Raw genomic sequence first — 121,896 nt, 5'->3', positions numbered from 1 at the left:
AACCCCCGTTTGTTCCCTAATCCACTCTGTTCTCTTCTTGTCTCCTAAGGTTACACCTACCATTTTTCTTTCCATTTCTCACTGCGTCGTCCTCAATTTAAGCTGAACCCTCTTTGTAAGTCTCCAGGTTTCTGCTCCGTAGCTAAGTACCGGCAAGATACAGCTGTGATATACCTTTCTCTTGAGGGATAGTGGCAATCTACCTGTCATAATTTGAGAGTGCTTGCCAAATGTGCTCCACCCCATTGTTATTCTTCTAGTTACTTCAATCTCGTGGTTCGGCTCCGCGGTTATTACCTGCCCTAAGTAGACATAGTCTTTTACAACTTGAAGTGCACTTTTACCTATCTCGAAGCGCTGCTCTTTTCCGAGGTTGTTGTACATTACTTTAGTTTTCTGCAGATTCATTTTAAGACCCACCTTTCTGCTCTCCTTGTCTAACTCCGTAGTCATGAGTTTCAATTCATCCCCTAAGTTAGTCAGCAATGCAATGTCATCGGCGAAGCGCAGGTTACTAAGGTACTCTCCATTAACTCTTATCCCTAACTGTTCCCATTTTAGGCTTCTGAGAACCTCCTGTAAGCACGCGGTAAATAGCATTGGGGAGATTGTGTCCCCCTGCCTTACACCCTTCTTGATTGGTATTCTGTTGCTTTATGAAGCACTATGGTAGCAGTTGATTCCCTGTAGATTTCTTCCAGGATGTTTATATATACTACATCGACGCCCTGATTCCGCAGTGTCTGCATGACGGCTGATATTTCTACTGAATCAAACGCCTTCTCGTAATCTATGAAGGCTATGTATAGTGGTTGGTTATATTCTGAGCATTTCTCTATTACCCGATTGATAGTATGAATGTGGTTGATTGTTGAGTAGCCTGTTCGAAATCCTGCTTGTTCCTTTGGTTGATTGAGTTCTAATGTTTTCATTACTCTGTTAGCAATCACCTTTGTAAATAGTTTGTATACTACAGAGAGCAAGCTAATCGGCCTGTAATTCTTCAAGTCCTTGTCATCTCCTTTCTTATGTATTAAGATGATGTTAGCGTTCTTCCAAGACTCTGGTACTCTTCCTGTCAGGAGACACCTCGTAAACAGGGTGGCTAGTTTTTCTAACACAATCTGTCCTCTATCTTTCAGCAGATCTGATGTTACCTGATCCTCACCAGCAGCTTTGCCTCTTTGCATGCTCTCCAAAGCTTTTCTGACTTCTTCTATCATTACTGGTGGGGTGTCATCTGGGTTACTGCTAGTTCTTATAGTATTAAGGTCGTGGTTGTCTCGGCTACTGTACAGATTTCTGTAAAACTCCTCCACTATATTAACTATCCTATCCATATTGGTAGTTATTTTGCCTTCTTTGTCCCTTAGTGCATACATCCGATTTTTGCCCATCCCACGTTTCCTCTTCACTGCTTTGACGCTTCCTCCGTTTTTCAGAGCGTGTTCAATTCTCTCCATATTATACCTTCTTACATTGGATACCTTACGCCTATTAATCAACTTCGAAAGCTCTGCCAGTTCTATTTTGTCTGGTGTACTTGAGACTTTCATGATTTGACGCTTCCTGATGAGATTCTTCGTTTCCTGGGAAAGCTTCCCAGTGTCGCAGCATATAGAGGCCACAAAAGAAAGGATAATTGTGTACTATTAGTTTAATGTTGCGTGAAAATGCGTAAATGTGATAAAAATATTACTAGAAAAATTGCAACCTGTCAAGCACGCTCGGAAGCGTTATCTGCCTTTGTAATGTAGCTAGGTCAATATTGTCCCCCAATTCATTTGCTTCGTGATGTACGTAGATACGTATTCTACTTTTCTTACACGTATTTTTGCGTACCATATCATCCATTGTATTTTTAACGATCATCTGTATGCTCCAGCTGTATGTTTTTATAAGACACCTGGGAAGCAGTGAAGTACCGGTTCCTTTCGTTTCCAATCTTCTCAGCCACGCGACAAGGCGTCTACAAAAATAGAAAAACACACACATGAAAGAAGTAACCCAACCATTTACAATGTATTTTTCTCGAATTTCCTTCGTATACACAATGCGACGGAATCGACTGATGACGTGCAAAAGGTTTCGTTTCTCTTCTTGAATACAAGACGTGAACGCGAACTCGTGGCTACAAAGTCCCGGATTAAAACGCAGAAAAAAACAAAAAAGCCGAGTCTGAAAAACTGATCACTCCAAACTAGTTCGCTAGCACAATGTGCACATAATCTGGGTAGAGGTGCGATAGTAAACGTTGAAAAAGCTCAAATATCAACTTTCATACTCATCTTATCCACGTCCAAACATTTGTGAAATACAGGTATTGTCAAACACTCCTATTCTCGGACGTTATGAGCAATTGTAAGCTTTACTGTACGTCGTAGTGATGAAAAAAAAAAAAAGAAAGCTAAGACGAAAAAGTGATTTCACAAGTTCGTCAATTCACGTATGCGTCCATACACACCTATATTTCTTTGAGCTTTTTTCAAAATGTCCCGCATCAGATTCACAAAGCACCAAGTTTCTATTATATACCATGAACATTCGACATTCTTTCATAGTTTAATTTTAACAGTTTTAACGAATGCGGTTTGCTTAAGCTTTTAACCTTTTTTACTCTCCAAAATACATGACCTCATCAAAAGTTAATGTGCCTGAACGTATATAATTCCGTATTAAGAAAATGAGCACGATTTTCGATGAATATTAGTTTCAGCGATGTAATTAACATCGGCTGTTTGTGTATTAAATTTACTCAATGTGGGAAAAAAATCGGCATACATATTCACTTCTTCGGAAGGTATCCAAATGCTTCAACAAACGAAGTGAAACCGCCGCACTCAAGATCAATATTTTGATATTCTGTTGATCTGCAATTCTAGGAAATGGTGCAGTCGTTGCTACTAATTTCGTAAAAAGATGTCCATGTGCAGACATGTTGAATTTATAAGCAGTGCTGGGTAGTATGCAAGTTACATTATAAATGATGCGTGGAAATTTAACATTTTAACTGGCCTGCTTACTTTATGCACCTGCTGTTCATGTTGTGCCTGGAATAGCGACGCCATTCATGGCAGCTAGCGTGATTTATTTAAGCTCTTCGGAGAAATGGACTGAGTCGTCGCCTGTGAAAACAGCTTTGCTGCCTTGATTTCCGAGACACCACTCTTGATTTTCGCAGTGCCGTCCCTTTTTCTTTAATGACTAATGAAAAGTGCTGTGCAATATGGTGACGCTGTGGAAGCAAATGTTCTCGGGCTTGACGTTCGCGGCGTGAAGTCGACGCGGTATCTCATCTTGTGATATGATGACCTTATTCATAACGACGATCGTTCTAGCGCGATATCAGAACACGACAAAGGAACAAGAAGAAGAGTGCTCATCTTGTCCCTTTGTCGTCGTTCTGATATCGCACTATACCAATCGTCATGTCATACAAACTAGCCCAAACCACCACGCTCTCAACTTATTCACAAGGCAGGAATGAGCACACCTACATTGTTTGGGCATTTTGTAACAATGGCAACGGCGAGTGATGTTTTCGCTGTGTTTAGAGAAATACATGTATACATGGCACATTACACGCCGCAACAGTATCAACAATATCAACATCAGACAACGCGTGGATCACAGCGATTATCAAAAGGCCAGAGGATTAAGGAACACTTGGGGCAAGGGCTGAACTTGGATTTTCATACCTTCTAGGACAATTCGGACTTCGTATTGCTAAGAGAGGAGTGTCTATTGAGGCCTCTGTGCATCAGAACATGTGTAAATAAGTTATAGGATGTGTATATAGAACCAACTGCATGTGCTGTAAGGTGAAAGCTAGAGATACTTAATTGAAGGAATGATTAGACATATTTGTTTGAAGGAATGATAGGATGATCATGTGTCAGTTTGCTTTGTGGACACGATAAGAAGGGCACAGAAAAAGAGTCACAAACGCAGACACTGATAAAATACAAAGAGTCTAAAGCACATTGGGATTACCACATACACTCCAACGTTGCCTAGAATATTTAGCTCATCCGACACGCAGTTCACAGCCAACTTCAGCAGTTAGCATACAGTCACATCACACAAGTCACTACAATTCGCCAAGCATCAAGGTGGCACTTTTTCTGCACAATGTTTACAAATGCTCTGCTACAAAAAAGTTCAGAAATTCTTCCGGCCTAAGAATTTACGTGTATCACATCCTATAAGATGAAGTCCGCAAGATAGTCACAATAAACAGCGCTTGCTGAGGAAAACAGTGAATAGTGAGGAGGATAGTGAATTAGTGAGCAAGGTATTCTGGCAAGTTCTAGATGCTATGAATGAAAATTAAGGGTATTTTCATATTCTACAATCACCCTTATCATATAATGCAAAGAAACCAGGCCACTTTCAAATATTTTGTAAAGTGAGTAAAAACAACATTCAGTTTTAGAACTTCAATACCCATTCTTATAATCGACCATTCGTAACTTTCTCGTTCTTTGTCGATGACAGAATCAAACGGTTTAGGAAATGTTTACGAACTTGCAGTGTTTGTTCATTGCCGAAGAAATGTGCTCAAATAATATCAATGACAATAATTTTTTTTGAGTTTTCAGATGCGTTTGAAGCAGAGGCCGCAGTTTAGATTAACGCTTCACAAGCAGTTACAGTTTGTATCATAAGTGCGCAATAAGGTTACGAGACGGTTTGGCCAGCCGTGCGTTGCAACAAGTGCAATAATTTGCTAAGACTTCGGAATACTAAACTATAGCGTAGCATTCGGTCTCAACGGTTCATTTGCCTCACGTCTCTAACCGCTGATAATTCGACATTTCGTGACTAACACCGGCACTTCATCACATGTCGATAAATGATGCATTCGGACTCTCAAAATAAAGCCTTAAAGTGTGGGTATTAGTACATTGGCCTAGAGTGCAAACTTTGCATACGATTCCCAATAAAGATGTTTTTCTAAACGGCATCACGCCTTAAATGAAATCGTTTTTTCAAATTACCTGGCAAAGTTTCGCGAGGTTTTCGGATATGCTGCCGACATATAATAAAAGAATATAGTTTCACAGAAGCCCGGTAGCGCCACTTGTTCCTCGTTCTCGGTAAAAGGTAGAACAGGTGAACAAGCAGACAACCTATGCATATTCACCTCTGAGAAACTAAAACATACTGTCGTGCCTTTTTTAGCTGCCTTGGATTTAAAAATCGAGAGTACATTCAAACATCACATTCTACGCATACAAAGACGGTCACTTGTATTATTGGCACGCACAGGTGTACGTATATTGGGCCGTCTCTTTAGCGTTGCGCTAGAGATATACGATTTTTTGTTATGCAATACAGGCACTGGTAATGCGAATACATGTAGCGTTTCGGGTATTGCACGTGCGTGAAATGCTGTCAGAAAAAATTCGCACTCTGGAAAGGCGCAGTAATAACAACACGAAGATAAATAAAAAATGATAAAAGAGAACATACAAATGCTGTGTAAGCAGCAGAACGAACTACAGCGGCTTCTTACTCTATATTTAGCCTAGTCTGTGATAACAAAAGCACATCATCTCTGATCAGCTGTTTGACCAGACAGCCACATTTTTTTAACGCGAACCCCAGGCATATACTGGCTCCACGTTTGCCACTAGGACTCATGAAAGCTTCCGGTACAGATATTCAAAGCATAAATGGGATGTACACATTTACCCGCTTGTACACGCACTCTTCGTATAAGCTGCCATCGCTTAGCAACCGAGCGTTAACACTTAGTCGGAGAGGATGCGCGTCTCAGCATGTGCATATTCGTCTGTCATTGTGTGCTTGATTTTGGCTGCCCCTTGCAGATAGTTCAACCCTCTTTCACTATCACGCGGTTGACCGCATCACCGCGCAAGCTTCAACGCTTCACTCATTGGCAGGAGAACACTGGGGTACACGTAGAAGAAGTTGGATATGTTGTATGATGTGAACGGCTGTTCTAGTATACTAGAGGCTAGCGTTGGCTCGCCTCGCTGTGCTATTGGTCAGCCCTTAAACAGTGATCGTGACGACAAACTGAAGAAAGGTTCGGCACTTAACCTTATCTTTTTATGAAATGACAAAAAAGGAAGCAAGCTACTGATCAAATCTCGGTCCTTTGTACATTCTTTGTTTGAAAGACATCATTACACTTCTCCAACGTCAGGCTAGTCCTAAACCCTGTATAGCTCATTCGTCAAACAAGCGTGGACGTTTGCCAGAAAAATTTGAATATATGAAATAACGCGAGACTTGAAGATGATGACAAGATTACGCGGTTGTGATTAACGGTTGCAAGTGTTTTCTCACGTTTACGGAAGCATTAAGACAGTGGTTTTGAATGAGAAATGACTCATAGGTGGGCTGCCAAACTACTAAGGTGACAGCAGGCTTCGGGAATATTGAGTTCACTTCTTGTAGGGGACATGACAGTCGTAATAAAATTAAATAGATTTCTCCTTCAAACGTGTCTGGGCTTTCTTTGTGCATCCCGATTATTTATTTGTCTCAAGGTGTTCTCTTATAAGACAATAATTATCGAAAGCTCGAGTTTCAGCAATGCTTGGCAACTAGTCTTTTAAAATCGGAGAAAGACGTTTGCTTTTTGACAGTGACACAAGCTTCAACGTTGCATTATCTTATTTGGGTATGTACGATGAGCTCGCGCATTCTGAGCACCCTGTGTATGAACACTGAGAGGTGAAACTATTCAGACGCTTGCCGGATTGTTTTACGCCTGTTAAGTGACATAGAAAAAAGGTATAGCTAGATATTTTACTATTAGTACAGGACTTTAACCAGAATATCGGTCAATAGGTCTTGACGTGAAATGTATAGTTTGTTTACCAACGACATCGTGAAGCATTCTGCGATCATTCAACTATAGTATCAGTCGTGAACGCAGCTTCCCCTGTTTTCTTTAAGATATTGAGCACCGGACTTCAGCGTCTGTCTTGGGTACCTCGAAAAGAAAAAAAAAAAGACCTCAACGTGCAGCTGAACAGATCTGCTTATAAGAAAGATGTGTGTCATATATGAAGAAAAACGGGACCTGGTGAAGCGTGTATGAACTCCAGAGTAATGAAGCTGCTATGCACTTGATGGGAAATTAGGTCTATCTTTCACGGACACAGGACAACAATGTGAACCTGAAATCTGACACGCAGGCGAGTAATACATCTTAGTGCAGCTTAACACCTCTCAGCTGTAGTTGATCGTAGCGTAAGAATAAATGTAAGCTCCGGCTACAGTCTTGCCTATCCCACACAGAAAAAAAAATGCGTAGAAGCGGCATTCAATTGCATTTGTTCATTTCGGTGACGTCACCCTTCGCCTATTCTAGGCAGGCGCTTTTCTTATGCAGAGACTTTCATGTCGCTGGTTTTTGGTCAAAAAGCGGGAACGTCTTAACCGATTTCAGCAAGTACTTTGACATCGCTGTTGCAGAAAACGTAACATTTTAAGCAGGGGCGATTAGGTTTTACCTAACAACATGCGCAGTGCTTAAATCAGCAGCAAAAAGTCATTATGATAATAAGCAAAACCGCTTAGCACCACTTTCTTGACTGACAGGTGCAGAGTAGTTCTAGAGGCAGAGCTTGTATTTATGCTTAGGTTGCAATCAACTATGGATTACGGGCATGACACGGACATGGTGGTGAGACAAAACATGAAACACCGAAAGTGAATTCCGCATCACATAGAACACACCCTAAAACGGTTCTAAAACAGCGAATGACTGCAAACTGTCCTCGTAGAGTTGTGCAAAGATTCACTGCTGTGATTATGGTATGCACCAGAGGGCAGCACCATGGCACAAACTTGATCCTCTTAGGATTATAGCCGACGCTAAGGACGTGGTATGGCTACCGGCTGATGAGATCGAAGTATGTCACGTGGAAAAAAGCCCGACGTCCCTGTTGCCGCGCACGTCACATCACTCGCAAGTGGAGACGACTCACTGTGTTCTCTGGAATCGAGCTCGTACCATTCGGTTGTTTGTGGCAAGCTCCAACTGCGCCTGTCTGCTGCACAGGTTAGGTGTTTAGCTCAAATCACTTTCGTGTTCATACATATCGAACAGAACGCACTTATCCCCTTACAGATCTCCATTTGGGCAGAACGTATAGCGCTCCTTAATTCACAGCAGCCTTCTAAAGTAGTAATAGCATTCCTTCCGGACAGCGTTTACACTGGCAGTTACCGGTAGTGTTTCTATTCTTTTTTTTTGTCGTATGTAAGTTATAATATGCCCTGCGAACAAGCCGTCATCAACAAATGGTACTCTTGAGTGCGGCGTCAGCAACAGGCCTGTTAGCACATCATACATTATGTGCTTTTCAACCTTTTCCCCCTGGTCCACCTGCCTTTTGTGGCAGCCATTTGAGAGCCTGTTTTTTTTTTTCTTCAGAAAGACCCGAGTCTTCATGTTCGATCACCACAAACTACCTAGCCAGCTATTCACGAAGCTTTTACCAGCGCAGCTTAAGATGTAAGGGCTTGCTTGCTTGAATGAGCAGGTAGCTATTGTAACCATGAAACGTGATTACATAAAAGCATCATGTGCCTGTCCAATAAACTCAGTTGAAAGTTTTCGCTTGTGTTCGTCTAGTCCTTCATCCCAAGTGTTCGCATTTTAAGCGGTGCGCAACAAGGTGACGATGAATAGCTTAAGATGACTTGCCACGTCGAAGTACACGAATCCAAAGCACAATGGTCGAGCAGATTTCGAGATCAGAGACGTCTCTTAGTGCGAATGGCACCGTGTCCAGGCCACTTCATGAACAATCGGCTACCGTCTATGCGTCCGCCGAGCCGAAAGAGTGCGTGTCGAGCGCTTGCTGCTTCGTGAATGGGTGTCGTTTCATGGTCGCCGACTTGGTCGTCGTCAGGACCAAACCTCCTGTTCTGCTGGTGCCCGAAGCCTCGCTGTGGCTATGTCGTGGACTCGTGGTCGACGTCGACGAAGCGGTTGTCGAGGCGCGACGCATCGATGCCTCCGACTTCCGGGCGGGCGTCGAGGTCCGCGACTTGCGGGGCGACGTGTCAGACTCGGTAGAGCCATAGCTATCGCCGGACCCTACCTCGCTCTTGGACAACTTCCGGCTCGAAGCAGCGGACGACCGGCTGCCTTTCCGGCTACTCGTGCTCGGTGGCGAGATGGCCGCCGAGGCGTGGTGGTGGTGGTGATGCTTCTTCGTCCGGTCTTTAACCTTGAGCGTGACGGCACCTTCGGGAAAGTAGACGTCCATGGCCATGGAGCCGTGAGACGAGGACGACTGAGCTGGGTGGCTTTCTCCGAGAGCCGCAGGTACGTCGAGGACGGGGGGCGAGGCGCAGTCGACGGAGACGACCTTACGGTAGTCGTGTGGGGACACGTTGAACGGCCGAGGTCTCAGGAGTTGTGGGTTGGCCGGAGGCTTCAGGAAGCACTCGCGCTCGGCCTCTTCGCGTTTCTTGAGCGGAGACGTGGGCTCGCGGAAGGTCGGTGAACCGCCGCCGCTGCCACAGGTCAGTCCAAGCCCGACGACGTTGGGGTCGGACTGACACCGGTGCAATTTCTCGCGGGGACTTCCAGCGGTGGAACCTTCGGTGACGCCAGTACCTCCGCCACACGATGCGCCTCCTAGCGTACCGGCGCCGCCAGGTAGACGTCCGGACTCGAAGCTACTCTGCAGGTTCCTGCTGAAGCTGATGAGGGCACTGGTGACGGCCGACCGGTCTGCCTCAGTGACGGTCGAGTCATGACGGACGCCCGGAAGGAAGCGTTCCCAAGATACGTCGCTCGCACTGGTGCCCTGACAGCTGATCTCCGGTCTGGGGGCGACGTATGACCTGTGGTTTGTAGAAAGAACAAAGCGATTGCGAGCCAGTTGCATAATCGCGTTGAATCAAATTATTCTTTGCCCCTCTCTGCCAATCATTAGAATAAAACAGCCCCTTTTCAATATTTTTAGTCTGTCTTTGAAAGATGTAACCTTGTACAGAGGATGTCACTGAACTCAACGTTTCTACAAGTGTCATTGTTTTCCGAAGTAACTGAATATTAACTGACTTTGTTTCGACTGTGATCATATATATACATGATGGTTCAAGAAATCTGTCTACTATTATTAAAAAAAACTTAGAAAAAGGAGGTATCACCATGCTACCTGCCGCGTTCTCTTTACTGTGGCAGAAGGCATCTTCAGATGTGTAGAAACAATAATTACGGTAGTAATTATAAAAAGAACAAAATTAACGTTTAACCGGAGCAAATAAGAGGTTGAGTCAGTTGACGAATTTCAGCTTTTGCTGCAATTAGATCATAGCCATTTTGACATTTCTGAAAGGCCACCGCGGAGTGATGAACGGGCTAATTTAGCAGGCGAAACCGACACCGCTGCACCAAACAGCAGATGTACCAATGATTCGCTTAGAAAACGCGTTCAAGGACGATACTGTGACCTTGGCCGAAAATCAACATACTTCGTTGCGTGACAGCGTTTTCCTCTCGCATGGCTACTTATCGACGCTCGCTTATCCTCCTCCCCGGTTGCGAGGAAAACGACGTTTTCCCCAATTCGAGGAAAACAGCGCAGTAGCGCCCAAAGGAGGGCGATACAATGGCATTGTGCGGCATTACTTCGGACGTCGTCACAATATTTTTGCGATCTGTAACGTCATGACGACATCGTATGGTGACGCCGTCACGTGACGACGAGTTTTTGCATCACTCGTACCTGACGCCGCGGGACGCCAACGGTAATGTTTCGCGTTTGACGAGGCAGCTGAGGCTCGCGCCTTAACAGAGACGTCCAAGCAGCGATCACTATAGAGCGCAAGTCCAGGCAAAGAAACGAAATTTCGCTCTTGCGGGTGAAACAACTCTCGGGCGGCTCTATACTTGGCCGTACTGAACGCATTCATCGGATCGTATTGAAGGAACCGCACATCGGAAGCATTGCTCGGTTGAGCTTGCGGCGATTAGTGCACGCTCCACGTGAAGAAAAGAGTTCTACTTTCTGCCTAAGTGCATCGACCTGCGCCGACCGAAGCAGTAACGTTTTTCACCTTGAGTTCCAATCACTTCGTGAACGCGCAACGAACGATTACGTGGTGAGGCAGGACAACTAATTAATGGCAGTGTCCTCATTGTTTTGAAATAGTTTACTGATTGGGTACCGATTGCAGCGAATGATATTGGCTAGAGAAGGCGCATGTGCTGTCCATTGTGATTTTCGTATCGTCCCTCGTGAAGCAGTATATGTTATATTAGACCTGGTTAGTGAATAGTGACTGATTAGGGAGAAAAATTCAGCTCCATGTTCAACATCGAATAAGTGAGCATGACTCAGCGCTGAAGAGAAGGATGCGGTAGAGTAAGAATAGAAAACAGTAGAGAGGGCGTTTTGTTGAATTCACATTAGGAGCATCAGTCCGCACATCTCAGACCTCTTACCGACCAGCTGACAAAAGTCTACCAAATCCAGGTCAGGTAGGAAAGCTCGGTCATGAGATCATAAGCTCAGGACCCAGGGAGCCGGGTAACGTTGCTCTTGAACAGGGGATAGTTTACATTAGTAGCCATTATCCAACATTATCCAACAGGGGTGCGGCGATGGCGTAGTGGTTAGAGCATCCGCCTCGCATGCAAAAGGTCTGTGGTTCAAATCCCGGTACCGCGCAGATCCCAACCGGATGAAACGAAATCCACGTGGTGATGGAACTGCACTAAAAGGCCTGGGGTGCGGCCTCACCGGCAACCACCGCCGGCAACACACTTCCTCACCAGAGAAAGATTGGCCATCCTGGTGCAGTATCTGGCCACTACCTCCCACATGCATACATCAACTAACTGGGAGAGGCCTTTGTCCTGCAGTGGACGTAGTCAGGCTGATGATGATGATCCAACATTAAATAGTACTAGATGACACCAGCCATTATAGATGACAGCAGCCATCATTTAGATAGAACATAGATGACACCAGCCATCATTTAGCGAAATAGGGCACCTGAGATGGACATTCGCCAATAGTAGGCCATTGGCGAATAAAGAATTTCTGACAATTTTCAATATTCCGAAATCTTGGTTGAAGTGATACATGAACATGCGAACCCACCAAGTGCGTTTTAAATGTCTCGAAGGATTGTTTCTCATGAATACATAGTGTAGGACCGCGGTTAGAATTGGTTGCGTGGCAGTTTGCTTTGCGTCGTAAGCTTGGGAAGGCAGGTCAGCCTTTGGCAGGCAGCATTCTTTTAATGGGACTCAGTTGAAGCGTGTCTGACCGGATGTGCTGTGAACGCACAGACAGTACGGCGCTAGCATCGTACCCCGCGTAGTTCAGCGGTGCCGTAGACTGCCAAACGTTTAGAGTCCCTGTTGACTCAGGAAAGTTATGCAGGCCTGTGCGGTAGGCGCAGCACAGTCACAGCGAAAGCTAGAAGAGCAGCCTTTCAGAGCCTTTTCAAAACACTCATTGGGTAACTACTGCAAGTACACTTACTTGGTACCCACGAGGGCATTAATAACAAACTTTCGGGTAGGAGGCTGGCATTCGCTGTGCTATTTTTCGTCATTATTCTGAGAAGAATGGTACCCACTAAACATTTGCAAGGAATTATGTGCCAGTTGTTCATGCAGTGGCTCACGACGATGAGGAATCATGGCTGCAGCGGGTATGCGCCACAGTTAATAGGGGAACAAGAACAAGCTTTTGTGATGGTTTGGCACATTGGACGGCCCACTCGTTACGCTATTCGCATTGTGCGACGACTGGTTGTTCTTTCACTGTTGTAAAACGCTTTATAAGTCGAATTAACGCGATTGCTTACTCGACATCGAGCCTGCCTAAGGCAAGTTTGACAACAAGTCACAAGCACCGGATTAGCTCAGTAGTAGAATACTGGGCTGGCACCCTGCGGACCCAGGCTCGAGCCTCACTGTGCCATTGGTGCTAGGTCATGCCTGCCTAAGGCAAGTTTGGCAGCAAGTTACAAGTACCGGCGTAACTCGGTGGTAGAATATTGGGATGGCACGCAGCGGACCCGGGTTCAAGCCCCACTGTGTCCTTGGTGCAAGGTTTTTCTAATTTCGCGCGATGCGGTTACGGACACTTGTGGCGGAGGACAACAACTACGCGTGACCCGAAAAGTTATCCCATAACAGCTTTCGCTGTAAAAGAAACCGACCCCCACGAGTGCAACAAAAGGGGTGCGATTAGAAACGTCATTGTGATGACCCTCTCATTGCCTCACAGCCCTTTCAGCCGGCGTATAAACGGGCCTCTTCCGAGACCCAGCGTGGAGCGGTGACTCCTCGCATCGGTTCGCGCTCACCGTTTATAGGCAGCGCGTGTCGCGAAAACGCGGAGGTAGCCGACAACCTTTCGTTACGGTCCGGCTTAGCTCCGGTAGATCTTGGAAGCTGGCGGGCTGGCGACCGTGGCGGATGTCGCGGACTCGCTCGCTGGATTTCGTGCCGACCTGTTGTGCCCCCGTGATCGACGATAGCGCAGCTCTGGCCGACTGGGTTGGTCCTACGCCACCTCCTGACGCCGACCAGAGCTCTCGCTGAGTGGTGCCCCGTCCTCGGACTCCCGCGACCGTGTCCATCTTTCCTATGTTCTCATTTACGTATGTGGGTCTCTCTCTCCCTGCCCTATCTCTATCCATATTCCTTTATTCCGCCTTATTCCTTTTAATCCCTCCTTACCCCCATCCCTCGTGAGCCACTGTTGAGGTGTCGCATCATGATGCAGACAGCTTTTGTTCTTGTTGCCCTTCACTTGTGGCTCATACCCACTGAGTGGGATCGGCCAATAATTGAGTGGCCTTATAAAGTATTGTCCTATTTTAGAGTTGGAAATTGGAAACGTTACAAATTTGAGAATGAAATTTTAACGATCACTGATCTGTTCTTACTATGTTTTTTCGCATTAGTAATAGATAATAACCTAGATCAAAACCTAGCTTAAAAAAGAAGTAGTTATGCGTATGTGGACACAGAATAATAATATTAGTTTGTTAGTCTTTTCGTTTCATTCAAACGATTCCACACTGCTTCGCAAACTTTCGCACTGGCAAACCCAGAAATGGAGGCTCCAAAGGACAGTTACGGGGTTCACTGTCTTCTTTTCTTTCTTTTAAGAAGCACTTACACACACAGATGTCGCAGCAATCGGATACCCGGTCGGCGATTTGGTGCGCATTGTCGCAGTGGCATGTCTTCGACTGCTCCCGCGCAAATGAGCTCGTAAGTGGAACCACGGGTGGTTGGAGAGCAGTTCCTCTTACAGCGCACAGGGGACAGGCGGATTATATCCCCGTCATCAAGAAGTTGACCTGCTACAAGAAAGCCGTACTATCGCCACAATCCCCAGTATACGTGTACCTCTGTCTAGATAATTTTGCGCCGCAGAGCTTGCCCATGCCTCTGACTTTTTCTAGTTTTGTTTTATTTACATTTTGGTTGTTGTCTTATTTGGGGAGAGGGCATGAGCCCATGCGCTCACGAAGGCAGAGTCCTCGTGGCGGAGTTTTGATCGACCAAATGTATACTGTCCCATTAATGGACAAACAGGCTACGATTCGCTTAGAGTTGTGTAAGGCTGGAGCACCGAAGAAAGAAGAGGTCCCGGAGCTCTGCCAAGCGTCCTGAACCGGGCTTGAGGTGTTAGGCACCATCTGCTTTGCCGAATTTCGTAGGGTCGCCCTACAGGAGTCGGTTCATTTCCAAAGTGTTTTTTTTCTCTCGTAACTTTGAACTTTGATGTCCGTACTTATGTACCTTTTGTACAGTCTGTAAATACAAGTTTTTCTCAGCCTACCAGAACCTACCCAGCGTTTCTGCTTCATCTTCAAGCGACCAGCAAGTCAATCACCGCTATTTGCATAGCAGCAGTACATTTCTTCTCCCACTTAGCTATACCACCTTGGGTGGAGCGTCTCAACATCGCAAAGAACCTGAATTTTACTTGTACGTACATGCACAAATGCTTGATTACAAAACACATACGTTTGTTGTATTTAAATGTCAAAGCTTGTTGTAATAGACGCAAACATTCGTTACGACATTGCTGCCACTGACGGAGGTGCGCTCTTTTCGATTGACGATTCACAAGTTCGAATTCCCTTTAAACGTTGAAAATGCACTTTTAAAATCAGAGTTCATTGAATAAATCCAAATTGTCAGAAATTTTACGGGCGAGCGTTTATCGAATTTTCACACTTAACTCGGGCCCTAAATATGGGCCATCCAGTGAATACGGGAATAAGCTGGGCTGGGAGACAGGGTCTCTTCGCCACTCCTGGCACCCAGGCCTCAATACGCTGGTTTAAATAAAATTCCCACGCACCCAACCACAGACCTACTTACTCACCCCCTCCCCACTCACCCCTCTCACTTACTACTCTCCCTTCCACTCACTCACCGCCCTCACTCACCCCTCCCACTCACTACTCACCCTTCCCACTCACTCACTCACCCTCCCACTCACTCACTCACCGCTCCCACTCACTCACTCACCGCTCCCACTCACTACTCCCCCTTCCACTCACTACTCCCCTTCCACTCACTACTCCCCCTTCCACTCACTACTCCCCCTTCCACTCACTCACTCACTCACTCACCTGCTCCTCTTGAACCAAGCAGAGACGAGCTTCGCTGACGACGACGAGGTATCGCGGGCCTCGAAAGTCATCACGCAGGTTGCAACAATGATGAAGCCTCCCAGTCCCATGACCAGGGGGCCTAGGTAGGTCAGGCTGTCGAGGTGCCGGTCGCGGTGCTCGTTCTTTACGCGCACCGTGCTGTTGCCTCGCCTCTCCTCGACGGTGGACAGGTGGTCCGAGTAGAAGCCCACGGTGGCCATTGATGCACCGATCACGATGAGAACCAGGCCCGTGGTCATCGCCTTGCACGCTGCCCAGAGGCACTGGTCGCTCACCTGCGCCCATGTGATCGGTACTCGAAAGGTGTTAGGCTTGGGGCCGCGATGGCCCTTACACCTGCTGTCGCTCTAACGTAAAGTTTAAATGCTATGATTGTTCATTTTCGTTGGTCAATTCGTTGGTTCATTTTCGTTGGCGAAGCTGTAAGGGTAGTTTGGGAACTCAACGAGGCCCACTAGAGCAAAAAAAAGCAGTAAAGACGTGCGCACATTCACAAACACACAGTTGGGTGCACTGCGTAGTAAAAAAAATCGATCATTTGTGCTTGCGAAGCAAGCAAATCAAAAGTAACAAACTGGGTTAGCAGAAAAAATTGAACAGGCGTTCAATAGCATGCAAGAGTTCAAGGCTAAAAACAAATGGAAACTACGCAGGGCAATGTTAGTATAGACAAAGCTGGTCGCATTTGTGAATGGCAGATACGCAAAGGTCTACAAACATTCTGTAGCTCACTCAGACTCGCTTATAATGTGTACCCACTTGGACCCACTCGGACTCAGACTGACCAAAACGTTCCTCAACGTTCCATGTTGTGGTGTACACGTATCCCGAAGGAGTACGGCCACCAGCGTGGGTCCGGTCTTAGCGAGCCGCAGGGCACGCGTTAACCGTCGCCGTGGCGAGAACACGATACTGCTCAAAGTCGCAACACTTTATTGTGGCAACACCAAACGCGGTACAGCCCGTTGCAAAGGCGCGACGGGAAAGCAAATCGGCTTATCCACGCCACGGGCACAAAAGTACTACACAGGGTGCCACGAGCACGTCTCTGCGGTAAAGGTGATCCACGGAGACACCGGGACCAAGGCCCGGTTGCTCGAGCGAGGGCAAAGGCGCTCGCGTTGGCTTCGGAGGGAGATGGGTCGGCGTAGCTAGGCCACGCACTAGGACACCGTACCACCCTTCGGCCGTGCGTACGCAGTGGGGCAACAAAAGGTGAGCGTTCGCCTCGGGCGCGAGGCGCCGTCAGCGAAGTCCGACGAGCCCCGAGCGACGGGGGGACAGAAAAGATTGCGTGGCTCACCGTCTGCAGTCCCGGAGAGTATCTATCTGCCCGCTCCCGACACAGCGCGCGAAAACCTCTCGGGAGACCTCGCGCGCAGCGCCACAGTCAGCATCCGCTACCGGGTGAGGGGGTTAAACGTCACTCCGCTCTCCCAGCACGGCAGACAACAAAGGAGGGGAGACATGTCGGGACATGAGAACGGCAGAAAAGGCGGCAAAGCCCGCGCAAAGGCAGCGGGCTAGCCTCAATTCCCACAATGTATTGTCTATCATGACAGTACTTGACATTTTTTATTGCGTTCCAATTTTTCTCAATGTGTTTATTTTTCCTTTTCTTGCTGTGATTGAGATGTTTTGTTCTTTATTGTGATCCTGCGATTGATGTACAACCTTTCCTGCATGGATCACGTGGTGGTCTGCAGTACTGATAAATAAATAAATAAATAAATAAATAAATAAATAAATAAATAAATAAATAAATAAATAAATAAAGTAAACGTAACTTACTCGAAATAAGTAGACTAGAACGTTTCTCAACTAGGCTCAAACACACCATACTGTCGCTAACTTGAACACATTCAGACTCACGGCTCGATCGGAGTCTGAGCGAGTCCACTCACGAATCCGTTTGCCTAGAATTAACTTTGTCAGCCACGTTGTCAATGCTTTTGCCACGGTTTCAATGACAACCGCGTGCGTCGTCACACAGTGCCGCACAACTTATCCAAGTACCAGTGGGGTTAGCATTCACAGGCTGCCGAGCGAGCCACAGCGCACAGCAGTGTGGCTTCGAGCTATCAACCGTGATGGCCCCGATGGTATGGGGACACAGACTGAATGCTCATGTCCACAAGCGGAGGTTCTGTCACGTGGTCTCGATACGAGTGCTTCCAAGACACAGGCTTCGCCATCGTCGCCACCGCTGCTGCTGTCTTGCTCTGGCGATGGCCGATCTCGCACGGGTGCGTCAGCGTATGGCTCAAAGCCCAAGTGCAGACTCTGCTCTAGCAGACGATGTGAACTCCTCTCTTGGAGATGACGTGAAAGTCGTCCATTCTACGTTGTGTGTCCGCGATTGATTGATAGATATGTGGGGTTTAGCGTCCCGAAACCACCATATGATTATGAGAGAGGCCGTAGTGGAGGGCTCCGGAAATTTCGACTATCTGTTTTTTTTAATGTGCACCCAACTCTGAGCACACGGGCCTATGGCATTTTCGCCTCCACCGAAAATGCAACCATTATAGCCGGAATTCAATCCCGCGGCTAGCGGGCCAATAGCCGAGCACCTTGGCCACTAGACCATCGCGGTGGGGCTGTGTGTCTGTGACGTTATGGTATTATAGTGGTGACGGCGTCGAAACCAAAACAGAGTCAATTATTTTAACCCTTAAAAAACAGCAAAGAATTATTGCCTCAGCCTGCACAACCATAGTATAACGGTATTATGCAACTAATCACGGTCGACTAAGGCTCAAAAACATCACTGCGTTGCCACGATTTGTATACGACAGAGACTTTTCATTGGCTGTCTTCAAGTGACTTCGGTGGCCAAGTTGACAGGAAAGTGAGCTGGTAAACCGAAATTGCGTTTTTTTTTAGCTATTCAGTAAACTCTGACGATCGAACAAGTGAATATAGTATTCAAGGGATGGCCAGGACTCTGAATACACACATAGTTGAAAAATCTTGGAAAAGGTGTCACGACTCCTTTTTAATGGTTTGATACTAAGCCATCAACTTCAACCAACTACTCCGAATCGCTAGTTCAATCTATGTTATTCACAATTAAACGGCCTTCAAACAACCTCTGAAAATGGAAAAAAAAAACGAGCGCGCAGTTTCCTCAAAATCCCCGTCTTTTCGGCACAATCAGGGAAAAAAAAAAGTTCTCGAGTAGTCCACATTCAAGAAATATCAAGTGTCGACTGTCTCCTACACTGCCTTGTCGCGCTGTCGGATGCCCATTCTCTCTTGTCTTGCATGAACATCGTGCGCGATCAGCTTACTTGTTTTTGTTTTAAGCGTTTTCAACGGTGCCAGCACCGATATGAGCGTATAGTCTAAAGGCGCGGAACTTTGATAGACCCAACGCTTAGTACTGCCTTTGTCCTTGTGCTATATGAAGAAATGCATGGCGACGAAGAGACAGCGCCTACAGTAAGGGCAGCAAGGCGCGAGAGAAACCACTCTCTCGTCTTTGAACTCGGGCTAGTTTGAAGGTCCTTCAGGACAAAAAAATAAAGCAAATCATAAACAAGATAGACATACTGTGTACACTGAGCTGGGCACGCCGCTTTCATTACCACCAGATGCTCCAAGAAAGCACTGGACACCAACCAGCTTGGGCGTCTGCATCTCACCTTTCCGCGTCCAGGCGCATCTCCTGCCCACAGAAAGGCCGGTTGCTGCTGTCGAACACCGCTCATGCCGACACAGGCCGTATCACGCCGACATCGTCAGGTTTGATTCCTGGGAGTGATAGAAGCATCGTTGAGGTGGCAGCTTGCTACAGCGAGAACAAATGAGTAAAACTTGATTAATAATATCTGGGGTTTCATGTCACAAAATAGGGATATGATTATGACAGTGCAGGGTTCCGAAAATTCGGACGAACTGGTGTTCTTTGACGAGCCCTGCCATCGCACAGTACACGAACCTCTACCATTTGGACTCCATCGAAATGCGACTGCCGTGGCCGGAATCGAACCCGCGACCTACGGGTCACCAGATGAGCACCGTGACCACAGCTCCACCATGGTACACGATCAAAAACTTTAATGAAATGATGAACAAAAGATATGCGCGCACGTAAAGCCACACTTGTCCTAGTTGGATAAATGTATCACCCGAGCTTCCACTTCATGCACTGCAGTGGTTACAGTTAAACTGGTGTATGTATTTAGCTGTGCTAGTGTACCAACTTACATGAACCCGTTATACTAGAAAACACACAACTAAAGTGACTGGAGACTACGCATAACAACTTGCCCTTTGTCATTTTTGGTAGTCTATAGAAATCGGAAACGTTCGTTAGCACGGTCTGTCGCTGCTACAGCGCGATCAATTACTTGTCTATAGCGTGTGTTCGGCCACAGCTCTTCCCTTGCGGAATAGTTTGCGTGTGTACACGAGTATTAGGGATTCCTTAAGAGGATACAAAGCTCCGCTGCTAACCCCAAGGTCACCGGTTCGATCTCACCCGTGGCAGTTGCGTTTTCGATGGAGGCAAAGATGCTAGAAGCCCGTGTTTTTAAAATTAGGGGCACATTGAAGAAACCAACGTGGTCGAGATATGCGCAGTTCTCCCCTGCGGCGTGCCTCATAAACATATCGCTGGTTTCACACGTAAAACACAAGTAATTATATTATCAAATCTCACTCCACCACCACTGACCTATTTCAGCACGGGCACGTGCACCCTACCAGCTACTCACAATTCACAGCTTTCGTGGTACAAAAATTCTGCGCGATGTTCAGTAGTAGTAGTAACAGTAGTAGTAGTTGTTGTAGTAGAATAAATAGTGGGAGTAGTATGTAGCCACCAGTACTTTATGAGTTGCTCAGTAGATGGTGGTGGGTGTATATGTCCTTTGACATAATGTAACTAGATGGCGTTAGTGGTTTTCACAGCATATTCACGGTGTAAATGATGAGTGGGGCGAAGCGTCCGTCCGTGCTTCTGTTCGTCCGTCGGGAGGCACGAACAGACGGACGGACGGAGGCATGGACGCTTCACCCCACTCATCACGATTCACTCCGTGAATATGCTGCGATTTTTTTAACATTCCCTTCTTCGAAAAAGCCCGGCTGAGCTAGCGTCAGCATTGCAGCTTTTATTCGAGGCTGCTCGATCGGAATGAGTGCTATTACCTGGAACGCAGGTGCAGTTTAGCGAGGCTGAGATGATGACGCCACCCCAGAACGCGACGACGCTATATAGAGGGCTGCTACTTATAACGATGCGACTGAATCGGGCCGCGGGAACATCGGTATTGCGACACAAGATCTCATCATTGCCGCGCTCTCGAAGTAACGAGGTGCACTCGATGCAAATGCGAGAGGGCACGGAGTGAAAGATCAGCGACTCTCAAATGCTTCCACTTCGTAATACGTGTCTTAAGCAGACTGACTGCGACGCTAATTTTAGCAGCTACATCCATGGTAACAATAAACTGAAAGATGAAGTAGTTACATCACATGACACCACACGACATTTTTGTGACGTTATGATGACGTCACAAATGTTTCTTATTTCGACGCGATTTTTTTTGCGTCCCTCGAGCGTGACTTTTCACTGCGGTCGCCAACGATGGTAAAAGTTCTCGTTCGGTGGGGCATCTATAAGGCTTTCATTTTAAGAAAAAGTGGTAGAGGGAGAGAGAGAGATAAGAAGAAAGGCAGGGAGGTTAACCAAGCTTGGCTCGGTTGGCTACCCTACACTTGGGGTTGGGGAAAGTGAGAAAAAAGCCAATCGTTCAAAGGATGTTGAATGCTGATAGTGTTCCTGTTATAACAGTGAACAGCCTACAATAGCAGTCATTCAGCCAACATTAGGAAACATATTCAACATTGGTGAACTATCGATCAATATTAGACAAGTGTATATCAACATACTGTTGCGACATAAAGGGCTTGACCTTTCCGCTATCGAAATTACGAGGTACGATTGATACAAATGCGTCGTAGTAAAAGGTCAGCGTGTCTCAAGCACAAACAACTTGCCTATCGAGTTATCATTGGAGCATATTATATGAACTTGCACAATGTATTTCGTGAAACTTTGAATATCAGGTGCGATGAGTGGTGTAAACGCTCAACTTGATTTTTTTTACAAACATAGCTCCCACTTAGTACTGTAATCCACTTACTCTGTTCATATGGAATTTCATCTATTCAGGAGCTGGCCAAATATTTTCTCGACATTCTCATCTACAATTACGTGAATAAAAAAACCTCCCATTCCTTTACTACACTCAAGTCTGTTCCAGGTGTCATATACTCGTTTTGCAAAGGCCAATAACTTTTTACCGAAAACCCAGGACCAATTAGGGCAAATTTACCGTAAAAGATTTGTCTGTATTCTTGTGGAATTCTTTACCTTTGGAGATAAAAAGTAGATCCCTTGAAATGTTTAAAAAAGGCTTGCGTTCGCACTTACTCAATTCTTAGTGCTTACTATTATAAAGAGTATGTTGTTGCATTTTTTGTTCTTTTCTGCATTTTTTGCATCGTGCTTATCTGTACTTTATTTCTCTCAATTTATTTTACTCACCCTGATAATGACTGATATTATACAGAGTGACTGTTATTGCATATCTTATTAGTTTCTTTGTACTTATATACACATTTCGTATATCTTATAGTCGCTAATTCGTGCTTATGTGTATATTTGTATATTATTTTTGGATCCCTACCACTGTTTACTATTGCGTTTTAACTCTGATGAATAATTTTTTATGAGGTCTCACTGACAGTCTTGAAATTTTGAGACCTCCTTCTGTATTTGTAAGCAACACATGCAATTTATCACTCGTATTTCAAATTCGAATAAACTTTAAATTTCCAATTCCGTAAGCGGCCTGACTGTGACGTTCCTCCTAGAAAAACTTGCTCGGTATAACCTTAAAAGTTGTCGCCGAGTATAGGAAACATTGAAAAATTTGACGTAGCTCTACTATGGAAGTAAATATGGCAGCTAACTTAATAGTAGAGAAATGTTCAATGCGTTCGAAATTGCCCCTGTTCACAACCGTACCTTGCAGCACAGAACAGATGTAACATGCCTAATTAGCCATTGTCTTCAAAAAAAAAAACATGAAAGCCTCAAAGAAACGTCAGTGACGTATGAAAGCATTTTCCGAAGTATTGCGACAATGCAGTTTTCCTTAAGCTGGTGAAATCGAAATACAATAGACCGGTCTTGAATCGCTGTTTTCACTTTCGTACAATGAAAAACAGATCCACGCAGAGAGAGAAAAAGAGAAAGAGGCGGTTCTCGATGCCTGTTTTACGATTCAATGTGCGTCAGTAGATCATTTACATAAAGATCGAAGGAATCCACCCTTTGGTTTCCGGGTTTCTCTCTCTGAAAAAACAGGTGTGGTGGATTGGCTATCAACAGGTATGAAGCACCGGTGCCACAGAGCAGCGGATGAATTCATTTTTTTTATAAGTACAACGTGTCATGTTTGCATGTATCAATTACAGAACCCCATAACGCCCACGGGATAATGTAAGGCGGGATTCGTTTAGTATATTCAACAACTGAATTAAACGCAGGAAACACCACGCGAATGAGAGAACTAATTTCTCGCGATAATTTTAACTAATCAGCAATTACAGTATGGCTGTAATAATTTACATATGGACAGATATATAAAGCGCCATACATACATACATACACACATACACACACACACACACACACACACACACACACACACACACACACACACATACATACATACATACATACATACATACATACGTACAATATATATAAAGATGGATATATTTGGTTCTTTTTGGGAATATTGTCTATATATCGATAAATAATGGTAAGGACGTAGGTTTATTTGCTCGTTAGTGTAATTGATTTTAGGCCATGCGGAGTTATGAAAGTGGCAAAAATGTTATATTTGGTAAAATATGCAAAATCTCCCACACTAACCACAATATGATACCACGCACGGCGTTTCCGAAATGATTGACAACCCACCAAAGAAAAGTAATTGACACTGGAAAGAAATCGCAAGAGAGGAAGTCTGACGTTAAAATCAATGTAATCAACTATTTTACTCACCTGAACTCCATACCTTGAATGTAAATCGTTATTCACAATGACTGAGTGTGCGCGCGTGTGCTGCCGAATGGGCCGTGTTTATCTCTCTTCCCTCTCTCCTCTTTATCTTTCATCTCCCCATACCGCTCCCATGCGCAGGGTAGCAAACCGGCTGCCTATAAGCTGGTTAATCTCCCTGCCGTTCTTTTCCTCCTATTTTCCTTCCTTCCTTATTCACAAGATAAATTAACCTAGTCAACCCTGCGTTAAAACTACTACAATTATTAATTTATATTCACTGCTGCGTCAGTCGCGACCAAAAGCGCATGCCGCGTTCAACAGGTGTGAAAAAAAAAATCAATGCGTGCCTCCCACTACCGCCCACACCCGAATGCCGATAGAGCGAGCGAGGACACGGAATTTACGGCATGCTCACGCGATTGAACAGGCGAAAAAAGATTCACCTCTTCCCCTAATCTAGATTTGCAAGCCTCATTTTTACATAGCGCGGCAGGTGTTGCTCGATCTTGCGTGTTTGAGTCGTTTCCCCGTGCTCACCTGCACGAAATATGTTCTTGCGTTCCAATACACGAGAATATCAAGATGCATTTCTTGTAGTACGTGTTGTTGTCCGAGATGGATTCGCGAAGCGGGTGACGACGCAAAAAAAAAGCTGTGGACATCTCGACAATTCGACACGCTCATTACATGCTGTAACCTTCGTTCGTACTCTGAAAGCGATCGCCTCGCTATTAGAACGATCCTGATCACAAAGTACAACAGTAGACAGCCACAAAGCAGACGACTTAACGAAACACGACCAGACGACACTACCAACGCTAAGAATCAGCACACTGTTTCGTTTTATCAGTCGCGGAAGACAATGTTGTGACGGTGGTCTCGCAAAAAACGCCAACCACGCAGCGGCTGTGCTTCAAATGCCAGCTAATTAGGAGTAATTAGCGCTAAACCGTTTCCTCTCGGCACCCACTCACCTCGAAGTTCACCGATGTGGCGGTCTTCCCAGGAGCAGGCGCGACGCCGCTGTACGCCTCCGATCTCGGCTGTCGCCGTCGGCCATGGCGCTCTTCTTCGGAGCTCGCGTTCTTGCGGCACGGCCGTTCTGGGCTCCGGGGACAGTCGCTGGCGGGCTGCCACCACGAGCGCTTACCCTTCCTTCTCTTCCTACTTCACAACTCGGCTCTCCTCCATCATGTGGTCACGTTTGTTCTCTCCGCTTCCATCTTCTCTCCACCACAAAGCGTTCGCGATCAAAAGCGCGCACGGAATGTCCTCAGAGCGCGCGCGCACAGCGCGCTCTGGTGGCCCTTTACGTGCAAAGTATTCACCGATACGCAGCTTCGGCGATCAAGCGTCTTTTACGACTTGTCAAGGGATTCGGAGTTCACGTGTTTCCGAGAAAGAAGGGCTCGAACGAGCCGGCGTTGTGACCGAGACCTGTTTGAGCGATTCCTTCTCGAAGGGAGCTACGTGACAGTGCGCCCAAACCTGCCGGCGCTGCAACGCTAACTCTCCACCACCTGCGCTGGGCATTGCGCAAGGACGAAGAGCGTGCTAGCAGCTGTAGCGGCGGTGCGCCTGTTTGTTTCCCTCCCGACGATGAGGAGGAGGAAGGATAGAAAAAAAGAGAAGGAAAGGGAGGTCAAGAGCGAAATCCTCTCGACAACGCCTCCGCCCTTTCTGCGTCGTCGTACAAAAGGATGCAGTGCCGTCGGGCTCTACAGCAGCCGGCGAGCGGATGCATTTCAAACCGGAACGTCTCAACAGACGCCACCCCCGTTACGTCTTCGTCTGCATCCGTCGGGACGTCGTCTGCTCACCGAAAGAGAAGCAGACGTCAGAACTATCAAAGCCGTAGCAGTGTTAGAACTAGGCCTACGTTAGGGTCTGAAACGCATCAATTCGAAAAGCCACCACCCAGTTTTCTCTGGTTTTTGTCGGCATGGCAGCTCGTTAAGGCACCGCACTAATTCCTCACGCGCAGGGTGGCTACTCTAAGAAATTTACCGTGTCGCGTTTTTTTAAAATCCATTGCACAGTTTTAACGAGACTGAGCCATACGACGAGCGCTGTGACAAAGGGAAGACGGGGAAAGAGGGAGGCATGCGAGGGGATTGGCGCATGCGCGTGGGGATCGATTTCGAGCGTCGCCGCGGTGAAGGCACGAACGTTCGGGCTGTTGAGGGCTAGAATGCCGTGCGGCTCAAGGCTGGAGCCCGAGGCATGCGGCCCTGTGTCTTTCCATAGGAGGTGAGGAGGCCAGGGTCGTTGCCTTCTCAGGGTTGAGGTCTGCTCCTTGACGCTGGGGTCTGTATGTAACGGGTTGCGGCAGGCTGGTGGCGTTGGCGCTCGATGAGCAACTGATGACTCTGACACTCGCAAACGAGCACCTATATCGATCAATCGTTGCGCGACGGTAGCGTGATCAAAGAGCGATCGCGGAAACAGAGGGAGACGTGAAGCAACGCGTTTCGCAGTAGTGGTCCGGACATATGGGAATGTAATGATCAATCTTCAGCAAGTCTGGCAAGCAAAGAAAAAAAAACACAGAACCAACCGCAGTCCCCCACGCGATTTCCTTCAACGACACGAGGGAAAGGCCACTTCCTTCTTCGATTGTATCGATATATTCTTATCCGTAAGCTATCCTCATACCTATTCGTAAGCTATCCGTATATCCCTTCTCCGCAAACTTCTCTCCTTCATTCATAGCCAGGGTCCTGTTCTGGTAGACCTGGTGCCTTTAGGTGATATGCGAGGAATTTTTCGTAGTAAAATCACGTTCTACGTGATGCCAATAGGCAGAAAATGAGTGCCCCACACTCGCCGCAGTGGCAACCGGTGGGGCTGACTAATGCTCTAAAGTATAATGCATATGCATACCCCATAAAGTGGTATGGGAGCACAGCCGCCTTTGTTGCGGTCCCTGCCCACGGCAAGTTATTTTTTTGTCCACATTTCTTTTCTCGCATTTATATTATTATTACTTCTAACAACTCCCCCTTTACTTTTTTTGGCATGATTGTTAGATCTCTATAACACTTCATCCGAGAGGTATCCGTATATATTCTTCCTCCGTAAGCAACGCTCCTCCCTATCCATAAGCTATCCGTATATCCGTCCTCCGTAGCTACCCTATTCCATATCCGTAAGTGATTCGCATATACGTTCTCCGTAAGCTATTATTTAGTTTGTATACATAAAAACACTAGGATACAGGAAATAGGGAAGGAACAGGCTCAACCCTGCCACCTATTTGGCACAACGCTTGCCTGCTTCTTCTGAAAAGGAGAGACAGAGGAAAGGAATGCAAGAGGCAAGAAAAAAGGACAAAAAGAGGAAATAAAAATAAAAAAGAACAAAGAACGCACGCAAACACAAATAGTCACATGAACAATGTCTCTAAACGCGAGGCCAAATCGGTTTTATTTAAGTTAGCAGGGCTCGATGGGCCTGGTCACTCCTAAAAGCATGTCCTCCTGGAAACAGGCAATCGTCAGGGGTCCTACATTTAAGTACATATCTCTCCTTCGTAAGCTATCCTCCTCCCTATTTATACGCCATTCATTAGTCCCTCCTCCGTAAACTTTTCGTACTCTACGAGGCTTTTCATTGCCTTCGGGATCGGAGGAATTCGAAGCTCTTTGCACCTCATGTGGCTGTGCAGTGCCTCCAAGACCGGCTCGCTTGCGAACAAGATGTTGGAACGGGATCACGTCATTTTGAGACAACACCTTATATAACGTAAGCCTTTCTGACTGCACAATTACGGGAAATGTGGTGTCATTACGACATTTTAGGGAGACGTCATTCCACGGTGATTTTTCGCATCCCTCTTAAAACCACCGAAACCATCAACAAGCAGTTAATGCTTTTGATATGTGGTGTTTAACGTCCCAAAACCAACACATGAATATAAGAGACGCCATAGTAGAGGGCTCCGGAAATTTCGACACCTTGGGGTTTTTTAACGTGCACTCAAATCTGAGCACATGGGCCTACAACATTTCCGCGTCTATCGGAAATACAGCTGCCGCCGGCGGGATTCGATCCCTGAGAATTTAATGATGTCACCTTGAAAAAAAAAGTAAAGGTGCTATGTTGTGCAACATGCTCTGTCATCAGTTCTTGCTTTATTTACTACACTATTTTTGTTGGTTAAGTGTTGTCTTTTTTCTCTATTCGTATTTTCTTCCTACTTTTTTTTATTTATCGCTTGCTTCCTTTTTTTTCTATTATACGTGGGCTTGCTTGCATAACGCCAAGTAACGACGTTTTTTATACTCAATTCCCCCCCCCCCCCCCCTCAATGTCACTCTGCTGTCAAGCGAGGTTTATATGAACCCAAGAATAGAACTTGTGCCTAGTGAAGTGATTAAATAATTTGTTTCCTAGATCACGTCACCATCCGTGGTGACCCGCTAGAGAATCGCCCAAAAATCAGGGGCCCATCCCTAATCAGAAATATGTGAGCAGGCGATGCTTGGCGTGTATGTGCCGGATGTATGTTACTTCTTTTTACAGAGAAGTGCTTCCTTACGGAGCCTTTGGGGTCCGGGATCTGTCGTAGATCTTGAACAGGTGTGTGTCGCAGAAAGTGCGTAAATACCAGTGCAGATATGTGGCACTCACAACTCACCACTACGCTTACTACTACTACCGGTATTGCTCTCAGTTCGGCCATCCACTTTATTAAAATATCACTTCAACCATCTGAAATAATTCGCACAGCGAGGACTTCATTTCCGGCGCGCGGACATCACCGCGGACGCCGCAGACAACGCCGGATGCCTGACATAGCCCGTCTAAGAAATGCATTCGCATTTTTAAAAAACCCTGCGCAGTCCGAAAGGCACGTCAAACCAAACACGCTGCTTACCAGCGCAACAACACTTCTCTTGCTACAGCAACAAGAACGACCATGGGTTCATATCCGGGTAACAATAAAACGCTATCACGTGAAACGGCAAGTCATTTCGACAAAAGATGAAATTGCCATATGATAATCGGCTAATCGCCGACGAGCCCACGATAAAGGAAGCATCAGTAATCGAAAGAAGACGCACACATATACGCGTATAACCTGCGCATCTTCAAAGCTCACATTTTTCTACGCTCAACGGAGCAGATTTATTTGCTTACGACGCTGATACTGTATTTGATGGCTCATAAGCTTCGCTTGGAAACAAAAATCCTGAACAGCTGAAGGCAAAAGATACTGTAAAGCGTGCTTCACCGCGCACGAGTCCTTACTTAGGAAAAGCACCCTGCAAGGTCGTTAATGCTTTCCATTTGAGAAGAGCATCGACACTGGCGCGAAGAACGGAGATGAAAAGGTCGTCTAGAACTATTTCGCTCTCTTGTCTAGCTAAGACACTGACACAAAGAACGATACCCGTTACAAAAAAAGTAAAAAAGATAAAAGGACGCCGAACAAATACATTTTCCAAGGTGTGCAGCCGGTGGCTCTCCTTCCATCAGCGACGAAACGGAAGCTCCGGTGAAAGCCCCAGGCTTTGCGAGGGAAACTGAACAGATCTCTTCGAAATGGGTAGAAGTGGGAATAAACGTGGAGAGAGGGGAGTGGGGCGGGAGGGCACAATGGCTTGTTTAGCTTTGCCTGACGTGATCAGGGCCTGCTGTCGAAGCTATTTCGTGATCCCCGAAGGACGGGAAATGTCGAGGGCTAGAGAGATGATGTTCAGTGGAGTAGGATTTTTCGCAGTCCCAAGGACGCTAAAGCCGGTAAAGATGGGATGCGAAAGAAAAGGAAAAAAAAAACTATTACCAGGAAGCCTAGAAAGCGAAGTGAGGTACTTTCTCTTCAGAGAGGCCTTTCGGGAAAGTAGGAAACGTGGCCGAATGGACGGTAGAAGGCAAAGCAATAAAGGCAGTAAAGGAAAGCATTTTTTATGGTGTTTGTTGCGTCAGCGTAGGAAGGACATATTGAAGAAAGAAACACCGAGAAGGAGACAAGAAAAAATTCGGGAAGGTTCCTCATGGCGAGTCAATTGTATATACTCGCATAATTACAGTACTGGGTGTTGTTCGCTTCGGGGGGTATATTCCGAATTGTGAGTTTTATGGCACAAACCTTAGATGCCACATCAAACGCGAAATTGGACAAGCGTCCCTCGTCACGGCGTCAGCATGAATGATACAAAAAATTAGTTTGGACGATGTCAGATTATGACACCATAACATCGTGACAGATCCCTAATACTTGTCATGTCGTTATGACGTCACATGGCAACGTTTTCACAAGACATCACTGTTTAGGCAACAGGGGGCCTATCACAGCGGCAGTGCGAAAAAATGGGGGGGGGGGGGTGCCTTAAGCTTCGCCTCTAATAGTTAAACGCAATAGCGATATCTTGTCCCTAATGCGTACTTCAAACACATAGTGCATCAAATCTTTTTTAACTTGCTATGCACCCGTGCGTGGCCTTAAGGGACTAAGCGCAATAACGTGTGTGCTTTTTGTAGTGGGTGACCAGGTCAAAACGATGAAGTCATTATGATTGCATGTTATGACGTATGATGGCAATGTACGTTTGTACCACGGATTAAAACTGCACCATTTATTCTTGTGCTGTGAAGCATGTATAGAGGACGCATGTGCTCGTAAAGCATGAACGTTTCTCTCACTGGATTCCCAAGCAAATGAATTTATTTTCACTGTATTCACAAGCGGATACGCGGTTTTGTGATAAAACACCAGCTTGCTACGCCACGTAAGCTACCCGGGTTCGATCCTCACTTGAAGCCAGAGTTTTTTTTATAATTTATTTGCACCTTCCTCGATTTTTCGGTGACGTGCAAGATTTTTTTTTTTGCTCACAACCACCGACACCAGAATTTCTGAGAAACTATCTTTTAACACTATCTCGCTAATAGCCGATATGTCAGATTCTGGAGGCAGTGCAGAAGCACATTAGAAGCAGAAAGCTTTCAGAGGGTGGCGGAGCAGAGTGAACACATCGCCTATGGAAAAAAAAGCCGGCCTTCGCCATTTAGTCAGTTAGATGAACAAAACTTTTTGGGGAGAGAGGGAGAGGGGGAGGGAAGGGCTGATTGCAGGGGGCTGATGAATGCTTGTCTTTGCGAGAGGAGGGGGTATCAGGTGGCGTGAAATATTTTTCGCAGTGTTTTACGTATCCGGCTAGGTGGGATAGAAGGTGCTGGTGGAGTCGGAAGGAAGGAAGGAAGGAAGCAACAAAAAGGGAGAAGGCAGGGAGGTTAACCAGAAAGACATCCGGTTGGCTACCCTACACTGGGGGATAAAGGAAGGGGACAAGAAAGACGAGAAAGAGGGAAGAGAGGGAAAAAAGGGGGTGGGGGAGAGACTGACAGTAATTTCACTGCAGCGTGTAGAAATCTACCGCATGTCAGAGGCGTTCACACAAGCCTGTCTTTCTCAGGAAACGCAGCAGGGCTTTCACTGCCTTGTGGGCTGTCGAGGCATGTGTACGTTGCTGTAATAGCACCTGCACAGAAAGAGGCCGATCATTCAGTCGCCGCATTGCGTTGGCAAGTACTTGTCTCTCTGAGGCAAACCGAGGACAATGACACAGCAGGTGTTCGATATTTTCGTCGGTGCCGCAAACATCGCACGCCGCACTGTCAGTAATTCTGATTAACGTGGTGGTGGAGTCGGGGTTGTCGGGGTTGTGTAAATGAGTGCTAGGCTGATGCACTAAAAAAAGACAGAAAAAGCGGGCCAAAATTGCAAGGTTTACAAAGTAAGTTTTTGTACATCTTCATTTCGCTCGGCGTTTCTTTCAGTATTTCTCTTTTCGCATTATGTTCTCATCTATGTATACAAATTTTGATCGAAATATTGGTTTTAATTTTAGTCACTGTTAATTACAATAATGAAGGCAAGGACACCGTGACACAAAAGAATGTTGCAAGCTCAAAAAAAGGTTTCCGTGCTCAATAATGTCACGGTAATCATCTCTTTACACCCCAGCGTACGAGGTCAATTTCGGGTCATGTAATGCCTAATAAAGTAACATCAGGTTGCATAGTGAACAACACACACGGGGTGATTGATTTGTGGAGTTTAACGTCTCAAAACCATCACTTGATTATTAGAGACGCCGTAGTGAAGGAATCCGGAAATTTCGACAACCTGGGGTTCTTTAACGTGCACCCAAATCTGAGCACACGGGCCTACAACATTTCCGCACCCATCGAAAAAACGCACCTGGGGTGATCTGCGCTAAAGTTTACGTGAAAATAAATTAACTCATTCATCTTCCTACTGGTGATCACAATCCCGATCAAGTGAATCCCCAATAATATTGTAAGGCACAAGTGAACAGCCACTACGGAGCCAGCAGAGAGCAACAAGTACCCGGGGCACGGCACATTTCGTGGCGGGAGCCTCATGTCCCTTTTTTCGACATGCTATTTGCTGCTCTGAAAAACAACTGGTCTTCGCCACGTGACTCATCGCGCAGCATTATCGAAGCCTGACGAAATGGGTTTCCATGACATTTTTTGTTTTGCTATACCTCATTTAATGCAGCCCGCCCTTGGCCCATTTTGTAGGCGCGTCGTCTGTGACCGTGACACAGTTGACGCTTGTTGAAGGAAATTCAATTGCGATGGCGCAAAAATTTAATGGGGCTCCCCGTGGTTGCTTGACGACTAACGTGTTGTTCCGCTAAGCTCTAGCCCTCGAGTTAGGCTCCAAGCCGTCGTGGCTATACTTATACGGTGGGTGCACATGCAGGAACGTCCGTATACCGAAAGTGAGAGGCAACTTTGGAAACTCACGAATATCAAGGTTAAATACGACTCTTCAACAGGGGCGTACCCTATAACACTAAAGCACGATTTTGGCACTCGAAGTTCTAGAGTCACAGACGTATACAGAAATTTTTCTGAGGAAAACTTGACTAACGTTTATGAGCTCGTGCGTGTGTTTGTATGTGCTCAGGTACACCTACATTCGCATGAAAAAAATTGAAAATTAGTAAACTGCAGGGAGGAAACCACGTATGGTACGTAGAATACGCACAGCACCGGACAAACGATGGCTTTTGTGTCCCGTACTCTATTTGCGCTGTGCTGTTTGCAACTATGAACTAACTACCTCAGCAAAACTTTTTTCTAAAGTTCTTGCCTTTGAAGTTGGCCCAATTTGTATTGCCTTTCTTAATGAAAAAAAAATGGTGCTTCGCATGTGCTGTTTGTGTTCTTATATTTTCCGCACCTATTTTGCGCTCCCGTGTTAACTATAGTGAATTAAAAAGTCTACTAACAAATTTTGTTGCAATTGCAAAGCGTTGGCAGTGGGAGGAGGTCTGGATAGAACACTCTCATAACCAATGAGTGACGCTCTACGATGATATCCGTTCACTTGGCACTATTTTGATTCTGCCGCGACGAGTTTCGGTACAAAGCCTAAAGTTAGCCAGCGCTCTGCCTCTCGCAACTACCACTAGATGGCGATTTAATGTTTGCGTTGCTTTGTAGCGCTGGATATATTGCGAATAGTGTGTGGAGGAGACACGGTTGCCTTGTGGCACGGTCACGAACAACCGTGATGGCGACACAAACTGAATGCGGCTATGGCGTGCGCTTGACGCTGTTGTTGAACGCAAAAATGGAGAAGAACTTGTTTGGTTGCGAAGGCTGCGATTGTGAAACGTCGATACACTGAGCACCGCAGGAAAGCGGATGGAAGATTTGCCGAACTACAATAAGCTGTTAGGTAAACTGGAGAGAGAGAGAGAGAGAGAGAGAGAGAGAGAGAGAGAGAGAGAGAGAGAGAGAGAGAGAGAGAGAGATGGCGAGGTGAATAGAGTCGGTAGGTAGAAGCCAGGGTGAAAGCTGCTTCACTTTATGAGCTCGGACGGCAGTGCGAACTTGTGTAAGCCGCCTCAATGTTTATTTTCACGGTTCTCTTTCTCTCTTTTTCTTTTCATTTCTCCGCCACTGTTTATCCCTCTCTCGCGTTTGTTGAGCAACTTGTGCTGTGGTACGCGCGTAGCCTATGCACCCTTACGCGACTGAAATATCCGGTACCCAATATCCGGACGTTGCCGTCGGTGTTTGTTTAACGCGAAATTGGCGTGTACTAAATTGCTCGTAACGTTCATGTCTTGTAACGGTAGGGGCTGCTTGTTTATCGACTCGTGTTTTATTAACTTTCCTATGGACTTCCATCGAATAGTTGATGTATTGAGTGTTGTGAGAAAGAAGTACCTGTCGAGCTATAAGATCAACAGGAGTGAAGGTGGAAGGTTGTCGGGGCAGGGAGGAAAGGGTACACCTTACGAGTTCAATTCCAGCGGCGCACTTGCGTAAGGTACCTTCTAGCCGTGCCTATTCAAGCAGTCGCTCAAATATTGGACCTGCCTGGTCGGCGATAACTTTGCCTTTCTGCTCGGCATAGATCCGTTCCGGACAAAACGAAATGAACACACGAGCCCACAAACAAACAAGAAAATAATATATGAGTAAACGAACAACCTGACAAACGAAAAAGAAACCAAAAGAAATAAGTTAACATTACACTTCATAACCAACCAGCAAATTGAACGAACCAATAAACAGCAAAGTAACGAATCACTGAAAGTAACGAACGCAAACATTAGTTAACAGTTTATGTAGAATTCTGCATGCTGACTTACCCGAGCAGCTAGAAATATGAAAAAGGGAGAATTAATGGAAATTGCTTATTTACCATTACTCAGCGGCCTCGTTTTTTTCTCCTCACGTTTTTTTTCCCTTCCAACAGTTGTTTACTCAACAAAAACAACTGACGCTAATTTAGAATCAAGTTATCAAGAAAGAAACGTTTACATTAGCAGTGTAATGCTTGAGAAACCGCGAAGCTGGTCGATTTAAGAGGCTCAACAGGCCTTCCTAGCGTATCGTAGGTCTTTTCTTGCTGCAGATGGAGTAAAACCACAGCCGGTCACAGACCATGCAAGAACGGCCGAACACCAGCGCCAGGACGAACGTGCAAACTTGGCTGTGGCAAACTCGGTAGAAGCGCAGGGTCTTTCGTCGCCTGTTCTGGGCTCGCATAACGCCGGAAAACTGCGTGGAGGTTGCTCGGAATATCTCCGTCAACGGGTGTGGCTGACAAGCAACTGCGCATGATAGGCAGTTGCGCAGAGCAGTTTTTGGGGGCGAAGCTTCTTAGGCGGTGTGTCGTTCCCTCCTCAGTAGTAGTAGTGGTGGTAGTGGTAGTAGTAGTAGTAGTAGTGGTAGTAGTAGTAGTGGTAGTGGTAGTAGTATGTACTGCCGAACACTTGATAATGTTTTGTAAAGGGCTTCACCCTATAGTTCAGGATGATGGCGCAGAGTTTTTCAAAGCACTAGGTTTTAGGGACAGGGAGGGCAAAATAGACTTTAAGCGGGTAGAATTAACTAGAAGGAAGTTATCTGATTGGTGGCTAAAGTCAAGGCACGAGTGAAAATTAAATTTTTCACTGCAAAGTACGAATCCTCAACCTCACTATTTAAAGGAAAAAAAATAAGTCTAGTTTTTGGTTCATTAAGTATTATGGCTTAGTGGCGCTAGCCACCACCCGATCTAAAGGGTACAGCTCCATCCATCCATCCATCCATCCATCCATCCATCCATCCATCCATCCATCCATCCATCCATCCATCCATCCATCCATCCATCCATCCATCCATCCATCCATCCATCCATCCATCCATCCATCCATCCATCCATCCATCCATCCATCCATCCATCCATCCATCCATCCATCCATCCATCCATCCATCCATCCATCCATCCATCCATCCATCCATCCATCCATCCATCCATCCATCCATCCATCCATCCATCCATCCATCCATCCATCCATCCATCCATCCATCCATCCATCCATCCATCCATCCATCCATCCATCCATCCATCCATCCATCCATCCATCCATCCATCCATCCATCCATCCATCCATCCATCCATCCATCCATCCATCCATCCATCCATCCATCCATCCATCCATCCATCCATCCATCCATCCATCCATCCATCCATCCATCCATCCATCCATCCATCCATCCATCCATCCATCCATCCATCCATCCATCCATCCATCCATCCATCCATCCATCCATCCATCCATCCATCCATCCATCCATCCATCCATCCATCCATCCATCCATCCATCCATCCATCCATCCATCCATCCATCCATCCATCCATCCATCCATCCATCCTTGGGAATAATATGATTAGATGGCATTAGTGGTTTTAACAGCATATTCATGGAGTGATTGATAATGAGTGGGGCGAAACATCCATACGTCCGTGTGTCCATGAGTCTGTGCGTCCGTCCGGTCGCTCATCCGTTCATCCATCCATACATGCTTCTGTCCATCCATCCGTTCGTCTTGCGTCCGTCCAACGAACAGACGGATGGACTCTTCGCCCCCACTCATCGTCATTAACTTCGAGGATATGCTGCGATTTCTTCATGTGTTCATTGGAGACACGTGACGTTTTACCTTTAGCTTTCGAAAGCTCCTAAACCACACTGAGCTCACAGGCGAGACGGTAGTCTTTTTCTCACCTTCACTACCATTCCTGCAAGCGCTATATCCTCCTCGATACGTATTTCTTCAGAGGACACGTGGGATGTCACCGCTAAGCCTTGGGGCAGTCAGGATTTGACGCTTTTCCAGTACACGTTTCTATCTCTCCTTGCGCGGTCGCAAACACGGGCATATAAGTGAGATTTTGTTCGGAGCAGTCCAGGCAGCCGCTGGGTCGCGCAACAACTAATCGTCTCTTCTGTATCTGCAGCACAACGGTATCTACCGCTACTGGTTCAGCACATCGGAGTTGACCGCAATCTGGACTTTTCAACGAGTGTACTGCTTCGCGGACCGGTGGAATCTGCTGGTTCTGAAAACGGAGCAGCTAAAAGTATACGAGTATACGCCCTCGATGACCGAATCGACTGCGCCTGCGTCCCTTGCCGTGGTCGACGTCATGGATGGGCTATAAAGCCAGTCCATCGAAAGAAAGCCGGCATTTTGTTCGGAGCAGTCCAGGCAGCCGCTGGGTCGCGCAACAACTAATCGTCTCTTCTGTATCTGCAGCACAACGGTATCTACCGCTACTGGTTCAGCACATCGGAGTTGACCGCAATCTGGGCTTTTCAACGAGTGTGCTGCTTCGCGGACCGGTGGAATCTGCTGGTTCTGAAAACGGAGCAGCTAAAAGTATACGCCCTCGATGACCGAATCGACTGCGCCTGCGTCCCTTGCCGTGGTCGACGTCATGGATGGGCTATAAAGCCAGTCCATCGAAAGAAAGCCGGCATTTTGTTCGGAGCAGTCCAGGCAGCCGCTGGGTCGCGCAACAACTAATCGTCTCTTCTGTATCTGCAGGTGCGTACAAGCTACGTTTGTTTCACGCCTAAAACCTAAGAATTAGTGTTGCCTGGACTGCTCCGCGTTTTTTTTTTTGCTGCCAGAGATATGAGTAACAAAACTCCCACAACCGTCAAGGAACTTAACGTAGCACTAGCGGACTTGAGTGCTTGACTTGATGCTAAAAATGACCAACTGAAGGAAGATTTAAAGGCAATAATTGAAGTAGAGATACAACCGATAAGACAGTCAATTGAGCATAAGCATGCTGCACTAAAGAAAGAGCTGCCTAAGCTAATTGAAAAAGAGCTCAAACCCCTCAAAGAAGCAATGGAATTCATTAATAAGCAATTTGAGGAATTTAAATTGGAAATCGGAGACTTGAAAAATGAAATTGCAATCGTCAGAACGGAAAACAGGGCAATCAAGAATGACTTCAGCAGGCTCACGACTGAGCTAAAGGAAACAAGAAAAGAGCTAACAGAGCTACAACAGTACAGCCGACGTAACAATGTGGAAATTAAAGGTGTCCCCGTGCAAGAAAAAGAGAACCTTGTAGCAGTGATCAAGAGCATATCAACCTATTTGAAAGTGGATATAAATGAATCTGATCTCGAGGTTGTACATCGTGTTCCAACCAGGGAAAAGTCACAATCGAACATCATTGCTAAGTTCATCTCCCGCATCCCCAGAGATAAGTTCATGAATGCCACGAAGAAGCAAAGATTGACCACTGCAATCATAGGCTTTGAAGGTTCCACCCCGCTCTATATTAATGACCACCTATGTCCAGCTAACAAGGTACTGCTGGGCAAGGCATTAAAGGCGAAGCGCGAAAATAACTGGAAATTCACTTGGGTATCCGGCGGAAAAATTCTCATGAGAAAGACAGAAAATTCGCGAGTATTGCACATAACATGCGCAGAAGATCTATCGCAAATTTCCTGAGCAATGATGTTTGATTTTTCAAGTATCGACCAAGCTTGGCATGAGTACGAAAACTTGTCTGTTGTTCATTGCAATATTCGAAGTGCGCGAAGAAACTTAGACCAATTCTGCGCTCATTTGTCGCGTCATTCATTTGTATACGACGTTATCGCTCTTACTGAAACCTGGTTGAAAGATGGAGAAACTGCGCATGTTCCAGGATACACATTATTATCGCTACCTAGGAAGAGCAGTTCGCGAGGTGGGGGCGTTGCTCTGTTCCTTAAAAAAAGCATCGATTACCAGTGCATGCCCAACCACTCTACTAGCCAACCTGATTGTGAAGCCTTGTTTGTGCATTTGAAATGTGGCGTTATACTCGGAGCTGTTTATCGTCCACCTAGCTCGTCTGTAGCAGCATTCATTTCTACTATGGAAACTGTCTTAGACCCTTTGATAGCCTACAACCGCCCACTGGTTATATGTGGTGATTTTAACGTCGATCTACTTAAAGATGAATACCCTGACTATGTATTGATGCTCCAGTCATATAATCTAATGAACGTAATTAATGCCCCTACACGAATAAGTGATAACTGTTCCTCACTTATTGATCATATTATTTGTGGAACTGATATGAGTGTTTTCGCCGGAGTGTATGACGTTACTATTGCTGATCACTGCCCCACTTTTCTGTTTGTGCCTAATGCTAATTTAGGACCTCCATGCCATAACTCAAAACGAGTTAAGCGGACAAACTACGCTGTAGTGCGCAAATTACTTGAGCGTACGGATTTTGAAGCCTTGTACCACAGTAATGTTCACACTGAATGGGAAAACTTTATTTGCCATATAATGGAGGCAATTAGCAAATCAACCCAAGAATACACAGGCCGAAGACACAAGGATGCAATATGTCTTTGGGTGACGCGGGACATACTGAATGTTATAAAGAAAAAAGATACATACTTCACTAGATGGAAACAAAACAAAACAAATGAATACTATGAAAAGCAGTTTAAACACTTCAGAAACAAATCAGTCGGGATGTTAAGGAAAGCCAAGAAGCAGTATTACAGTGCTAAAATAGTCCAACAGAGCGGTGACATCAAGCAGGTATGGAAGCTAGTGCGTGAAGTTACGGGAATAGGCGAAAAAAAGCGCATTGCTCCGGATAATCTTACAACAAATACCGCTGATAACTTCAATAATTTTTTTACCAATGTTGGTAACAACTTTCCTGCTCAATCTCAAACAGATCCTCTGCATTCTTGCCAAAACAAAATATTTGAGGAAGACTTTCAGCTTGCAAGCGTAACCACTGAGGAAATTAGGTCAGAAATCCAAAAACTCCCATGCAATAAAGCCGTTGGTCATGATGGGATTACTACAAAACTACTGAAGGTAAATGTAGACCTTCTTTCGGAGCCTCTTTCCCGCATCATGAATAACTGCCTGCAAAATGGAACTTACCCAAATATCCTAAAGATAGCGAGAGTCGTACCTATTTACAAATCCGGGGATCGAGAAAATCCGAGCAGTTACCGTCCCATCGCGGTGCTCAGCATTGTTAACACGCTTTTTGAAAAGGTAATTAGGTCCCGTCTCTGTCGATTTCTAAGCTCAAACGACATAATCTGCCCTGAACAACATGGTTTCATCACAAATAGGTCAACGAGCACAGCTGTTTTTACACTAGCACAGTTCGTCAACTCAGTACTTCATGATAACGAAATTGCCGTCAGCGTTTTCTTGGATATAAAAAAAGCATTCGATACTGTTTCGCATTCCATTTTATTAAAGAAATTAGAATCTTATTATGGCTTCACCGAGAAGACACTTCGGTTATTTTCTAGTTATCTGGCAGATAGAAAACAATGCGTCGTGTTTGACCGTATATCTTCAGGATTTAGAAAAATAACATGTGGAATACCCCAGGGAACCGTGCTAGGTCCTATGTTGTTTTCACTATACATAAATGACCTATGATCTGCTCTTTCACGCAAAACCATAATGTACGCTGATGACACTGCATTGCTTTTTCGAGGTAACTCTCTGTGCACGCTAAAAAAAGAAATCACGGCAGAGTTGGCACAGATTTCCGCATGGTTCGCCCGCAACAAGCTCGCATTAAATGTAGCCAAAACTAAATATATCATATTTCATTCCAGAAGAAAAAACCTCGATTATAGTCAGCTGGACTTAGAAATTAACGACGCGCCCATTGAGCGCGTTTCCGCGTTCAAATACTTAGGGGTTCTAATAGATGAAAACCTGAATTGGAAAGATGAGGTTACTTACATATCCAAAAAGCTTGCTTTCGCATGCTTCACGCTTATTAAAGCCAAATGTTACTTTCCATATAACGTGCTACGATCATTATACTTCTCTATATTTCACTCTCAACTCAGTTATTGTAGCGAAATATGGGGCTTTACTTATCTAACGTATATAGCACCGATCATACGATTGCAAAAACGCGCCTTAAGAATTATTACGGCATCGTCCTCTTGTTGCCCAAGCTCAGATTTGTTTTCATCTACTCAGATACTGCCTTTCACGTCTCAGCGAAATTATAAAACCACGGTGTTGATAAATTCTATCATTAACACCAATTTTCCACTACCTGTGAGTGCGTTTTCTACATCGACCCGTAACACAAGGCATGCAGGCAACGGCAACTTCAACCTCCCTACTTGTAGGAATGTATATGGCGAACGGTTAATACAATTCACTGGTGCTAAAATCTGGAACACAATTCCACTTGAAATTAAACTTGCCCGCAACTTTAAATTCACTTGTAAAATGCGTTTTGTAAGTTTTTCATGTTCTTAACCAAAGTTAAGCTCACGTCCACACTTTTTTACGACTCATCTGGCATAGTTCTTTTTCTTTCCTTCTTTTTGTTTCTAGTTCTGAAGTGAGTTCGATTGTATTGATTTCTTCAACGCAGTTAATTTTGTGCACAAATTGTGCTAAATATTTTGTGGTATCACTATCTTCTGTATTGTTACAATGTATGCCTTTAGTTCTTTATCACTTGTGTACTAAAGTATTTGCAGCAATTTAGCATTTATAGTCATGTGTATTTAATTCGATAAAATATACCTTAAAAGCTACCCTGTCATTGAATTTGTGTATAGATTCATAATCATATTAACTGCACCTCTGCACCTGACATGTAATAAAATAATCATGTAATAGATTGGAGCACTGACTAGCCACACAGGCTAATGGTCCAAATACTTTTGTAACCATGTTTTTGTATTACGTTGATTGAATAAACACTGAATAAACACTGAGATCATTTTATCGCGCAAAAATGTCGTTTGACAGAAGGCGTGCGACTGCAAGGCAAAAATAGGTGACCTATTGAGAGTTGTTTTATGTTGACGTCATAGAACTAACAGGTGATGTCCCAAACTGTGTCGCAAAGACAGGAGAGAATAATAACGCGCTCGTGCTTCGTATATTAAAGGGGCTGTTTAGGGGTGCTTTAAAAACATAGCTTTAGGTGTGCGGCAAATTTTTTTAAGGAGAACTGCCATGTGTCAAAATTTTCCATAGAACAGATTAGGGGTTGAGGGAAAGGACTTAAGGGAGGATTGTGAAGAAATGGGACGATATTTGCCAACTATAGCTAAGATTAGCCACTGCTTGAATTAAGTGGGAAAATACGACATTATTCACGCTGGATTATTTAAAAAAAATCAACTCAATTTTACTCTTATAGTTTATATTGCCGCTTGATTGTAGACATGTGCAATATTTTTATACACTGCAAGTCGCAGACGTTATTTTCTACTTGTAGCCCGGAAACCAGCTGCAACATATTATTCGACTAGATTGGTTGGGTTTTCAGAATGGAGTGAAAAATGTCTACTAGGGTATGGTAGCTTAGAACGATCGAAAAAATGTTATTTTACAAAAAAATAATGGCACATATCCATGGAGCGAATGATGATGAGTGGGGCGAAGCGTCCATCAGTCCGTCCGCGCTTCTATCCGTCTGTTCTTTTTTGCTTCCGTCCGTCCATGCACCCGTTTGTACGTACGTCAAACAGAAAAACGACGAACGGATGGACGCGGATGATTCACGGTTTGCCGATAAAACCCTCCGAAGCCTCGACCCAGTCATCATTCACTCCGTGGATATGTTGGGAGGTAGTTACTACATACATACATACATACAGGTGACGACCGACGCTAGCCTTAAGGAGCTTCGCCCTTAAAAATAATACACACTCATAGAAGCGACCCCATGCGTAGGCGTGTGCGTAGGAGAGTTACAAGTGAATTAAGAATGGAGCCAAAGACCACTTCCGAACTGACGCGCCCGCTCCCTTCTATCATTATTTCTGGGCCTACGAATTTTAAAGTGATTAACTATGGCTATATCAGTTGAATATATTTATTGATACCATTTTCATACTTGTTCATCTCAAATTTACTCACTAAACTTGTTTTTGGCTTAATTGCTGCATTTTGTGAACACGTTATGCGAGTGTTTTTAAACCGAAACTAGTATTTTTTTACGATTAATAATTTCCACATTTTTTAACTAAACGTATCTTTGGTGAAAAACTATCCGAGCAATCACGCTCGAATTAGCTTAGATTAAGCCTAAACCCTTTTTTAATAGTCTGAACCTAAACTTTGAAATCTGTTTGAGCTACGATTAACAAGAAAAAAGAAATATTAGAAAGTCACCCTTATGGCACGAGAAAAGTGAAGACTACATTATTTTGTGGTAAAATAAATGAAGGAGCTCGTTTTTACAAGTAGTGATTAATACTAAATTGAGACATGTGTGTCAAATTTAGTGGTCGTACTGGTTTTTTGTTTTTGAGAAAATGTACATGTAATTTTATGCACCAGCCTGAATTTTAATATGCAACCAGAAGCAAGTAAGAAAAAGCTAAAAGGTGACAATTGCACAGACTGAAGACCCCCAAGCTTTCTCACTAAGCAAGCTAGATTTAAAAAAAAATTGGTACTGGTCACGATATAAAGCTGAAACCAGGACAACCCGTCTGCCCTAATCATACCCTATAAGGCAGGAAATGAGGACAAACGCAACAAATAGTGATTTTGATAAAGAATGACAGATATAGAGAAGTTATTACTGACTCCCACGAAATATTTCTCACCAATAAATAGAAAATACCTATCAGAAAAATATCCCCACTTAGTCACAACTTTATCCACGTCCTCACTACGCAGCAGCTTACTGAAATATTATTGCTGGCTTCTCTGTGCAACAAAATACCAGGGCGTCAGGCTCATAGCAGTGTGTCCACTTCAATTCATATGATTACACTTATCTGAAGGTACTCACACCACCCTGTAGCAGCATCCATAACAGCAATGTCCCTCGCCGTTAGAGAACGCGTTGCTATCCGCTCTGTTGGGTCCCAGAATAGAAATCTTGGTTGCGCTAGAAAAAAAAAAGCAGAGCAATCAAAAGCCAATAACCAGGTATGAGTCCCATAAAAAAATCATGTTCAGTTTGTTGCGAAACGAGATAGAAATATTCGATCAAGACTGAGGGCTAGAGCATTATTGCGTGGGCGGTGTAAAAACAGAAAATGAATGGCAACCAATAATCGGAAAGTCATCTGTACCGGCGTCTCATTGGAAACGACAGGGTGATTGCTTTTCTACGAGTGTGCGGTTTTTGTTCCAACTTTTTCATCTACTTTTCTGGCTCTTCATCCGAGTTTGTTGAAATGAAATCAGCTCCGTGCAGACCCTACGTGTCAACCCAGTTGTCAATGAAAAGGGAGCAGCATGCCATCAGCCGCTGTAGGCATGAAGTGCCCGGAAGTTAGGGTTTAGCGAAAGCGTACGGCTTGACACTTCAAATGAAGATTCTGTGCATTGACGTTGACACCACGGTCTCTAATAAAATAAAACAATAAACTTGCTCAAGCTTACGATGAATTACACGGAGCCCAGTTTATCTTTTTTGAATTAGTAACTTATTCTTGTAAAACAGGTCTTGAAATATTGTATATCTTTTTGTCGAATAAGCCTTTTCTTGCTTCATTTTTTTCCCCACGCTAGAGCTAAGGGCATAATTTCTTATCTACGTTGCCGACCTCGCACTAAGCAATAAGCGCCAACATTTAAAACGAAAGGTAAATCAGCGCTATTCGTTCAATAACGATTTAGGTGATGGTGCACCGTTCACAGGATAAACAAAAATAAAAATCAATATGAACGAAGACGTTTGTGCCAGGAATGAAATGAATGCCAGGAATGTGGGAGCTAAAGAATCGTTGAAACCTGCTGATTATACAAATAGTGGCATAGCTCTGCTATGCTAGGTATGCGTAGCGTGAGGTGCGGACAAATGGACGAACCACGGATTGACGGACAGTGGATGGACTGACGGAAAGACGCAGGGGCGGATGACCTGGACCAGTGAGCGAGCGATCTCGGGCGAGCGAAACGCGCAGCCTCCCAGTGACACGTCACTCCAGGAGATTCCAGGCCTTCTCCGGGCACGCCAGTTGTGCGCGCTGTGTGACGTCACTGCTCCCCGCGCTTGCTGCGCACAACTGCTCACAGTGAGTCACCGCGAAACTACTCAACATCCTCAGCTGGTGTAGCTTACGCTGCATAAAGAAGAGAATTGCCAGATCATTTCATTTCATTTCATTTCATTTTTATTTCCTTAAAGACCCCTTGCGGGGCATTACATAAGGGGTGGGTACATAAAAATGGAGCAGAAAACAATCGTTTGTCCTAAAGTGAAAGATGATTAGTGATACTGGTTGTGAAGGTAGAAGTACAAGTAATGGCAGGAATGTCGCCTGAAAGGCCATTCCAGGCAACTGCCGTGCGAGGAAAAAATGATGTTGAAAAAGTAACGGTGCGTGCACGTGGGCGTCCGACTTGAAGTGGATGATTAGTTCGTTGAGAGATGTACGCTGGGGGAACAAAATAAGGTGGCATGCGCATCGAGCTGTGAAAAAACTTATGAAATAACGAAAGACTGGCGATATATTTCCATTTCCATCCCACGTACATTGGGAATCAACGTTGCGCGAAGCATATGTAGGGAAGATGACCATGTTGTAATTTTTGATTGAGCGTCACCATTCTGAAATAACGCTAAATATAAGTACAAACGTTGCATGTACCGACATATGCTGAACCAGCATATGTTTATAGAACTAGTTTTCTCTTGCGCAACGATGCCAGCAGGAACACGTGTTTTAGCAACACCAGAAGGGATAAGCTGATATGAAGCACTGGGGCTCGCGAGAATGGTTGCCCCCACACACTGCTACAAAAGTCAATCACCTAACTACAATTTACGTTAACTCGACATTACGGCTGTATCATAGGAGTACACATGCAATGGCCCCACCGAGGGGGTCTAGCGGCTAAGGTACTCGGCTACGGATTTGCAGATCGCGGGATGAAATCTCGGCTGCGGCGGCTGCATTTCCGGTGTAGGCGGAAATGTTGTAGGCCCATGTGCTGAGATTTGGGTGCACGTTAAAGAATCCCAGGAGGTAGAAATTTGCGGAGCCCTCCACTACGGCTTCTCAATCATATGTTGGTTTTGGGACGTTAAACCCCACATATCAATCAATCAATCGATCGATCAATCAATCAATCAATCAATCAATCAACCAATCAATCAATCAGCCAATCAATCAATCAAACAACCAACTAGCCAATCAATCCACCAATCAATCAATCACATGCAATGTCTATAAAATTGGAGAGCCAGCACTGCAACCACAATTGACATTTAACGAACCTTATGGTCTATTTGATAAATAATTATAAGACCTGGCGTAGCTGTGTGATAAAATGCTTGATCGCCACGCAGAATGCGTGGATTCGATTCCTGATGCGATCCTCACATTTATTCTTTGCATTGGTCGGTTCGACGCTACCGATGTCAGATATTTCTTAACGCTCGCGCGTTTCTCGGCGTTCCGGGGTAGTGTGGATCACCTGTGGCACATACCCACATACCTGTGGCACATTCCCACCCGTAGGTATGTCCCACTGTCGGGCAGGAATTGTTTGACGACGTACGCGACAGGATTGTGACATTCTTGTCTTGACCAGCACGTCATACTCGTCAAACCATCTTACCCTCCCATGTTAATTTTGGTTCAATCCAAGTTAGGGCCGTTCTACGCGCTATCCACACAGCCGAAACGCACGTGCCGAGACCCCTGCCGCACACAAGCGGGGGACAAATAAGCCAATAGGCGACGCTCTTTCACCCTCCGCTTGGCTGCGGCAGGTGTGTCGGCACGTGCGTTGCAGCTGTGCGGCGAGCGCGTGGAACGGCCCTAACTTGGCTGTGATCTCAAGAGTACTCAGACGTGAACGACTAGGTTGGTAGATAGATAGATAGACCCTAAAATTGTTTGCTGTACGCAAAGAAATGCTTCGCATTTAATAATGTGAAGCTCACACTACAATTGTAGCTTACGCTAGAGGTGTTGGTTGTGCGAGCAGCTTACGCTACAAACAGGGTCACTGATGCTTCGTCCAAGACGACCCGTAATGTGAAAGTCATCACATCTCGCTGTCTTTCCATCCACTTTATCTTCTGCGAACACCATGTTTCGCTTACGCGAAGGCGAAGTCAACGTGCAGCTCACGTGCCCTGATGCGTGGGGAAGGAGGGGGGGGGGGTAAGGGGCAGAATAGCAGGGGACATGTGTTTTGTGCTACGTGGATGCCAGCGAGCTGGAGGAAGTGGGGTGGGGGCGTTCAGCTAAGCCATATTTCCGAATACCTGTTTAATAAAAGCCTTCCGGCGCGAAGTAGAACACAGACAAAGCATAACGCATTCATCAGGACGAGCGCCAACTTCCAACTGTCAGCAGCCAAAATGGAGATATCGGGCAAGCTATAAAAGAAATGAGCAAAAAAACTCGCAGTGTCTCCTATGCACTCACATAAGGCGACTAAGGCGAAAATAATCTTTTCCCTCTCGGTCGATGTATTTATCATTACCCAAAGCCACGCGAGAGCTATCTGCACCTGAAGCGGTTTTAAACGGCCTTCAGGATCGGAGGCACCTCACCGAGTTTTGCATTACTGACTCCGTGATTTTCAGCAAGCTAACATGTCATGTGATGACGTCACGAAGACGGCACACACTTTGGCAATCTGTGACGTCATGCGTTTAGGGCGTCATGTGACGATGTTTTTGCACCACTAGTGTTGACGCTGGCTCCATATACCGGTCGATCTTTGTGTGTGATGAGTTATCTGAAACTTTCTGCCTTCAAATAAGAACGACGAGAAGGCATAAGAGGTGAGCCTCCTTTGAAATTACATTCCATTTGTCACGAAAAAGAGGCAATGTCCCTTCTCACTCACGTTGTGGGAATAGTACTTCTTGGCGTGGCTTGTGGGAAGAATTTGAACTTGGCGCCCGTCCTACTTATTGCGTTCTTTCTTGTTACTATTTTTTTCATATTTCTTTATTTGTCACCGTTTTTCATATTTTTTCACATTTCATGATTTTTATATTCTATGAAAACAACAATGATTGATTGATTTATGGGGTTTAACGTCCCAAAACCACCATATGATTATGAGAGATGCCGTAGTGGAGGGCTCCGGAAATTTCGATCACCTGGGGTTCTTTAACGTGCACCCAAATCTGAGTACACGGGCCTACAACATTTCCGCCTCCATCGGAAATGCAGCCGCCGCAGCCGGGATTCGACCCCGCGACCTGCGGGTCAGCAGCCGAGTACCTTAGCCACTAGACCACCGCGGCGGGGCTATGAAAACAACAAGCTCAAACCGAGAACTTGCTTGACAAAACCCCACCTTTGCGCCTTTCCCTTCACGAACAGCTCAATAGACTTGGGATGTTTCTTGTGACGAGTGCAACCAAATGAATTCTATATACAATCAGGCAGGGTCTTCGCCTAATTGTCTATAGAACGCGTTCGGTTTCGCCCAACAAACGTACGAGTGCCTCTGAAAAATTCCCTTATTGTGAGGGTCGCATACCTTTCATTCCTATCACAGGCATCCCACGGCAAAGATTGTAGCAGGGCCTAAAGAGGCACCCTCGCAGTACGCATGCCAATATACACTCGGGTTGTCTTCAATGCGTTCCCTGATTGGCTCAGCCCTTCCCCACGTTCCCTGAACGCTGCTTGGTTTCAGTGGTGCAAAGTGTGGGCGTGTGTACGAAACCCTCTCTACGGTACCCTAACGAAATTTGCTGTTGTGTCGTTGGCGTGGTGCTCCGGCAGAGCATATACAATGGGCTTTCATTACGGACTACAATCAGGAAAACAGGCAGCAACTGTCTCTCGCACACATCTCCTATTACGAGGAACGTGACTCAGCTACAGTCGCTGTGACACCGGAGCGTTGAAACAAGTGAAACAAGCATGTGTGCGCTGTCGCCAAACGGAGCGGCAGTATGCACGTCACACCGTATACGCCAAGGTGAAAATCGAGTGGGAAGAAGTACGGCAGAGATTGATTGCTACTAATTAGTACTGTATGTTGAGTTTTCGCTGCTTAGTTACATTGTTGTTTATTTACCATTGAAATAAAGTCTCCCAAGAATGTTCACACTAGAAGATTTTTCAGTATTAAAATGTCTATGCTTATTTTTTTTGTACTAAAAACTGAATGAACTACAAATTTCACATGTACTGGTGTAACGGTGACTCTTGGACAGTTAGGCAGCGCTTTGAAAACTCGCTTGGTGCGTCTACGTGTACGCTTCCACGACGAAAATTCTTGTGCAGACCAAGATGGTGTGCGCTCGACATCACGTGTGCGCCTTTGCGCGTGTGGCATAAACAATACCGGAAGGATCACCATTCAAGTCATTCGGAATCCGCGTAGTGCGAATCAAACAATCGCTATTAAAATTGAGAAAAAAAAGTACATTGTCAATGCGTGCATTCTGTTATGCATACCCCGTTAGACGATATACCGTCTTATACACAGCAGGCGATACTCTATTCTATGCACCCAAATAGACGACACTAAGTCATACACAGCTGGCGATACTCCATTCTATGCTGCTGAAAACAAGATACTCCGTTCTATTATTTCCGAATAGACGGTACTCCGTTCTATTAATTCCGAATAGATGATACTCCGTTATATTATTTCCGAATAGATGATACTCCGTTATATTATTTCCGAATAGACGATACTCCGTTCTGCACACCCGAATAGACGATACTGCGTTCTGCACATCCGAATAAACGATACTACGTTATATACAGCCCAATAAATGATACTCTATCCTATATACCTCAATAAACGATACTCCATCCTATACGCCTCAGTAAACGATACTCCATCCTATACAGCCCAATAAACGACACTCAATTCAATACAGTCCAATAAACAAAACTCCATTCTAAACAACCGCATAAACGATACTTCATTATAAACACCCTCACAAATGATGCTCTGTTTTCTGCACCCTGATATACAATACTTCATTGTATATGCTCCAATAGATGATACTATGTCCTATACATCGCATAACGAATTTCTGCATCATCCTCCAAAAAAAAAAAACGAGGTTCTTCGCTGCGAAGTTATTTGACGGGAACCCCTGATGCAAAGTTTACTCTCGGGAGCGCACTTTAGTGCGGCGCACCTCTTACAGGAGCCAGTGACTCCGCTGCATTTTTCGTGCATGGCTCCGCGCGACAGAGCACGCCGTGAGCAAAGGACGAACACGATAGCGATTCCTTTCGCAAGACCAAAACCGATTTCTCCCGGCATTGTACGCCTGCGGCGAGTACACTTGACCAAAACGTAGCTTGATTGTATATCCACCCACGCAAGACTCGACAAAGGACTTCGTTTACGAACGCAGCGCCGGCAATACAAGTAGCATTGTAGCAAGATTGCATCAAATCATCCGCCAAGGTCTTGAAAGGCTTTCGCTGAAAAGGCTTCCTTTGGAAGCTTCTAATGTTTCAGCGTATCTTTTCATTTGCTCTTGTTACGCTAGTAGCGGACAAATTTCCGTTGCCAAGAAGTGAAAGTAACAGTTTTTTAATCTTACAGGGGACTTGCCTTGAGGCAGTGCTGCCACGTCCATCTGTTAAATGAATGTTACCTTATAGTTGTATATCGTGACATGGAATGATAATGCCAAGAAACTTAGAATACACCAACCAAACCATTTTCGTGTGTATCCGTCCACTTTTTATTTAGATACTGAAGATGCTAATCGGCAAGGTTGACAGCCTTATACCGGGTGTTCAAAATTAAGCTTTATGATTTTTTTAAAATTAGGCGCTCGAAGGCACGTGAGAACCACTTGTGCAAATAAGTTAAGCGGCCAGGGGGACAGAAAGTTAGATGATAATTATCGCTGTCAGCAGCCCAATTAACTAAAATTTAATAATTAACTTTTTACTGGCTGCGGTAAGTTGGCATGTTTATATTGAAAAAATGTAGGCAGTGGTGTTTGTACACAGTTTCAGTTGGAAGATTTTTTCTAGCACGCCTGTGTTCCGAGATATCCGGCTCCAAAGTTTAATTGTCTTTCGCACGATTACGCATGCAAGAGGGTGAGGGTCCGCGCAAAGCTCCTCCCTAAAGTGACGCATCTGTTGCGTGTGGTGTTTAGTGTGTGAAGAGGGTGGAAGCGTAGGCATAGGTGATAGCAATTACCCTTGCCCTCTTCGGCCGTCGAAATCAAAAATCGAAGAACGCTTGCAACCAGTGTCGTAACACGCAACTGCAGAGCCTCTAACGATAGTGGCAGATACCATGCCGAGATAATGGTGCGAGCGGAGAATCTGGATGCCAGTGCGCGTGCGTAATAATCACTAGAGAAGCATGCGTGGTCGTTGCCTGGGCTACGCGAATAGCGTGACTGCTGATGTCCGAGTACTGTAACTTTTATTGAAACAAGAGCAACAACTCCACCAATAATAACTGAAACAGTTTTATCCTTGCTAACGCATATTTCCTGCTGCTACATAAGCATATTTCGGTCATGCACAAATCTCATCGAAACTCTTCACCTCTCAAGACGTCAATGCCCCAAAAAGTGTTCAAAATGCCTGCCTTCGGCAGCAACGCAAAGCATGAACCGCTGTCGCGTCGACTCGATGACTCGGCGCAGTACTTCTGCAGGAATACTCGCACAGGCAGATGTTATCCTGTCCTTCATGTCATTAACATCGCTGGGCTCTGTTACGTAAACTCGATCTTTAACGTAGCCCCAAAGGAAAAAGTCGAGCGGAGAAAGGTCAGGTGATCTTGGTGGCCAAAACATCGCTCCTGCGCGCCCAATCCACTGTTGTGGAAAACGTCTGTCCAACCAGTTCTTCGCCCTGGTAGAAAAATGTGGTGGTGCTCCATCGTGCTGAAACCATACTTGGCGCAGGTCATTCAGGGAAAGACTGCAGACAAGATCATCAATGACAACACCTAATATTTCTTCTGTGTACATCTTTCCGTTCAAGTTGTCCTCAAAAAAGTGAGGTCCGATGATCCTGTCCCCGAGTATGCCGCACCACACATTCACACTCCAGCGAACTTGATGCTTGTGCTGCCTCAGCCAGTGTGGGTTTTCTTGTGCCCAATAATGGGCGTTGTGAAGATTAACACTTCCATTTCGGCAAAACCGAGCTTCATCAGTCCAAATTATTCTGTGCAAAAAGTCATTTTCTTGATCAGTTTTGATGAGGCCCCAATTGCAGAAGTCAACTCGCCTTTCAAAGTCCGCCTCATTTAGGTCCTGATGAAGGTAAACGTGATATGGATGGAACTTGTGCTTTCTTAAAACATTTGTGACTGTTCCGATGCTGCGACCGCACTGATCGGCAATCTGTCGGATGCTGAGCTCTGGCATCGAGGTTACGCACGCGACAACGTCGATTTCAAAGTCTTCATCGACGATTGCCTTCCTGGTCCGTCTCGGAAGGTGGACAGAGCCTGTTGTGCAGAAGCGTCGAAACAGGTTTGTGAAAGTGGGCCTTGTTGGAAGGGGACGGTGTGGGTGGCGAGACGCGTAAAGCTCCATTGCTAACGAAGCGTTGCCATTCATTTCAGCCATTGCAAGCACCACGTCTACTTTTACTTTGGTAGAATACCTCACGCCAGAAGCAGCCATATTAGCTCGAAAGGACTCCACGTGGATTTCCTTGGTAGACCTTCAATGCAGAGACGCTGTGCTCTAACCGGAGGCACCCTAGTGCAGGACGGTCCTGCTAACGCGTTCACAAGAAGATGTCTCAGTGTGATCTAAAGTCACGAAAAAACGTCGCGAAAAATGGTCTCCTGTTATCGCGTTCATCAGGATCATGCGTAAGGCTCATGGCGCACCGCGCTGTCACATTTTGATTTCGCCGGCCGAAGAGGGCAAGGGTAATTGCTATCACCTATGCCTACGCTTCCACCCTCTTCACACACTAAACACCACACGCAACAGATGCGTCACTTTAGGGAGGAGCTTTGCGCGGACCCTCACCCTCTTGCATGCGTAATCGTGCGAAAGACAATTAAACTTTGGAGCCGGATATCTCGGAACACAGGCGTGCTAGAAAAAATCTTCCAACTGAAACTGTGTACAAACACCACTGCCTACATTTTTTCAATATAAACATGCCAACTTACCGCAGCCAGTAAAAAGTTAATTATTAAATTTTAGTTAATTGGGCTGCTGACAGCGATAATTATCATCTAACTTTCTGTCCCCCTGGCCGCTTAACTTATTTGCACAAGTGGTTCTCACGTGCCTTCGAGCGCCTAATTTTAAAAAAATCATAAAGCTTAATTTTGAACACCCGGTATACCTGCATAGCTGGTATGGTGCAAAAAAAGAAGGATACAAAGCAAAGACACCAAAGGACGGACACGGGCGGCTGAAATTGTGTGTTCACTTCGTACCCACCACACCACTTGTCCCTCAAGAAACGAATGACCTAGTTCAGCAAAAACCCCAGTTTAACAGCCCAATAATGGCGGCATCAAATTGAATCACTGAAATACTCTACTGTACAGACACTGCAAGGTACACGTTGTGTTTGAATAGCAGTGTTTCGTGATATCGGATGTCATGTATCCGATGATCCCGTCCGGTATTTTACCTGTAGCGGTGACTAGCTTTAATTGGAGCTGGTAGCGTTTCTTCAATAAATTTTTCCAGTCTTGTAAGCGGTGCTTTTCACATGCTACTGCACAAACTAGGCCAGCGGCATTGTAGAGATATACTGGTTTCTAAGAGGCCCCGCCACGGTGGTCTAGTGACTAAGGTACTCGGCTGCTGAACCGCATGTCCCGGGATCGAATCCCGGCTGCGTCGGCTGCCATTTTGATGGAGGCTATAATGCTGTAAGCCCGCGTGCTCAGGTTTGGGTGCACGTTAGAGAACCCCAGGTGGTGGAAATTTTCGGAGCCCTCCACTAGGGCGTCTCATATTCATATGGTGATTTTGAGACGTTAAACCCATCATATCCATAAAAATCTATTAGTTTTTAAGAGGAGATACCTAGTCGGCATTGCACAACGTGCAATGATTACGTTTGCACCATCTAACTACCTTGCACTGACCCCTACCTTCTATCACGCTGCCCCGTATTATTTTGGTGAGGGAGTATATATTGCGAGATTCATGTGATTGCCTCGGAGAGGTGGTGACCTGGTTCCACACTTTTGTACTTCCATCCGAGAAGCGAAGTGGCCACGAGTGGTGTGCAGTTGTTTACACGCAGATAGATCACGCCCGGAAGGCTCCACGAATTGCATGGAACAAAAGTCAAAAGCTTTTCGCAACGGGCGTGCCCGTTGGCAGCAATTGAAAGAGCAACCTCAAGGTACGTGGATGTGCTGCGGGAAATCGAATGTTGTATAGCAGCAGCTGTTTCACACGGGAACATTTTGTGCAATCTTCATGGTACCCGTCCGTTGCAATTAGTCGCGCAGATTAACATCGTTTTCATCAGCAGTAACAGATCCTTGATCTTGAGACACGCCATCTGGAGATTCCATTTTAAGCACCCAAGACTAGAATATTTTCCTCGTTTCATTCACATGAAAATCCATTGAGCAGTTGTCGGCCAACGGCTAGAACTAATCAAAGGTGGAGTGTTATAGATTAAAATCTAAACAAAAACAAACTTTATTGTTGTCGTGACAGGTTGGCCACGTTCAAGTAGCCCGCCGCAATCATCGAGGCCCGAGCACCAGCCAAGACCTGACTGGCATGTGCCACGCGCTCAGGCTACGAGGAAGAGGAAGACAGTTGGATCTGTGCAACTCCGACTCCGAAAAGAAGATCGGAGGTTCCTGAGGCTCGCACGCTTGCTTGCTCTGGGGGTTTGGCTGAAATCTGAGTAGCCTCTACTGAATTTCTTCTTGGATAGGCGTATCTAAAGCCTTAGCATTGATTAGCTAGTACCCTTCTGGCTAGTCAATCCAGACAGATGCCGCTTTCTTCGCCTGGACCAGGGACTTATCTCTGGTCTGCTTCTCTTTCACCGCAGGAGCTACCAGTGGACCAGTTCCTACGCAATGGCGTCGCTTCCGTTCCTGTGGCCCTAGTCCCAAGCAACGACGGAGTCATTAAGATGAAAAACCCTAAAGTGATCCAGTCGGAACTCAAAGCAGCGACAACTCACTATCACACCATCACAGAGGTCCGGCAGTTTGGCAAGGGAGGCATTGTCTGCTTTTCTCCTGACCAGCTCTGTGTCAAAGACTTACTTAAATGCTCGATGTTCGCTACCAATCCGGTGAGCGCCTTCATTCCTCCTCACCTAGCATGCGTCAGAGGTATTGTCCGAGGCGTAGACATCAACATGACTCCAGCTGAGGTCCTAGAGATGTTCTCTGAGGCAGGTGCTATTGCAGTTTATAGATGCTCACGAGTTGTAGAACAGACAAAGATCCCTACTGAGTCTGTAATTGTCACATTTGCCGGGTCGATTCGCCCCACTGAAATCAAGGCGTGGCCTTTAATATTCAGAGTCGAACAACTGTCACCTCGTCCCCTCCAGTGTCAGAAATGTTGGCGCTATGGACACACTTTAAAAGGATGTAGGTCAGCTCCCAGATGCCGAAAATGTGGTGAGGCACATACTGCAAATGAATGCAATTGTACTGAAGAAAAGTGTTGTCTTTGTCATGAGCAGCACTGCGCAGATAACGCTAATTGCTCAGCCAAAGCGCGGGAGACTCAAATTATGGAAATTGTTGATCGCAGACGCTGTTCACGAAAAGACGCCATCGCTGAAATTCAGGCAAGAACCCAGGGATATGCTGGTGTTGCAGCCCGACATAATGCAACTTTAGAAGCTTCTCTTTCAGTGTCCATTGCAGACATGATTGAAAAAGCGATGGAGAAAGCTATAGATCGCCTGGCCACCACCCTTTGTGACTCCTTATCTCATATTGTAGCCACTCAGTTGACGCAAATATATGGGACACCAAGAGATATGAAGGATACTTCCCAAGACAACGTAACTCTCCCACCAAGTGAAGCAGACGCAGAGTCATCTCCTTCAGGGGTACAGGCTGCAGGGCCCTCTTGTACAGACAACCAGAGGATAGGTGAAGACATACTAGAGGATGATCAGGATTATGATGATATGGACATGGACATCAAATCCCTAAAGCGCACTCGATCCCCTGTCTCCAAAAATACTGGCTCTTCAAAACATTCAAAAAACAAAAAATACCAGAAGGAGAACCTATCGAAGAGCGATTTTCTTAAAGACAGCATTTTAGATAAGGTAGTTGCCGAAACAATTCTGTCAAAATGATAGGTTCTATCAAAATTCTTCATTGGAACTGCCGATCTATTCATTCAGCTAGTACAGATTTATTGTATTTATCTTGTAAATTCAATCCAGACATTATTGCACTGCAAGAAACGTGGCTGTCAGCACATAATTCGTTTTACCTACCTAATTTCCGGTCTTTTCGCCTGGATCGCCCATCCAAAGGTGGAGGTTTAGCGTTCTTTGTCAATAATAAAATTAGTTCAAAGATCAAAACTTCGTACAAAAGTATATCCCCCGAATGTGAAATTTTCGCTTTAGACATAACCTTGCCTGGATGCTCTCCCTTCTCTCTGGTAAATCTTTACTTTCCTCTGGGTGTACAAGACACGCGATGTTTAGACATGGCTGTTAGTTCGTGGTGCACAGAAAAAATTATGGTTGGAGATTTTAATTCTCACCACACTAGTTGGGGTTTTAGGACTGATCAATGTGGACAACGCTTGTGGGACTGGTCTATAGACCATAATTTATCATGCCTCAACGCTAGAACTCCCACATTTATCCGAGACCGATCCCGCTCTGCCTTAGATTTGAGTTTTATAAGCTCGGGTATTTCTAGCGTATCTTGGACTACTCTAGACTGCGCCACCAACAGTGACCACTTACCAGTACTGTTTGAAATTTCTTGCCCCATTATTCCATCTTACTCCCAAGCTCGAACCTTTATCAATTATTCCAAATTTAAAAATGACCTAGAAGTTGCTTTGACTACCCCCACTGAAGACAACGATGAAAATAAAGCCATGAAATTAAGTGCGGTAATTAAAAGAACGTTCAAAAAAGCAGAATTTTCTATTGAGTCTGATACGAGAAAGCCTTGTAGCCAGTGGTGGAATTCTGAGTGCTCTCGTGATCATAGACGACGACAAGCGGCTTGGAAGCAGCTAATTCATAATCAGTCCCCCAAAAATTGGGCAGATTACAAGTTTATTGCTGCTACATTTAAGCGCACCGTGGCTAAAGCTAAAGAAGACTATGACAAAAAACATTTCGACTTTCTTTCCAAACCTAGAAATAAGAAAGCGTTATTCCGATATATGAGATCGCGCAAAATTCTGCCGTCTCTAGCTAACTCTGATTATGACAGGTTATCGACGGAAGAAATGACTAATTCGTTAGAGGCAATCGGAAGAGGTTTAGCTAACAGATTTTCGTCGACTTTGACAATCAACTGGCAAAAGTCCTCTATAAAGACTGACTACGAAAAAGTGACATTGACCGAAATGTCAACCGTAATTAGAAACTTACCCTCTTCGGCTCCTGGTCCTGACGGTATAACAGTTCCTATGATTAAAATTTTATTCCAGATATCACCCGGCGACGTCCTCAACCTTATAAACTATTCCTTAAGCAATGCCTGGATACCACATGACTGGAAAATAGCTAGAGTGATTCCCATATTAAAAAAACAAGGGTCAGGTTTTAACATTGACAACATCAGACCAATCTCTCTAACATCTCACCTGATCAAAATTATAGAGAGAGTTCTCAATAATAGAATAAAAGTTTGGATGGCTGACAAGCTAATATTGAAACCATTTCAAATAGGTTTTCGTAGCGAATGCTCAATTTGGTGTGCTCATGCCGACTTAGAGAGCCGAATACAGCTTGCCCGAAAAAGACGACAATACGCGGTACTAGTAACACTAGACATAGCTAAAGCTTATGATAGCGTTGAGCACTCAATTTTATTGAATTCTTTACACGAATGTGACTTTCCGCGTTATATTGTTGATTGGGTAGCAGAGTTTCTAAAATCGAGAGAATTTTATTGTGCAAAGGATGGATGTCACTCATCTAAATTCAAACAGCAACGTGGAGTACCTCAAGGGGCGGTCCTATCTCCGCTGTTATTCAATGTGTTGATGAGCTCAATTCCCATTGAACGAGATATCACTGTCTACATTTATGCAGACGACATTGCATTTTTCGTTGCAGATAGTGACATTTATTCTTTGCATCAAAAATTGCAAAAGTACATGTATTCTCTTGAAATTTGGCTGCATTCAATTTCATTGTCTCTAAACATAAGTAAAAGTGCGCTCCTGGTGTTCCCTATAGCAGATTCTATTCAAATTTCAGTACTTTATAATCAGGAACCGATTCCACAAGTAGAGTCTATCAAATATTTGGGCATTATTTATAACGAGAAACTTAACTGGAGCCCTCACATAGACTATAACGTGGCAAAGGCACAACGAGCTTCAGGCTTATTGCGAAGGTTGAGCAACAGAAAATATGGGTTACGTAGACACACCTTATTAATGATATATAAAATGTACATGCGCCCAATACTCGAATTTGGGTGTATATTATTTTCGGGTGGCCCTACGTACAAAATTAAACCGTTAGTTCTATTAGAGCGAGAAGCGTTACGGTTGTGTTTGCGACTCCCCAGGTATGTCGCTATTAATGTACTATATCAGGAAGCTCGCATACCAACTATTCTTTGCCGATTCCGTATCTTAACAGTACAAACATACTTGAAATTTTACGGCTTATCAGCGAGACGGGCTGCATATGCCTTTATTAGTGACCCCGACGCCTTCTTCCTCGCTCACTGGCCACGCTTTCGTACTCCCCAGATTATTTTTGTACAAAAGAAACTTGAAAGCATAAAGGTGGATATCAGATCGGTAATTGGAACCAAAGCATTAAATCACAATATTACGATAGAATGTGATGAAATTTTTCCCCCACTATCTAAGTTTCAATCTTCGAGTTACTTAAATGACAGGTTAGAAGACTACATAGCTCATGCGGAAATAAAGAACATAATAGCCACAGACGCTTCTGTGAATAAAGAAAAGGCAGCAGTAGGAATCGTCTCAGATTACCTCGGTTGGTCATTCTCGGTAAGACTACCAGACTTCACTCCGGTTTTCGAAGCTGAGCTCCTGGCTATTATTTTAGCGCTACGAAAACTTCCTTCAAACGAAGAGAGTGCAATGATAATTACTGATTCTCTTTCGCTGTGTACTACTCTCACAGCTTCAGAACAATCAAGAGCTCTAGCGACATTACAAACATTAGTTCCACCTCATGTGAAGTTCCTGAAGTTAGTCTGGGTCCCGGGACACTGTGGCATACGGTTGAATGAAATAGCCGATTCACTATCTCGAGCCACACTTGATGGCCCTGTGATCTCGGTACTACCAGAATCGGAACACATAGTGTCGATCAGATATAGAAAATGGGCTATTTATACGGATATTATGGAAAATATTACTAAATATACGGACTATCAGCACCTAACATACCCCTGGAAACCTCAGTGGAGTCAATCTAAAAAGTTAGAAGTTATTTTAACCAAATTTCGATGTCGTGTCCCTCCATTAAACTTTTACTTGCACAGAGCTGGTCTGGCGATATCCCCCCTGTGTCCATTCTGTGAAGAAACGGAAACAATAGAGCATTACTTTATAACATGTAAAAACTATTCATTAATTAGGAAAAGACTCTTAATTGTTCCGTTTCAAGCAGTAGGTTTAAATTTAACTGCAGATAATGTTCTAAGTTTCGGTGCCTTTAGCTTGGGACATTGCCACAGGAGCGTATTCGATGCTGTATGCAATTTCATTCGAGAATCAAAGCGCATGTCATAATAATGCCTGCTTAAATATATTTCTGAAGACACTTGTCTAATTTTGAATGAAATTTGCATATTCATTTGATTGTGACCGGGTGAGATAAGCTCGATTGTCTGGTCTACTCAAAATTTCTGTCTTCCACTGTAGTATTACCTCACCTTTTCTCTTCTTGATTCAATCTTCAATTATTTGTTTAGTTTAATATTCCTTTTTAGTTAATTATTATTTTCTATTACATCATTAGTTTTTTCATTAAGGATAAACCTTTTAATATATCTCATATAGGATACTTCTAGATTTCATGGCCAATCCCCCATAGTGGGTATGTGCCAGTGCGAAGGGGCAACAACAACAACAACAACAACAACTACTCAGACTTCGACGACCATACTCACTAGACTTGTGGGCACAAGTTCTCCCTAATAAAGACGCTTGTTTTTTTATCAGCCCAGCTACAATATTGTGATTGCTGGGCTAATTGGTTAGACGTTTGGGAGAGAGCGTCTTTCTTCTAAGTAGCATTCCTATTCGCAACTTTCACCGCCTAGAGAGGGCACTAGTGTAAGTCCAACATGGCTTTCGTTTGGAGGATCGTGCAGCCGGCACGCCAGCAGCCGCTGCCCGTGTGCCTGTCACTTCAAAATGCGTAGTATTTTCGGCTAATTGCGTAGTATTTTTGACTAATATGTATTATATTCGACACTACGTGTTGAGAAACGCGTATGCGGCGTATATATAAAGAAAAGTTTCGAACGCCGGGCACATCGTCTGCTGCGGTGTGAAGGAATGCATGTGCAGCTTTGTAAACGCTGCTCGTGCCATGCCCGGGGAGGATCGAGCGGCCGCGCTCGTGCAAAGCAGGAGACCTTGCCTTTGACTGCACGTCGTCTGCACAGCGGCATCCAACATATTTCGTGATTCTTCTAGCTCAGCAAGCAAACAATAAAGAGTAAATCATTGATACTGCGACTCGCAGTACCTGTCCGACTTCAGAATAACCGTAGTAGAAATTGCCAGCGACAAAATAAAAAGCACCAGCGAACTGCCAAAGTGAGGCCGACTGAACGATGGCATGGGCTGGCTGCGTGGACATCCCCCAAACGACAGTTACCATGGATTCCGCATGGCAACGCCGCCATCTGTGAAAGTTGCGAATCCTTTCAAGCCACGGAGGAAGGAAAGGTAGGAGAGGCCCTGACGTCACTCGTTGTAAAGCCGCGATGAAGCCGGAAGTCGGCCATTATGACTGGGCAAATTCTTCTGTCTTGTTTACATCCGAATGTAAAGCAGAAGGCACGATTCTCTCTCCGGCTCGGAAAGCACGTGAGCTGCGCAGCGCGCGTGTCGTGACGATCCGAAACTAATGGAACGGGGCTCAACACTCTGGGTCAGTTTGACACCTTCGACGCAATCATTTCGTCCGAGTATTACCAGCGAGTAACAGCTCACTGACTACGAAGCAAGGACAAGAGAACGCGCGCTATAGATGCACTGACAACGACGAGTGTTTTCACGTCTTTAATTCAGCAACTGTACAGACAACACGATCGATCGTGCGCCTTCTACGGTTGCATTCCGTCACGCGGCCTACGCAGCGTCCGGTCCCTGTGTTCGTGTTCCGCGTGAAACTCACCGGCGTCAGCATTCTGCGACCTTGGTGACTTCGAGCACGGTGCAAGTGACACTTGAACGCGGTTGCTGTCATATTGAGATTACATGAAATGCTGGTGGAGAGTATACGAAGCGGAACAGAAAAGGTGTTTTAATACGCACATGCAAGTTGTTACTGTACACACACAACACGAAACTACGCATGTGCCCATGGTTCTCCTTACGTCTTGCAGGGCTCAACAGCGTCGTCCGTTGTCACAAGCAGGAGCACTGCCCAACCGTCACTGACCTGCAAGGCATTCGTCGTCGTTCCTCATCGTCATGGTGCTCAACGCAATTTCGCTGAATACTGACTGCTTCATCCGCGTCATCCGCCGCACGACACATGGATATGCACTTGTTCTACTCACTGTTGAAACCCCGTGATGGACAAAAGGATTTATAAACGTTGCTATGAGTACAATAACTGCCAGGAGAACACTGCGTAACCATTAATGCGGCGCAGAGCACGGATATTGTCCCCCACGGCTCAGCACGAGACCTGGGGAGGCACACATTCCGCCGCCAGCCACGGCCGCTCACTGCTAGACCAGCTCCACTGCGCAACACGTAACCATAGCAACGCCGCCATTGTGCCTAGTGAATATGGCCGCCATGATGTCATTTCCTCCACACTTTTCACGTAGCGTGCCGGCTGGGAATGCCCTCTCCTACCTTTCCCTCCTCCATGTTTCAAGCCTTGACTGATTGATTGACATGTGGGGTTTAACGTCCCAAAACCACCATATGATTATGAGAGCTCCGGAACCTTCGACCACCTGGGGTTCTTTAACGTGCACCCAAATCTGAGTACACGGGCCTACAACATTTCCACCTCCATCGCAATCCTTTCAAGCCTATGCTTGTCTGTTTCAAACAAACTTCAATATTCGCCTGACAATAATGCCATCGGAAGACCTACGTGCCAAATATTACGATGTAATAGTATGCCACGCCATTGTGGAAGGCTCCAGAAATACTGGTCATCTGGTTTTCTTCGACGTGTAATGAGATCAACCCGTATACGTGGCCCTTGGGATTTCGGCTTCATCCGAATAAAACCGGCTGCTTTGGCGCAGAACACGCGACTTTTCAGTTAGCAGACAAGCGCCATAGCGCGACGGATTTCAGCGATGCAACGAAGTCAGTGAATATCAGCTTCCCCCCTCCCCCCAGTGAGAAACACGCACGCATGAAACAGTCGAGGACTGCTACCCTTATCTTTTCTAGAGCTCATCCTCCTCCCCATTGAGGGTGAGGGAGAGTGCGCAAGGCTCCGATGAAAATCCTGCTAAAGGAAGATGACGCTATCCTGAAGATGACAAGACCCCTTGTAGAAACATTGGCGCAAGCTACATTTATTATACGATCACCTTTAGAGTACAACTCTTCGGCGCTTGCTGTGTTGAGCGGCGTCACCGTTGTTGGCACAACGAAATGAGCGAATTATAGGACGCAAGAGAGAAAACGCAGAGTCCGGCGACATCACGAGCGACTGGCCTCTAACTTCTTTTTGTTCTTTCGTCACGCATGACAGTCACTTAGTCGGATCTCGTGCAATGCTGGCAGATTCACTTCGCCTGCTTTCGCTTGTCGTAACCAAGGTCGTAACGTTGCTGACGCCATTCAGCGTGGCTCGCTGCGCCTGCAGAGCATCGAGCAGTGTGCTAGCATTCTAGTGCTCGCAGTTTCTGTGGCAATATGTAACGAATGTTGCATTGCTGCAGCTGTGGATGGCCAGAACTTCGAACACAGCTTGGGTTGCACCAACATGAAGCTATAAGCTCAGAATTCGCATAGGGAAATATCGTATTGTTTGGTGAATTGAACACTTCAAGCCTTTGTGTTTCCCAGAACACGTTTGGATAACAGGATGAAGTGTCCCAATTGGGAATCGTTGGAGCAGCGACACAGAAATATCAATGAGGAAGCATCGTAGGCTGACAATACCGAAGAATAGACGTTCGGAGACTTCGGTTCGTTTATGTGAAACCCAGTTTCCCGCGTTTTGTGCGAAGCTGAGGCTCGCGAACGTTTCCCCAATGCAAAAAACCCGCAGTTTCGTCCAAGCGGACCCAGCCACGGGCGGCCTTGAGTCTCGGAGGTCGAGAGCCGAGTTTCGTACCTCTAGACTGCCCTACAGGATGGCGCCACGGCACGCATGTGGTGAGACACGCCTCGCAATTCTGTGGGCCCCGATTGAGCGCCAAAATTTGGCGATGTCCTCGCCGTTTCGTGCGATCCGCGTAAGCGTTGCCTCATCAGGACGTTGTTCTCGGAACGATTGAGGAAACAAATTTAATCAATGTAATGGGCAAGTACCGAACGAAGCAAGGAGCATTGTGCGAAGGCGTAAAAGGACGTTGTACTTGAACCTTGACCTTGAACGAATAGGCGAGTTAATGCGTATGACGAAACTATCACCGTGACCCAAAGCACTTGCATTGCGATGAGCTTTTAATGAGTCGTCATAAATTTGGAGTCGCGAATCCCATCTGGCTTTAGCGACAATCACGTTGACTGGAAACTTTGCCGCGGCTAAAATGAAAACCTTTCGAAGGAGTTATGCCCTAGCAGCTGGTAGAGCGCAATTCGTCTTGCTAGGTTAGAACGCTTTCTAAATTCGCATCTATCATACGCCTGTCGCTGTTTAGTTTCACGCATTAAGCACCTCTTAAGGCTTTGTCTAGCAAAACGGTGATGTTTATTTCGACAGCGTCCGCGTAAGTTGGCATTAGCAGACCGTCATTTTTTATTACTTATGAGATTTCAAATGACGCACGAAACTAGGGTGACTTCTAATTTGAAAAAAAACAATTGAACAGCACTCACGAATGCAGTGTATAATACATATAATTGCAAAGTATTTGTACTTGACCTATCAACTAGATAACAAAGCGTCAAAACTGTCACTAGAACGGAATTCAGATGATATCATTTTAATATTCATACGGCTGGGATATCTTAATAGGTCCTTCTTGGCATCTGCAATGCATAGTAATTTAGGCAAACAATGCACTGCGCGCAGAAACATCCCGTGAATACACAAGAGGGACATTGGGAAATACGCTTGGTAAGTTCACATGGGAGGCTTTTCAGTTCGTAGCAAGTCTAGCTACAAGTCTTGTTAGAATGAGTATTATGTGTGAAGCGGAGCTTGTGAAAACTCATAAAGCTCCTTGTGCATTCACCTAAGACGACTCCAAACACAAAGCTATTTTCAATCGTGTTCACCCTCCCCAGATCACTTCCGAAAGCTTCCTGCACGTAATGTGGTGTCACTCGGCCTCCGGGATCGGAGGCGTTGCAAGCTTTCTGAACCTAACTGTATTGCACAACCTTGTAGATCGGCCCACCCTATTGAAACGACAGTATGCGATGTCCAATAATTCCGTATGTTTCCGTAAGAATACATATGCTTCCTATATATTTTCTGTATATTTCCGTAAGACTCTTACGGAAACATACGGAATTATTGGACATCGCATAAGGATCGTTTCAATAGGGCACCCGTGACCAAGTGACGCTGTCTTATGGTTAAGTCATCATAACGCTATATACCCTGGCGACCTTTCATGACATTATGTGACGCAGTAATGTTATCGTTGTAAAACGCCGACACGCGACGCCTGTCAGCTTTGTCGTTTGATGAAGCCTCCAAAGCCTTCGACTCAATGCTGCTCAAAGTCTAAGTTGCCGTCAGACATGTGACGGATACTGGTAAGCATCTTCAAAAATAACCGTTTTGTTTGGAAAAGTGAAATGATTTAGAGTGCCTTGTACTCAACTATGAAAGTGCAGTGAGCCGTTCTTATACAAGCTGAACAAATTATGCGAAACTGCTTAAAACAACGGAGTTCTTGTGTGCTTAGAAAAAGTGGGTTAAAGATTTAGAGTACTTGGTACTCTGCTATGGGAGAACTGAAAGCCATGCCGGGGTGGTACACTGCGAGGAGTAACCATTGAACTTAGTTCTGTGCTAAGAAAAAGATGTTCGACGATTCAGAGTATACGCTGTACTCTACAACCAGGGAGCCTCAAGCTGTCCCCGTATTTCGCCTTAGGACTGTGCCAAACATATCCAATACAACTCTCCGGCATTCCGAAGTTGTGTTTAGAAGAACTGGTTAAAGATTTAGAGCACTTAGTCCTCTACTACGGCAGAGCACAAAGCCGTACCGTGGGCCTCACATTTGATGAGGCCATGTTGACAAATATTTTGCTCCATTGGAGCCATGCGGCAAGTGCCGAGTACACAGTAGTGTTTAAATAAAGTTATCGATTTAGAGTACTTAGTACTTCACTATAGAAGAGCAAAAAGCCATCCCCTGGGCCTCGCATTTGATGAGGCCGTGTAGACCAAAATTATGCTGGGGTGGCGAACAACTAATGATTCATGCTCACCGCCATAAAGGCTATTTTTAGAAATAGTCGCTAATGATTTAGAGTACGAGGTACTCTACCATGTAGCTCACGCTAGTTTTTGTGAACACTTGTACAACTAGCCATACATTGTGTTTAAAAGAAGTGGTTAACGATTTACAGCATTTGGTACTGTACTATGGGAGAGCTGAAAGCCATCCTACGTGCTGGAGAACATTTTTTTGATTGTGTGTTTAGAAAAAGTGGTTAACGATTCAGGGTACTTAGTACTTTACTATGGGAGAGCTGAAAGCCGTCCCGTGTTAAATCTGATGAAATGAATGGTGATATACATCTCGTTTCGTTTCACAATCGCCAGAATGCATTGTATATTCAACAATCAAGACGTGCAGGCGCACACTAACGACATCATGGCCGCCTTTATGACTGGTTCTAGTTTACGAAGGTATGTGAAAGCAGTTGTCAGCGTCACTAGGTTCAGGAGCAGCAAGTCAAGCGGCTGCGAGTTTAGTGCTTTTTTTGGAGTTTGGAACTCTTATCCTAATAAGCATGCAATTTCAATTTCAAAAGCGACAGTACTAATAACAAAACGAATCGTTCGGCATTCGTTCAGTGATGGTACGAGTGCCGCTGAGAAGGCAACGTTCAATCGACGAGGGACAAAATGTTAAGGGCGATGTTGACGTGCTGTCAACTTTCGTTGTCAACAAGAACAACAACATCAATAATAATGCTATCTGGGGTTTAGTGGCCAAAACCACCATATGATTATAAATGAAGGACAGAAGGGCAAATTGAAGGGGCTCTTTTTTTTTTGTCCGGCACAATAATACTGAGAACAGACAACACTTTCTCTGGCACTGTTCTCCCTCAATTGTCAAATGGTTACGAGGGACGTAGTAGTAGAGGGCCGGAAATGTAACCTATCTTCTGTTACTTAACGTTTACCAAAACCACCTACTCCACGGATATCTATCAGTTTCGCCTCCGCCGAAAATGCGACCGGTGCGGTCAGAATCGGACCCAAGTCCTTTGGGTCAGCAGATAGATAGGTGAAGTTAAACGTCCCAAAACCACCATACAATTACGAGAGATGCCGTAGTGGAGGGCTCCGGAAATTGGTCGAAATTGAGTACCTTACCGTGCACCTAATTCTGAGAACACGGGCCTACAGCATTTTCGCCTCCACCGAAAATGCAGCCGCCGCAGCCGGGATGCGATACCCATGACCTACGGGTCAGCAGCCGTGTACCTTAGCCACTAGACCACCCCGGCGGGGCCCTTTGGGTCAGCAGTAAAGTACGGTAAGCACTAGACCGGCATGTTGAACGCGTAAAATTTCAGCATAAAAGGTCTATGCAAACAAGGTATTCACATTCTTAAAAATTTCAATTTGTTTTTCACTTCAATATCTTCATTGCCGAGATGCAACAATTTTTTTGTGAATGACGTAGAATACCCCACACATGTATGTAGCAGCCCCCAGCGAGATTTTATATCATGATGGGATCAAATAAAAAATAAAACAGGGTGAACTTTGAGAAGGACGCCAGCCAAAGAAATGGTGCCAACAAGAACGAAGATGAATTGTGTGAACACAGAACCAGGCCTTTCTACTTCAAAAAGTTATGCGGTTACGAGTGGCTTCACATTGCGTTTAATTTTGAACCTTCACAGTAGCACGAAAAAAGGGCACACAAGCAAGGAGAAAAAAAAAACGTTAATGTTAATCTCGGGTACTTTACGTCTCGAAAAGCGATATAATTTTGAGGGATGTTGTAGTGGAGAGCTCAGGCAATTTAGTCCATCTAGAGTTCTTCAACGTGCTTCTATATCTAAGTACACGGGCCGCTCGCATTTCGCCTCCACTAATCTCTCAGCCGGGCCCGAGATTTGATCCCGCAACATTCGACTCGGCAGTCAAACACAAGAAATGTTGGCCACCCGAAACGAAAAGGCCCCGAGGTCTTCAGTTTCTTTTGCGTGTGTCTGTGTTTATTGCCGCGCTACAACGACTTTTAAAATTCTCTTGCCTGGGTTAACTTTCCGTCTTTGCACACCGCCAGCTAACTTGGTCCGTGTCACTTCCCCCTTCACGTCACATATTTGCTCATACTCTAGGTTAGCGTCGGCTCGTTCAACGCTCTCGTCAACGAGACAACAATTAAAAAAAAAGACGACCTTAAATTCAGGTCTGACGGTTCCATGCCGCCAATAGGTGACCGGTAAAATGGGCAATCGCAGGGAACTCTGGGATACGATGGCTTCCAGTTCGACGCACCACGCGGGTCAGCAGTGGCACGCGTGAATTTTCGTACGGCTCCGTTGAAAAAAGAACCTCGCCGTGCAATAACAGTGCATTAGAAGTTTTTTTTTGCCAACCATGACTGTGATGATGACACTCTACGAATCCCATGAACGGTCAGGAAACTTTTTTTATCGCACTAAAATGATCTGCAACGCTTTAAGGCTGCTGGGGGTATACTGTCAGTTTGGCTAGCAGATCATTCGATACACAAACCGTTGTTGTTGTATGATACTTTACTGCAGATAAAAAGTCACCATTGTGAAGGTCTCAGGGGATGGGGATGGCTGTAGCAGTATGCCAAGAGTTCATTTCGGGATTGCTGTTTTGACCGACATCGTCAGTCGATCGGCATGAAGCGCAACACTTCTTGAGCGCGCTGAGATATTTTTTTCTAGCTTTCAGTGCGCTACAAGATGCATTTCTTAGTCGAAGCCAGATGCTTATTCGGACGCTGATCTTGGTCAAGCTGCACGGCACGGCGGCACATAAACAATACAGTCAGACCTAGACGGCGCCGATTAATCTAGACCCTGCGCTTGTTTAACGCACTTCTTGCTTTGGGTGCCATCCTGGTGCACAGTTTGACCAAGATAAACTCAAATGATCTCGTCCAGCACTTCGTGTAAACTTACTCTTGAGTTAAGCTTTCGCGTTTTTCGTCATATATATGGGTGCAATGGTTGGCGCTAATCTCGTATGACAGGTAGATTACGCCCGCTCGTTCCCATAATATCTTTGCTAAATATTTATTTCTCGATATTTATCTCTCACAATTCTCAGTACTATATTGGCAGCAAATTCATGTGTAAGCTTTTAAAATGTGGAATACACACGTACCTGTGATAAAATGGTTTTCGCACACTCTGGCTTCAAAGTTCCGTACTCAAAGGCTCCCTGTCGCTGTGGCTCTCTTGACAGTCGCGGCCCATCTCGTTTTTCATTACATGCCAATTGATACCTGCGTTTGCCTTGCACGCTCGAGTTGGAGCAGCCAACGGCTGAACAACCGACCATGGTTTATCATGACGAAGATAAACGGGTGACCGCGCGCGCGAATCACGAACAACCTGAGGCTTGCGGCGAAGCGGTTTGCCGTCGTCTACTCTTCTCGAACCGGAAGCCGGTAGCAGACGTTGCATCCCACAATGCCTCGCTCTTTTACTGGTCACCTATTTCCCCCAGCGTGGGTGCCCTCCCACGCGACTATAAACTTTGTTCTGCGGAGCACCAGGCCGGAAGTGCGCCTATTTAACCATTAGGTGCATGGCCGCAGCGACACTCTGGCTGACACAGCAGCGTCGGATGCTCAACTGTTTCACCAAGGCTGCGGTGGGCAAAAGATGTGGGTCCACATAGCCTTTCCCCTTTGTGTTCCACCTTCTTTGTTCACGGTTAGTGTGTGCCCGCTCGACGCTCTCGTCAGTGAAACGACAACGAAAAAGTTACCGTACCTGTGACATGAGGCGCTCCTCGAGTGGCGAGCCATGGACGCACTGTGCTTGCGAAGACGCCGGTCGAGACGGCGACAACAATGCGTGTTACGTCGGACGCCGCGTGTGTTTCGCAGCTGCTTCGAGGCGACAGCTGGTTCTGCGCAAGATCGCGGGTTTGACAGAGCGCGCGTTTGTATGCCTCTCGGGCGTCGGCAGAGCAGAAATAAAAATCGTAGTCTCTTTCGAGATCGCGAGACACTGCGCAGTTTTTAGTTGCGTGCGCAGCGTATCCTCGGCGTATCTGTCAAAGCGCCACTCACAGCTCTACGTTCAAAGACGAGGGAGTGGATTCCTCCTCTCGTACGCTACCCTTCGCTTGGGCGATCTATCCTCCTCGCCACTTATTTCTTCAAAGCACGCGAACAATGCCTGCACACTAATCCCCCCCCCCCTTCCCCTTATTCTACGATTCGCTCGCAGGATTTCAAGCTGGACGGTTGTGCCCTCGCGATCTCCGACGCCAGCGTAGTTCCCGCCGACTGGTTCGCCCTCCGCGGTCTCCTGACGCCGTGCAGCTCTCGCATTGTGGCGCCCCGCCCTTGGACTGCTTCGACCGGATCCACACTTTCCTATCTCCTTCTATTTTCTGTCACTTGCCTGTCTATTTCTTCATCTATTTTCCTTTTATTCTTTTTATCCCTCTCCCCCCCCCCCCCCCCCTATAAGGCACTGCGCCGTGTCGCCTGAAGGCAGACAGAAATTAGGTGCCTTTTTCCTCTTCCTTCTAACCACTACCACCTATTCTAGAGGCACTGCGCCATGCTCCCGACCGGGTTGCAAAAATTAGGTGCTTTTTTCTCATCTTCTCACCACTACCACCACCCCCACCGTATTCTAGAACGTCCCTTTACTCAACGCTTCACCTTCACTTGAGAAAGCCGACGGGCGCGCCGTCTCTAGGCATGGCAAGTCACTGCATATCAGCGATAATCTGCTGTGATTCTCGAGTAGCGCGGCGTCTTTTTTGAGCCGAGCTGTGGCGCAGTGCTCAACTCTGTCAAGTGAAGGGTGAAAGTCGAGTCGAGGAGCGTTTGTGAATACGGGGGTAAGCGTTCGAGTCTATCAGGATATCACGCTTCTTCGTTTTACGCTGTTTTTCGCCGCTTGCGCAGTCGCAAACGCACGCGATGAAGTCGAATCGGTTGATCCCGCACGACAGTCATGCGAGGCAAAGAAGAACGGAGGGGAGGCTGCACGGCAAAGCAGTGGATCAGACGTATCACTGTCTGCCTCACGCGAAGAAAACATATCACGATTGTCTGTGGCGGCACAATCAATAAATTTTACTTCTGCTTATCGCTGTGATTAACCACCGAGAGGGCATCATATCGTTTGTACGTGGTACGTTAGAGAACATTGTAATCATGGTGCGCAAGCGGGCATGTTTTGTGGTAGTTTTCGTATATCATGGGCACCTGTAGTAAGCAAAAAAAAAAAAAAAAAAACGTGTTGGCATCCCCACAACAGTGAAATTTGAGAAAGTGCATAGCACGGGCGCCCATCAATTCCCGTTCGTACAGTGCCCACAGCTCTGTTAACCGAAGCGTCCATGACGTCAACGATTGAGGTAAGCATTCTCGGGTTTTAAGTTTTTACGGACATTTTTTACGGCAGCAATGGCAACCTGCCATAACTGAATTTGGAACTGGCGAAAACGTTGATCTTTTGAATTAGGTTCGTTATCAAAACGTTTCTGGCAGTTTTGCAGAAGATAACTGCTGAAGGATTTTGGTGTAGTATTGTACTACAAAACATGTGGGTTCCCAGGGCGTTTGAACACCACCCATTGGAAACACAAGGGGCCCCATTGTCAACTAATAAACATTCTGGGAAGTCACGCGGTCTGCAGTGCAACACTGTAACTTTGCCATATTGTTCAGTTAAGCCTCTCCTGTACACAAGCGGGAGTCCTTTTTGATAACTATCTGTTTTCGTCAGATATGATTTTTCTTCGACAACTTTTTTTTATTCAGTTACGGCAGGCCACCGTAGTCGCCGACTAGAGGTAGCGCTAAGTGCATATGTCCCGAAATCCTGGTAATGCGTGTAGGGTTTCCCTGGCACGACAAGAATCTTGGTAGGTATACATATAGATTCACAAACATGTGCGCACCTTTTTTCTACGCTTTATCCAGTTCCTGTCTGGTACGGCATTTGATATACGCGCCGTTTGGAGCGAGATCCTTCGGGTTGTTTACCCCATCAGATGTAGACACATGTGCGTCAGCGTAGTTTTGAACTCTGGCTAGAATTAGCTGGGGCACCCTGCAGAAGCAGTGTAATGACGCCTGACATATGATATCAAGGCTTTGTGGCTATAATGACACTGTTTTGCCGGCCGTTTTGGTTGAAGAACGATGATTGCAGGTAAGTGGGCGAATGGTTTTTCGTAACGTGAACTACACTGGGCGAAATTGAGCAGCAGTAATACGGAAAGACGAGATGGTTGGTTTTAATGCACACTAGGTCTGCCCGCCAACTATAATTTTGTTTTACCTGTTGTTCATTGAGGTATGGTTAGGGGTCATCAGCCAACCGAGAGGTGGTGCCACGAGTGTTCATCCCGAAACTTTCCGTGTGCAGGACGCTCAAGGACAGGTGCTCCGAAAAAAAAAAAGCCTTCGACGTACCACGCGAGCTCTTATACCTCCGTGTGGATCAGACCTCACTGGTGGTTTAACCCACCGAGAGGAGGTTGCGTTGCAGAGGCTTCATGTTGGGGTCGCACTTACCCCATCCATGCCCACTCTTTGGGCGCAAAAGTATCGAGGCCCGCGTAGCACATCATGCCCTTTTTGTGACGCCACAATCCAGGATGTTAACTGCCTCACACTTACTGGGGACCTGCACTGGTCCATATTTAGGTCGTTGTCGTCACCTTCACGCAGCAGGTCTCAGGCCTGGCCGACCACCCGACTTTGACCGCTGGCTTCGTAGACCTCACCATTGTTCTTTATTGTACTTTATGCACGATGCGAACTTGTAAGTCTGTTTCTAAATCAAACTTATTATGCCTAGGGGCAGCATTGCGAAATAAAAAAAAGAGGCTGCCACGATGACCCCAGTTTAAAATAAACCGAGGCGCAATCATAGAAACAAAGTACTCCAGGACATCACTTTCAATATTTATTTATTATTAATACGTTACGGCGTTCCAGTATCCTGTTTTTTTTTCGTTGTGTAGTACACACGTCGTCAACACCATGTGACTATAGTAGCAGTATAACGCGCAGAACGTGTACCCCACAGGTGTTCGGCACTTTGAAGAAACACAGTGTGACATAACCACAACGTTGTACGCGGAGTGGCGGCATGAGGTTATTGCCCTTTTTTCAGTGCTAAAAAAGTTATCAATTAAAGTTAATGGTTGACGTTTTCACAATGTGCAACGAACTTAGTTGCGCTTCAGTTTTGTTTGAAAGAACTTTCTTTTATTTTAGGACAAACTTTATTCTAACGAATGCACCAGGAAAGATTTTCCTTTATGCCAGGAGATTTTGTGAAACGAAGCTAACATAGCAATGTATGAGCAATTAGGTCAGAGTTTTATTTCATACAACACACTAGTGAGTTGAAGTTATTACCCTAACCTATGGGAAAAGCTCCGAAATTTGAATATCTATTATTAGCGAAAAAATAAGGCTTTACGAAAAATTCAGCAAAATGCCAAATTGCGCAGTTCCTACATGCTGACACCAGCCAGCCTTCAGAGGCATTTAGCAAAAAAAACAAGAAAATAAAAAATATTGCTTTAGCTTTCATTTCGTTGGCTGCATTGTCATCCCTTTTCATGACCTCAATTTTTGCATGATATTTTAGTTCCTGTTATAATTGCTCCAATTTGGGGCATCTAATAATGTAAAAAATACTTTTGACTTCATCACATACACTCCGAATTTCAACTAAGAATTATGATTGTAGAAATTTTAGTTTCAGGCCAGTTAAGCCGCCGTATACATATATAGCAAAATTAAGACACCTGTCAACAAACATTTGAACACTTATGTCCATTTTTCTATTTAACACCGAGTCAACGTCAACACGTAACATCTCTACATACAAACACAAAGAAACACCCTGGATTTACGTAATAGTTTTCCCGCGCATGCGCCAACTGGGACGAGCATCGTCATGCTTACACAACGAGACAAAAGAACGAACTGACAACAAACACACGTTTCTCATTTACGCCACTTTTTTCTTGTACAACGTGTCGGCTTTACAACAAGATTGTGTTACGTGAAACACAACATAGCTGGTACTTCAAGTTGAGTGCGGCAGTCGTCACGTTTCGGAGAACAGAAATCGCTTGTCATTGGTCACGAGTTTTTTTCCCTGCTCCGTAATATACCTTAATTTGTTTCATGTATAGTGCAAACATGCCTAAATGCCAAAAAAATAACTGTTCCTATCTATAACATGAGCGGGCGAACATAATTGAACACTGCCGTGCTTTGCTTTGTTCAACTTTGGACTATTCTTTATGTTGTTATCTTTTAAACAAGAACACAGTACCTTTCAGGCAGTTTTTTTCTTGTGTTTAGGTCAATTTGTTGATTGGTGGTCGCCCTCTTTGTTTTACGGGACGTTTTGTCATCCCCAGTAAAACATGTACCAGTGTCAGAGGGAACATATAGATTTAGCAGCAAATATTTTCATGTTAACAAATCTTGGACTAGGCAGGCCTTGCAACGAGATCACCTTGTCATCGAGTCCGACTGATACTATATAGTTGTGGTCTTCGTCTCTTAACACTAAATGAGTGACACTGGTGTTACACTGGTGTTGCACTGGTGACACACTCACGAGTTCTGACCCTCCGAAACTGGCGCGCCGCACCCTTAACGTCAGAGCACAGAAGCAGAACATGAAAAAACTTTGTGGCACTATACTCAGCTTTAAAGTTTTTTTTTTTTCGCACAAACCGGTAAAAGCGTGTACATATACCAATACTGCTTGAAACTGGCAAACAGCAAACACAGACCTATGTGTGTATGTGTGTACAGAGTTCCCGGTTTCCACAGCTTCTCCAGAAACAACTCACTACTCGACTGCATACACAAAACGACGCTGATGGTCGGCTTGAGTCAAGACGTCGGGTCGGTGGTCCAATCCATCTGCGTCATCGACATCTCTCAAACGTGTGGTCCGGTGTATCGTGGTGCGATTACAGTGGTGCACGTCAGGGATACACATTTTTCCCAAGTGGAAGACGCATCAAAAGCACTGGTTCCGGCTACGCTGGTGCCAGAAAACGTTGGTCTTCGGAAACAATATGGGAAAACATTCAAAAATTGTAGTAGCAAAACTGGCCTCATATGGGCAAGTTGGTTTGGTTTTAAATTGGTATAACAGCGTACTTGAGACAAATAGGAAATAATGTCAGACGGGTACAAAAAAATGTAAGTTGTGTTGCTTCTGGTGGTGGTGGTGGTGGTGGTGGTGTTGCTTCAAGCATGGTTAGCGTTGTAGACGTGCCGGGCAAGTGCTTCACCTGAGCAACACTTTCTATTCAGTGTGTATCACCTTTTTTTTTGTGCATCGCCTTAGGTACGCTGTTATACCCAATGCGAAGGTGTTTAAAAATCGCTTTCTTAAGAAAATACACCTTACATCCAACTTCAAAACACAAAATGACCCAACCAACAGAGAGCCTGGCTTCAAAAATTTTTACATATTGAGTCTAGATAACTAGTAAAAAATACTTTTTTTCTATAGTAGCTCTGTGATTAGCACAGCATGCAATAATACTAGAAATACGTTTGCCCATGCATGTGTGGCTTCGGTGTTCAGAAAGCCGTGACATTTTCACACATGAAAATTGTTGCAAGTCTCAAACAGCCAGTAGCTGCTTGTTACAAATAAATGATGCGTAGGTCATAGTTTCGTACTACTGGCCCCCAGCATTCGAAGACAGGACTACGAACACCATAAGGTGAGACGTTCCTACCTACTAACCAGCGTGTTCTTTTATATTCTTTCACGCTAGTGCCAAAAAAGTGAAACAAACAAACAACAACATTTTGTGACATCAGCGTCAGCCAGTAGATAACCGGGGCCTGCATCTGTCGCCTTCACCTCACTTAGCATTGCGAGTACACGTTCGAAACAATCTAAGCGTCCATTCCTGTTGGCACTCACTACGAAGCAGTACGACCGCTTTAAAAGGGGGACTGGCATACATCTACCAACATGCAAAATGGCTACGCCACTCCTCACGACAGATACGTTGTCAGCGTTCACGAAAGTGTGTCAAGTGAAATGTGTGAATTTGCGCCACGGGCACCGTGCCATCGGTAAGTCGAGAAATGCTGCCTTTGCCACGGCCGAATGGAGTCTTTTGAGAGTCTGCTGAGGAGTCACGCACAAAAAGTACGGCGAATCATTCGTGAATTTTTCTTCGCATCTCATGCGCTTCGACACACTCTGTACCCAACATTCTTTAGGCCCTAGACCTTTTGTCAGTACTATCGCCCAAGTGCTCAAAAGCACATGCATCCAGTTTAGCACTCACATGAGTTATCTCTGTATTCTTGAAGGTTCCTCAACTCAAGAAGCTATCTTGATTCAAGAAACTGAATGACAGCGCCACCTCGCGGTTCAATGTGATCTGAGCTCTACACTGACACTTAGCGGCAGCTTTAGGGAGTCGTAGTATCTTCTTGAAACAACAGATGGTGCTAGGCTGAAATTACTGGAGCCTCAAAAAGTAAACACCCCCCTCCCTTACCCACACACACAAAAAAAAAACTATATATAAACTGCACAAACCAACCGGGTGACTGAGATTAGGTACCCATTTCAACGTGGATGCCAATAAAATCTGCATTGCCAACGCCATCATCATCGAGTGTAAAGACAACATCGAGTTTGAGGATAATTTGATATTACTCAGGTTACGCTGGCGTATTAGGCAAGACTGAATGCATCTGATACTTCCACTGGAGCATGAACAAAGTAACTCGCACTTGAGTCCCGTTGCCTCTGAATGGGTGCAGATAGTTTGAGAAGGGCCTCATAAAAATGACTGTGAAGTTGGGAGACTCGGTGTGTCTCGAGATGCGTGTCAGTTTTTTTCCCCTCTCATTTTGGTAAACTCATCAGTTTTATTGGCAGAGGCAGCATCCCCTGAGGCAGTGCAGCTCTTGCGCTGTGCATAAAGGTGTCGTTTGCATCTCACGTTTTTTTTATTATTATTCTCATATATCCGTGAACAGGTAATGGCCACGAACAACTACAAAACACAACGCGCCTTAGGCACCTACCACTGCACGAATACAGAACGCGCGCTTCAAAACGGTTTCTCCTTCCAGCTTTCCACGTATCGATGGTTCCCCGACCAAGTGCTCCACTCGGGAACCAAACCGGAATCCTCCAAAAAGTTATCTTCATCTACGAACGACAAGTGGTGATAAAGGAGAAAAAGAGTAGTCGTACTTTCTAAAGCCAAGAACGCGACAAAGTCTTTGCACGTAAGGTGCTCTAAACGTATACCTTCTCTGGCGTGTCAGTCACTAACAAGAAGCCCCTAATTAACACACGACTCGATGGTACTTTTTTTTTTCGGACATCTGAGGTGCTGCTCAAAAACCGCGTGGGAAGCATGTCACTTTACTGTTTTCGCTTAGCAACAGCGACTTCGAAGGGAAAAAAATGCTTCGGTGGCAGCGCGGCATCGGTAGGAACAAGGGTGAGAGAGAAAGAGAGACGGAGAAAGAGAGAGTGAGAAAGGTGAAGCATAGTCAAAAGATAAAAACGATAAAACTAGAAACATGCAGGTTTATTTTCTACCTTGACGTGGAACTCCTTTAGAGTTGAAAACTGCATCACCTCTGAGTTCTAGCCTTGAATATAGCAGACACATCGTTTGGCATGTAAAGCAATCTGTACCACCGGTTCAGTCTCAAAGACAACAGTTTATAACATTTCTGGACGTCCCATAACGTCGAACAAGAATTGTGCGGTTAAATTGACCACGGTGGCTACAGTATATAGATATTTCGATAAGTTGATCAATTCCATACTGCGCTGACCTGACAAGCCAAATTACATGGATTGTTTTTTTTTCAATGACATTTAGCGTTCTTTTAGCTCAGGAAAAGTGCGAAGTTATCTATACACCTGCCATAATACGTCTGAGCCACATATAACAGAAGAACGAGGCGTGACTGTAATATTTGCAGTTTCCCGCCATCGCAATAGACTCGTGACGTAAGCGTACATGTGGGAAGGCTTAGATGTCAGTGATGCAGTTCCCAGAAAAGTAGTACCAAGTCCAACGGTCTAAAGCTCTCTGCGCTACAAGAACCCTTGGGCTGTTCTATGTGCTTGCATTTGATACTGTGGATTGCGAAGGGGAGATCTAGAATTGAACTGCGGAGCGTCTCCCTAATACTGACTTCTACAGATTCGACACCGTCCGAAAGAGACCGACGAACAGAAAAGTACCTCTTATTGTATAATCGCCATTCTTGGCAAAAAAAAAATGAAGTCGACTCACTGGCATTAAGCCAAGTGACCTTAACTAAACGTTCGTGAACACTCACAAGTTCCCCGATATCGTCTCTGGTGGCAATGAATGCACTTTGGAATCTCATTTCACAAACACGACATCAATTCGCAAAGTCATTGTGATTTGAATTTAGTGCCTGAGGGACTTCATCAAATATCGAGATGTATTGCTCACAGCAGTTTTCAGGATACGTATTGCCTCAATCTCTTCCGATCGAATCGTTCTTAAAAAAATGTTTCGGGGTGATCATGATGCCGAACATACTATTAGCGAAACCAACCGGCCAACGACCGCAAGAACCCATGAAAGAGAAGTTTAGTGGATTTTCCATCAGATATTTAGTGAACTGTTTCAATTTAGCTTATAAGAAGTTATTTTTAGCCTTAGAGCAGTGTTCTTAAGAGAACGGAATGAAATTCTCCTAGGTACATGATATATTGGTCCATTTTGGCACACTGATGATGTAGAAGTTTTCGCCTCAGCTGACCAGAGACGACATTCAAGAACTTTTGTGCATATCTAATGTTTCTAAAATTGTACAAACATCGTAGTCAAAGCTAGGTAACTCATAAACTTCAATGGCTGTGAGTGCAAACACGTGCATTTCGCCACAGCGTGAGTGCAATTTATTTTGGCAGAGTGAAAAAAAAAAGAATGAATAACGAACGGTGCGACACATTGACACTTCGCGTGGTGCTTGACACCATTCACAGTGCATGCCTACTGACCTGTTTCGTACATTGACAACGGAGAACTACTTTCGGAGACACTTAGTCTTGGCCTTGGGCATGCAGTAGCCTACAACGTGAAGTCAGTCCTAAAGAGATTCAAAAAATCTAGGAGAGCGTACATGTGAGAGGATCGTTGAAAAACCCCGTAGGGGGTTAAACTACCGGAGGACATTTTTTATCTCTGGCGATTTTCTACTAGAAACAATTTCATGTCTGTCGAGTAGATCTCTTGTTACGGCGCTAAAACTAAGCTTTTGTAAGTTTCCAAGATGCTGAACGGGCAGAACTGCGCCATTGAATTGAGAGAATGCTAGCCAGAGTGTTAACTGAAAAGTTTAACAAGCAGTTAACCAGGTGTTTATTACAAGGAAGCTAACCATACAAGGTTAACACACAACTAACCAGGCTCAAGTGAACAGAGCTCTGGTTGTTGAACTCTTTAATTATTCTTCAAAAACGAAGTAAGATGCTGTGATATCAGCACCGCATTACACTGTTTCACAACTTTTATCTGGCGTGTTCATATCACCTAACAGGCACCACAGAAAATAGCTTTGATAAGGGTTCCTGAAAAGGTATATACGCAATGCCTCTTTAGGGTTCGTAACTGACATGCTAAATAGTTCTGGGTAAATTTCAAAACAATGTTTAACAGCTTATGGGGGTGGTTTCCGAACGGGGTTTATAAAATAGGAAACGTGCTCATTTTACAGGGTACATTATTTGCGTGCTAAACGATCTTAACAAGATCCAGACATACGCAGTAAAACTGCGTCGTTCATTGAACAACTTATCCTTGTCTTGAACCCAGCCAGTGAACTTATCCTCGTCTTGAACCCAGCCAATGGAAAGAGGCATATTTGTGGATGGCGTGATTATTTTCAGGATACCATCATAAAAAAAATTAGTTTGAAGCAGAGAGGCACCTGGCTTCCGCAAGATTCCTTCAATGTAAATGGCGCAATGTTGCCCGTGCAGCTGTGTTCAGCAAAAGAAAACCGAGTCCTTCATATATGTACATCATAATTATCAGCAAACGTGGTGATCCCTGCCACTATCATTGTCATCAGATTAGGACTTTTTTTTTTATTTCTGGCAGAGCCACACTTTTGCTCGCACTTTTGTGAAGTCCAAACAAAAGCACACTTAAACCACACGCAGAACAAAAGAAAATAACAAATGTGCAGTCCTCGTTATGAGCTAATGCAATCATCTTGTCGTTTTTTTTTTGCCAGCTTATAAGAAAGCCGTCTATTTCTGGTGCGTCTTAAGGTTTTTCTTATGCTGAACACGACTTTATTCTCATTTGATCTCCGTATGCCGTTGCTGGCCGGTATGACCAAGTCCGTGGACAGGCGTGGAACAGTCAAAACCCTTCCAAGGTCTTTGTTACCGCACTCAGCTCCATATCTGCGGTGAGCGCTGCCCCGCCTTCCTAACTGCCTTTCCTTTCCTGCCTACCGTAGAAAGAACACTTTGCACCATGACTGACATAATGAAATGCTTGGCGTGGATTCAAAATTTATGCAATAACCCAGGTATATCCTCTACGCGAGTTTAAAACATGCAATATAAATAAAAATTGCTGCCATAAACCCACATTTTTTTTTTCAATGACACACCTCTTGACAACACATGGTTTTTGTAATATAGCTGATACACAGACTTTTATGGAGTGCTGGAGGAAAAGAAAAATCTGCACCACCTGTCAAAACTTGCACATATGCAACAGCAGTAAGCATATAGCTTTTTTTTATTTCAATGAATCACAGGTGACCAAATTCCAACCACTTGTACCTTCTTCGACGACTTTGTGGCATAAGAGCATGTACGATGCACTCTGACGATAACGTACATCCCCTGTTCATCTGTCCAATATAAGTTGTCACGGACACATCAGGTCGTACCATCATATCTAGTCCCATCTGAACAACATATTACGCAAAGTGTTCTTCCACCTACCGGTAGCTGTTCTATCGCATGACCTTCTTTTGGTCGCAGCCGAAACCCGCAGGCCACGGAGATGGTTTGGAAAAACGCTTCGAAAGTAACGGAGGAAAGAAAGAAGCGCATTTGTCAAGTAGACGCGTTTTCCAAATGTCGTGCGCTCGTGATTCGCAGCGTACGTTGCTTTAACTACGCGCCCCGCCCTTGGAGAGACGGGGCATTTCTAATTTTGTGCCATACTTTGATTAGGAGCGTCTTAGCGGTCACGCGAGTTGTCGAAAAAAAATTGAAAAAAGCTATATTTTTATGAATTCTGACATCTCAGTGCTGTAAATTCTTCGCGCTGCTAAGAAAGAAACTCATGTTGGCACTTGAGAAGGCCTTACTCTACTCTTCGCTCAACACAATACCTTCTTTATATTATTCTTTAGTTAGTTGGTCGAAATCATCTTGTATCTGAGCGACCACACTTTTTCACACTACGGTAATAAGTAAACTGTCTTGAAAAGCCACAAAGCCAGAAATCTAGCTTGGCTGATGATTTTATGGTTGATGTTTCAGGCTACGACGAAAATTGCTGGTGTGGTCTTTCACGAAGTGTTATGCCGGTGAATTACGAATCTATTGGAGTAAAAAATCACTAGGAACAATAACCACAAAGAGTGAGCTCGGACGTTGCAAGGCCTTCCATGCAGCTTTTTATTGTGATAATGGTGTCTGAAAACTTTACGCAATCACGGTAATAGTGCCACTAAGTGCGTAAGAATGTAATAAGCTGCATAAAATATCGTTCCCACGTTCACAGTGTTTCAATTAACGACTGGAAGTGCCCATCGGTAGAAGAAACCGAATAATATCAACCGGTGTGTAGCGACTGGGGACGGCTGTATGCTCTTTCATAGTAGAGTACCTAGTACTCTAAATCGTTAACCACTTTTTCTAATCACACTCATTATTAGGCTCTTTCCACGCATAATACGTATTTACTGAATTTTCCTTTGAGTTATGATGTATTTCGACCTCTTAGAGACAACGACTTTACGGAAATTGTAAAAAAAAACAACGCCGCGACCGCTAAGACGAAGTTGGTTTTCTAACTACTGTACATTTCAAGAGGCTTATAAATGCATTGTTTCCATTTGAGAGCATCGAGACGCCTTACTAATATAACGCAGCAGAAATAAGTCAGAAATATACTAGTATTGAACACATATCACAATGTGAGAAAAAGAAAGTGACATCAAAACTTGAGGGCAGGACTGTTATTCTATAGACTTTGACTATTGGGCACTGCAACAAAGTTCGCACTAGTAAAAAGGCTGCTAGTTCGTATGCCTGGGGTGAAGGTTTTTGAGACTCACATTCTGATTATGATTTATGTAAAACGAATTAGACACTTTCTCTGTGAAGTTGTTTTTTCATTTGTTAGGTCAACCCTAATTTTCTTAATACTCATGGCTTAATAGCACCATCCATGTTGGAGGCCTTGAATGTAACAAGTCAGAATTAATGGGCAGCCTAAAGGGCTCCTTACAGTGTAATGGGATCGAACAGGTTTAGTGAACTCTGTAATCTAGGCTTGTACGAAAAATTTGCTTTTCACTGTGTGAAGTCTTGGGTTACTTTTCATAATCATCGACTATAAATCTGGTTTGAAGAAGCAAATTAGTTACATTTTAGCTCTACTGTGGTTTAAGTAGGCAGGAAATACCTTCAATCTCTTACAGTGTAGCGTATGCATAGACAAAAACGTATTCTTGTGTGTGAAATCGCTCGTGAAAAACGAACTCCAAAGAAACTGAAGCTTGGATAGCGGTGCAGTATATCTGCAAGCTCGAGGTTCCTATTCCCTAAATGGCATTTAAAGCGTTGCGAAGCTATATTATTTTTAAAATCAGTAAAGTAAAAAAAAAACCTCTAACATAATTTTTTTACGTGCTTGTAAGTTCGATATGAAAGCTACGTTTCAGACCGAATGTGTTTTCTGACAATTAAAATATGTTTCAGCCTAATTATTTTGAAAATGAGATGTGGTACGCTCCCTCACGCTCCCATACGCTCACTTGGGCGAAGTGTGAGCGGAGGCGGTAAGCGTTAGAGTTCGCTACGCTTCCATAACGCATGGACTTGTACGTGAAATCAAAATGAAACGTTGCTCATCGTTCGTTTTAGAGTCAATGTCTCTTATTCGTTCATGTTACACGGTTGAAAATCACGCTTGAAAGGTAAGGCAGATGTCGGGGAAAGCGGAAAGATATATGGTGTTTAGGAAGAGATATATGTCCGAAGATGAGGGTGGGGAGCTGAAGTTGAGAGTAAGAAGAGGGTGTGTGAGCAAAAAAAAAAAGAGATCCGGAAACTAGTCCACGTTGCCGCAGAGTGACACTTCTTACGGGCGATTCCCACAACGCCCCCAGTGCAGAGCGTATAGCTTTATTGCAAATATTAAAGGGCGCTGTTTTTATTTCGCTTCTGCATTTTTTTAAACCACCCGTACATTGTTGCATTCTCTCGCCTTCGCGCAGAACTTTCACGAAAAGCGCGATCACGTGCCCGGACATTACGCATTTTTTTCTTAATTTCTTTACGTGAGTCATGTCAGTATGAGTAATGCTCGTTTTCGTTTTTGTTTTTTCCTCAAATAGAGACCGCCAAAACTCCAGATCGATAGGCGAATGACCCTCTAGATACCCTTTGGCAAAGTGCAGGCGTAATGAAATTGCTGATACACCGACTTTTTAAAGCCTTTTACGTTGACAGATCTACACGGGTCACTAGTGTGCAGCAAGTAAGATTTTGTCTTAATTGCTTTCCTCATCAAAGTTTTGTTCTACATTACCTGTTAGACTTACAAGTTTTTCATAGACTGAAACTAGCACGTTATCGAAATCAATGCCAGTGAACACTTTATTTGCGACCAGTTTAACATCCACACTTTTGTCTTTTCTAGCTTTGAAAAACTTTTGATTACCTACGTTATGACTTGAAACATTAGGAATAATTGCTTCTTGTTCTCACTTGCTGCGATTGAGGGTTCCCTTAAGTACACGAACGTCAGTGAAATTCACCTCTCTATCATTTCAGAGTGTTATCATGTCGGTTGCCAGTGATCCGCGAGATAACGAACATAAAATTATTATCGTAACTTTATGAACCCCTTAAGAGTTATTATCCTTCATGTGACAAAAGCGTTGGTCTATACTTTCGAAGTCGCGAAGTTTGAATTTAAAAAAATGGCGGTCTCACAATGATGATACTTACGATACAGCTCACGTACGAACATTAAAGATAGTTGCACATACGTATATTAAAGGACTACATAGATTGTTACGTGTAAGTTTAACACTTAACGCCCGTCCCGAAATGCAGCTTGCATCCCGGTCTAGCGAAGGTAAGCACGAGTCGGAGTTAAGCGTTAAATTTCTTTTTTTTAACATAAACGTTCTGTCAACTACAATACACTTTGTGACCCCTTCCTTCGCATTACTTCACCGTGCCTCGTGGTAGGTTGTCGTTTTGCCGTTCGTTTGTGGACCGAAAGTAGTTCGTTGTCACCGTAATATATCTCGTCGTGCCGTGTCCGTTATGAAGAAAATGCTGGTGCCAGAGATATCATGGCGTTCTCCTGTCGTAAGCGTGCTCGAAAGGTTACGTAATCGAGGGTATACGGCTGTCACGCCTAAGAAGTGTTACCAGCGTGACGTCACGCATGTGGTACAAGTAAGCGAGCGTGTGGCTAAATGTGGTGCACATGCGAAAAAGCCCTCGCACCGCTGTTATATACAATTAGAAGTGGGTATGCAGTAATAAACTTCCTTTAGGTGCGGTTCATTCATTTTGAAATTAGTGTGACGCAATCTATGAGCACGCGTGACACTGTATGTACAAATGTGAAGTTTGGAACAGATGTAGTGTGCCTCCTTTAGAATACATTTCACTCGTGTCCAGCTCACCCAATAGTGACGTACGTATCCAGGTACAGTTAACTGGATGATGTAGTTAGTGTCCACCTGAACAGCTCCGATATTTTATTGAGGCTTTGCATAATTTCATTACTTCGTTATCAAAGCTCTTTTTTCCCAAGCTCATGTGCTGTAATTAAGTACGAAAATCAATTTGAATCTTCAATAGAGCGGCATGATCTAATTGCCCATTTCAGAAGAAGCCTACCTTTGACGAAATAACTCTATGGTTTATTTCAGTGTGCCTAATTTAGATGAACTATAACTGAAGCATTACCAGTAAATTTGTGTGAAAAATATTTGACGAGAACGTAATTTTGCCCAACTACGCCATAATTCGGCGCCAATAATTTTGTGTAATTAAAATGATCGCGGCAAGTTACCGCTATATCAGTCTCCACTAAACAGCAGAACAATGAGATAACTGGTCTTGGTAGATTTTGAACTTGTCTTGGGGGACTGAAAACATTGGCTTGCCATTTTCATGACGAAAGATGTTATGGAAGTTCTGTTCAATATCTATAGAGTTTCCGTGGCTCCCAGCTCACCCTAGGTCGAAAGAAACTTGAATGCAGTTAGTGGTGTATTTTTCGAGGATCCATACACTGTTCTTCGCACGTTGGTCTACTTTTGTTATTGACACACATCTTCCAAACTGCTCGAGTAGTATAGTAAATGTCGCCAGCGTCGTCAGAAGCGTTTGCCAACCTATCACGCAATGCAAGGCGTCACGTTTGAACTGTGGAGTGAAAACCACGTGCGGGACAGAGAAGAACACGCACAGCACAGGACAAGTCCTCGAACAGCACAGCGTCCTGCGCTGCTACATCGCACAAAACACTGAGTCCTGCGCTGTTGCAACACGCGCAACAGAACGTCCTGTGCTGCTGAAACGCAACGTCTTGCGCTGTTGCAACACAACCCAAAGCAACTTAATGTGCAGTTGAGACAGACAACACAGCATTATGTGTTGTTACAACACACACAAGGCAATGTCCTGTGCTGTTGCAACACACACAACACAACGTCCTGTGCTGTTGCAACGCACACAACGCAGCGTCTTAAGCTCTGTGCGTTCAACTTTGTCCCGTACGCAACTTAGACCCTAAAGTCCCCCATTGTGGTTCAACTATCCCAACGATTCATACGCCAATTTATGACGTCACGCGAACGCCCCCAAGGCAGGCCTGCGCGGTGTCAGTCCCGGGAGGAAAACGTTCGTCTCCCGACTTCTTTCGATACTGTCGCGTCGGTACACATTGCGTGTGGTCGTGTGGTGTGCAGTGAATCGCGTCGAAGTACGTACATGGTTACACACGTTAACAGAGCGTCGATGATCGCAGCCAGATTCTCCTGTGCGCACTCACGGAACCTAGATGAACGCTAGTCGCGCTATCTCAAGACATCGCCAACGCAGCTCAACTGGTCAAACATGACGTGCCGCGGAAGGAAATGTCAAGACTGTACGCCGAAGCGGCATAGTGTAGATTGCGTGGCACGTTTGATGATAACGTGCACGTCTTTTGCGTGCAGTGGGTTTGTGTGAGGACAAACGCAGTCAAGATCGAATTTCGTGAAGGTAAACCGACTAGAAGTTGTAGAACTGGGAAAGTCACTGAAATGAACATTTCGACAATTCCGCTTTTCAAAAGAAACTTCATGGGCCCTTCCTTTTCGCACAGCTTGTTGTCGCTATCTGGACGTGAGTGTAATCAACGCATACGTAGTTGTCGGAAGGATTTTGTATTAGATTAGGGGGGAGGCTGTGTTTCTTTTAAAACTCCCCAGTCGAAATTGTTGAAGGGACGTGTTGCGCGTGCTTGATATCGAAAACACATCCAGATTGCGAACCACGGGCAGTTGAATATGCACGTGGTTTCATTTTATTGCATCCATCCGCGATCACCTTTAGGTGCGATACCGTGTTGGTCCGACGTTGGCGGACCCCAGTGGCCCACCACATCTGTCTATCCTCACAACTTCCCAACGGCCCAACAGTATTTCACCACGTAGAGTCTCAAACTGCGTAATTTTGTGAGTATGAGCATAACCGTTTTGCCCACGTATGTATGGTTTGTCTTGTAGGAAATATTTTAGCGTTTCCCCAAGCAGTGCTCACAGAAACAGAATTCCAGTCTTTAGTGAGCCTACCTTGACCCTTGTAAAATATTGAAATATTTAATTGCAGATTCTTTATTACTTTTCTGAACACTCAAGTTGTGAAAAGAACAAAAGGAAAATGAATGGTTTTCTGTAGCTTTGTTCTGATGCAATTCCGCACCACAGTATGAAGTGTCTTGCGGTAACGATCAAGTCAGAACGGTGTTGGTTTGTGTGCAAAGTAGCTTAACTTGAAATGGTTTCCTTCGGTCTTTATATGTGAACCATCGCGAAGACCATAATTCAAAGTAGGTTTCGCCGCGTTGATTTTGTTCGTGCTGTCAATGGCGATAATGGTGATGGCACACTAATCTGCACATGCTCTGGTTGACGCTGACCAAATAGGTGTCTTGTAAAATTGCCGTTTAATCTTATCTAATTCTTTGTGCCTCCCTATCACTTGAGCACACTGGTTGCTTTTAGATGGCCTCACAGCCGAGCGATCATAATATTACGCTTACGTGGGTCAAAGAAGTAAAGATGAGTATACTTTCCCGAGGACATTACAAACATTTATTTTGATTTTCTTAATAATCTTTTATGCGCTTTTCAAATGACATCCAGAAATAAAAAACAAAATAGTACGATTTGAGACATGACACTCATTTGATTACTTTTTCAAAAATTATTTGCTGCATCATCTCTCACCGAAGACTTTTCGGCAGTTTTTGCGTTACTACAGATTTTGCAGTTCAGTGAAAAAGCCGACGCACGAAGCGAGCTTTCACATGAGAGCACAATCACAACGTTTGCTTGTTTCACTGTCATGACTTTCTGATGTTTTTGCAAATTTTTATTCTTCTCTTTGATAATTTCACATCAATTTCTACTCCGTAAGCATGGTGTAGAAAACCGGGGACTTCCTCTGCGTTACCTAGCTGTCTTTATTTAATCTTTATTTGTCTATTCGCGCGAAAATATAAATGCATGAGTGACGCTGTCGGGATAAATGAAAGAAAAACCACTTCCCCCGACTTCCGGCAGGCGGCGACACCAGGCCCACTGGCTGCAGTCACAAACGAAAAAAAAAAAGCCCGCCCTCTCTCACGCCACTGATACATCCATTTGTCTTCATGAGCACACGCAACGCCTGGCCGCCGCTTAATAGAAACACAACGTGGATCGGACTGAAGAGACAAGTGTTCCAATGCGCAGAGGGGTAGGATCGGCACAAAACGTGTTCTTAGTTGTTGTTTTTTTTTTGCTTCATGCCACCTGACTTGAACCAGCGACAGATGGCGCTATCGACCTGCCCTAGTTTGAAATTTAGAGCGCAAGTCGAAAAAAAGGGGAATAAAATAATTGCTCGATTCCTTACTCGACGCACAGCCTAAGGAAACGCCTACGTAGCTAGGTCGTCCGGGCTTGTTTGGGCGTGGTCAGTGATTTTTGATGTATTCGTTTTTGTTTTTCGTTCGCCCTTGCTGCTTGTGTGGGAGGCGTACTCCTGTCAGAATTTTGTTTCGAACGGTGACGTACGCAAGGGCGTACTGTAAAAGTTGAAACGACGTCGCTATTGAAGGCAGCCGGTGCCCGATACCCGGGAACAATGCTCTCTTTCTTTTTCTCTGGGCATGACAGCTGTTCCTGGAGTTTAGGAGAACCATGTTGTTTTTCGGCTATTTCTTTTTTACAACTGGTGACCCTAAATTTTTCCCGGAAGTCGAAAGGACAAGATCGAACGACATTTGGACATTTTCACAGCCGGCGCTCTTTAAACTTCCAGGTTCACCTTCCTGTCGCCTTCTTTTGTAATATTTTGTATCGAAACATGAAATACAATAAAACTATGTTGACCTATGGTATCGAACTGGCACTGACAACCTTTTTTTGCAAAAATAAAAATAAATATAAAAGCAAACACTGGCATGCCTACCCAGAACGATTATTAACCATTGCACTTAATACACTTCCAAATATTTTCAGCAGCATTCTTTTCGGTTACCGCGTAAATTGTTTTTAACGTTCGACCATCTAAGAAAGTTAAGGTAATTAATTTCCTACGAAAGCCAGAATAAAACTTTAGAATCTCTGTACGTGATATTTAGCTTTGGTCCTGATTGGCTTGCGTGGCTCACTAAACAACAATAAATGGTTGCACTGTGAATGTCTCCACGTTCAGTGAGTATTTTTCTTAATAGTGCAGACCTTTTTACGTCTTTATAAAAACGTTAACAATTTATTAGCATTATTCTGCCCAGCCCATATATCCTAATTGAGTGATCCAAGGTCCAGTGCACTGACGCTGCCAGTATTTTCTTTTTTCGCTTCCAATCTACCACATTCACGAACTGTAATTCACGAAATAGGTTCAGAGATTTTTTGGGATCAATAAAAAGATCATTACGTTTTCAAGGTCTGGTTATCTTCGTGATGTATTTTAGCTCAAGAGGTAGCTTGTTCCAAATGCTTTTCTTTTTTTGCATGCCTTATTCAAAGCAGGCCAATACTTAAACACTGCAAACACATGAAACACAGTTAAATGTTTTCTGGGTATCGACTACTCACAATAACACCTTCATTAGCCCTTGTCATGTTCAAGTACACGGCCTATGCAAATTTTTACGACGTCCTTCACGGTGTAAAACATGCGCACTCATAAGAACGACATCTTTTTATTATCGACACTACGACGACGTAAAACTGGATGCTTTGAAATCGTTATAACCTGACCCCATTAAACCAAAATTTTTCTGTCGTGATTTTCCGTGAGAAGATATGATAAGCTGGTTTTTCACCACGCGAAATACTGCTCCGATTCCAAACGTGTCTTGGTGCCAAAGATAACTACAATCTTCAGTTCACGATAATTAAACCGAAAGGATACAACGATAAGCAACGTGGCACTGGAAATTAAAAGCGACTGAACGTAGGGTGACGATAAACTGGCGTAATAAGGATGTCGTCTACAAATGGCGCATGCTAGAGCAATCAGCCGTGAGAGCTGCCACATTAAACATCTGTTCTGTTTAGTGAATTGTGCTTTGAAGAACAAACTTGTTTCTAATCTGTAGCCTTTGTAATAGTTGCGCTAGAGACGCTTCGATGAAAAGAACTGAATGATTGCGTGCGTCTTTGATCGAAACAAACACGGTCATTCAATTCTTTCAACGAAGCCTCGACTCCCTGAGCTTCTCTATACAGAAGTATTAAAGTAAACAAAAAACGAAAAGTGCGAGAAAACTGTGAAGAGTTGAATATATATTGAGCGTCAACAAATGAAAACGTAATTCTGGACAACAATTTCTTAACGGAAACAAAACCCCAGAGACTTTAAAAACTATCCCCGTTTTTACGATAATGGTCATCCTATCAACCCGCAGAAATAACTTGGCCGTAAAGGAGTTGTTTCGATAAAGAGAATTTCGGAGAGTGAAAAAAAAAAGCACTTCGAACTGTTGTGCTTGATGACCATTTTAACTTTACCGGTGCTCGCCTTCCAAGAATGTCGTTTCTTTTCTGTTCGTATCGCGGGGCAGGAAACAGTCTTGTTTATTTACCATTGTTCTAGAAAGAATACAGAAAACTTCGTTTCTGAAATTTGCAGTAAGGAGGCTTTGTGTACAGGAACAAACCATCCTGTCTGTTTGCTTCGCGAGTAAAAAAAATTACTAACAATAAAAGCATACGACAGTTTCCGCCCCTTCGATCAGATTTTTTGGCAGAGAGGACATATAAGCTTGTCGGTCAAGTTTATTACGCACCAGCCAGCATTAAACAGCAAAACAGACATGGCCCTGAGCGTTCTTTTTTACGATTAAGAAGAATGAGGCAAAATGATGTTGCAGAACCATTAAGTGTCCTGCAAGGAGTTGCGGGTAAAGGGGATATTTCGTCGTAAAGAGCTTTATGTTAATTCGCCGGAGGGTGACGTCATTACAAGTATAGCTTCCTATCTTGTGATAACTCACTCACGTTTATTGTCACGGCCTGACATGTAATGTCTGTGCTATAAAGACGTAGTGTGGTAGCGAATGCTTATTGATATAATTTTGTTTCTTTCGAAGGGAACATGAGGAGATGGTAGATAGTAATGATGTCGTTTGAAGTAAATTACGTTTGCTACGATATGGATCATGCTATCAACTGCAATTTGAACTTTAGCAGGAAGCTTGTATAGTTAACCTCTCGCCTAGTGCCTTTCCGTTTTCTTCCTTGCGGGCGTAACAGTGTTATCGCAAGTGTAACTCCCTTTTACACCCCTGCTGGGAGCTCTTGTGCGCACCAATAAAACAAGGAAAGTGTAAGTATAAGAGCTCGTTTTCTTTGTTAGGAATAATAATATAGAGAACTAATAGACAATTTGATAATTTTTCTTCTTATTGACCTTGATAAAAGGTTATATGGACGCAGTTACACTCCCTCAGCTCCCCAAGATTGGTACAGCACGTTAAAAAGGGTGTAGTTGTGCTGAAACACTCTTCCTTGTGGGTGTATCGGCTCGCTCGTGTCAAATGGGATGCCTCCTGCGTCCTATGATAAAGGGAAACCGCGCGCTGCAATTTTCCTCAGCTCGACACCCACCCTTCACCATAACTACACTCCGACACCTCCGGTATCTTACACTAATATTGCAGTGTGCTGAAATTAGCTTAGAAGCTACGAATGGTGAACGGCATTTCCCACTATACAAGGGGGCCAGATGGTGTTAATTCATCACTGCTGAGGGCATTTACTGTGTGATAACGTATAGTTAGCTGAAAGAAGAAACAATGGCCATGTTTTTAGAAGAAATTATTAACAGAGAGATGGCTTTGGAAGCCAGGAGTTTCCAGATATGCAAGAGGCCTACACTTCGTAGTTTGTGGACGTCCAGTTTTCTTCTACATTTCTTGTATGAGGCGAATAAAAACATTTTGCTCGGTGTTTTTATACCACACGTTCAACGACAGCAGTTTTGGTCGTTTCCTTTAGTTCTTACGCGGACAATTTTCTCAGTTCTCGCATTTTATTTTTGCATTTGATTCGTTCGAGTGCGCAGTGGCAAGTGAGAAACCATTTCGACTCCCTGTCCACCTTCTTTTCATTTTCGATCTGCGCAAGCATCACGAGAAGATTTCGACGGTGCTTTCTGCAGTCAAGCACAAAGAAAAGTAAGCCTGGCCAATGCTGTCCCTAATGGTCTTCGAAGCTCCAAAAATTATCACTACTACTTCCTCCGGTCCACCCGTTCGCTCTCTTATCACTCGGTTCCGAGTTAGGAGAAATATTCAGTTTTTTCTGAACTCTTGATTTTAAGTTTAAGTTAGTCTTTACATTTACCGAGCAGATATTCCCTTTATAGCTTTCGTATGCGTACGTTTTCTTAGTGTCATATTTTATTACGTAGTCTTGTCTCCAGCGCTAAGCTTTGGAACTTTAAGCGTGTGAACGCGAGATAAGAACTTTTTTTTTTAAATTTCATAGTAGCGGCGTTAGAAGTTGGAGCAGTGAGAAGATAGTGAAAGCCTAATGAGTTGGGAAGAAACCAGAATCTGGTAGCTTTCATCGGAGGCAGCAGCCACCTGCTTATCGCATCCCACCAACCACTTTATAGAGCTTGCGCTGTAGCTTAATCGATATTTTGACGTTCGTTTTGGTAACATTTCGTTACTGCAGAAGAGTGATGACAGTGAAACAAGTAATCAAATATGGTGATGAGGAAGCGTTCAACTGCACGCCGAGAGGGAGAAGATTGATGTCACATAGGTTTTTACGCTTAAAACTTGGACGAGGCTTTTTGGCTACGCTTGATTGCAAGGAGAACGTATGCAAGAATTTGTGTGCCAGCAGTCTATGAAGCGGTTTGCTTTGCACCAAGTCCTTCGTTAAGACAAGCCAGGACTCTAATTTTACGCTTTTCAGGCGCCCGCTCTGTATTTATCGTAGGTATGTATCTTTACAGGGTGGGTCGGCAATCCATTTTTACGATCAACTATGCAAAAACGCGAGGGACAAAGGAGGAACATTCACAGAGTGAGACAGACCGTATAAGTCTTTAGCTCAATGTGAAGGTAGTACATTATACCATAGTTTTATTATCTACGTAAGTAATCAAAAACCTCTTCATTACTTGAACTATCTGCATATTTTTTCTTGAAATTTTATGTAGGTCAAACACTCTGCATAAAAAAAACTGGCTCTCCAAAACCAAATGCTTTTATTCTTTACACTCAATCATCGGTGAGAGTAGCAGCAGGTATTAGTATAAGATATCCAAATAAAGTTTATTCTGGAGTGACTTTTGTGCAATCTGAAATAAATTGGAATTCAAGCTCTTAAAGCAAAGTTTATTGCGCGATTTTAAGCGCGCATGAGCACCAGTATTCCACGTGTTGGAGCTATAACAATGTGTAATATTATTTAGGTACCCAATCAGCGATTAGCAGTGTCGATAAAAACAGTCCACGTGTGAAAGGGAGGCACCGAGATAATAATGAACTATCTGCGCATGACATTTGATTCGGATTTGGAATCAAAATCAGATTGATAACAAAGCTGGCTTGTGCTTCGAACGCCGGAGAATCACGTCCATTTGGGCATTTTGCTTCGCGGCAAGTCACGTGACCATTCTTCCGTAAGAAAGTGATGTACACTACGCACTTATTCAGCGACGTTTAAAATAGCCTTCATTACTTCTGAGTCAATAGCGTTCCAGGAGATGCCGTGTGCAAGTGTTCGTGAGTAGTACACACAATGCTTACGAGTACAAAAAATGGCTACGCCACCGGAACTATCGGATCAACTGTTGCGCCGTCCTCTGTTGTTAAGGAGAGTGTACGTGTGTTCTGGCTTGTGTGCGCCCGAGGTTAAAAACCTTACGCGTTGGTTGTGTAAGCGTCTCGATAGTTCGTATCTGCAGTGCGGAGAGAATCATAGCCGCGAGATATGTTAGCCGTAAATCTCAAGTCCTTCGTTATAACCGGAATTTCACAGTACGCGAATTTATCCTATGTAGTCGTAACCACTGTAAATACAAATTAGATCTTTGATACTCTAGATAATCATTATAACTGATATAATTCTTTTCTTATCATTAAGTTAGCCATAAATCTTAGGTTCTCCATAAATCTCTATATATCAAAATTTCGCTTTATACGAAAAAAAAAAAGCTTGGTTTGTACCAATTGACACTATAGACGATAAACTGGCGAATTTTCTCATAGTGCGTTGTACTTTGTTACGACTTCCTTTTGGGATTCTTTAGCCTTCTGTGTCATATTTCGTGTTCTTTCAGTGGATGAGATAATAAATTAACTCCAAATAGCATGATCCAGATTGGGGCTTGGTTTATCGTAGCTGCTGTTTGTCAAGAACCATTTGAGTACGTGTAACCGAGTTATCGCTTGTGAAGTAACTAGAAGCATTACGGACACGTTCAGCGGGATAGTATTTACAGCGTTGGTGCTTTCGATAGCAATGGATCATTTCTCAAAGTTGCTCGCGCGTACGAAGTTCGGTTCGTTAAATCGACGCATCGGCTCCCTGGAAAGAGCACAGCAATGAGCTATCACGAATCCTAGTTCGTTTCGTAGAGTGCCTTGCCAGCTTGCAGTTTCGAAAGCATGTACCAGAAACGTGAATTACGCAAACAGGAAGCGAACTTTTCCGAACAACGTTTTTTGAAACGCTTATCTGCGGTCAGCTTCAACAAATGTGGCAAGCGACAAGTTAATTGACCCGTACTTCATTTGGTGAACCGTAGTTTTTCTCAGAACAATGGCACGCGTAGGATATATAAAAAACAACTCGTTCACATTCTCCTAGTGTTCCCCGATAAAGCATTAAGGCATTCACGGAATAGATAAGCTCATCAACAATAGCCCTATATTAATCACGTGGCTGCAGTCATTGGTACGTATCTGAAGCCGAATCGGTTCTTTTCGCTTCGTGAACAAAGATAGCATCAAGTTCACACAATATCTTTCCTTCAATAAAGAAAATATATACGCAAGAAAATGGCTTGTGCAATCACACAGATGTTAATTGCCGCAACGATCACATCGTAGTGGGCTCATAGGCTTCAAAAATGTTTTTGTGAAACATCGTGAAGGTCACTTCTCGCATGTTGAACCTCCGTAAGCATCGTATTGATGTTTTTTCGATGAGTGTTTGGAATTTACGATGTGTTCAATTGTGTAACACTTAGGCAGAAACTATTGCTCGTGTGAATTGCCAAGGAAACAAAAAAAAACATTGTTTGGCGTTAAAATTTTTTTCTTGTGCTTCTTGGGTGATAGTCGGTTAAAGGGAAAATTTTCGTGCGAATACAAACGTGAAAAAATAATATCACGTTAATTTGCTAGATCAGACAATCTTTCAACGGAAGGTATCACTTGCCCTCTCCTGTATTTTTGTTTTTTTTGTTTGAGGGAGAGGGCTTGAAGCGCACACATACGCGCGTTATGGTAAGCAGTTGCTGCCTTAAGACAATACCATCTAGCGACACTCCCTGTCGAGTGATTTTTCATCACACCGCGTGGCTACGTCATGAGCACTCGCAATGTGAACTGTCCCGTATGTTGCTCAGCAACGCTGCGAAATTCAGAGAAGCTCATGTTGAAGCAGGTTTATCACAGTCCCAATGATTTGATAACACTCGTTAGTTTGTCATTTTTCAACGTTAATAACGCGGGTAATATTGCGACACAACAGCTTGTGAGACACCATACGCGGACATTGGGGGGAATTACTTTCGTCAACAAAACGACAGCATATCATATTTGTCGTTCTCTCTTGCACAGATAAATTAAAAGCAAGGTTCGGTAGTAGCTTCTTATACAGCTACGTTGTCAATAAAAAGATGTTCGAATCATATACGTGAAGTATGATGACATATACGAAGCCAAAGACCCATACCATCATCCCATGCCCTCTCATTGTCTCATATGTGAAAAACAAAAACAAATTATCACACATAAATACGTGACCGCACGTAATGATATAGGTAATCACACAAGTAGTAGAAGTTTAGTATAGTAAAATTTGCTTTTGGTTTTCTACAGGCAAGTTATTCTTTTATGAAATCTGCCACGTGTTGTCGCGAATGAACGCATCCTTAATAGTTATGACATGACGTCCAGGAACATGCCAATCGCATGACGCTTAAAAGCTTTACCTTATATCTACCTTGCAGCAGCACACATCTGTGTCATAAACGACGCTATACTCGCGTACATCGTCACACATCATCTGTTAGAAGCTTATAGCTTCCGCTTGACCCACAAAACTTTCACTTTATGCGTCCCGGGACACCGAAAAAGAAAAAGAATATATATAGAAAAGAACTATCCATGAAATGTGTGGAGAAGTTTGACCTTGTGTGTTGCCTTAGGACGGACGCAGCGAAATCCGACAGTTCAACGGCCTAGTATATATAAGCATGCCCCCCCCCCCTCTCCAACCCCCCGTCGCAAGCTCAAAACATGGCCCCAGCTGCATATTAAAAAAAACTAAAATCATAATCAAAAGCAGTTCTTTCTCACTACCATTGCGTTGTAGCTCCGTCATTCATCTATGCACTTTTTTTTCGCAAGGAGGGACTCCTTAGCGGAACGAAAGAAAAATGAATACACTCGCTGCGTTGCAGGTCACTTCTTTTGTGCTGTGGCGTGTTCAGCCTGTGACGTAGTCGCTGACGTCATCGTAGTCTTCGTAGAAGACAGTAGTCGTCACGACGCCTTCAGTCACGAGCACTGCTGATTGGCCACCAGCACGAGACGCACTGGTGACGTCATGTGGAGTGTCGGTCTTGTTCCTTCCGACTGGTGGACGTCGGGCAGCGCTGGCTGTTGCTGCTTGGCCAATCAGGGAACTTCCGTGTCGCTTCCCCGGTTCTGCGAACGTGTTAACGAGAACAAAGAAAGAACCAGTTAGCTAGTCATTAACTGGGCTTGCGCATGCACCATAGAATCAGACATTTTTGAGCAAGATGCCATCTAACTGCCACTTTCAGACCCAAAGAGATCCAGGATATATAGCAATAAATAGAGCAGCTGTCTCAGCATTTGCCAAAGGAGTCATTTCTAGACAGGCACTGGCAGTTCTCGAGAAAACGGTCATCAAACACACACGTTCATCTCGTTTCCTGCTCATGTGGGAGAAATCAACGGTGTTGTTCTCTTGTACATCAAGGAATCTGCCCATAATGCTGCCTGAGGACTTCGCGACCGTGAGGCCACAGGGTACGATGAAGATGAAGTTCGAGACCGTGGGGATCAGCTCCTCTCTTACAGTGAGCTAGCGAAGCACTTCTACTTTGTACGGAAGGTCTTCCCCACTTCGCACAATAAAGTAAATAGAGCCGATGCCATTGCGTCAGGGTTCTTACAAACAAGAAGGTATCCAACCCCACCGTTGATCAACAATGTTTACACGCAATTCTCCTACAACGTTCGATAAATGCCACGACACCATGAATTCCGTGCACTTGCATGCTCTTGAGGTGCTCGGCATTAGGCATCGACAAGGGAAACACTGAAGAGCGGTGGGACGCAGATCTACGTGGTTTACATATTATAGGGACAGCTACGGGCTGTCCAACAGATCTTCGAAGCAGGCGGAAAGCTACGTCCTTCGGTCCCAACGTGGGAGCGCTCAGCTTTGGGCAAGAAAACTAGCGTGACCTATTGAACCTAACAAAGTTATTTCATCCAGTCATTCATGCATTCACGTACCATAATTTCAAAATACAAACACAAAAAACAACGAAAGACGCCATTGCAATGAAACGTGTACTATTAATCTGGCATTGATAGAAAGAGAAAAGTTTGATAATAATAATAATAATAATAATAATAATAATAATAATAATAATAATAATAATAATAATAATAATAATAATAATAATATAGTTGTAGTTGTTGCTGGTATTACTTAAGTGACTCAATAGAAAATTTTTGAGTGCTTCCCTCATCATAACTAGCATGTCCGAAAGAATGATAATCATTTCTGTTATTTGCTAATACAGTTTCACGTCTTGGAGCTTCATTAGGGGATTATTTTTCATTGGTGGTGATAATTTATTACGACGTTATGAAAAAACAGTTAGCGGCCATTTTACTAATTAGTTGGTTTCAAATGGCGTGTTCCCGATCCAATCGAAACGGTTTGTTCTTGATCATTGTTTGACATAGATAGGCTCTTCATCGATAGGCTGACGAGCTGCCATCTGTTTTTTGCAAACGATCGCACGATAAAAAATTAGAAAAATAGTGACAAAATTAGAAAAAAAGAGAGATACAACTTTTGTACTGCTTACACAACAACAAAAAGTTGTAAATAAATATGCACTGTGTGCAGACTGGCTGTCGCCTGTTTCTATTAGGGGCAAATTGCGAAGCGTCAATAAACTTTTCCGCGTGAAAGCTATTCCAGGCCACAAGATACAGCCTTCGCTCAAAACTGCTTCGGAGCTTTCTTTCTCTCGATTCAGTCGATCACCGCAGCTTTACGCCTAGAGGTATTGCATGCAAAGCGCGTTACCCTTCTTGCTTATGGGTATTGTCTGGTAACACCTTAAAAGGTCCCTGACCCAAAACTTGAACCGAATTACGGCTACACGTTTAGAAATATATATGTGAGATCGCTCCACGTTCTCAAAAGATGACACCCTTTTCACGTTGATTCACTCTCAAGGGAACCTGTTACGCAAGAAGTCAGCAAGTTGACGACCTGGATTGAACGTAATCGAATAATGGAAGTGATGTTTCCTAACTTGTTCGACATGTACTAGGATTCATCACCCCGTTTCTTTAATAATCGCTTGCAAATAAGCGCACTTCTGAATACGCCGCTACTAGATAGCGAAGGAGCTTTTCTACTTGCGTAATAAACACCGCGTACAAGCCCATTTCATCACTACATCGATAAGACCGTTAACTAGCCGTATAGTGTTACCCATCCGAGGCTCTGAGGTCCTTCACGTATTCTATTTTACGATCCACGGTGATTACCAACCCAGTCATTAAAAAAAAGCATTTGTGTAGCGCAGAGCATGTGTTTTTTTTTTAAGAGCTGTTGCGCCAGGGGCGTAAAAAACGAAGATGCATTGTGAGGCAGCCATAGCCTTTTTATGACACTGATCGAGGCCAACGTGGAGCGGTCTTACTTAAGCTCTTATGCATGGTACAAGGGTCTCAGTAAATCCTTACTTTAGAGTCTATCAAAAGTGCGCTACGACGTGGTGCACCACTTGCACCTCTTACACCACAGCGTTGCGGCTGAAGGAATGGCGCGGACAGTTTAAGCAATGTGAACTAGAAATCTTGCTCGGGAATTTTGTTATCACTTTGTGCAGTCAGCGTCAAACAATGACCCTCTCGGCAAGTTCGAATGATTGCTTTATTGATTGATATGTGGGGTTTACCGTTCCGAAACCACCATATTGTCACGACGTCAAAACAGAGATCTTGCCGCAGAGATTGAGACAACAGAAGCAGGTCGATCTTTTTAATTAGAACGCGCAAGCGAGTTCTTTTTCGTCCATTTCGTAGTCCTTCGTGGCACATGCACAACTGCCATCGTCTTCCTTGAGCAAGCACGTGACAATATGATTATGAGACACGTCGCAGTGGAGGGCTCCAGAAATTTCACCACCTGGTTTTCTTTACCGTACACCCACATCTGAGCACACGGGCCTACAACATTTTCGCCTCCGCCAGAAATTCAGCCGCTACAGCCGGGATTCGGTCCCTCTCGGCACGTTCGACAGCGAGATCGCTGCGAAAGCCAGTCTGCTTGAGCTCCCAGGTGTATCGTGTACATTGGCAGGTGTCCCAGGTGTTTCGTGTCACTCTGCAATGCACTAGACCAACTGGACAACCAGACTCTTTCGGGAGAAAGAATCCTGCGCTACCGACAGGACTTTATGTCGCAGAAAAAGGCTGCGAAGGCCCTCCTGCACTTATTGCGTACAACCGGCCTCTCCAAACGACTGTGATCGGAACGCCCCGCATGTGTGCGCATGTGTAGTTTTTTTTAATTAATTTTATATATATATCTATCAATATCGTCTTTCCCGCCCTTATTTCCTCACCAGTACAGGATAGGAAACAAGTTCTTCAAGCTTAACCTCCCTGTATCTTCCTTTTATTTATTTCTCTCTCTTGCAGGACTGCCACAATTGCAATGATTTTAACCACATGCTCTGAGGGTGCCCCTCTTTACAAAAAAAAAGAATTTTTCGAAAATTTGTTTCATTTAAGGCTCACGAGTCAGGTTCTCATACAACAACGCGTCAGGTTCTCATACAACAACTCAAGGCTGTCCAAAAGACCCACGATCCGCCCGCCCGCCCGCCCGCCTGCCCACCCATCCACCCATCCACCCACCCACCCATCCATCCATCCATCCATCCATCCATCCACCCATCCACCCATCCACCCATCCATCCATCCATCCATCCATCCATCCATCCATCCATCCATCCATCCATCCATCCATCCATCCATCCATCCATCCGGCCGTCCATCCGTCCATCCGTCCGTCCATCCGTCCATCCGTCCATCCATCCGTCCATCCGTCCGTCCGTCCGTCCGTCCGTCCGTCCGTCCGCTTACGTTCTGGTCGATAATTGTCGTGTAAGTTTGTGAACGGCAGAGCAGAGTTGGACAAGGAAAAAAAAAGCTCCTTCCGATATCCGAGAATCTATATGCTCAATTCCCAACGAGTCAGCAACGAAGGAGTAGCCACGCTAAGATTCCTAAAAGACAAGCCATAAATCCCGTTTCGAGAAAAAAAAAAACACTCAATCGAATGGTTCGGAGACAACGTTTAGGGAGATGTCAGTCACAGAAAATCTCGTGAAACGCGACCAGCTGAGATGGCAGGCAGCCGGAGTCGAAAGGGAAGATGAAGGGAGTTTTTGCAAGACGCAGTCCTGCAAAACGCTCTGTGACAGTTTTGAATGAGAACGTCACATGCAGAATGTGACCGAGACACGATCTACAAGGTGCTGTGGACGACGTTAAGACGTGTCATGCTCATCACTACCCTTTGCAAGATAACCTGCAAACTTTTGCATGTTTTTTTGCTGATTTCATTGTTTTTTTCAATCTCCGGTCTACCAGGGTTTGACTGCACCCCATTGGCAAGCAGCGTATTGCTGCGTAGAGCTTGGATGGGAACAGTACGGGTGCAGCTGCAACACAATAGCAGGGGCTGGGTCGCAATTGATCGAGTGAGCTCATTGAAAATAAAACTCATAAAAATAATTGGTGGTACTGAGAGTCTGGTGAAATAATACGAATGCATTAGCTCTCCATTGCTTCGTTATTCTGATAAACGCTAAGAAAATAAAAAAAACAGCAAAACTGAATTTCTTTGATGGACTCTGCCTCGGTGCACTCTGATCAATATTGCGAGCGCCAGCCTAAGATGCTCTCTGAGGTGTTTAGAGTCATGTTGGTGAGTTCGAGACTATATATTCTTTTCCCCACTTTCAGGGTACTTTTCTGAACGATATACCCTGTACATGCGCATAATGGCGTCCGAAAACCACAATTCTGCAACTATGTATGTATGTATGTATGTATGTATGTATGTATGTATGTATGTATGTATGTATGTATGTATGTATGTATGTATGTATGTATGTATGTATGTATGTATGTATGTATGTATGTATGTATGTATGTATGTATGTATGTATGTATGTATGTATGTATGTACGTATGTATGTATCCATGCATGCGTGTATGCATATATGCATGTATACATGTATGCATCTACGTATGCATGTATGTATGTATGTATGTATGTATGTATGTATGTATGTATGTATGTATGTATGTATGTATGTATGTATGTATGTATGTATGTATGTATGTATGTATGTATGTATGTATGTATGTATGTATGTTTGTTTGTTTGTATGTATGTATGTATGTATGTATGTATGTATGTATGTATGTATGTATGTATGTATGTATGTATGTATGTATGTATGTATGTACGTAGTGTGAGTGTGCACGTACGTACGTACGGCTGAATTAATCAGTGAACGAGGCTAGTAACTTAATTGCAGAGGCGCACAATGCAACAAGTTTTTTATTTTTATCCCGCTGATTGGTCTATGAAGCGCAGCACGCCATTCGCTCTCTATTCGTCGTGAAGTATTTGTTTTTTAGTTTTGATGTTGAAACTTCTAAAGCACACGTGCGCGTTGATTTCTTGACTCCCAGATTTAACTACTGTTACAGCCGCCTCTTTTCCCACATGTCTCCCTTCGACTCAGTGTTTGGCTTCTTCCATGTACAGGGTAGCTTTACAGGCAAAGCACGCTTTACGGGATGACGCAGTTCTCGTTTGTATGTATGTATGTATGTATGTATGTATGTATGTATGTATGTATGTATGTATGTATGTATGTATGTATGTATGTATGTATGTATGTATGTACGTAAGTGTGAGTGTGCACGTACGTACGTACGGCTGAATGAATCAGTGAACGAGGCTAGTAACTTAATTGCAGAGGCGCACAACGCAACAAGTTTTTTTTATTTTTATCCTGCTAATTGGTCTATGAAGCGCAGCACGCCATTCGCTCTCTATTCGTCGTGAAGTAGTTGATTTTTAGTTTTAATGTTAAAACTTCTAAAGCACACGTGCGTGTTGCTTTCTTGACTCCCAGATTCAACTACTGCTACAGCCGCCTCTTCTCCCACATGTCTCCCTTCGACTCAGTGTTTTGCTTCTTCCATGTACAGGGTAGCCTTACAGGCAAAGCACGCTTTACAGGATGACGTAGCTCTCGTATGTATGTATGTATGTATGTATGTATGTATGTATGTATGTATGTATGTATGTATGTATGTATGTATGTATGTATGTATGTATGTATGCATGTATGTATGTATGTATGTATGCATGCATGTATGTATGTATGTATGCATGCATGCATGTATGTATGTATGTATGTATGTATGTATGTATGTATGTATGTATGTATGTATGTATGTATGTATGTATGTATGTATGTATGTATGTATGTATGTATGTATGTATGTATGTATGTATGTATGTATGTCGAGCCAAATTGAACGTTGACAATCAACCCCGGCAACTAACGCTAGCGTGTCTCCTTAATCATGCAACTGCCAGTAGAATACAGCCCAAGCATTCTTGTTGGGCTGCCACGCGTGTACCAAGGAAAGAAGAAAGTGAACGGGATAGCGAAGGCACCTAAGTTAAACAGAAAAGGAAAGGGCCCAAAGAAAGCCGAACGCTGCCTGAGGACCAAATGCACGCTTGTGAAACACTAAGACGCGAGAGACATTAGGGCTTCAGGCTGTATCTCCGTGCTAGGTATTTTCTCCTCTCAGCGCTGTCGTCGACGCGAGTCCTGCCTTCACAGCGGCGAACGTGTTGTGCCGTTGCTCCGTCGGTAATGAGTGCGAAGATTACGAGATAATTATGCGGGATGCAACGACCCGACCTGGCCTCGGCACTTCTGAATGTTCTGGACACGTGAGAAGCACTAAACGAGGGGCTCTTCGTTTAACGTAGCGAAGACAGCAGCAAAGCACGTCTGCCCGAACGTAGCTTAAAGGTGCGCAGGTCTCAATACACACTAAAGCGGAGGCATTGCTTGAGCGAACACAGTACTACAGCGTAAACACAATCTAATGCGAACTCACATTTGCCCTGCTCATTGTAGTTATGCCCAAGGCTCTCTGGGTGTTATGAAATAATGCCTGCCGACAGCCCCGGCTGAGAGCAGGCGACCTCTGACTTTAGACCGAGTTAGCGCTTGAGCAATCCGAAGCAAACTGGGGCTAACCTGATCAGATTCCCGGTAGGGTGTATAAACGTAGCGTAGACGTCACTGTCCTCGAAGTATAATCAAAATATTTCGTGACGTTGCCACCAGCATCGACATATTCTGGGAAATCTTTTGACGCAATGTTTAATTAACACGCGCCGAACTGAACTATATACATTGAGGGACAATGCTTCGGCTTAGTAGCTGCAGATTAGATAGATAGATAGAGGGGCAGATAGATAGAGAGGCAGATAGATAGAGAGATAAACAGATAGATAGATAGATAGATAGATAGATAGATAGATAGATAGATAGATAGATAGATAGATAGATAGATAGATAGATAGATAGATAGATAGATAGATAGATAGATAGATAGATAGATAGATAGATAAACCAACTGCGGGAATAAAATTACGTGGCGACCCCGCACTTTATTGGCACGCATTACGTTTCACTTCTTGCAAATTCATTCCTCAAAGGAACTCCCCCCAAAAAGGAGGTCACGATAAGGAAATAACGAAATACCGCCTTCAGCGCTTCGGCAGCTGCTTCGACACGTGCGTAATAACGCCCCATTCTTCGGTGAAGGGTGCTGGGAGCGTGCGGATCACTTTACGACTCGAATGACACGCACGTGCACGCACTTTCCTATAGCCCGGCCCCCCTTCTTTCAGTGTGCTTGGCAATCGATTTTCATACGGGGCACATTTGGGGGTATGCTTGGTGCTCCCGATGACGGAAGCGTTTTTTTCAGGTCCCGCAAAAGTGCCTGACGGATACGCGCTGGCTGTATAAATGATTGAATCGCGAGCGGCGAAAATAGGGGGCCGCCTATATCCCACATCTGACACCGCCTATATGCCCCCCCCCCCCCTCTCCTCTCCGTCTCCTTGTTTCCCGAAATGCATATACGACGCAAGATGCGTCAGCTCGGTAGAATGGCATGAGCGCTCTGTCACACTTACGTCCGATATCGGTGAATATTTTATTCAGCCCGGAAACGAAAACACGAACAGACACACCAAAAAGGAAAAAAAATAAGTCCGATGCATTGGCACACCGTTGTCCTAAAGTTTTGGTCCTACGGTGGTCCTAGTTTTTGTGCCCTGTCCAACCCTTGGAAAGTAGGCGTGCGTGTTATTGGCAGTGATCCTTTATAAAATCTATCTGGATGCGAACACATTTATTTTTTTTTACCTCCCGATAGCATTACCATGGTAACCAAGCCGGGCGTTGTGGATTTTCGCATAAAAGTGTTTGCCAATTTCACCTAGGCCTGGACCTTTTCCATCTTTACCGTAGAAAAAAAAAATACAGGTTGGCATGATATTGCATCCGGGAGCTTGAGGTTTCCACCTCGATGCACGTTCCGAAATTTGTCAGTGTTTCCGATGGCAACAGAACCATTCCTGCAAGATTTTCCCGCTCAATATAAAGATATTTCCAACTCCTCCTCTAGCAGTTTTATCTTAATGAACTTATATATTTATCCTGGAAAACACCTTGGTAAGGTATCACATCCAAACGCTAAGGGTTTCGGTATCAAAAGCATGTTAGTTTCTGGTTCGTTATCCGTCTGATGTAAGTTATCATATATAGTACCACAGAATACGGATGAAATCGAAATAGGCGAACGGACGACGGCTATACCTTGAGAAAACGCGATTTTCTTTTGGAAGCCGGCATCGTAAGCCGTCATTGTATAGGAAGCCCGCCTAACCAATTTTATTCTGACGAATGTAAGGCGAAGAAGAAAACAAATATTCGAGAAAGTTTTGGTATACTTTCGGGGAACAGAAAAGGAAAAGGCATTTGATGAATGGAGGTTTCGGTATTGACGTTTTTGCAAACGCGAAAGTACTAGCACAAGACGCTCACGAAGAAAGCGCAATGAAAGGGAGAGATCACATGAAGAAAATTCGGAACTTGCGCTAAGGGGAAAATGGCTGGAGGAATCAGACCTTGCCCCACGTGATCCGGAGTACTGCACTTCAGTTGCTATGCAGGGGCTAAAAGAGATAGCTGGGGAGTTGGTACTTACCAATAATACAACTTTTAGCGCCCACTAAGTGCAGAACAAGAGACATGCGAGCGTTAACCCTCAACTAATTTGCCCCGCCGCGGTCGTCTAGTGGCTAAGGTACTCGGCCGCTGACCCGCAGGTCGTGGGATCAAATCCCGGCTGCGGCGGCTGCATTTTTGATGAGGGCTAAAACGCTGTAGGCCCGTGTGCTCAGATTTGGGTGCACGTTAAAGAACCCCAGGTGGTCTAAATTTCCGGAGCCCTCCACTACGGCGTCTCTCATAATCATATGGTGGTTTGGGGTCGTTAAACGCCACGTATCAATCTCAACTCATTTATTTTTGAAAGGAACAAAAGATACAATTCGCTGGGCACCAGCATAGCGCATGTGCAAGTCATGTGACAGGATGACATAAAACGATATGGCTAAACAGAATTCAAACACTACTCCCTGTCTGTTAGAGGCACAGAAGGTTGACCGATGCATTTGTTTGTGCACCTATTTATATGGAAGGCTCCCCTAAGTTCGCGCGTTCATTTACCTCTACGTGCGAACATAATATCGTGTATTGTGAAACACCGGATCACGATAGTATGATTTACAATAATCTCACAAGCGTGAAAATGTTTTATTTTCCTAGAGTGAGTTAGCGTTTCCGCGTATATGCAGCGGCCAGTCTATCCTATGTACAGTATGGTCCACTGTTAAAGGGACCACCCGAATGCACACCATCAACATTCCTGGCCCTCTAAGAGCAAGTGGATTGGGAAACAATCTTCATGCAAGTCGAGAGTCTCTCAAGAGGAGTCGGAACTTTTAACCACCAGTAGTCCTATGCGTATCTAAGCCGCCATGATTCCGCAAGACAGCGAAATCTAAACACGCTGCTCCCGCAGGTGTTCCCTTTAACAGTGGACCCGTCTGTACGTGTAAATTGTTTATGAAATGGAACATGCAAGCGCGTGGCCTGTGCCCTGTCGCGGCTGCCAACAGCACCTTCAAGTGACAGATGAGGAGAGTACGTCCGCTTTTCGCGCCATCTGTTAGCAAACAAAACATGAACTCATGATCGTTGGACAAGAGCTGCTAAATTGGGCTCTCGCTCCGGTATCGCAACTGCGATGCTGCCAAAAGCGGATGCGCTGATTATGCTTTAGGCAGCCGCAGCAGAGCGCAAGACACGGACTCGCATATTCTCTTTCATAAAAATTGATACTGTACATATTGCCACACGCCAGTGGTATCCCATATGACACCCTTTCTCGGCATTTTATGAACTTCTATTCCTTCTATTAGGCGACAGTTACATTTTCTTTCACCTGTTTTCATCTTTTTGCCAACAGCCTGACACAAATGTTGCGCCTTAATAGTGGTGCTGAAAACATCGTTCCCATACCTTACTGCAACTTTGTTTTAATCCATGAGAAAGCCTATGAATGTACCACCATACATTGCATATGCAGCATATGTAGCAGCACAGATTGCTTTTTATGTATATTGAAGCGGTTCCTTGAAAGCGAACCCACCCATCCTTCCCTATCTTTATAAAATTGTGAACGAGCTCTCGTAATATTCTGTTCCGGGAAACCTACTGAGGATAGCTGTGCTCACGCGATGACGTCACCATATGACGCCACGTTGACGTCACAGATCCCCAGTTTGTCACGTAACGATGACGCCACCTTTTCGTTGTGTCACGTGACGTCGCATGATGATGTTATCGCATGGCACCGTAGCTAGGTCAAAGGTGGTCCTATCACGGAGGCGATGCGAAACCAAGTGAGATGCCTCCTATCTTTGAGGCAGCGAATAACCGCGTTACGTGCAGAAAGCTTTCGAAGTGCGGCGGCGCAGGATGAATACATTCACTGGAAAGAATAAGGGAATGACTTTTGGCTTCGAGTCGTCTTAAGTGAATGCGCCAGAAATTCCATGAGTTTACTTTACAGGTTTTAGCTCAGAAAATGTGTCTTATTTTTATTGCGCTAACACAACATCAGCCATGAAAACCTTAGCCGACTTCTCATACGAGGAAGAGGACAGAAAACCCAAGAAAACGGAGATAAAAGGCAGAGAGACCGGGAGCTTAGCCAGTTTTTCAGACCGGCTATATACACTTTGTTGGAAAGGGGGTAAGTGAGATGAAAGAATATAGAAAGTAGATGTTAAAAACAAAAAAAACTATAAAGAGGGGGAGTAGGAAGAAAAGAATATTAGGATACACGTTTTTGCCTATAGTCAGCTACACCAGTTGTTCGCCACAATGTTTCGCATTAAAACGCAGCACTCAGAGGTATCATTTCCTGGGAGCTGTTGCTCGCAAGCAGCTGCTGGCGCAGTGATAAAACTCACTCTCTCACACGACTCGGAATGCCCTCGTTAAGTTAATTTTCACTGCCGGCGCGTTCTGCCGAAAGTTCGAGTTCGGGGCACTCACGTGACTTATATGCCACGCGTTCCACACCGAACGCGGCTATTTCGCGTGTGCGTGTGTGCGTGTGTGATTGTGCGTGCGTGCGTGTGCGTTTGTGTGTGCGTGGCGCGTACGCGCGTGTGCATGTGAACGAGACAGAGCGAGAAAACAGACAGGGAAATTTTTTATCGTAAATGAGTGACTCAGTCGGTGGTACTGCTCAGAGGCACCAGAGGTCGTTTGGCACTTTAGAGTGAAAGAAAAAAATATGGCAGCATATCCATGGAGTAAATGATGGAGACTGGGGCGAAGCATTCGTCCGTCCATGCGTCCGTCTGTGTGACCGTCCATGCGTCTGTTCGTGCGCCCGTCCCTGCGTTCGTTCATGCATCCGCCCCTGCGTCCGCCCCTGCGTCCGTTCATGCGTCCGTTCATGCGTCCATCCATGCATCTGTCTGTGTGTCCGTTCGTCCATCTATTCAACACTCCAAGTCCCACCATCTCGCAACTTTTTATCATATATTCCCCATATAGAAGCACCGCCATTCAGTGGACATTCCAAGGACTAAACGAGAGGTGGCACACGCACACTTTCTTACGCCTTGCGCTTCGGGTCTACTTCCCACCTTCAACCACCTTGAGTTCATGGTATATACTAGTTCACTATATTCATGGCACTGCGGCCCAATGCTCGCTAAACCTTTCTAAAACCAAGGAGGTTACGCCCAGCGAGTATAACGTAGCAACCTTTCCTGTCAGATGGTGCTCAATGTACATGCCAGTGGCTGCTAATGGGGAATGAGAGACAGGAGGATTCAGCTTTTAATTTCTTACGGCTTGCGCTTCGTATCTGCTTCCCCCCTTTAACCACCTCGAATTCATTCATGGGATATACTAGTTCATTGTATTCATGGCCCTGCGGCTCAACGCTCGCTAAACCTTTCTAAAACTAAGGAGGTTACACCCAGCGAGATAATGTAGCAACCCTTTCTTGTCCGATAGTGCTCAATGTACATGCCAATGGCTGCTAATGGGGATCGCAGCGTGCGCGTTGACTAAAAGCCGAATGCTCCTGTCTCTCATTCCCCATTAGCAGCCATTGGCATGCACATTGAGCACTATTTTTATTGTTAAACAACGCACAGAAGAAATCTGTCACCGGCACCACCTTGGAGGTCAAATGTTATACCTATTTCGGGTATGTGCCACTGGTGGTTACGTACTACGATAGAGGTCCAAGCCACGCCATAGCCACGCCACCATTGTATCATGATATCGCATTGAGTTCTTGTGTACATATATGCCAACATTGTCATGCATATTAGAGCAAATGTCTTCACTGTAACGTAGTGATGTTAGTCGTGAAATATAGATGTGCCGAGGTGTAAATGCCCTGTTACTGGAATGGTATGAAGCCTTTGTGTTCTGTACGTGCTGTAAATAATTTTTTTCTAATCAAGGAGCTTCGCCCCTAAAGAAGTTGACGAAACACAATCAGTGCTAAGGATTTAAAACAAATAGAAAGCAATCTTGCGTAAAAGTCAGCTCTTTGTGCAGTAGCCAAGTACTGCAGGCCCACGTAGAAGTGCTGCTAATTCATTTAGCTCTGGTTCCAGCGTCCCCCGTACGGCGCTTTAAATTACGCTCTTCGGTGTAACCCCTACTTTCGTGAGTATGAAAATATACACCAGTCAAAACTTTGCTCTTTTTGTAAACAAAAATAAAAGAAGAATGGAGGGAAAGAAAACAAAATGAAACAATATTAGCGCCCAAGAAAGCGTGTCTAACGTCTCACAACGGATGTTACACCACCAGCGAGAGTGCGAGGCAAAAAAATAAATAGGTGATGTTGACCCACTGAAAACTATGGTCCACTCAAGTTCTAGGCTATATATACTATGTTCCATATATTTTACGTCCTTTTCGCACCAGAGCTCCCGTTCAAGAATTACCTACTTACGTTTTCGGGAAATCGCAAATCTCAAGCGATGACTGCCGAGCTTGGATGTCTTTTTTTTTTTGCAATCTTTACGTGGAAGTGTGGGAGAGGTAACAGTTAACAGTGGACTCAGCACGTTAAGTAGCGGCGTTCCGCTTTTTCTTCCTCTCTTCTCTTTTTCCTATAACATTTACTTCCCTTTTCTCATCCCTAAAGGCGCTGGGCCATGCTCCCCTATGGGAGACAAAACAAAAATAGCGTCCTTCTTTATTTCTTCCTCTTTCATACCCTTCTCTCTCAAGAACGGACTTTCAGAGATGTTTCCTCTTAGTGCCAAAGTGCGCATGGGGAGCTCTTCACGAGTTTGATATTTATCATATGTGGTTATGCAGATGCTGTGGCGGTATATCTGCGCAACTTTGAGCCTAATAACGTCATTGTTATTGTCATTCTCGCTGTTTTTTTTAAGTAGCATCGAGCTTATGGGTACTGGTAACACTTTGGGCACCATTTGCGGTTGTTGTTGTTAAGTGGCACCGCAATGTTTGAGAATCCTGGTAACACTTTAGGTACCAGATGTTGTCAACTAGCATCATGTTGATGACAACTCCTGGTAACACTTTGCGTATGACATGTTCGTTTGATTAAGTAGCATCTATTTGATCGAAACGTCTGGTAATAACTTGAGCGTCTTATGCAGTTTTCAAGTAGAATCGAGTGGATAAAAATTCCTAGTAACACCTTGCGTATTGCGTGTTGTTGTCATTGACATTGTTGACGTCGTTGTTGTGTTTGTTGAGTACCATCTAGTCGATCAAAACCCCTGGTACAACCTCAGGCACCGCATGTTGTTGTGGTTAGGTACCATCAAGCTGATGGGAACTCCAGATAACGCTTTGGATGCCACATGGTGTTAAATAGCATCGAGTCAATTGGAACTCCAGAGAAAAACTTGGGTACTGCATGTTGCTGTTGTTAGGTGACATTGAGTCCATGAGAACTCCTGGTAACACCACGGGTGCCACATCTTTCTTTTATTTTTGTTGTTGTCGTTGTCGTCTTGGTTGTTGTCGCCGTCGTTCAGTAGCATCCAGTCGACGGCTGCTCCCAATAATACATTGAGTACCACATAAGAGTCCATCTCACAGCGTTTTCATGGCATCGAGTCATAGAGCAGTTTGACAGGGCTTTTTCCCTCGTGATGTCGCAGCCGCGTGCCACTGAGGAAATGTCAACGAGTTCGACAGAGTTTATCCAACTTGTCCTTGTACCGGTACTGACTGCACTGCTGACTACAGCTGAAAAATCCCTACCGATTTCTCTTCCCTGCATATTTTTGAAGTTGTCATGTTTTCAATAGCATGTATTGTTAACACGAACATCCATGAACTTATATGGCGTAATAATTAGGTGTTACCATGAGTTATGCCCGTGCTTCTCATCTACGACAGCGAAACGTACTGGTTCGCAACAATTTCCCACTATCAAAAGAGCTTTCTTCGTTTCAGTTTACGAGGCATAAATCTCGACGCGTAAGAAATTAGCATTAGTTCATCGTAAGAATGGGATTATCGCTATAAATGCGAAGCCCGAGTTTCTTTACGCTTGTGTTTTAGGAAATGTCAGGATATTTCTAAGAATGGCTAGATTCTGGCATATTACGTTCCCTGCAGACTTACAATACGATTACGAGACACGCCGTATAGAGGGGCGCTCCCAGATAATTTCGACCACCTGACTTCCTTGACTGCAGAACGCAGTGTTGCGAACAGGTGTTCTTGAACACCACTTTGCTCGGAAAGCGGCCGCATTGAACGGGAAGTGAAACCACGACTTCGAGATTAACGTCTCAGCCCTTTACGGAATAATCAAGCAAGGTGGCTTTCGATTGCTACAAGTGCCGCCTAACACTGCAGTACCACCACATAGTCTACCCACTAACAGATGAACAAAAATACTGCAACTGCGAACGGCGCGTGAAAACGAGTAATTCACTTAATTAGTACAGTAGGAGTCCTTCAGATTTATTACAAAACAGGAAGTTAAACAGGAAACAACGTTTAATGATTATCTTTGCACAGCAGTTTTGAATAGTAAACGGCGACGCTTTGATGAAGCAAGCTTCGATGCATATACTGCGAATGTCTCCAATAAAAAAATTTCCAGCAGACAAAAAAAAACTACTTTAAGTGGACTTTCTTACCAAGGAACAGGTAATCCCACCTAGGCGCAGGTATCATCGTTGATGGGTAAAATGATTACCCGTTAATCCCTTATCATCCAGGGGTGAGGCGTTATCTTCGTTAATGCAGCATAGCAAGTCACAAAGGAGCAAGCGTTCTTTCATGCATGGTCGGAGAGATGGCGGGAAATTGATTAAATGTAACGGAACGTGAATAGGAATGCGATATTGGCAACGCACTTGAGGCCGGATATTTTCTTTGTGATTTAAAAAGAAATCCCTTTCGCGTGCTGGGTCCGTGCGTCGTAACGAAATCAATCCAAAACACGAACATCGAAGAAGATGCGATTACGTTACCGGCGAGGCTTACGGTTTTGCGGGCATTAAATTTCGCAAACGCGAAGAGGATCCCGCGAGCACTGGATTATTGTGGGGGGGGGGGGGAGATAGAGTGCTTGCTGGGAGAAGAAGCCCCTACGCGAAGAGCCAATCAGAATCGAGCAGAGCTGTTGCTGCGGTATTCGCAACAGCGTAGCTATCTCTACGCTCCACGAAAGGGAGAATGTTTGCGAAAAAACCATTTAAAATAAGTACTTAATATACTCACATAGTGTTTCACACAGTTTTTGTTTGTCTGATGCACAAGTATACTGAAGTGTCAAATAAGACCAATAAATTGGAATTAAGCGCGAAGAATACTTAAGCAGAGGAAGACAATAAGTCTATGTCTATGTAATAATAATAGTAGCTTGGTTTTTAGGAGCCACACCCACGATGTGTTTATGAGATACGTCGTAAATAAAGAACGGCTTCGAAATTTCCTATATCTAGTGTTCATTAAAGTCCATTGACATCGTAGAGTACATGATCATTTAAAGCGCCCCCTTTGTCGATATGCGACAAATGCGGTTGTGGTTGAAACTGCGAGCGTTGGGTCAGTATCTATGCGCCGTAACCACTGCATCACCGCGGCTGACACAAGCTGCTCAACTGGACTCGTTAGAAGCCAGTCTCACTCGTGCTCAGTCTCGGTCTCACACTGCGTGTTGCTCGTACTCAGACGAAGTTTCACTCGACAGCACTCACTGATATTGAAGATCGTGTCTCGACCCTAGTCCGAGTGAATCGACTCTTCAGCGAGTGCGCCGACGTATGGGGTCGTGGGCTCATTTTTGCGTGTGGACGTCCCGCAAAGATATTCGGCTAAAACTTGCCCGGCGTGACGCAGGCGAGGAGAGGTTGAAGGCGTGGTTGGTCGCTGAAAAGGAAGACGCACGCCCATTCGGACGTCGCAGACTTTGGCCTGGTTTCGGGAAGATGTGACGGGTGGTACTTAATGGCCGGCGGTATCGGGAGAGTTCGTGACTGCTGCGGAATGATTGAGCAGATTGCTCGGCGGGTGGACAGCCGCATAAAAACGAAGGGTGGAGTAGGAGGACAGGCAAGAACTATAGAGAGAGGAAGTGCCGAGAAAACCTGACGAAAATGTAGTCGTGACGAAAAAGGAAGCAATTGTAGGGACAGAAGCTTCTGCGGACGCCAAAAGGATAAAAGACTGAATGAATGAGTGATGAAGACAACTATATCGGTCGACATGATCGCGCAATCGTGGTATGATAAGGGACGCGAAGATAGAGATCAGATGAGAGGTAATGGAAGTGATTGATCGGGTTGTAGCGAGACTTGGTGGTTAATAAGAAAACCTGGGCTTTTATGTCTTAGCACCTCGTTATGATATTGAAAGACGCCGTAGTAGAGGACCCCGGAAATTTCGGCCACCGGATGTTCTTTAACGTGCACCCTGACACCGAAGAGCACATGGGTGGTTCATTGTCATGGTGGCATTTCGTCACCATCGAAAGGCGACCACCGAGGCAGGAGTCAAACTCGCGACCTTCGTGTCATCAACATAGAACCGTAGTCACTGCCCCACCAGGGCGGGCTAGACTTGGCGCTTGGAGAGGGCAAACTGAAGAAGAAAGAACAAAAAGAGCAATACCAACAATTCTGCGGCGATCGCTTTAACCTAAAGAAATCGGTCACACAATTTTGGTTGCTTCGTACGACCAAGTTATTTATTCCGAATACCTTAGAGGCCCACTGAAGGGCATTGAGTAAGGGGGCATCAGATCAGTATACAATCGAAATAACAATAAAGAAGAAAAGCAGACAAATATATATATATATATATATATATATATATATATATATATATATATATATATATATATATATATATATATATATATATATATATATATATATATTATATATATATATATATATATTTATATATATATATATATATATATATATATATATATATATATATATATATATATATATATATATATATATATATATATATATATATATAAGATTACAAAAAAATCAAGGTGCAACAGCGTTTTACAATATTAGAGCAGAACTTAACAGACGTTCTGCTTCGTGTTCTTTACAAGATGGACTAGTCTCGGTTTATGCACATTGTGGCAAAACAGCGCTAAATATGCTTCGCTGTCGTGGTATAGTGGCTAAGGAACTCGAATGCCGACCCGCAGGTCGCAGGATCGAATCACGGCTGTGGCGGTGGCTGTATTTTCAATGGAGGTGAAAACGCTGTGGACACGTTAAATAGCCTCAGGTGGTCGATATTTCCGGAGCCCTGCACTACGGCGTTTCTCATAATAACTGACATGGTGGTTTGGGGAAGTTAAACTCCACATATCAATCAATCAATCAATCAATCAATCAATAAACGTGAAATATGAGACAGTGAAACACAGCGCTGTTTTTTGTATGCTTTTTTTTCTAGTTGATTTCTACTACAGCCCTCTTCTTGAGCTGCTGCACGTCATTTGCCAACACGCAAGCCTGCCAAGTCTGCAAGGCTAGGTAAACTTTTCAGCAATCAGTACGACGTCTCAGTTTTCTCAGCTCCTTATCAGACTCGGACGAACTGATGGCTGTGTGTGTACAAAAACGTAAAAAAAAACGCAAGGAAGCATATTCAGTGTTAGGGTTATACATATGCAGTACAGCGCGTTTCATAATTAGCCATTCAAGTTTCGGCGCGAATGCAAACTAGGCGCCTAAGTGCATGCTGTTTTGCCAAAGCAGAAAAAAAGCAAAATGAAAAAAATGATGAATAGATCAATGACATTCTCTTTATGATCACATGTTCCGAGTCACCAAATTGGCACAATAGAAGCACGCTCAGCAGTATGATCAGTACAGCCTGTAACAGCTCTCACACACTACACGCGCATTTCGTTTAAGCTATAAAACATACTGCGCAGTACTTGTAAATTACCACGGAAATAAGATGACAAACGCGGACAAAGCGTGAAGCCACTGCAGACGTCAAGTTGCTGCTAGATTCAGTGGCGATGTTTTTAACCTTTCGAAGGCTTGGCAAAGTGTAGGAGATAACTGTGACGTTAAAAGAAAAGCAAGAAATATTATGCAGCATAAAAAGCTATAGTGACGATACGTTCGCACTTCTTAAACTGGCGAAAAGTTCGGGGGCAAAGACACAATACAAAGAAGAAAAAACAAGCAAGGAACGCAGTGTAGTTCGCCAACGTTAGCAAGATCCATCTCCTAATCTTTTATTAGCGTCTTACATGTTCACATGTACAAGGGTATCAGCTGGCTTCCGCCTTCTTTACCAGTGCAGCACACAATGAAGTAAAACATCCGTTGGTACAAGCTGAAAATGGTACAGGGGCCTTCGCTAAGGATCTTCTCGACAAGGATCAAACGCTTATTCTTTAATCCTCCTTTTAATCCTATATAAAAAGCGGAAGTTCATATCTCGAGTATCCGAACGCACCGAGCGTTATGCCTCAAGGGCGAGTCCGTTTCGCAGTAAAGAGTACTGGCAGCCGTGCTAGTAAGTGAAGAAAAATCGTATTTGTGCTATTCGAAGAACTGTTAGAACTCATGGCTGCCCTCCCTGAGGGATTTAAGTTTCCTTCTACTGAAGTTATAGATTGCAAAACAAGAAAAAAAAGGAACACTAAAACATAATGGAGGGCAAGGATTAGTACTCCTATAAGCTTGGTTACCTAATATCTTCAATTTATAGAGATGCATCTTTCTAGTCGTTTCCACAAGGCTTTTTTACGTAAGTCAACTAAAACATAGACAGCTACGCTTCAAGGGGTGCAGGTATCTGTAGTGTTTTTCGAAAAATCAAAATGTCTTAGAAAGCTTCTTTTCTGAAGTAAATCTAGTATATTTATGAATTAGTATATAAAATATTTTGTACTCCTAATGTGTTTTTACGTTTCTGCTATTTGATTTAGGCAAGCTAATTTAATGTCGAAAAAGACTAAGAGCTATACCCTTACGTCTAGCACAACAATGTGCTGTCCAATGAGCCACCACCTTGCGGAGCGGCTATAAACCGACCTGTCCGGACACGGGACTGACCCGCTCCCGCTACGTGCTAGTTCACGCCCCTAGGGACCTCAGTAACGTTACTCTAGCCAATTCTATATATATATATATATATATATATATATATATATATATATATATATATATATATATATATATATATATATATATATATATATATATGTGTGTGTGTGTGTGTGTGTGTGTGTGTGTTTGTGTTAAATATTATGAGAACCTTAGTCCTGCCTCTTTAAATTTGCGTAACCTTGGGTTGCTATGAAACGCTATATAGTCGGATAAAACTGGAGGTTCTGGAGGATAAAACCACCAAGATGGCCGAAACGTGACAGCCGATTGTTTCCACGAGTAAAGGAGTAGTCCCGCTCATGACGTCAGCCTGGAGTGGGTTCCCATTGGTGGAGTCTTGTGTGCATCCGCCTTTGAGGGGAGAAATGCCTCAGAAACCTAAACGTTCTATCCGACTATGAATAGTTGATCTGAAAGGTGACTTGGGCAAGTTGGTTGGTATTGATCCATCACCTGTCCCGCCGTATCTTCTTTACTCTCCATAGTGTGTAGGAGCTGTTTTCGAGATGAACCAACCGTTGCACGATTTACTCCCATCGCGGTGTCAGACTCCCGAAACATTGCAAAGTTTTAACGTCCAGGTAAGCTCTTCAGGCGCATCCTGATCACGCATGTAAGGACTCCAGCGATATTAGCGTAGTGGTGCACTCGTGAGGAAAATGAAGTAAATCGGAGGAAGACTGTATGTGCCCAGCGATTGAGTAGGCACCTCGTCGCATTACCTTTTCCTATTTCTCTTTCCGTGTATTTTTCATGTCATAATCTGTGACACATATTGTTTCCGACATGATGGAGTTTATAACTGGAGGAGCTTACATTGTTATATATATATATATATATATATATATATATATATATATATATATATATATATATATATATATATATATATATATATATATATATATATATATATATATATATATATGTGTGTGTGTGTGTGTGTGTGTGTTTAGGGCGGACGTTTTTTTTTTTCAGCTCCGTCTTATATTCGTGTCCATCTTGGTTTTCCTTGTCTTCTTATCCTAATCTCGAATGACAGTTTACACACGTACGTATATGTGAACTATCTATCGACCGCGGCCCTCAAAGCACCACCGCGATATGCAAGTCAGCGTTAGTCGTTTGAAGTTAGTTAGTTGGTCGTTTGAAGCGAGTACGTAAAGCAGCCTGTGATTTTTTTTCTGTTTTTTTTTAAAGCATGTTATGATTTGATATGTTTTGTCTCGAAATAAAACTGCATTGTTTTAAACAGGCCGGGAGTGACAAAATAACCGTAGAGGAGAGAGTGCTGCTAGAAGCAACGTTTCGTCGTGTGGGCGTGGGTTCGAATCACACTTCTGACAACATGTATCGTGTGTGGTCGTCGGGCGATCCTGACAGTCCGAGTGTAACGGGAAGAATCGTCGTAAATTTATTGTAACATGCTTTATATACATGCAGGTGTGGAACGGGCGAGGGTAACCCAAAGATAACTTGACTGATTGCCATGCGAGGCACATCCGTAGCGATATCATCCGATACAGACTGGTCTTTTTCGAGCATATCATTTCGTGCGATATGCTCAGTCTCCCCCAAACGACTCCTATGCCACTACATAAGTTGGCTAAGAATGGGCAAGGCGAGCATATACAATCTGCTAAGTAGACCCTAAAGTTACTAGGGTACGTTCACTTAAGAAAACACTGGCTCTATCGACACGTCCTGCAAAACAACTTCTCAACATTTTCAGAGTGCCATTCACGCTTATTCGTCTCTTTATTCGAGAAACATCACTCTTGAACCTTCCTGCAATAATATAGAGAGAGGAAGGCACAAATTTAGTACAAGTTGTGAGAGCGAAATTCGCAGTAGTTTATACAGCGAAGAGGGTAAGACATGCGGTTATGATGCGCCCACACTCCATTAGCTAAAACCAGTACACGCCCGGGCAATAAAGGCTGAGCCTCACCGGGTGGAGCCGCCAGCAGTGCACGACACGAGCCAAATTGTTTGGCTGCGCCGTATAAAAAGGTGCGGGCGGGCCGCGCCCTCTTGTGGCCCCGATTCCTGGACTTCCGTGCCATCGCGTTGTTTTCGCTTTTCCCGCATACCTTGCACTCATTACTTTTGCAGTCTTTCTTTCGTTCGTTACAAATACTCAAATTTTCGGTTATGACTACAACGTATGCGTAAACTTTGCTATCAACATTGGAACTGGCCGTTCTCTACCACTTCACCGCAATTATGATTTCCTTTTTATTATTTGACAGCGGGGTCCACCAAGATTTCAGGGACGTCACTTTCGTGACGGTAATAACTTTAGGGAAAGGAGGCACGGAAACATTGCGAAGAAAACTCAAACTAAAAAGATTTCTCGAAGCAGATAAGCTGAGTCTAATGCACAACCTCGCGGGGCTCGACATCAGTTCCCGGACGCTCTACGTACTGTTTATAGCAATTCGAATTTCCTCCTCCTGTGCTTCCCAATATTTCACTCTGTTGTTGAGAGAGAGCGAGAGCGAGAGCCAGATTTATTTACAGAAAGACAGAGAGGTCGGCCTGAGCGATAGCTTGCTCTAGCCTGCTATTCTACACTGGGGCAGGGGAAAGGGGAGAAGAAAGGCTAATAAATGACGATGGTGAGATAGAGAGGTGAGTATATGAAATTCTTTCTAGCTGAGAAAAATTTTAAAGCCGCGCATATAGTCCAGTTGCTTCCAAAAAGGCAATAACCGTTTTTATGACCACAGTTGCACTGTTGGTGTCTGGTCAAAGGCCCAACAAGGTCTCATCAGTTAATGACCTACTGCGATATCGCTCAGTAGAACAAATTGGTGTCTGTCATCACGTTCGTAAGCTAGGCAGTCAAAAAATGCGCCCAAGTTTGTTTCAATTAACTGAAGTTGTTTTAGGTAAAGTGTACTGAGTTGCTTTATTATTTTTTGCGCAGTTCAAATCCTTTACGGTCTTGCATTATTCCTTTACTTTTTTTCTTTCGCAATTTTCGAGCATGTTTTATAACAGTTTCACTGTCGATCTTAATCATTGTTTTATAACTTGTTCCTTTTTCTATTTTTTCTTTATTCATTAATCTCTTGCGCTTGTTGAGGTGACACATTTTTGTTTCATTGCTTCTCCTTATTCACTGCCGGACTTATTTTATATCTTTACTGGTGGTCAACAACTTTCAAATCACACCCAATTTACCTCCCCATTTCTTCCCTTCTGTGTTACCACGCGGGCGCTCTTTACGGTGCCGCTCATTTCACTCCCTTTTTACTCCTTTTCTAGCAGCTGACTCTTTCCATTACAACTGGTATTCGTAATGAGTCGTACACGGGTGCTATCGTTCGCTCCCGTGTTCCTCCTCCAACTAATTTTTAGAGATGGAGTCTTCTATTTTGATTCTAAAGTACAGCTCTGTTTATTCTTTTTTTTTTGTCTGGCTTTAACGCCTTGCTCTCACTCATCACACACTATTCGGGGCTCTTCTTCCCAGCCGGGTGATCACTTCCCTCTACCTTTCAGTGCCTTTTCCTCTTATCTCCTCTCTCAAAAATCATAACACATATTTTTATCTTCTCTTCCCTACTTTGTATTCAGCCTTTCTCCTAGCATATAGCAGCCAACGCCTTCCCCTCACGTTAATTTTTCAACTATTTTTCACTTTTCCTTTCAAACTTTTGCTTAAACGATTCCTTTTACTTCTAAATTTCTGTTTTCCTCCTTTCCTACTCTAGGGGCCAACGCCTAGCATTTCCAGTATATATATTTTTTACTCTCACCTTTTCTACCTTTCTCCATCCCTAGCGGGTGAACGCCCTCCCCATGCCCTCTAAACTTTCCTACACTCTCTTTTTACTCCTTCAATTATCTACCATTCTCCTTCCCTAGGGTGGTCAACGCCTCTCCTCTGTGCTCCTTTTACTGCCACTTTTTTTCCCTGCCGAGTCTTTGCTTTCTCCATAGCGACATGCCGGCCGGCCAACGCCTCTCTGTCAGCGATCCGGGACTTTGCGTGGCCGGCGATATACGCGGTCCGTATTCTCGACGTCGCCCATCAGCCTTGATCGACGAGCGGAGCAGTGGCCGCCTCCGCCCTGTCGTTGCGGTCTCGCCGCCCACAGCGCGGCCAACCGCGTACATCTCCGCGTAGCGGCTGCACGGCAGGAAACGCGCTGATCTAGCAGTCACTGGGCAGGGCGCTATAAGGCGTGGGAGGGAGGCTCATGTCCCACGTGATAGCTCCATACTTCGACCTGGCGATGACCCCGGCTGACCTCGCACGGCTCCTGTTTTTGGACGATTCGTTTCGCCGCATTCGTCTGGGCAGAGTTTACGGCGAAAAACGTAGATGTGAGCCGCGAATGCGAAGACGGAGAAAAGGAATGGTGCTGCCACCGGCGAAAGTTGTTGGGAAACAGGCCCATAAAAAGTTCGCGTAGGTGGCAATAGTGACTGCAGTGCTACAACGCAAGGAACTGTGCATTGAGACACGTGCGATGCGCTTCGACGGTGTATTCTTTGTGTCGTGTTTCTTTTAGGAGGCAATTTTTGGCACCTCGTCTAACGAAAAATAGACCGTGAGAGTCCTGCGGCCTGGACGTTCACACTAATGAAGCGAAAAAAAAACCATCACAAGATGACGCCAGCCTATGCGATCATGACGTCATCATGACCTCACAGGGCTCGCAGGTAGCTGAAATTTGTGACGTCCCCTTGACGTCCCTTTGAAGCCACAAGACATGACGTCACATGGTCGGTTAGCCAATGATGTCGTCGCTTATTCAGAGGTCGGCCAAACTCGGAAGCTGTGCAAAGTCAGGTGAAGTGCGAGAGCTTCCGATAGGGGATGGGGCAGGACGAATACATCAATTGCGAAAAAAAAAAAGATGGATTTTGCCTATAGGTCATCTCTGGCGAATGCACGAAATACCCTGTTATTTTCTTTCTTTTTTTCGCATCCATTCAGAAACATAGTATCAATCGCCTGAGAACTAAAGTTTTTCCAGGAATAGAGTGAATACCTGTTTAGAATACTGAACAACAACAACAACAAAAAATGCCAGGACTGCGCGGAAGCCGTAGCACAGTCACAGAGGAAGCTAGAAAAGCGGCCTTTCAGAGCATTTTCGAAACACTCATTGGGTAAATAGTGCAAGCAATTTTACTTGATACCCACTAGGTAATCATTAATAAATTTATTTGGGTAGCAGGCTGGCATTCGCTATGCTATTTTTCGCAATTCTTCTGAGAATAGTGGTAACGGCTAAACACTTGCAAGAAATTTCGTGCCAATTGTTCATGTAGTGGCTGACGACGATGAGGAATTATGGCTGAAGTGGGTATGCGCCACCGCTAATAGGGGAACAAGAACAAGCTTGTGTAATGGGTTGGAGCATTCGACGACCCACTAGTTACGCTAGTCGCATTGTGCGATGACTGGTTGTTATTTCGCTGTTGTAAAACGCTTTATAAGTCGTATTACGCGAGTGCTTTCCCGACATCAAGCTTGCCTAAGGCAAGTTTGACAACAAATCACAAGCACCGGTGTACCTCAGTAG

The 121,896-nt window shown here is 44.5% G+C and overlaps 3 protein-coding genes across 5 annotated transcripts in view; 1 reads left to right on the top strand and 2 right to left on the bottom strand.

Annotated features, from left to right (window-relative positions):
• Positions 1 to 2,003: 2,003 nt before the first annotated feature.
• Positions 2,004 to 69,423, bottom strand: LOC119163605 (uncharacterized). 3 transcript variants are annotated; one of them, XM_075873314.1, is made up of 5 exons: positions 69,204 to 69,423; positions 43,374 to 43,472; positions 19,311 to 19,419; positions 15,622 to 15,938; positions 2,004 to 9,843 (listed from the first exon to the last, which is right to left on the bottom strand). In XM_075873314.1, exons 3-5 carry the CDS (start codon positions 19,374 to 19,376, stop codon positions 8,808 to 8,810), a joined length of 1,419 nt encoding a protein of 472 aa, XP_075729429.1. In that variant the 5' UTR covers positions 19,377 to 19,419; positions 43,374 to 43,472; positions 69,204 to 69,423; the 3' UTR covers positions 2,004 to 8,807. The 3 variants fall into 3 exon arrangements, with proteins under 3 accessions (XP_075729429.1, XP_075729430.1, XP_075729431.1); XM_075873315.1 differs by lacking the exons at positions 43,374 to 43,472; positions 69,204 to 69,423 and adding an exon at positions 24,727 to 25,227; XM_075873316.1 differs by lacking the exons at positions 19,311 to 19,419; positions 43,374 to 43,472; positions 69,204 to 69,423 and adding an exon at positions 16,967 to 17,067.
• LOC142771609 (uncharacterized) lies at positions 37,263 to 38,219 on the top strand. The gene has a single exon (XM_075873313.1). It carries the CDS (start codon positions 37,439 to 37,441, stop codon positions 38,054 to 38,056), a length of 618 nt encoding a protein of 205 aa, XP_075729428.1. The 5' UTR covers positions 37,263 to 37,438; the 3' UTR covers positions 38,057 to 38,219.
• A 26,554-nt stretch (positions 69,424 to 95,977) lies between the features above and the next one.
• LOC142771608 (uncharacterized) overlaps positions 95,978 to 121,896 on the bottom strand; it is a 304,548-nt gene continuing 278,629 nt past the window's right edge. Inside the window, exon 2 of the mRNA XM_075873312.1 lies at positions 95,978 to 96,372. The gene's annotated coding sequence lies outside the window, so the exon portion shown is untranslated. The remainder of the gene's footprint in view (positions 96,373 to 121,896) is intronic.

Source organism: Rhipicephalus microplus, chromosome 9 (genome assembly GCF_043290135.1).
Source record: "Rhipicephalus microplus isolate Deutch F79 chromosome 9, USDA_Rmic, whole genome shotgun sequence".
Lineage (NCBI taxonomy): Eukaryota > Metazoa > Arthropoda > Arachnida > Ixodida > Ixodidae > Rhipicephalus > Rhipicephalus microplus.
Note: the sequence above shows the minus strand (reverse complement) of the source record. Positions and strands in the feature narration are given on the sequence as shown.

Excerpts from the sequence above, each read along its gene's own strand:
- LOC119163605 (XM_075873314.1), bottom strand. The coding sequence starts at position 19,376 with ATGAGCGGTGTTCGACAGCAGCAACCGGCCTTTCTGTGGGCAGGAGAT. Across the intron at positions 15,939-19,310 it reads ATGCGCCTGGACGCGGAAAG|GTGAGCGACCAGTGCCTCTG; the intron begins GTGAGATGCAGA and ends ACATGGGCGCAG. Across the intron at positions 9,844-15,621 it reads GCTTGGTTCAAGAGGAGCAG|GTCATACGTCGCCCCCAGAC; the intron begins GTGAGTGAGTGA and ends TACAAACCACAG.
- LOC142771609 (XM_075873313.1), top strand. The coding sequence starts at position 37,439 with ATGGAATTCATTAATAAGCAATTTGAGGAATTTAAATTGGAAATCGGA.